This window comes from Cupressus sempervirens, chromosome 6 (assembly GCF_028749045.1).
Source record: "Cupressus sempervirens isolate cs-2001-9-10 chromosome 6, ASM2874904v1, whole genome shotgun sequence".
Taxonomy (NCBI): Eukaryota; Viridiplantae; Streptophyta; class Pinopsida; order Cupressales; family Cupressaceae; genus Cupressus; species Cupressus sempervirens.
The window spans coordinates 179770473-179914651 of record NC_143123.1 but is presented as its reverse complement, the minus strand read 5'-3'; the positions used below and the strand labels follow the sequence as shown (position 1 = coordinate 179914651).

The following is a 144179-nucleotide window of genomic DNA, read 5'->3' as shown; positions in this document are numbered from 1 at the left end:
CTAATTCCTTAGGGTAGAAATTGCTCAAATTGTTCCTGTTATTTTATATCTTGTGAAAACATTTGGACCCAAAATGATATCAGAACATACTTGATCATCTGTTGTTAAACACAAGTTAAATCTGACATCCCTATGCTTGTATCTTGCAGGGTTTCTTTGATTCTTGTAAGATTGTTTGATCCTATTATTTGCATAATTATTATGCTTTTTATCATTCTTTTCCAAAATCGAGAATCTGAAACCTATAGAAAACTGATAAAAAATGAGTTACTAGATTTTGCCAAATTTTCATACACTCCTTGAATATTTCTTATACGAGTAATAATTTTAGGACCATCTGTCTACAAATTATTGATTGAGAACTCGAAAATTGTTAGTTGGCTTCTATTAATCTATCATATTATTGTTTGCTAAAATACTACCAATTTCACTAGTTTTTGTCCTACATTGCATTTTTTCATCTAGGTTTCATGTTTTTCCATTTGGGAGTTGTAGTCATGTCATATGGACTGGCATTGATTTGTATGAGACTATAGTAAATCTTGTGTCAAAAGAGAAACTTTTGTCCAAATCTATCATTTTTTCAAAAAAAAATCATTGAGTTGATGGTGTGGGGACTACTACAAGATAAATAAGAACCTTCAAACATAGTCCTCCAAACTCTCATCTTCTTTGTATTACATTCTAAATCTCCCCTTATATCACTTCTCCTACAATATTATTTATACACTTAGAGAAACATTTTTTTCATCTCATCCCAATTACTTACAACATCTCTCCCTAGACCCATAAGCCATCTCAAGGATGATTCCTTCAAAGTATTAGGGAATAACTTGTTGGTGTTTTAAAACATCACATTTCAAATTATCCCAATGAAAATAGAATACATCTAGGGGCATCTATTTCCCATCTACAACATACCCTTCCAAACACCAAGCCAACTGTAAGGCTAGACCCTTCTTCTACTTCAAGCTCTGCAAAACCTAGGTAGGTGGACTTATAGATTCTTCATATGGTACTAGTGTTAAAACCATACAACTGAATCTAAACAAAGCAGATAAAACCCTTATTTCTCCTATACTCATGTAATAAAAAAGATATGTCGTAGCAAATTGCAAATTCTATGAAATCCACAAGTTGAGCAAGGGTAACACTTTTCAGCTCTTCAACATGAAAGGGAAAAGATTTTGATTAATGCTGTTGAATATTAGCACAACCCAAGTATGCAACAACAAACACATGCAATCTCTTAACTGATCAATCCCTTATCCATTGGGCATAAGCTAAGTCAAAACATACACATGGACACTTGAAATATACTCATATATTCAGATATTTGATCTATTCATTCACCTTGTAAATAGACATCTATCTTCATAAAAACTCTCATACTTATTGTAATATGCTCTTGGTGAAACCTGCAACCCTGTCAATGTAAATAACCATTTACATGGATCTTTGTTCCAATAGCAAATCTATCTAGACATACAACCTTAAGGGACTGAAAAAGGGTCTAAGTTCTTTGTTCTTAAACACAAAACATTACAAACAATAGAGGAAGGAGATGAGAATTAGAATGAATCTAAGGAAATGAAGCTTTTGTATTAATCTCATTGAAACCAATACATCATCTGTATGCCAAAACTCAGAGAATATACAAAGGATGACTGTATCTTATGGATACTTCAAAAGAAACTACATGTTCATAATAGAGAAAGTACTGAAGAAATATGGTCTCATAGTTATGGAAGAAATTTCAATCAGGCTAGAACCAACAAAGTGGTCACATAGCAATGAAGAATGTCCAAAACTAAAACCCTTACAATGAGAAATGAAGAAGAATATATAGACAAGAAGAGGCTCACATCAAAAATTTGATTCTACCATGTGTCCAACTAAAAACTCTTCATCTTGTTGCTACTGAATTCATCTCCTTTTTCCATTTTCTAGCAATCAAAACCATCAATGCTATAAAATAATGTCTAAAAATATCTTCCTTAAAGAGTAATGAGGAAACCCCCTTCTAAAGGAATATCATATATATGCCATAAAGTATACAAGAGCTTCAAATCTGATCTTGTTTGTCCTCATCTATCTTTAGTTGTGAAACTCTAACTGCTTCTACCAACAAAACTTTATCCTTTGCATTTACCCTTAAATCATTCAATTCATCTTTTATGGTCATCAGTGCATTTGATCCTATCTAAAACTAATCACAATCTGATTATATTCCATCAGAAATAATAAATCTGCATTATCACTAAGGATGCCCCAAAATCATAAAACTACTTATAGCTTCTTTTGTTGAAGACCTGTGCAAAATCTGACCTCAAAATTGGAAATTTCATTCTCTCTTGGTTCCAATAGTATATGATAGTCCTTTACCCACTTATTAGAAATGCCAAGAATGCCCATTTGAAGATCAGGACCTTAGTATGACTCACAAGTCTACACCTCATTTCAAATTTAAATTTTCCCTTAAGTCAAATTATAGGTTATAATCCAAAGTTTATTTAAAAGATCTGTATGTGATTTTTAGAGGAAAATAATTAAAATTTACTTTTTTCTGCACTTTTAATTTTTCCTCTATTTATCCATCTGAGTCAAACTTGTTTGATTTTCCTGTGACATGTGTCACCATGCCATTGGTTTGTTACTGCCACCTCACCTGTCTGATGGGCACCCTATCACGTCATCACCATGTGGCACTTCTTGATTGGCCCGTCAAACTGTTCACTAGGTTATGACAGAGTGTTATGTGTCACAATCTAGTTTCTTAACTGGTGAGCAACTTTATTTCACAAGAATGTGATGACCATCTAATTTGCCACGTGTCACAATTTGGTGCACCAACCTACTCGATGCTACATCATCATCTTATGCCATGTGTTTCCTTTTTGCTTCTCAGTCACCAAACTACCACATCATCTATGAGAATGCGATGTTGCAACATTTTTCTTTCTTGCCATGTCAGCACCTCATTTTATGTGTCAAGATTGAAATCATCTACTACGTGTCACTCTCTAAATGGTTTCCATGCTACCACTTGTTGCATTCTAGTACATCCAAAATTCCATGTCATCTATCCATGTTTGCATGTTTGTTTAAAATTTCCTTACATCCTCCAACGGGCGAAGTGGGCCCTGCGTGAGCTTACCTTGCGTTTCCTTTTAAAAGGCCTGTGTCTCAAAGACAATTGTCCAGTGTGCGATGGGATATAAAAAAGTGTTGCAAGGCCTTCCACACAGGCAATGTGGAATTAAGTTTTTAGACTGTTTCCTTTGAATCCAACGTATACCATGCATGGAAATGACTTCAAATGCTACCCAACTTCAAACTACACCTTCTCACCATGTTCTCCTCACAATGAAACAAAATTTTACAAGGAACCAAGCTCACATTAAGAAAAATAGATGGGGAACTTAATGAAAAATGGCTCATGATCTTGCAGTGTAACATAGGATCACAAAACTCAATTTTAACTTGTAGCTGTAAACACCATTATCCACGTCGATCTCTATGTTTAACTTGTAAGGAAGGCTCTCAATGTTTAATGCAATCTCAACCCCTTTCCATGGTTGCAACACTTCTCACCACATTAAATCAATAACTATGAACATGCAAGGACAATTATTTGTATGGAAAATACTCGTTCCTTCCATCTTCACCTCAAACACATCATTAGAAATAAAAAACCCTCACCTTTGTGCCAAAAACAAGCACCAAAAGGCTTTCAAGCACGTTGCCAACATAATCCAGCACAAGAGGTGTATTTGAAAGGAAGTTGGTAGTTATTCTTGTGTCATTAGGACTACCATAGGTTGCACCAGTTGCATACAGAAACATAATTGAAACCCACAGTAAAGCGACTTGCCTGATATGATGTCATGTTGACAAGGTAGCCTGACCATTTTACTAGTATCCTCTAATTAAAAATAAATTGAAAGCTTCCAAAGCACCTAAATTTTTGGATAGGCTCATGGGCACGAATAATGACTTGCTAATTTTTTAGAACTTTGAAAAACTTCACCACTCGACTGGCACAACACTTGGAAAAGAACAACAAATTAAAAACATGATGTTTTTATGGCTTATAGGAGTGTAAACATAATGGTAGAGACAAATGATATGAAAGGGGGTGTTGTTGAATGCATTCTTTCCTATAGTTGCATGATGGGGAAAACACAATAGAATGATTCCTTCATAAGACATTCTTGCCATCTAATGTACAACTTGCATCTAGCCAGCCTCCAAGTCATATACCTTATAATCATAAAAGATTACTATCTTGGCCAGCCTCCTTCCTCTTAAATGTTTGTAACATTCACATTTGAGGATGTGGACAATCTCACTATTAAGGATAATGCTATCAAAATATCTCTACTAGACACTAAACCACTCTGCCCCTTCAAAATGATCTTCCTTGAAATGTTTTGCTCCATACTCATACTCCCTTTGTATATGAGCAATGTTAGTATGCTAATAGAAACCAAATTTAAATAAAGCTTCTACAAACTAAAAAAAATTCATAAATTTCAAGATAGACTAAGATGAGCTCTCAATTGAGAATATGAGCCATTAATGGACTCTCTCAATAAGAAGCTCTCTTGTTGAGTAGCTTTATCTAAATGGATAAGATGTATGCTCAATATGCTTCCAAAGGCTTCAATGGATGATTGTGAATTTTTGGTGTGGATAGATGGCTTTAGTATGGATTTGGCTCTCAAAATAGCATTATAACTTTACTTCATGGATTGTGTTATTTTGCAAAGGGGAAGGATCCAATTTATAGGCAAGAGGCTTGAGGGATTGAGGGCTAAGATGCAAGGATGGGAAAAAGCTCATGGAGGGCTCAGATTGCATGAGAAGAGAGCACATGGATTGTGCTTCCTTATAGCCAATCAAGGAGTGACACATGTCACATGGTGAGAGGATGGAGGAAAGGGGAAGGATGAGTCAACAAAGGAGGCTCAAGGGATAAAATCTTCATAAAGACCCTCATAATGACTTGTAAGAGCAATAAAAGGGCTTGTAAGAGTCATTTATGACCTAATGGACTTCATAAAGTCTTATGGTTGAGATATTTTGAGGGTGATGAGAGAAATTTTGACTTGGACTTGATTAGGAAGGTTTTAAGCTTGTTTAGGCTTGTGCAAATGATTAGAGGATGGATTAGGATGGTTTAGGATTAGCTTAGGGATAGGCAAGTGGATGGCATTTAATGAGGGTGGGTGAAGGAGGAGATATTTGTTAACTTTGGCTTGGGTTAGTAATTCTTAACCCATGTTTAGGGAATGTGACAAGGTTAGGAGGGGATTAGGATTAGGTTTAAAGACATCTTCTAGAAGAGTCTAGACTTTGGATGAGGATAAAGACTTTCTATAATAGTCTAGAATTTCCTAGGATGAGGATGAAGACTTTCTAGAAGAGTCTAGAACTTCTTAGGATGAGGATAAATTAGATTTTTAGGAAATAAACAAAGTTTTATTTATTTCAAGGGTTTGGGTTGAGGAGATATTTATTAAAACTTTTTTAATAAACATGAGGATTAATATTTAATCTTAATTAAATATTTTGAGTTGGGATTAGGGGTAGGAAATGATGGGATTAGCCTTTAATCGAAATTAAAGAAGGATTAAAAGATTTTGGAAGAGGTTATTGGTCTTAAGGAAATTGGCCAAGTTTTGGGCAAAAAATAAAATTTTTATTTATTTTGGGTTTTATGGTCAATTTATTAATTAAATAATTAATAAATAAGAAAATAATGTTTAAATAAGATTTAAACATTTTTGGGAGGGGTTCCTTAATTAAATATTTTTAATTAAGATAAAGGGATTTAATGGCATAAAAATTAATTAATTAATTAATTAATTAATTAATTAATAAATGATGATGTTATCAGGACTTTTTCAGAAAATAAAAATACTTTATTTTCTAAAGGTTTTTAGGTGTCTACATTTTGCCCCTCTTTGATGTGATGCCGCAAGTGGTATGGCATCAAAGATAAGAAAATAAGATGCCCAAGGCTAGAGCAGAAGAGGAGAGAATGGACTGTGAGATGCCCCCTCAAGAAGGCGGTGGGGAGAGAAAGCGAGGCTCGATGACTTTTTGAAAAGTACAAGAATCCGAGATGAGCAAGAAGACTCAGATTTTCTTAAGAGAAGAGGTTTGGTTAGCTCAAACTCTCACTACGAGAGAATGATAAAGGGAGAATCAGAGGCACAAGAGGAAGCAAGCTTAAGATCTCAGGGATTGCAGAGGATGAAGGAGCGGAGCGCTATAAAAGGAATCCAGGATGGGGAGATGGATGAGGGGATTAAAAAAGCTGATGCAACAGGATTTCAAAGAGTTAGATTGGCAGAAGATGGGTTTCAGAGATCCCTAAGACTAGGATTGTGGATCTCGAAAGATGAGGCTTGGTGGATTGATTTGGATTGGTGGATCCCTAAGACTAGGATTGTGGATCCCTAAAGCTAAGAGTGATGAGTGATTCAAAGAGATACTGATGCATAAGCTGGGGTAGGAGAGACGGATGCTAGATATGGATGGGGGATAATGGAGATGAAGGAAAACCATTGAAGCTTTTTGAGCGGGGGGATACTTCAAAGAGAAGTACCACCATGTAGTTGAGCACTAGATTTGCTATAGGATTGTTGGTTAATTGCTAAGGTTACCAAGAACATCAAGGCCTTTTCACCAACTGTCCAGAGGACTGACGAACTGACTCAAAACAAACACGCAAGGATTGCCCCAGTATCACACATGAATCCCAGAGGAAGCAGTGTGGAAACGACACTGGGTAACCCACAAGCAAAAAAGAAAACAAGCAAAAGACATGATCAAGACCTTACACTCTGATTGCCCCATTCACAGTATACCATGATATGGAAGATCGTGGCAACCTTGAGGAGGGAACAAAAAGATTGCTTGGAAAAGATACTTCAAGACCCAAAAGGGAAGAGTCCAAATCAAAAGAAAGTGAAAATCCAAAAGAGAACTGTTTGCCAACGAGATGGGTAGGACGAGGTACTAACGGACCAAGATCAGACATGAGGAAAGCTATATCCTGCAAGGACCTATCGGAGAGCACCTAAGCTGGTGGATTGGGATGAGTGGTGCGTCTGGCAAGCTGAACTAAGAAGGATAACACTTTGGTGATAGGAGATCTAGCTAAAGGATGCATTGGAATAGCTAACCAAGATGTGCGATGGGTGCAAGATGTTGATCAAGGACGAACTGACACGAACATTGGATAGATACAATGGTACTAGGCTAAAGAGGATGTACAAGCTGATGGACCAAGATATGTTACAAATGTACAAGTTCAGGATGATAGGATAGCGGGATGGTTCGATGTTGTGCAAGATGCGAAAGCTAAGGGTGGGGTGATAGCAAAAGATATGGATTTGGAAGGATGCATCCAATGATGATGAGAGATTTTGTAACCAAGGATAGCTAGAGGAGCAGGATGAGATGGCTAGATAGGATGGTAGATAGCTAGGATTATGATGGATATAAAGAGATGACATTGGGTTTGCATGAGGATAGCCTAGAGCTAGATACCAATGACAAGGGAGGATGGACAAGAAAAGATCTCCAAGGAATATAGTGCCCCCAATCAGAAGATAACATGCAGAAGGAGGTCTTATGATGGATGTGATAGGATTGAAGCTAGGATGGAAAAAGCTGAAGGGGCTAGGGAGATGGATGATAGCTGAGATGATTGGCTGAAGCTGCAGTAGATAAGTGGATGGTGTGAGATGGAAGATGGAGGGTGGAGGATAGGTGGATAGATTGGAAGATGGAGGTGGATGTCAAGAGATGACCAAAAGCATGAGGGTGATAGGCTAAGCTGGGGATGGCAGGATTACGCATGATGCTTGTTTGCCAAGTTTTCATCATGGTACTTGTCCAAGGTGCTTGAATTGCCAAGTTTTCACCAGTGGACGCTTTATTTTTATTTTCTTTTTTGACTTTTTGACTTTGGACTTAGCTAGAATGATTTTGGCTTTCTTCAGCTATTTTGGCTTTTTTGGGATTTTTCACTAGCTGTTGGAATGTTCAATTTTGTTGCTAGCTGTTGGTACACCCGATGTGTGATTTATGCAATAGATCGGATTAGATGGGATTGATGGTAGGAGATGGAGGGATGAAAATTCTAGAAAGGAGCATGAGATGGGGATGCTTGCAAGAGCAACATTGGCACATGTTGGAACGGGTGTGAAAAGAGCATATGGGGGATAGATGGTAGATGCGGGTGTGATGGAGGATTTTTGGAAGCATGCTTGGGGATATAGGCACCCAAGATGGAGTTAGAAGATGGGGGACATGAGTCACTAGATGGGGGATTAGCAATGGTGGATGCCATTATGCATTGGGTTTCAACTTTTTTCTTGGGGATCCACATGGTTTTTGATTTTCTTTTCATAGGCTTTTGCATTGTTTTGCATTCTTTGGTTGGATTTTGCCTTTTTGGAGTATGTCTTTTAGAATAGACATATGATTGCCTAGGATGTCGATTTTTAGCTTTATGCATTTTGAAGTTGGCATTCACATTGCTGTGGTAAGCTTTGGGAAGATGGTTAGGAGAAGCTTTGTGAGATGAAGAGGATATGAAAGAGCATGTAGGGGGATGATGATGGATGATGTGCCCTGATATGTGCCTTTGTTGATCTTGCATAGAAATGGATGGAATAGGATTTTTATGATGGATGATAGGAGGATGGAGGATGGTAGATTTTGGGACATAGGGACCCAAAATGGATTTAGCGGATGAAGGGGGGATATGGTAGGTTATTTTGGGTTGCAAAGATGGTGGAGGGGGGATGACATAAGATTTCTTGAAGGAGTGATGGGAGGCTAGCATGGTGGGCTTGGAGATAGGCTTGGTTTGGGGGTGTGGTGTACCACCACCTTTAGATGGTGAGCCTTTGGATACATATCCAAGACCATGAAATCCTAGATTTTTTTGTGCAATAATAGGCTCTCTGATTCCTTTCTCTTGTGGTCCTAAACCTTGACCTTGATAATGCCATCGATTGAGCATTTGAACAAGCTGAGGAAACTTTTTGCTTGCAGAAAATGGTAGAAGTGATTTATTAGGTGTATTGCAATGGGGAGATACTGTTCTTAATTCTTCTGCTGAGAGAGGGCCACCGTGGATGAATGTAAGTGAACCAAGAGGGTAGATTATAGATGGTGGAATAGCTTGGATAGGTGGTAAGATGGAAGCATGGAACGAGGGAGATGGAAGGATAGGATCTTGATGTAGCTGGTGGGATGACAAGATATCTTGTAGTGGAGGAGATATGGTTCGAGGTTTTGGAGATGGAGGAGATGGTGACTGCACTATGGATGGAAGACATGGTACAATGATATCTTCATTTATGCTTTGGGGGATGTCAACATGCTTTTGGGCAGGATCTTGATAGGATTGGTTTGGAGTGGATGGTGCGATAGGAGGTGAAGGGATGGATTCTTCAAAGGCAGCGGATGGATAGATGGGAGATTCAATAGTGGAGATGGGTGAGTAGAAGATGGATGCATAAGGGTCATTACGAGAGATTTGGGAAATGCTTGGAGGCAATGTGGATAGGATTTGGAGGGATTTGATAGGTGGTGGGATTTTGATGCTTGCAGGAAGTGGAAGGATTTTAAGCAGTTTGATGGATGGTATGGGGATGATAGCTATGGGAGATGGAGGTGATATTATAGATGGGGAAGCTTCATCAATGACTACTTCACATGGTTGGATTAGATGACATGGCTTATCGACTGTTGGAGGTGACTTTTCTTGTATTTCCTCTAGGAGATTCCTTGGAGACTCGTGTGTCGAAGGTGGAGGTGGATTGACAGGAATAGCTAGTGTGATGGGGGTGGAAGATTGGAAGCTTGGTTGATGGGGTGATGGAGGGGAAGATGGAATATCGGGTGGCATGACTAGATATTTTGGAATAACTCTTGGATTTTGGGGGATGCTTGGGGGAATGTTTCTAAGGCTTTCAATATACCCGTCATAGTCAACAAGATTTTCATCATCATTGGAATAGGAGGTGGCAGGAGCAAGGACAATGCGACCAAACACATCATGATAGGATTGGTACTTCATGCTTTGATGATGAGTTTGATGGGGATGGGGTCTTGCGTATGGATGAACACGGAAGTTCATGGTTGGATTTGGGTTAAGCACAGATTTTGGATTGGCTGATGAAAGATTTCCTAGGGAGAGTCAAATTTGCATGACAAACCTAAGGAGGATTGGCTGGAGATTTTTGGCTTTCCTGTGGATGGAAGACTTCAAGGGCATGCTGTCAAAAAGTGAGAGTTTTGCTTTCCTATGCGCTGGATTTGGTGGTGGCTGTGTCAACTTGAGGATAGACTAATGATCCTATGGGCATGACATGAGATTGACCACTTGTGGATCCCAACCTTTAGCTCAAGGTGATGAGGGATGCAAGTGACAAAGCTAGATTACCCTAGACAATGCTCTGTCAGAGGGATAACCTTGTTGAGATTGGTTGATTGGTAGGATTGATTGGATAGCAAACTCTGGCAGAGTAACAACAACTCTTTAAAGGCTTGGGTGATTTTGGATTGGGTTGCTAGCTGGCTGGGGGGATGATTTGGATGGACTTTGGATTTGGGATTGTTCTAAGGCAAAGAACTAGATAGATTCGGTTGCAACGGGGGAGCTTGGATGATTTTCTGATAAGGCAGTGACTACACTAAGTATGCCTTGAGCTGGGAGATTTCTGCTTTTCTGGGATTTCGACCAAAATTGGTAAATATTCATTCAAAAGCTATGAACAAACAAGCAGACAAAATTTTGGAGCAAGCACATCAAACACACCAACATCCTAGGAAGCTTTCTACAAGGATGAAATTTGGTTTAGCTAGGGAGTCCTCGATATACGCAAGGTATGTGAGGCCCAAATCCGTAGATGAAACCAAAAAGATGTCACACAGCCGAGAGGAGCGGTAACCCACTTCTCCTCTTTCACTTCTCAAGGGTATAAAGTTCCTTGAGGCTTAGCCTGAGTGACAAAATTTTAATCCCAAGAGAGGTGTCTTTGGATTCACCTCTTGATCTTTATACTCCGTTGAAATGCTGGAGTTGAGGTCGTCCCAAGGGGTGATGAAATCCCCAAGCAGGCCTCCTAAAAAGCTAAGACAAGATTTTGGATCCTAATCTTATGCACCCAAGATGGCCTCGAAAGACGACAAGGGGAGAGAAGACTTGGATGATCTTGGGCTAAAAAACACGCTTGTTCTTTTATCAACTGACACTTAAGTTTTCTGATCTAGACTTTGCAAGCACTCATGTTTAAGATACAATGTTTATTCCAACTTTGAAGCGTCGACAAAAATAAAATTGATCAAAGAATGTGAACAAGAAGAAGAGTTAGGGTCAACAAGAAGGTAAACCCGTGCGCTCGGAGGCCCTCCACGTCAAGTATCGATTATTTTTCTTTAAGGCATTCAAGATTGAGTGTGAGTTTATTTTAAGCCCAAAACAAAGGTGTGTGAGATTCGATTTCAAGCGCGCGCCCGGAGGCCCTCCACGTCAAGATTTGTCCAATTTTTATGCCCAAATGAAGTGTGAGCGAGATTAATGCGCATTCAAGGAATTTTCTAACTTAGAAAAACCACTAAAAACCCAAGTGAGTGGAGTTTGATTTGCGTGGAGCACTTAACACCCTCTTAGGTGGACCCATCCCCATAGATGGCACTGAGATTGCAACCAATGGTTAAATTGATGGGTGATTAAAGAGGGTGAGTCCAATGACAAACTCACTCAAAGCATTTTTATTTGTTTTTATAACTTAAAAGATTACAAAAATGTAGATTCTTTTTATGCTCCAAAAGATGATTATTTGATCTATGGCATTCAAGATTGGATTTTTTTTTTTAATCATGCATTCATTAAAAAAAAAAACTTGATTTTAATCCATGGCACTCAAGAGTGATTTTAGCAACATGCATTCAAAGACAAGTGATTAAACATTAAAGTTTTTTCCTTTGAGCATTCAAGATTGAGATTTTGTGTGTTGTTTTAAGAACTTTGAAGTGCTTTGTTTTAACCTTAGATCATTCAAGATTGTTTTTGGACTCAAAAGTGAAAATGACTCTTTGGAATTTGCTTTTCATTCAAGATTTTGTGTTCTAGTTTGCATGTTTTAAGCCCAAAAATGATATTCCTAGATTGTTTTGATGCATAAAAAACCTAAGAAACATTCAAGATTTTGCAACAAGACATTTGTTTGGAACAAATAACAAAGCTTTTTAGGACAATTTTGGCAACCATTTAGGACTCTTAGTTTTCATGAGATTTTAAAAAGAACTTTAACATATTTGCAAATGAGATTCATTTTATCCTTGATTGATGCTTTGAGTTTGATTTAGATTTTAGTGTGCACTTAGTGTTGATTTTGAACCTTTTGAAATGGAAACTTGAAGTTCTTTTTAAATTCCCAAAAATGAAGTGTTCCTAACTTTGCATGAATGCATCTAAAACCTTGATGTTGCAAGGATGCAAATGATTAGATTGGTTTAGTTTCACTTGTTAAAAGATTTTTTCTTTTTTGCAAATTTTTAATTTTTTAATGGATTTAAGTATGATTTGGGGGTTCATTTTAAGCACTAAAAAGAAGTGTGGATTTAAGTATGATTTGGGGCTTTAGTATGGATTTGGCTCTCAAAATAGCATTATAACTTTACTTCATGGATTGTGTTATTTTGCAAAGGGGAAGGATCCAATTTATAGGCAAGAGGCTTGAGGGATTGAGGGCTAAGATGCAAGGATGGGAAAAAGCTCATGGAGGGCTCAGATTGCATGAGAAGAGATCACATGGATTGTGCTTCCTTATAGCCAATCAAGGAGTGACACATGTCACATGGTGAGAGGATGGAGGAAAGGGGAAGGATGAGTCAACAAAGGAGGCTCAAGGGATAAAATCTTCATAAAGACCCTCATAATGACTTGTAAGAGCAATAAAAGGGCTTGTAAGAGTCATTTATGACCTAGTGGACTTCATAAAGTTTTTATGGTTGAGATATTTTGAGGGTGATGAGAGAAATTTTGACTTGGACTTGATTAGGAAGGTTTTAAGCTTGTTTAGGCTTGTGCAAATGATTAGAGGATGGATTAGGATGGTTTAGGATTAGCTTAGGGATAGGCAAGTGGATGGCATTTAATGAGGGTGGGTGAAGGAGGAGATATTTGTTAACTTTGGCTTGGGTTAGTAATTCTTAACCCATGTTTAGGGAATGTGACAAGGTTAGGAGGGGATTAGGATTAGGTTTAAAGACATCTTCTAGAAGAGTTTAGACTTTGGATGAGGATAAAGACTTTCTATAATAGTCTAGAATTTCCTAGGATGAGGATGAAGACTTTCTAGAAGAGTCTAGAACTTCTTAGGATGAGGATAAATTAGATTTTTAGGAAATAAATAAAGTTTTATTTATTTCAAGGGTTTGGGTTGAGGAGATATTTATTAAAACTTTTTTAATAAACATGAGGATTAATATTTAATCTTAATTAAATATTTTGAGTTGGGATTAGGGGTAGGAAATGATGGGATTAGCCTTTAATCAAAATTAAAGAAGGATTAGAAGATTTTGGAAGAGGTTATTGGTCTTAAGGAAATTGGCCAAGTTTTGGGCAAAAAATAAAATTTTTATTTATTTTGGGTTTTATGGTCAATTTATTAATTAAATAATTAATAAATAAGAAAATAATGTTTAAATAAGATTTAAACATTTTTGGGAGGGATTCCTTAATTAAATATTTTTAATTAAGATAAAGGGATTTAATGGCATAAAAATTAATTAATTAATTAATAAATGATGATGTCATCAGGACTTTTTCAGAAAATAAAAATACTTTATTTTCTAAAGGTTTTTAGGTGTCTACACCCTTGAACTCAATTGAAACACATTGAAAAGGCAACATCATGTTGTGCCTAGGAACAACACCTAATAAATCTACCATATGGGAGTCTCAACCTCAAACAAGAAACCACTCTCGTGATGTCCTTATCATTTTGGCCAGTCATCCTTAAAAGTTATAAAGATACTTTAGGACTAACTGATCTAATCATCATCATTATTATTTTTGACACTAATTTACAAATTTGATAAAAATTAGTCGGGCTCCAAAGCGGGTCTGACTAAATTTCTTTTTGTTTTCGAACAACTAACATCTCAACCGAGCTTATTGAACCCATCATACTAATTAAAAACAAATTCAACTACTAAACCATCATTTTTAACTCAATTTTCAACCTTTTGTAGATTGTCAATTTTATGCCAAGGGGTCCTCTAGCTAGCCTTAAAAACTAACCAAAATCAATAATTGGGCCTTGAAAACTAACATACTGATACTTTGTTTTGCATTCTTGCACCGTGTTAGATTTCATCTCATGATGACTTCAGGATGAAAAGAAATTGATCGTCAAAGTTGCCTTCTCAAAATTGCCTACAAGCAAACATGTCAGAATACCATAAATCACATTCGATTTTAGCTTTGAAAATAGGTCAAGCAAACACTTGGAAGCACGAGAAATGGGACATTAGTTTAGTGGCACAAGGAGAGTATGAATTTGTGATTTGGGCTTATGACAAATAACTCGGCAGATTTGGCAAGTGGTCAAAGTGGGTTACTTGAATTTGTAGAATTGGGAATAGTGGTAGAAAAATGATTTTTGCAAATAGAAGGGACCTGGAAAAGTGAGCAGATGGATTCATCAAGCCTTGCAAACTAGCACACTTAAAGAATTTTCAAAGTAGAACATAATGGTATAATCCATTTGGTTTAGGAAATCATGGATTCAAAGTTATGACATCCCGAACAGGAGTACTAATCAATTTGCACTTTATGATACCAATAAAGCTTCACAACTTGCATCTAGAATCATGTTTGAAAATTGATCAAACAGATTCTTCATTAGCTCAAAGGTAAAACATAACAATTAAATAGCCACTAAAATGTAATGCAAAAATAAATTTCTCATTTTGGTCAACTGGGTCAAAGTTATAACAAGTCAAACAGGGCCTCCCAAAATTCTGAACAATTTGCATCAACATGACAACAATAAACAACCAACTTTGAGGGATTCAAAACCTAGTTAAAATATTTGGAAATAACTTGAAATATAAAACACAGGTTCTCTAATATGTGTACTAAACATTCCCAAAGCTGAGAGTCATGAAACATTACTGGGTGCGAGATATTCACATGCAAACTAGGCTTTTTGTCGTTGTTTGACACTTGGGCAAAAACGCAGATTTGAACATTGCTCAAAATGAAACTTCACGAAATGACTCGGAATGGAAATTTATCATCATAGGACATATGGATATAATGAATGCAAGATTTTAGAAACATTAAGTACTTTATAGGCCTCAACAGGACAATTGGGTACACATGCCTCAAATGTGCTTATAAGACTCAATTTGACTAAAAAGTTTGGAATGGCACTCAAATTGGGAATGCAATTTTGAGTCTCAACACCTATTTTATTGCACTTATAAAGTTGTCAACCTCATGTGGAAGTATGATCTTTCGTCCTAGTCTCACAACCCTTGTGTCTTCATAGCCCCACATTCTTCTTCTTTTTTCGTGGAAATGTGGCAAGTGTAAGTACTTCCATGAGTTCCTCATTCCCCACTTTTCTACAAGTCTACCTTATTGATCAACCATGAGTTTTAGTTGTTTTTTCTTTTAGACTATATTTAACTTTCCTTTGATTTAGTCAATATTAAGTTTTATATTAGTCCAAGCATGTTTAAATTCATTATAATCTACAAGCATACAAAAAGAAGAAGATATGCCTTAGGAAGATTCCTTCCCAATAACCCTTATCTTGGTAACCAATTAGGTGATATATCTTCAGTCATCAAGAATTAGAAAAAGAGGAACACCCCTATGTTGATGTAACTACCAATTTAGGAACTTCATCCTCTTCTTCAAAATAACCTGTTGACCACAATCATATTCCTAATATAGTTACCAATCTAAATATTCCTCAAACCGTGGACCCATTTCCCAAAACTAAGTTATTTACCACTTGTTTTGATATTCTATCAACCAAGGATGGTTATATCTATGCCTCCTACCTTTTCATTTCCTATCACTAACTAGGGTATGTAGGTTAGACCCATAATATCCCTTCTTTAGATCTTCCTTACTTTTATAACCTAGAGACCAAGGACCGTGATACATTCCCTTTTTAGTTTGATATCCTATGTAGGAGGTATAGCTATTCCACTGATCCTCATAGGCTTAAGTTGTGTTGGAGTTCTTTTTTGGTAGGGAACATACTTGATTGCTTTGAACCTAATACCAAGGTGCATAAGACAGAGATCAAGCCTAAGGAATAGCTAAAACCTATACTCGACAAGGTTAATCTTAGGTCTGGACCAACTTCAATAGAATCGCTAGGACTCCCTTTACTATAGGCTTTGCAGGGCCAAGGTGGGAAAACCTAAGGGATTTTTATGAGTACTTATATGATATTCTTCTCTTCGAAACTATTCCCTATAGCAGAAAGTGGTCAATGTTCTTCTATGATTCACCAATAACTTCCTTATCATCGTAGCTAACTATAACTAAGAAGATTTTGCAAATAAGTAACGACCAACAATTTTAGCTCTTCATTACATAAAATGGTAAATTTATTGTTTAAATTTTGTGTGTTCAGCAACTATATGAATCATCAACTTTCAACTAAAATTAAGTTACCAGTGTCTTATCCATTGTTATATAGAGTCAAAATCAGCAACTCGGACCTATTTAATCAACTTGTAATTAAATCTATCAACAATGAGCTCAAATTTTCATTCTTACCATATCCTTCTTAGAAACCCTAAACCCTACCACTTTCAAGAAGCAATTACTTAATTCTTTGAATTAACAACAATCATTAAGAGATACACAATTCATCTGAATCGAATTAAACTAAAAGAAACTTGTTCATTTCAATCTTAAGATTGTAGATATATAAGGAAGGAGACAAAACTCAAAGACATAGATATGTAGGATTTCCCTTTGAAAAATTAATACAATACTAATAAAGCTTGAAGCATATCTTAGAACTAGACAACCGATACTTGGTATTCACTATGTTCTTAATTATACAAAACTAATTATATTCATATAATTACAAAAACTGGACAGACTGTAAAGAGACATAAAACATGAAAATTCTACAGACTCCCGACCACCACTCCACATCTTGGGAATCCTTATATAGAAGATTGCAATAAGATTTAGATTGGAGGGAAGGTGACAAAAACTACCTGGTCAAAAACAAAAAGGCAAAAACCTTTGACAGATTACATTAATACATTCTTCTAGAGTTGGAAAGTAGATAGGAAAGTGGGTGCAAAAAGTAGATGACATTTATGGAAAGAGTCTTTACTTCAACTATTTTGTCCTCTTCCATCTCCTTCTGTCTTCTCGTAGCAGCCTCCTTGTTATCTCTGTTAATCATCCTCTTGGGATGGTAGAGCTTTAATGTGTGCTATTAATTCCATATGACCACATCTGAGTCTATTTCTAGCCAAGTAGCATCCCTAACTGCATTCAATTCCTCTACACATTTATTCCATTTAGTTTACTTCTCCTGAGAATTTTCTCATATATGATTCTATCCTAAAAATAAAATCAATTAAATCATAGACAAAACTTATATTTGTCTCATTATTACAAGAGGCCAAAAACCTTGGATGTCTCAAAATATCTTCAAATGAAGAAGACCATTTCTATCATTCCTTAAATTTTCCATTACTATCTATAATACCAGGAATGAAATTTGGTATCCCTACAACAATTATTTTCATTTTCCCTTGGATCAATTGTGACTTTCCTCTGAAGAAACCATGTAGCTCCCTTACCCTATTTATCATTTTTCTAGTATTAATGATTACTGACTTGGGTAAATCCTTTTTCTAGGGTAGTAGAGGGACCAAATTATCAAAGAATTGAGCATAGGGCCCCCAAGTTGCAAGTAGAGGAGATAAAAGGTCTAATGCCTTTAAGCACTTGTATTTAACTCCTTGTAGGCTAATGTAACTATTGTGCACAATTTGTGAAAGGATATGTAGGGAACCAATTTTATGCATAAGGAAATTTTGAATTGTGTTTATTTCCACCTCCTTAGCACCATCCCACTCATTAATATCCATATGTTGGGCTTCTCCCACAATTGCAATGTTAGCTTTAGTTTGAGCTTCATGGTCCTTCACCTCAGTAACAGGTCTAGTCACAACGCTTAGACTTCTTATTTCTTCTACCATGCCAGCTATCTTTTTCTCAAGGACATAAGTCCTCTTCATCTCTTCTTCATATTAATGTCTAGCATCAATGGATATGCTATAAGTTGTGTACAATTGTTCTTGCAATGTATCCATCTTGCTCTTCCCCATTAATGATGTTGTATTCACCAAATTGTGGATTTGGTCATTAGATACAGTGGAGACATTCAAAAAAATGACATTTCCCTAGGGGGACTCCTTTATCTCCATGAGAGTTGGCTTATTATCATCCGGAGCCATGCTACATATTGCCATTGTTTTGCTATCTATATTAAATCTAGAGCCTTGTAGCTCACCAATGATATTAGTCTCTTCAAAAGAGATTGATCTTTCCCATTTTCTAATCTAATCCAACATGAAAGAGGAACTAAGTTTCCAACCAAGAAAAAGTAGCATTCCACTTCTCGTTACTAATTCTCTTGCTTCCTAAATTGTGAGATTCTCATTGTTTGGATCATACTCCTACAACTTTTGCAGTAATTTTGCAATTTTCTTAGGTGAATCTCCAGGTTGCAACTATAGGGCAAGTTTATTTTGTTTCACTTTATAAAGGAATGACTTAAATTCATTAGAATTTACAAATTGGTCATCCTTTTTGAACTTCTCTACCTGAATTATTTTTTCATCCAACATTTGAATCTACAATTTAATCATGTTGGGAATCTTCTCATACTCTCCTAGTTGTTTGATTAAAAAGTTGTGTCTGATGGTATTAAAGAATTTAGATCCCTAAGGCATGATTTGCAATGCCTTTCCTCTAACCTTATCAAGGATATGAATCATATTTTGTTTCTTCTTTCCCTTGGCCCATAAAGAGCTCTCTGGTTGATCATCCTCAACCTCTATAGTTATAACAACCTCCTACTAAGAAGATGGGGTTTCTACTCTGTCTCTAAACTCTATAGGCACTTGTGTCATTAATTAATCAAAATTGTCCAAGCACTTATCGTACCTATCAAGGTATGGTTCATCATGGTGGAAACCTTTGAAAGATGGGTCTACTACTCTCATGGCTTCTTCTATCTTCATTATCTTACTCCAATTCTAAGTCCTCTCCCTACAAACCTGTGTTTGCAGGCAGTTCATGATGCAATCGTCTTCCCAAATTGGCTTGTTGCTAGGAAGAGTGTACTTCTTCATTTGTTTAAGAGCATTTTTCACCAAATCATTTGGATCATAGGTTCTATCTGGGGCTGAGTGAAGTTTAAATTTAGCTAAACACTGATCTATCTCTTCTATGGCATCCTTCCCTATGAAAAAATTACCTATCTTTGTGTTTTTGGCTACAAAAGAACCTTTCCTGTCAACAAGGCCTAAATACTCTCTATTCATCATTAATAATTGCCAAAAGAATTCTAACATGCCTATTCTCTTAGGGACATGTCTAGGTAATATATGGGGAGGCTAAGGACATCCAAATACTCTTATAATTGAAAAGTTTTCAAATAAAAACAAACTAGCCTAGTCATGGTTGAGCACCTTATCCTCATTTGGGTAGCCAGATGGCCTAATCAACATCCTTACTCCCTTAGGTACTCTCTCATTTATATTCATTAACATATTCATGATTGGAAATACAAAATCATTATAAAAAGGAATAATACTAGCGTAGGGATAAAACCTTTGCTAGAAGCGAGTCCATAATTGCACAGGTAGGGTTTCTCCATTCTCCTCAGTAGCCTCAATAAATTCTAGATTGATGTGCCCTATGTTCTTGAAAAGGATAATGTGCATCAACAATACATAATGAAAAAACCTAAAGTTTCCCATATCTCCCTTCTGAGTGGCTTCAATTTCTTCATGCATCCTATCAATGATGTATCCACAAAGTCATAGCAGACATTATGATTTGGATGCTGGATATCCAAAGCCATAATATATTCATAGCTTGGGACATTCATGGTGCCATCAACTCATAGTGCCTTTTCAATCCCATAGATGGTATATCTGAAATATTTGTAGAAGAATTCTAATGGAATTAGTTCCCCAACCTTCTTAGGAAATTCCTCCTTTTCTTTATTTGATTTGGCAATGTGGCTCCTCATTACAGTTCTAGTATAGAAACTCTTGGAACTCTTGAAGGTCTTGTTCATTTTTTCTTTCTTAATTTTCTTCGTGAGAGGTCCTCCTAGGTCAAAAACTTTAGCAAAGGTCTCCCTATCCAATCTGCAAATGACAGTCATATCCTTTCTGTGGAAGGCCTTAGTTGTTAGATTATAAGACTTGATTAGTGCCTTCACCAAATCAACATCAACTATAACCTCTGGCACTATCAATTTTTCCATATTTCTTATCCATGAGTTACATATTAGAGATTTTGCATAGCTATTATGATAAAAATACTAGAATAATTCATTCACATTGGTCTCAGGTACAATGGCATCCCTATAGAAGGAATATACATTTTTGAAGACATGGGCATTCAAAATTTGAGCATGAGAGGACCCCGAGAAAAAATATACCCACTCATCTGCATATAAAGTTGCCAATTTTGGCTTTGCCTACTTTGTGGTCTGTGAAGATTCTTCGACATCAACTTGAGCTATTATCTTTCCTTCCTCTTGTGCCATGATCTCTCTAACTAAAAATTTTAGAAAAATCTTTGATAGTACTAGCTCAGAGGACATTGGGAAACTCTGCAAATTCTTGGTGCTCAAAGTCTTGTCTCTAACTTATGCAAAATACTGTAACTCAGGAATTCATTACATTAACCTATTAATGGAGAGAAAAATAACAGCTGGGCATTTATGTCTCTTAATGTCAACGTGCGTAGGAAATCTCAAAATTATAAATGTGCAGAGTAATGTATAGCCAACCTCTTAATTATTTTCTGCACCTTTTGACAGGACATAACCTTTAAAGTCATAATAAGGCTTCTAACAGTCATTTCTCACTTAACATTTCTTCCTCATGACTCGGCAACTACAACATCTTACTTTTCTCTGTCACTTCATGGTCCATCCTTTGTCGTTGGTGACTAACTGTGCGATCAAGCGATCATAGGTTATGACCCCTTTCTTAACTTCAATCACGTGGTTGTTGCCTCATGTTAACATCAAAACTTAACAGTAGTGACCTTGCAATCACCTTTAATCCATGAAGTTGTGACCTCACACAAGGTTACACATTTCAAGCCTTTTCTCTTGTGACCAAGCGACCGTTAGATTCAACTTTGAATTCAACAACATTACATTATCGTGGTCAAAATTCTTTTATATTTACTAATTGCATGACCAAGCCTTTCTAAATGTCCTTGCCAGGTCACAACTTACTTCTCTTACTAGTTAGCTAACATTGTGATTGCGTGATTTAGCATCTCTTTAACCCTTTTGCCTAGTCATAGTTAAAAACTTAATTCTTTACCTTACCTTATGACCATGCAAACAAAAACAATCCTTTGAAAGTGGACCATCACTATGTGTCATACTCTTGTTATATCACAATGAGTGAAAAGATTGCAACTCTAATAGCAACATAAAGACATCCATTGAGTTCAATCTTGACCTATAGTGGAGGCTTTTTCTTTGAAACTTTTATCTTAGTTGGGTCCACTTGATAGGTGTCACCTTGTCGCTATCTTACTAAGATTAAAACACCTCTAGATTCTTATAACGACAAAGTGACAACCTCTGATTTTATTCAATCTGACGATCTTGACAAAATATCGACTTGCTATCCATGCCAGTGCCCTTGACCAATTGAAAACTACCTTTATGCCACATCACTCTGACATCAAACTGCCACATCACCAGGTTCAATTGACATGGCAGCATGTTGCACCTCTACAACCTTAACCCATGGTTTCGATCAAGCTCCAGTGATCCTACAATCCATATCAATTTTCCCTTTCATGATTCAAGCCCAAGGTTAGACTAAACCCCATGTGAACCCATGATCAAAGACCATTCACAAGCTCTTAAGCATCATCGCACAATTGTGATCAACTATAAACTTTTGTTATCCAAGTGCCTGACCATGCAAGCTGAGCAATCTCCCAGTCACTACCAAAGTTTGACATAACATATTACTGAGGCGACTGTGAGATCAAAGTTACCTCAACTGCTTCACTCGGTTATGGTCAAGGAAAAACTTAACTGCCAATCCGCTACGTCTCAACCATCAAAGGAAAAAAACTTGCTTCGCCAAGTCATGCCATTTGTTGTTGAGGCTAAATAGAGAGCTTCGACCCTACGACTAACCATAGTCACTTGATCGCATACTTAAAACACATGAGCCTTCATTAGAAAAAAGAAAGTTAACATAAAGCACCAACTTTTTGAGGTATTTGAAAATTTAAAATTTGAAGAGCATGGGCCTAAAAATAAGGGTTTGTTTAGGGTAAAACACTTTCATGAAAATCTAAGAGAAACCCTAGGTGCCTGACATGGATAATAAAATTCAAAATGAGGGTTTTGACAAGGGATGAAAACATATTGTAATTAATCCAAACTGCTCAATTACTTTAGAACAATTTTAACAACACAATTTCGATAAAAGGCCTAGTGAAAATGAGGGCTAACAATAGGAAAGTGAGAGGTGGGAGTAAATTTTTTTTTTTTGAAAGGTGGAAATATTCATAAAAGCCCTAATACTCTACAAAGACATAGGAAAATTATAGAGTCTTCTCAAATGAAAATAGTTCAACATTTTAACACATGAAGAAGACTTGAAAGGGTAAAATACATACAAAAAAAAGATAAAATGACCAAGGGATACCTTCTAGGAAATATCTAATTGAGTAGATCGATAATGGGAAAAGTAAGCTCGAGAGAATAAAATGGGCATTGGACTGAAAAATATAGCATTTTAGGGAAAGTGATAAGATTCCTCAAAGATTGAAATCAAATTGCATAAACACTAATGCATTGATTAGATCCTTGGGGAAACTTAAATGATAATGAAACTATTTCTCAAGGATCATATTAACTTTGAATTACTTTATAAACATGCTAGTGAGAATATCAAATAAATCAATACACTCTCCATAAATTGAAAATGACCATTCAATAGATTCAAAAATATTTCCAAAATTTGTGGAAATAAGTTTGCTAAAATCCTCATGAAAGAAAACCTATATATACATCTATATAAAATCTATGGTTCAAGGATAACTTTAAGAAACCCCCTCCCTAACAAAGGAATAAAATCTCAATGAATCCTACAAATTTTTGGGGAAAAATTTACTATTGTTGGCAAAAAATATTAATTGTATTTTTAGTCATATGCAAATTCTATAAAATCCTTATGAATCTTTCATTCTGAAGAAAATTGTGACCATAGGCACACATACCTTGAAACCATCACTTCACCATTGCTATATGGATCCTAATCAATTATGAGTCTTGAAGGTTAAATTTCTCCACTTTTATTGGCAAAATTTCCCCCAAACAATACAATGAGGGTTTAGGGGCAACACTCTTGAAAGCTCCAACAACTTTTATTGTTTAAATAAGGTCTCATGAGTTATTTTTCTATTGGATGACATATCCTAACCCTATTTTTTGTAACTGATGGATGATCCTAGATTAATGACATAAATTATATTTCAGCCCAAAGTTTTAAAGGGCACAAAAGTTCATAGAAACTCTTTAGAATATAGGCACATGTCAAATCTATTTCAAGTCAATTTTGTAAAGGACACAAAGTTCCATAGAAAGTCTTTGGAATAAAAACACATGTCAAATATATATACTTAAGTTGTGCCTAACCTTAAATGTTGACCACATATAAGTAAATATGGCCATCAATCAAGACACAATTCTAAAAGTATAGATGGATAATATTAAATAAATCGTGGCTCCATTAGAAAATTTCTTAAATGGATGAAATTAATTAATAAAAATGATGGAAAACCATATTTCATTTGACCAAAACTCTTTAAAGTCCCCATGATCTGACCACCCCATCTAGTCCCACTTATTCACCAATTTTGAGATTGTAAATACAAAATATTCACCAATTAGCATTTTTTTCCAGTAAAGTTAACCTTACCTATGATTTATATCAAGATCATTAAATTTATCATAAATTAATAATTAAGTTACCAAAAAATCCATATCTAATGGACATGTCATGATAGAAAAGGATAGTGGTGGATGCCTAACATCCATAAAATCACCTCTTTCATTTTTCTTTTTATCACATTTCATTTTAAACTTTTTTCTATTTTATAAAATTATGCATCTAAACTAGAGGAATACATGGTGACTAAATGATAAATACTGTGAGGGGTGAATAAATGAATGAGTTGTGATATAGGCATAAAATAGGGAATATACTCAAGGTTATATATGATATATGATATGGAATTGGCTTGGTTACGTGGGATGATAATATGTCCAATGTTGGTGTTTGAAAGAGATGTGAAAGTGTCGTACACCATATCAATAGTGGATATGATGGGAAGAATACATTCATGCAATTAGCCATAGAGTATAAAATAAAAGAAAAATGGGTAGTTCCTAAATGTCGAGACATTGGTGGTCATGCCATTATTAAGATATATAGTGATAGTGGAATAATTAATGATCGATGATGGTTCTATGATAGAAGTGAAAGTTGGAGTCGTTATACTAATCACTCTAGACGAAATGATCTTAGCAAAAATTTCTTTCAAATTCTTGGACAAATGTCATTTTGTAGAAAGCCACGGTGAACATATTTGCTAGCTTTGTAGGATTCCTTGTATCAACCAAATTAACAAACTCAATAGTAAATGTTTGATTTCTCACCTAAGAGTCACGTTCATACATCTCATTGTTCTTATTATATGCATCATAATAAAATTCATTCATATTGATGTTGGCCAAATTGGAGTTTAGGAGGCTTCTTCTAGGTTTGGATAAACAAATAATATGAAAATAAAGTTCAAGTGACTTTTTTGAGACTAAAAATTAGAAATACCAATGGTATATAAGAATTAGAAGTAAAGTCCAATGTGATAGCCAAGGGAAGGTGGGGTAAGTGAAAATGATGTTACAATAAAGCATGAACTTGAAAGGAAAATATATATCGTGGGACACAAGCATGTAGAAAGAAGGCCAAATTTAAAAGTGGACGAAATCTCAAAGGCTACAAATTTGCAAAACCTTTAATGTAATATTAAAATCTGAAACAATGTTGGGATGCATAGGATTGGATGGTTTACCAACAATGTAAAGGAAATTAAACTTTCTGTAGAGTTAAACTAGAATAGTTAGAAACATAAGAATCTAAGAATAATCAATCTAACTTACAAAATATATAATTGGAATTAAAAATAAGATTTGCATGTTATTCTAGAAGAGTAAATAAGAGGTTAACTAGCAGATAGCTTGATGATTAAAAGATGAAAGAATAAAAAAAGACATTATGTAGTTACACAATGTGTGTTAAAATTGAGGCCTCTATGTTGGTGAAGTGCCTTGGTGTCTATGTTTGATCCACATCTCACCAAAGGAAAAGTTTGTGAATTTGGGATTTAAAATTATGGTTGTAAACCTTTACTCTAAGTTTCACCTTTTTCCTATAATTAGTGATGCTTTGTATTATAGTTTCCATCTAATGAATTGGCATTTGTATGCATAGAAATACTTTAAGGTTGTTAGTTTAAAGAGGAAGGTAAGTTCTTTGAGATTAGTCTCTACAAATCAAGAAAAGTTTAAAGACAATAGTAAACTACCCTAAATGTGAGTTTGTTACTCTCTTAATGTGTTAAATCAGAATATTTTTAAATTAATTTCTTTGATGCATTTGAACCAAATGGTTTCAAATAATTTCTTCAATGATCAAAATGAATTCATTGAATGTCTTTAAGAACTAGTAAATGACATCAAATTGTGCTAAACAAATATTTTGTCAACTCGAGATGGGTATGTGAATGGAGCCCACTAACATATTTTAAGTTTTGAATTTAAAATAAAAAAAAGTTCATGGTTGTAGAATTGTATGACTAAACAATTGTTATAATATAAACAAACATTTTTTTAAAGATTTAAATAGATAAATAACAATGAATACGTACATCTTTGTAATTCATAAATAGATAGATAAAACAAATATATCAATACATATTTATAAAGACAAAGATAAAATAAAACTACTAGACAATGTAAATATAATAAAACTAAAATTTTAACTATTTGTGTAATGAAAATTGAATGATTTTAATGACATTCACAAGACCAAATAGTCTAAGGGGCCAAAAAAAGCTCATACCCTTAAACTATTTCCATATTCATTTTCATATCTAATTTTTTGTTATGAATCTTAACAAAAAACCTAGTAATTGGTTGATCTTATCCTCTTCAAATAAATTGTGTATGTTGTCAGTCTTCAAGATGACTTCATATCGAGCCTCAATATCATCATAAGCTTAACATTTTGTGAGAAAGTGTCATTTAGTATCAATTACACTGATCCTACATAACATGTAAGTCTCTCCTCCCAAGCCTCTTTGAGCCTCTTCCATCTACCCTTCTTGCACCTGAAATGACACAGTCTCATCATTAATAGTTTTACTAACAACCCTTCTTTCCCTTTAATAATATCTCCTAAATATGCTTCCTCACAATGCTTCTAGGTTAGGTTGAACACTTGAATGCAACTAGGCCTTTTTTTCACCAATGTTATTAGTTAACATGACACTTAGAAGCTTCTCTATGCTTTTTTTTATGCCCTTATTCATATTAGGACACTCATGTAGCTTAATGTTGTATTTATTCAACCACTTTTTATTTTTCTTCATCCAAGGTTTCTTTCTAGGGTCAACATCCTCTTCCTTTACAATATTTGGCCATTGTTGGTCATGAATTTTTTCAATCCTCTTTAAATAACTAAGTAACTAAGGTATTATTGATGTCTCCACCAAAAAAATCACAACCTTTACTAAAAGAATATCATAAGGTATGAAGGTTTTAACTTTGAGGTTCCTTGTGATTAGTTGTTTCTAAATGTTCTCTAATCATTTCTATTCACAGTTTTACATGCTTCCACCACAAACTCTATAGCCATGTAGAACCACTAGTGTGACCAAAAATCAAGAAACATGTTTTCTTGGTTTTCCAATCCTAGAGATTGGTTATTTTGGAATTATTTTGAAGTAAATACGAGGCTTTGTATCCCCTTGTATTTTTCCTCTACAAGTCTCTCAATCGATCTTATAATAAAATTCAATCCCAAGATACTTGTATTCTTTCACAATTTTCAATGGGCTACCTTCAAAGAGGAAGGTGATATGCTTTTCTTTCCTCCTTAAAGAGAAAATCATGATTTCATTTCGATAATGTTCACTTGCATCCCAACCACCTAGAAAAAGTTCTATAAGGCCCCAAAATGATCTCTTAATCCTTGAGATGTTTTTTATATTGAAGTAAGATCATAAATATACAAAAGAATCTTCACCATATACCCTACCAATTGAACACCTTCCCCATCCGTTTTGTTTAACCAAGTTTTTAATTTATATGTACAACCCAAACAAGATTGGGGATAAAGGACATCCTATAAGAATTTACCTTAGGACAAAATGACACCAAGATCAAGAAGCTCAAGAACTTAGCACAATATGGACTAATAATGTATGATCATAATAACAATATGAGAATGAATAATTGATTAATACACACTAGAAGTGCATGTATATAAAGGCCTCTAGAATGACTAGGAGTTAGCAAAGTGATAAGCCTCACAACTAAGCACATGTCCACCAAGAGTGGATTATCCTCCATTGAGCACAGGAGTTTGTGTGATGACGAGAGGATAAGCTTACATAGGTGTATCTTGTAAATAGATGTTGTAGACACCATGTGCTCAATTAGAGTGTGAACAACTGTGTTGTCTACATGACAACTCAGTTGAGTATGCAAACTCATGTCTTGTCAACAAGAAAACTCATATGTAGACACCATGTGCTCAATTAGAGTGTGAACAACTGTGTTGTCTACATGACAACTCTGTTGAATATGCAAACTCTTGTGTTGTCAACAAGACAACTGATATAATAATGCATTAACCCAAGTAAACTTAAGTAAAGTTTAAATAGTAATTAATTATTTACACTAACACAGTCCCCCTTAAGTGCAACTTAGGGGAATGCACTTAAGCTCACAAAAGTTGTGATGAGAATGCATGATGGGTCTCGACTACTAGGCCATGTTAGGTACCCATGTATAAATGCAATGCTCTACATACAATGCTATGCAATCTCTTTGAAAATAGAGAAAGAGGGAAAACCTCATGGGAAAAACTCTGTAGGAAAATATTGCAATGCAATAACCTGCTCATGAATCAACTCTTTGATGTAGTGCATATGAACCTCAATGTGTTTGGTGCATTGATGTTGCACTGAATGTTTTGAGATTTCAATGGCACTCTGACTATCACAATGTATGATTGTGGGTCTAAGTATGTCAAAACCAAACTCCTTTAGAATTTGTTGTAACCAAATAGCCTCTGTAGCCACATTGATAGCTCCTCGATACTCAACCTTAGTCTATCAAAGAGAAATAGTGTTCTGCTTTTTACTCTGCCAACAAATGGGGCCAGAACCAAGATGAAACATGTATCCTAAAGTACTTTTGCTAGAATCAAGATCCCTTGCATAGTATGAGTCAGTATAACCCACTAACTATAGTCCAATACCAACTGCATAGCATATCCCATATGTATGTGTACCCTATATATAGTGTAAGATGTTTTTGGTTGCCTTCTAGTGAAGTTCATGGGGCTCTTGCATGAATTGAGAAACCATGCCAACTGTAAAGGATATGTCAGGGCATGTATGTTTCAAGTAGACAAGACGTCCAACCAACTGTCTCTACAAAGTAGCATCAACAAGTGGAGTGGAGCACTTTGCTTCTAACTTAACACCTGAAAGAAATGGAGTAGATGTAGCCTTGCAATCACTCATGTGAAATCGAGCAAGTAAATCAAGAGCATACTTGGGTTGTGATAATGTGATCCTTGATGAAGACTAATGTATCTCAATACCAAGGAAATAATGAAGTAGACCCAAGTCTATCATCAAAAATTTGTCTTGCAAAGCAGCCTTAACACTATTAATGATGGATATTGTACTCCCTGTAATGATCAAGTCATCAACATAAAGCAAAAGTAGCAAGTGAGAATTATACCACTGAAGAATGTAGAAATTTGGATTAGAATGACATCTGGTGAACCTTGTTGAGAGAATGAAAGAATCCATCTTGGCATACCAAGCTCTTGGAGTTTGTTTTAGTCCATAGATAGACTTTTTCAACTTGCAAACCAAAGTATAATCCTGAATGAACCCCTTTGGCTACTCCATATAAATCTCTTCATAAAGATCACCATTCAAGAATGTTCTTTTCACATCTATCTAATGAGCAACCCATCTCTGAGTTGCAGCTATAGCTAGTGTCAAACGAATGGAGTTCATTTTGGTAACTAAGGTAAAGGTCTTAGTGTAGTCAATGCCAGGCACCTAAGAGAAACCTTTTGCAACACGTTTAGCCTTATGTTTATCCACGCTTTCATCTGTTGTAAACTTGGTCCGATAGATCCACTTACATTGAACCAATTTTCTTCCCTTGGGAAGAGAGACTAAGTCCCATGTGTCATTTCCCATAAGAGAATTATATTATTCCTCCATTGCTCTATCCCATTCTGGAATTCCTAAAGCTTCTTTGAATGATTAAGGATCAGAAGCAACTGCGATATAAGCACGAGGGAGTGAATTATATTGTGATCTTATCCTCCTAGTATATGAAGGATTTCCTGCCAATGGTCCTGTTGCATCTAATGTATGTTGAGCCCATTTAGGTCTAGTGGAAGAAGATATAGAAGGGATATCCTCAACCTCATCTGGCTAATGCTACTATTTGGGTCGTGGACAAACATCTTCCAAGTCACTGTCATCACTATCACCCTCTTCAATGAAGGAGGAAGAAGGAGGAGTTGAAGAAATAAAACTAGGACAACTTTCTTCAAAGTGTACACTCCTCTCATAGAAAAATTCATGTGTCTTAGGATCCGTCAATTTGTAGGCTTTATGAGAGTTTGCATATCCAACAAAGATGCAAGGTTTACTTTGAGGTTCCAATGCCTTGCATTTCTGTGGAGGTATACGTGCCCATGTTGGACAACCAAAGACCCTAAAGTGCTTTCCAAAAGGTTTCCTTCTAGTCCAGGCTTCAAAAGGAGTTACACCATCCAAAGCTTTATGAAGACTTCTATTTTGGATGTAGTTAGCACAATTCATTGCTTCACCTCAAAAGACTTGATCAAGAGACTTATGTAGTAGCATGCAAGTGGTCATCTCCTTGAGAGTTTTGTTCTTCCTTTCTGCAACACCATTCTACTATGTGTACGGTACTAAATGTTGAAGGTCAATTCCCCCTTGAATACAAAAGTCTATAAGTCTTGAGTTCACATACTCCCCTCCATTATTCGTTAGAAGGACTTTGATGGCTTTCTTTGACTGCTTTTCCACTTGAGCCTTGAAGTTGAGAAATCATTCAAACACTTCACTCTTATGAGCCATAAAGAATACCCAAGTATAACAAGAGTAGTCATCAATGAAGGTGAGTGCATAGTGAGACTTTCCAAATGATGGCACTGGAAATGAGCCCGCCACATCACTATGAAGTAGTTCAAGAACACATTGTGCTCTCCAAGACTTCCCCTTGCCAAACTTTTTTTTTTGGATGCTTCCCAAGTGTGCAACTTGAACAAACACCATCTGAAAATTGGACTTGAGGTAGACCAGGAACCATGTTCTTGCTGCTAAGCTATTGAAGATAACTGTTGTTGAGATGTCCAAACCTCTCATGCCATAGTTTGCTTTATGTATTTGAATGCATTAACAAGGCTTGTGCATTAGATATAGGCACAAAGGAAGAGAAAGTGTAAAGCCTTGAATCATGATTGGCTTCACCTATTGCAACCATAGAATCATCCTTGATGCTTTTCACTACCACTAAGTTTGGAAGAAATTCAACCTTATTTCCATCTCCATAGTGAGTGATTTGGTAGACTAAAAGAAGGTTGGAGGTAAGATTAGGAACATAGAGAACATCCTTGAATGCTCCACTTTCCATCTCAACTTCACCTTTTCCTTCAACTTCCACTTTAGTATCATCCCCTACAAAGATGTGAGGTAACTCTAAAGGTGTCATGGAAGAAAAATCTCTTTTTGAAGCACCCATGTGATGTGTTGCACTTGAGTCAATAATCCATTCTCCCTGACTAACAATGTTTGTGAGGAAAGCTTGCCCTTTGCTCTTAGAATCTGGAGATGAAGACCCTTTTTCCTTATAAGTAGTAGGAAATGGAACATTGTGTTTCTTCATGATGTTTTTCAATTATCAATCTGCTTATGATAACATTGATGTTCATCATGACCAGTTCTTTTGTAATAGGCACACTTCTTCTTTTCTTGATTATTGTCCACCATTCTGTTGGTATTAGGAGAAGACTTGCCTTGTTGTTGATTTGATTTAGGTGTTGAATTTTCTATGTACCCTTGTTTTTTTATCTTTCCACTTCTTCTTTTTGCCCTTTCCTTTGTTTGAACTTTCACCAGTTGAATTTTTAGAACTCGCATTGTTAGCCACCAATGCCTTAGACTTTGAAGACTTGAGAATCCCCATTGTTATCGACTTAGCTTGTTCATCCTCTAACAACTGAGCACAATCATCAAAAGTGATTTTCTTATAAGAATCCCCTAAGGTAGTCTTTGTGGTGTTGAAAGACGAGACAAATGTGGAGTATTCAGATGGTAGCTTATTGTGAATTAGATAAATCAACCTGTCATCTTTAATGGGACTACTACAATCATTAAGTTTTTTTCTCAACTCATTCATCTTAATGATAAAATCTTGGATAGAATCAAAGCTCTTATGATCTAGGGAGATAAGCTCATCTTCAATCTTGTCGACATCCTCCTCAATCACTTTCCCATATAAGTTTTTAAGGGCATCCTAAGTCTCCTTGGATGTATTATATTTAATGATCTGATAGAGGATCATGTCATCAACCCCTAACCTAATGAGTCCTAGGACTTTCCTATCTACTGTTTCCCAAGCACGAATTTTACTTTGAGATATTTGATCGCCTGTTGGTTTTGGAAAAGATCCATCTGCATATTGATAAACTTCTTCATTCATCTATTCACACCATTTTTTAACTGACCATGAGGCATAGTTATGTGGTGTTAATTTTGGAACCTTAAGGTGTCCATAATGCAAGGAAAGAAAGATAACAACAAGAAAAGAGGAACACAACACCAAGAGACACCCCCCTCTTTTCACACAATCAACCCCCCACCCCTGCCCAAATTAAATGATTTTGGCACTTTATACTTAGTGCATTTACAATAGCCACTTGCCAATTTAGGCCTAAGTGGACTTCTAATTTTGCTATTTACAACTTCCTCTTGGAGATCAAATCTGGTATTTAGCAATGTAGCTCAGATATACAACAATTTTGAAGTTTGATCAAAGCAATACAATGCAAAAAAAGACCTATTTTTGAAAGTGGTATTTTTGTCCACACAAGCCTATAATCTAATTGTAGATTTGGAAAGTAGATAAAAAATTATGCACTTAAAAAAAAAAAACTTGAAAATGTGTCTAGATGAGCCCATACAAAGCATTTGAAGTTGCAAAATGTAGGATTAGACAGGTATAGTTGTCAAAAACTGAATTTTTTTGATAAATCTATACACCAAAACTAGAAAATAATAGCACCACTAAAAAATTAAGGAAATTCTAGCCAACAAAAAAAAATTGCACTTGATTTGGAGTCCGGATGACTGAGATATGGCCTCTCGAAGTTGGATTGTCAAATCAAAACTACATATGGTGAAGGGTCTACCCTGATGACATAAAAAAATTATGACATTAAATTTGATATCCAAACTACCATCATGGAAATGTAGTTTGGCCTGCTAGTGACAGTTAAATGACTGCCAATTTTAAGCTCATGGAATCATGATGTCAACAAAAAAATATGACCTGATAGGCTGACGTGGCTTTATGGACTATATAGACAATGCTAACGTGTTTGGGGCTAAGTTGGCACCTGAAGTGGTAGCCACTTGACATGTCTAGGGGTTGATTGTGTGTATGGAGGTGATGTGTTGCCACGTAGAAAATGACGTGGGAGTTGCTGTTAAATTCGTCGTCGAAAGGTTGTCACTGGTGATACAGAGAATGGTGGTAGGGTAACCAGTAGAGGATGGGCAGCACTAGAACTATAGAGATCATTGACAGAGCTTGGGTGGTGCTGGGAGTTCGTTAGTGGATGGCCAACATTGTCGTCGACGAGAGTAGAAGCACCGAGAAGTGTAGTGGATGACGTGGAGAAGCTGACGATGGGTGTGGGACTTTAGTCCCACATTCACCGCATGGTGAAACTTTTATATGTTTAAAAAACAAAGCCCTTCACAATTGAAGTGGCTAAGAAGCCACCAGTATGTTGAGTGCCGTTTGGATTTGGATGATGCTGGTATGTTGGAATATTTTGCCGGTTCAATGGAAGATGCCGGATCCACAGAGGAATCTACTAGCCGCAGGCTACTAGGATATGACTGCCTGGTTTACCTGTAATAAATGCTCCTCTACAAGCCTGTTGGCCAATATTTTTTAGAAAAAATAAATTGTAGATCTGAAAAAATGTAGAGACGGAAATTAAAAATGTAGACCCAAAAATTAATTACATAGATTTAAAGATCATACCAATTTCACAAATTGGGCCTTCAGGTTCTGGTTTGCAAAAAAAAATTGTCTCAAATTTGACTATGGCCTAGGGTAGGCAAATTTATAGTCAAAATTCACCAAATTGATGCTCCAAATGCAATGGTGAGGTCCGCTTTGGCTCTAGATGCTCCCAATAGTTGCAAATACTCTGGATCTGAATCATGGTCCTCGAAGAGGTGAAGCAAAAATGGTCTCCAATGGCTATGAAATGAAGCTCCCTAATGCTTTGATACCATGTAAGAATTTTCCATAGGGAAAAATGACACCAAGATCAAGAAGCTCAAGAACTTAGCACAATATGGACTAATAATGTATGATCATAATAACAATATGAGAATGAATAATTGATTAATACACACTAGAAGTGCTTGTATATAAAGGCCTCTAGAATGACTAGGAGTTAGCAAAGTGATAAACCTCACAACTAAGCACATGTCCACCAAGAGTGGATTATCCTCCATTGAGCACAAGAGTTCGTGCAATGATGAGAGGATAAGCTTACATAGGTGTATCTTGTAAAAAGATGTTGTGGACACCATGTGCTCAATTAGAGCGCAAACAACTGTGTTGTCTACATGACAACTCAGTTGAATATGCAAACTCTTGTCTTGTCAACAAGACAAATCATATGTAGACACCATGTGCTCAATTACAGTGCGAACAACTGTGTTGTCTACATGACAACTCAGTTGAATATGCAAACTTCTGTGTTGTCAACAAGACAATTGATATAATAATGCACTAACCTAAGTAAACTTAAGTAAAGTATAAATAGTAATTAATTATTTACACTAACACATCCATGTTCAACACCAATGTCATTACCAAAACAGTTAAACATTCCTTCACCAGTTTTGATTTTGCCTCTAACATTGTCATATAATCTATGCACTGTCACTCTATACTCACTAGAGATACCCAATTCTTCCATTCAGTTCTATAGCTTGTCTCTAAGCATCATGTTAAAGGCTTTCTTAAAGTCTAAAAAATAACAATTAACCTCTTCTCCTTGACTGTTCCATGTTTTCTCTATTAAATGATGAAAAGTAATACAATGGTTAATGGTAGAATGTCCATGTTTGAAACCAGCTTTCCTTGTTTCCCCTTTTCTCCACCTTCTGCCCAACTATAGATTCTATGTTCTATCATGTTATTGAAAGTTTGCTAAAAATAGGTTTAACCATACTAGTGTGATAGTTACACATTATTGATATCTCCACTTTTAAAGAGGGAATAACCCCACTAGTTGTTAAGTTTACGGGGAAACCATCACGAATGACATGATTGAAGATTTCTTTTACATGAGGTGCAAGGATATCTGATTCCCATTAAAAAAATTCAGCTTGCAACTCATCAATGTTACTCACTTCACCACTTGCTAATTTCTTCATCCTTAGTTTGATATCATTAGTTTTGTGATGTGAATATCAGGATTTAACTATGTGATTTTGAGTCAAACTCATTGACCCATGTTTCATGAGTAGTGCTTCAACATGAATCCATCTCTCATGAGAATAAATGGAACACTTAGCACTCATTGGATCTAGGTGATGCTCACAAGGGTGAAGCACTAGGACTTCCCGGGAGGTCACCCATCCCAGTACTACCCCAGCCTAAGCATCACCTAGATCCAATGAGTGCTAAGTGTTCCATTTATTCTCATGAGAGATGGATTCATGTTGAATCACTACTCATGAAACATGGGTCAATGAGTTTGACTCAAAATCACACAGTTAAATCCTGATATTCACATCACAATTTGACTTGCTGTGAAAATTATCTCCTACTTATCATTAGTTTTGTGAAGAGTTTCACCAATGCAAGCACTATGGGAGGAGTATTCTCCCCTTGTGACCATTCATAGATAAATTTTGCAATTTCAAACCATTGTGCATTAGTAATAGTGTTCTCAATTTAATTTCTTTCATACTGCAACTCTTTCCAAATTTTTTTGGGATTGTGTTTTCCAAGGAATATTAACTCTTCCCTTCTTGCTTCAACATACTCTTTTTTTTTTTGTCTTGATGCAATTTTATGTACTTATTGGATTCTTTGCAAGTAAGGCTTTCCCTTTTATAGATATCTTTGCTACCTTAGATTCCTCATCGTACCATGGATTGCTGGAAACATTTCACTAGTGCTCTTTTTACAACGTGATATTCTATATGTATTTAAACATGCTATTATGAACATGCTTACATTCCTCATTGACCTTTTCATCCACCAAAAAGTTATTTATATCATGAAAGTGTGCTTAAGCACAATATCAAAGATGTCCATGTTCTCCTAAATCAAGAGGATTTTGCCTTTGTTAGAGGAATGGGAGCAGTAGTGGCTATAGCTAACTTCACATGCTCAATTGAGGTACCAAACGATAGTATTTTTCAATGAATTTTTTGATTGATTTGATATATGACTTAACTGCTTAAAGCTAAGGTTTCAACTTCTGGTTAATAACAATGCATTGTACAACAAACAAGATCAAAAGATGTTATCCAATACTTATTAACCCTAATAACTGCTCACCCAAATGCCAATGCCTAACTAGCTGACATAATTCATTGTATTTCAATTCTTTATTAAATAAAAAGAAAAAATCATTGTAAAACATTTTTCAAATTAATTATTATTAAATTATTAAGATAGTAAATTATGTTGTCTTGCTAGACGCTTCCCACTCAAATTACCGCAAATTGCTACTTGTGCAAATCTCCAATAATATTGGAGAATAATAAATTATTCACTAGTACCTAGTGACTCTATTGCCTAACAATGAATGCTCCCTTTCCCCTAGTTGTTTTCTTTTGAATGTGAGAAAATGCATAAAACATTGATATGATATGATATGAAAGATTTTAATAACGTCCATGAGACCAAAGTAGCCTATGGGACCCGCCTGCTAACTACAACCTAATCTAGCTATAACTCTTTGACTAACTCTTCTCTTTTTCAGTACAAGTTGATGATCAAGTTTGCAGTCTTGTACAACTGTTTATCCTTGAAGAAGTATCTTAACTTGTTGTTTTCTAATATCTTTGAATTCTGGCCTGATCTCGCTGATACGTCCGACATTCCATGGCAAAGTTTCAATGGTTCCGGTGTCACAAATTAAGTAGATCCTATCTTCCCACTCCTCTTTTAGTACTCTTCATCTCTTTGTCTTGCATCTTAGATGGTGAGAGCTAGTCCTAAGCTGGGCTATGAGCAATTTGGCCTTCCACTTGATATCCGCACCTAAATACGCTTTTTCCTGGTGACTAGGAAAATGAATCTCACTGTACGATCGACCATGACATGGGGATGCATTTTTCACCATTCGAAAAATAATGGCGGTAGAGAATTGGAGGAAAATTATCGATCATCGTTCCAGTAAATAAATATTTCATCGTGAATGGAAAACCTACTCCATGAAAATTAGAACAAAACGCAACCGTTAGTTTGGCACAGGGGAATCATATCGTCAAATGGATTTGGATACACAAGCCGTTCATACGCAATGGCTGTTGCAATGGGTGTCGCAGTTAACCCCTCCACATGCATCGTGTTTTCCAGAATTCCCTATAAAACTCACAGCAATGGAATTGCTAGTAGGAAGAAGTTGAGGGTAATGTCATCATCAGACGTTGCTACCCCATCAAACAAAGAAGCAATTTCAGCAAGGGATAATCTTCTGAATCTAATTTCAGGCGAGGAGCGTGGTTTAAAAACGCAGAAAAACTCATCAAAGCGCTCTCAAATAATAAACGCAATTGATGCCCTGGCTGCATTCGGAACAGACACAGTTACTACAGATTCGAGGCTGTCTGGGACATGGAGAATGATGTGGACTACAGAGAAGGAACAACTGTTTATTATAGAGAAAGCCCATTTGTTTGGCACTCAAGTTGGAGACGTTCTGCAGGTCATAGATGTTAACAGAAGCACATTGAACAATGTCATCACTTTCCCGCCATTGGGTGCTTTTGTTGTTGCTTCCACCATTCAAATTGTTTCTTCACAGCGAGTAAATTTCAGGCAAGTGTTAGACTCTGAACACATTTCAGTACCTCTACCCACAGGGGAACTTAAATCGTATGGGCTCCTTTTTAAGAAATTAGTTATGTTTACTAAAAGTTACATGGATAAGTTAAGAGGCTAATATTCGTCAATACCTTGTTTTTAATAATTCAAAATCCTTAATATGACAATAGATTTTTTCCCATCATTACGATCACTTCTTATTTTTCTTCTTTTCATTTGAAATCGGAAAGAACTCAAATTAAGTATAGGAACTTAAGCCATAAGACAAGATCACTAGTTCTATGTGTGATTGAGTTTGTATTTGGTTCAAGCCTACAATTCTGCTGCAAAAAATAGGAACATTCTCTAGGATAAGGATTGATTGAACATACGAAAAGCATAATGTAATTCAATTACATGGGATTTAATTTTTTATATATTAATGACAGTGAACAAAAAGCTTTACAGATCGCATGACAGTATTCCAATTTCATTGCTGATCACCACATAGTGTCTAGGAACTTCTACGGAATCATATTGTCCACTCCATGATATACAAGTATACGAGCCTCAAAAATATATAGGAGAGTTCAAAAGACTTTCTATAGAAAATCCTGATCCATTCTAATCCCAGGCACCAATAATATTATTGCGGCATTCTACCTCATCACAGGTAAAGGTACCTAGAGGATGGTCATTAAGAGATCCACTACAGTATCCTATTGAGTGAGTTGTGACCTCTCCTTCTTGTTTGCCAGCTGAATATCAAGTTTGGTGATCTTCTTTTTGCTCAGAAAGTCATGGAGCAATTTGAGTTCTTGCTTCAATTTGTTTCACCAGCGAGGAATAAGTGTGCAGTTTGAATTTCATTTTGTACGCCAGAACAACTCCCTCTTTCAACTGTGTCATGAACCCATCTTTAGGGATCTCCATTGTAGCATACACCTGCATTATGATCGTATAATATGTAAGTTTACGTTTTAACTCAGTACGATTCCTTTGTTTGGGCTAAAAAATCTTATCATTCCTCTTTCCCTGAAGAAACCACGGTACTTCACAAGTAAAAATAAACCAAAATTTGTAAACAAAAGGATCAAATGCTTCAACATAACGAGCAAGGATTTCAATCCAAGAAAAAGCTTCATCATAGTTCCAAGTAACAGACAGACCAAAAAAAATAAAGCTCCACAAAGCCACAGCAAAATAACAATTAAAAAATAAATTCTCAAAAGTTTCAGTAACTTGACAAACATCACATAATCTGGTAGGAAGACCATAAGAATGAAGTACATCATCAACATCAAGCTTCTTAAGCAGAAGCAACCAATGAAAGAAAATTTTCTTAGGCTCAGTGTGACTATGCCTTATATGGTTAAGACAATCAAGCCATTTGTTGTCCAGTTATCTCAAATTCCAGCACTTATTAAGTCTATCATACACCACATTGGAATTCATCAACATGTAAATGTTTCTGATTGAGACATCATAGAATTTAGTGCCATGTACCCATTTGATATTCTGTACCACACCTTCAGCAGACCAGCCCATTGTATGGAAGTTGTTACCCACTACATTAATAATCGTGGTATAGGTTTTTTTTTTGAGAACTGGGCAGGTCATACTTTATTCTCAGCCTATCCCATGGCCCAACCTTGCCACCCAGAATAATATCATCCAAGGTCCTAATTCCGGCAGCAAACCAGTTCTTGGCAGAACATCCCTGTGACAGAGCCATAGGTTTATAATTGGAAGTCAAGCCCCACCAAAGAGACCCATTCTTAGCATGATGAGGAGAGCTTTCCACTGCATTCCTAGGCAAGATCAGATGCCTCACCTTAGACCAGGTCTTACAAATGGAAGAAAAGAACTTGGACCCAAATGTTTTGATCCCAAACTGGCCAAGAAGTATGTCAAACATAGAAGTCAGCTTCCAAAGTTTACTGCTTCTAGGCTGAGATAGAGCTAGATTGTTCCTTATCAGAACCTTCCAGGTACATTTCCATGTAGAGCTGTAAATATTATTTTACAAGCAAGTGCAATGCCTTGAAGTTTAAGTTCTTTGAGCCCAAGGCCACCCTGACTTTTTGGGAGGCAACAACAATTCTGTGTCACACAATGTCTTTTCCTGTTCCCTTTCCCATCTGGCAAAAGAAAGCTATGCTCCACGGAGTTTCCGGGACGGGGACGTTTTAGGGGACGGGAACGTGTTTCCGGTACGGGTACGGGTCGAAGCCAAAATTTAGGGGACGGGACCTCAGGGGACGGCTATAAAATATAGGGAATTTTAAATTTTTTATATATGGAGAATTAGACTTCTTTAGAGATATATTTCTGATATGCATACCATAACAATGATAAATCATAACATTGATAAACCATTCACCATAGAATACATGGAAATTGAAAACTATTAAGATTAGAATCAAAATGAGAATATGATATGATGATATATCCGAATATCGCATACAATTAGCAAAAATGCCCAAAGGCTCCAAGTATCAATCTATCATCATCATGCATGAAATGAAAATCAAAATGACACAATGAAAGTAAATACTAGAAGTGTAAATGAGATGTCCAACTCCATAATAATCAAAAGCAATAATGTATCTGAGTATCTGAAAAGCAGAAAGCCAAATATATGGCTGTCCTCTAGGAATCTAAATCTCTATCTAAATCAAGATCATCATCAATCTCATCCTCTGAATCACTGGCAGGGGTAGGCAGAGGGTCCTCATCCAATGGAACTCCAAGCAGCCCTGGGGGTGTGTTATCCTCATCAATCTGCAATGCATCCTCAGGATTAACATCCCAACGTAGTGCTGGAGTCTGTCGATACTCAAGACTCTGTCGCTCCTGTAGTCGCAATACACTATGAACAGCCACAAGCTTCTCTGATCGTCTAGAGGTAAGGTTGTTCCTCTTGACCGATTGAATGAAGCTATATGTAGACCAATTCCTCTCTGCAGCAGAGGAACTCGCAACCTGTGAGAGAAGACGGGTGGCAAGGGCTTTCAGCTCAGGTGCATCTCTACCATGCCATGTCCACCATCCAATCGGGTCCTTTTGAGCTAATGTAGCTCTATCAGTCCTCGCCTCTGGTCTACCAAATGTTGGACCACGAAGATTGGCAAAGTCAAGCCATTGCCCTCGAATTTTTGCAGCATCCTCTGCACTATACATTTTTGAAAGGGCCTTGAAGAAGCCGTCCTTCACCTATATTGAACAAACAAAAATTAAGAAGTGAGAACTTAGAGTTTATAAACTTTACAAATAAAATAAAATATTTAAAAATGTATTATAAAATCAGAATTCTTTAATAAATTAAACTCACCTCCTCATCATTAGATGGAAGCACTCTCCCAGGCCTTGGTGCATACCATTTTGGATTGACTGCATAGGCTGCCATATGAAGTGGGTTGTTCATAGTGTTCCACCTTTTCATTACAATGGGCTTAAGATGCTCCTCGTAGAACTCCAAAGTAGGTTCCTTATCTTTAACAGCTTGCTTGATCTGCCCAAGCATGCTATCAAAAGTCTCATAAATCTCTCCAAGGCTAGGAGAGTCAGTATCAGCATATCTAATGACCTGCACAATAGGGTCAATGAAGGAGCAAATGTATCTGCAAATGAAAGAAAATTGCAAGTGAGAAACATAATATGTTAAAAAAATCAGCAAGTGCTTAAATCAATTTTTTTTTTTTATTAAATCAGCAATAATAACAATTATGATATCCACCAATTCTTAAGTTTCTTACCTCATTGTGGTCCACCAATGTTCATCTAGGATTCTTCGTTTGACAAGTCTTCCATCTGGGGTGCTTGATTCATGCCATCTATTCCACTCTGCATTGACCACCATGGATTGTAAGGCCTCTTGGACCTCAAGCATCCTCTCCAACAAAATGAAGTAGCTAGCATATCGAGTCTCCACAGGCTTGAGGAATTCTTTTTTGGAAAATGTCCTAAATAATGCAAGAGATGTGTGATGATTGCAAATAAACATTTGCACGTCTCTAGCCTCAAACACCATAGTCTTTATCCAATCAATTTTCCCAAAGTCCTTCAAGGTGTTATTCAATGCATGTACACAACATGGGGTCCAAAAAATGTGTCTATAGGTGCTCTCTATTATCAATCCAGCTGATTTACACACACGGGCTGAATCAGTGACTACTTGCACAACATTTGAAGTCCCTACCTCTTCTATAGCATCCTTCAAAATCTGAAATTGGAAGGATGCATCCTTCTTTTTTCCCGAACAATCAATGGCTCTAAGAAAATAGGCCCCTGCTGTACTAGTGACAATAAGATTGATGAGTGGCCGATGTTTGATATCGGTCCAACCATCCATGATAATAGAACATCCATCACTCATCCATGTTTGCCTCATATCCTCCATCAAAATGTTTACTTTTGAGTACTCTTTGTCAAGGATAGTGGTGCGTAATTTAGTCTCTCCTGGTGGTACAAATGAGGGACCAGCAGCATAAATATCTTTGCACATTTGTTTATAGAATGAGGAACGAGAAACATGGTATGGTATGCCATGAGCAACAAGAAATCTGCCAATGGACTCTTCAGCTCTATCTTTTGCTTGTATGTTAAATAAATCAGCCACATTGGTATCTCTCTTAGTCTTGGCCTTTCCCTTCCCTTTACTAACAGTGCTAGTGGGAGTCAATGAGGGTGTGGGTGTGCTACTCATAGGACCCCCGGATTTCAATAACTCCCCCTCCACATACAACCTATTGGCCTCAAGTTTTTCTTCCTCCGTAATTTTTTTGCAACCTTTCACCCCTTGCCCACCTATCCATAAAAGATGGCAATACACTCTTGTGTAGCTCCCAAAATAATGCTTCTTACATAAATGACACTCCCATTCCCTACTACCCCCCGAATTTTTCTTCTTATTCTTGTCTACTTTTGTGGCAAATTGTAGGAGAGGTTTCTTAGGGTTGAATGGGCCTTTGGCATATTGTTTTAAGGCTTTGGAAGGGCACTCAAATGGATTAGGCATAGGGACATCTACATTAGGCTCATCAATGGCTGCCCTAGGTCTTTTTCTTGGTCTTTGTAATTGTGACACTTGAGTTTCTTGCATGGCAACTTCCATGCTATCACTACTTCCCTCACTCTCACTGCTGCTCATGTTTTTGCCTTTGGATTTTACAATGATTTATAGTATACTGCTGCAAGTTATAGAAAAAAAAAATATTTCAATGTTCCATTAACATGCCCTCTTTATGTCATTGAAAAAAATGAAAAATGACAACAAACAACAATGAAGTTTGAATCAAACAAAAAGAAAATAAAAAACATACCTAGAATGAAGTAGAAATGAAGGCAAAACTTTCTCTTCCACCTCCAAAACACACTCCTCTTTTGTTGTTGTTGAATGTTCAATGTTTTCCTCTTCCTCTTCCCAACTTGCAAACAACTCCAAATGAGCAATGAGCTCCAACTTTAACTATTTAAGAAGACACATTAGGGTTAACAACTTAACATCCATGTGGGCCCTAGGCGGAATAGAAAAGATTAAATTTTTTTTAAAAAAAACCATTTTTTTTAACTTTTTAACTCACCCATGGCCGGCTGGAAAATAGGGGACGGCGTGGGCAAAAGGGTACGGGCGAGGGACGGGAACGCCGTCCCCGGTACGGAAATCCGTACCCAAGTTTCCTACGAAATTTTTTTTTGCGTTTCGGGGACCGTCCCCTTTCCCCTCAAAAAGGGACGTCGCAGGGTACGTCCAAAATCCGTACCCGCGTCCCCGTTTCGTACCCGGTACGGGTACTAGGGTACAGAGGCAGGGGACGCGTCCCCGTGGAGCATAGAAAGAAAGTCTTTAAGAATCTCTCCAGTTTATTGGAGTGGACATTAGCAAAAAGCCAGGCTGAGGAATGATCAATGGCATGTGAGGCTAATACCTTTTGGAAAATTTGAATCCTGCCAGCTACAAACAACACGTGGGTTTGGTATTTCTCGTGTTTCCTCTCAATCTTCTTATGCACCCATTCCCACATGTCCTTAAGGGAAGGAGAGACAACAAAGGGAATACCGAGGCAGTTTACAATCTTATTTGGGCTTGACCAATGCCACCCTTTTGATGCTGACGCAGCACAAGGCAGGAGAATCCCCAAAGGAGATGTCCTAGCTCCCAACTATATAACCACACAGCGGAAACACAACAGCAAGAAGCAATAATGCAAGATCTGTTACCAATTTAGAATAATTGATTCATAAAATATAACTGAATACATGCAATATGCCGGGCTGTAAGGCATTCCCGGTTATGGCCAAATACAATAGCAATTACAATAACAGTTCTACAAGATCCCTTAAGATCCAACTTACAAAAACCAATCTCAGCTAGCCCAGATCTATAACATAACAGCAATCTAGAAGAAACCACCAAGGAAATCTAAACTTGTGCTCACAAGCCCACCAAACAACCTCCTTGTTTTTCAGTCGCAGCCCTAGCTCTTCTCTAAGATCCAAGTGTAAACTGCTTCACATTTGGTGCTCTGTTCACATACTCGCAATTTCATCACAATCCTGCTGTAAATTGCCTCACATTTGGCGTTCTGTCCATAGACTCAGGAAAACTTGCCCTTCAGCTGCTCCCCCATTCACTCCTCCTTCAAATGAATGAATAAAAGACTCCATAAGACCACCTACTTATACCCAACTAGGCCACAAGTCGGCCTAGAAAACAAATTAAATGCCACAAGTCGGCCTCCAACAGAAATTAAATGCCCAAAATCAATATCCAAGTAAAATCGCGATGTCTCCTAGCTCCGATTGAATTAGAACTCGCGCTTCGAACCGTAGGTAGTACTCTAGGTCCTCTACAACCTCTTAAGTGCGCAAAGGCTGATTCCCCAAGGAAAAGTGCGCATCCATCCTGAAAATCAAGCACAAAAACCCATCGCGCAATTAGTTAGAAATTGAAACTCCGGGAGAATTGCCATATCTCCCAACATATAAGGAATTAGAACTTGCGCCTTGGACCATACATAGTACTCTAGGCCCTCTTCAATCCCTGAAAAGCACAACCTCTAACTCATTGTGGAAAATTAGTTACATGCTCTGCAACAGGCACCTAGAAACCAAAAAACACAGTTCCAGCAGCAAAGTACAAACAACTCAAACTTCAACTCAATCCATCCAATCTCTATGCAATCATGAGGAAAGGTTCCCCAATGTGTCTCCAACACATCCCTAACCATGAAAAGCATAGCTCCACCAAAATCCAAGCTCGATGCTCCTGCATTAGACTCCCTAGGTAAATAGAAAAGTATGTCCCATACTTTGATGCCCAAAGAAAGATCTGCAACCAACTTCATCTTTACTAAAGGCTTCCACTTCATCAAAGTCAATAGAACAAATCTGAAAATCCACCATCTATGCTTCATCCATTGAAACATCAGAATCCAATACATATCAGCAACCCAATCAGCATGCTCACACCCTAGAACAAATTGAACATAATGCTTCAACAACAAACCCTCATCCACATCAGCAACTAGTGAATCCACACCAGCAACAACAAACCCCGCATCATCAACAACATGTAGATCTCCATCAACACATGCCAAACAACACCAGCAATCTCATTGCTCACAATAAGATGCTTTGCAATACACAACTCATCACCAACAACAACCAGATCATCCATGACCAAGTGCTCTGCAATTTCCATGTTAGACTCAATCAACTAATCATGAAAACCAATGTCTATCCTAGCATCAACAAAGTTAGGAATATCTTTAGCAACAACCTCCAGTGGCTCTGCAAGTTCTGTATTAGACTCCACAATGAGATCAACAAAACCAACCTCTTCCACTTCGACCTTGCTATGCCATCTTCTTTCACGAACAAGTCTCTTAATTGGCCAAACAACTCTCTTCCAGATTGGTGGACTCCAACTCCACAAACATGTACAAAATGGCTTCCTCATCTTGTCCTTAACTCGATCAGCTGAACTAGTTTCAAACTAAGCAACCATCTTCTTAGTTTGATCAGCCAAACTAGCTTCAAACCAAGTAAACATCTCAGAAAACCTCCTTTCCAGCACATCATGGAGATTTGCAATCATCTTAGGGTCCAATCCTCTTGGAGCCATCTCGCAAGATCTTCGTAAATCCTCTGCAACAAATCCTTCCCATGCTCCTTGTGACAATCTTGAATTGTTTGCAAGTCAGATTGCAAACCTACCACTTTGCATGAACAATCAAGAACCACATCACAAGTCCAGGACAACGAATTTGCAATCCACAAACTCTCTACGATCATGCCTTAACAAGATTAGTTTTCCATTTTCGCATCCATCGATCCATCTGCAAGCCCTTTGCAATTGCAAGTTAGAACCACGATTTGCCACCTTGCAACCAAGAGATCTAGGACTCTAGAAAGAAAATCCACCACTAGATCAAGAGCAAATCAGATCTACTTCTCCAACCCAAGTCCTGGTGCAAACTGCCTCAACTTCGGTGATCTATCTACACACTTAGGAACAACCTTCGCTCTGATACCACTTGAAGCAGTGTGAGGCAGTAGAATCCCCAAATGAGATGTCTTAGCTCCCAGCTATATAACCACACAACGGAAACACAACAAGAAGAAGCAATAATGCAAGATCTTTTACCAATTTACAATAATTGATTTATAAAATATAACTGATTACATGCAATATGCCGGGCTGTAAGGCCTTCCTGATTATGGCTAAATACAATAGCAATTACAATAACAGTTCTACAAGATCCCTCAAGATCCAACTTATAAAAACCAATCCCAACTAGCCCAGATTTGTAACATAACAACAATCTAGAAGAAACCACCAAGGAAATCTAAACTTGTTCTCGTAAGCCCACCAAGCAACCTCCTTGTTTTTTAGCCACAGCCTTAGCTCTTCTCCAAGATCTAAGTGTAAACTGCCTCACATTCGGCGCTCTGTCCACATACTCGCAACTTCATCACAATCCTGCTATAAATTGCGTCACATTCGACGCTCTGTCCATAGACTTAGGAAAACTCGCCCTTCAGCTGCTCCCCCATTCACTCCTTTGAATGAATGAATAAAAGACTCCACAAGACCCCCTACTTATACCCAACTAAGCCACAAGTCGGCCTAGAACACAAATTAAATGCCCATACATAAGTTAAATGCCACAAGTCGGCCTCCAACAAAAATTAAATGCCCAAAATTGATATCTGAGTAAAATCGCAATATCTCCTAGCTCCGATTGAATTAGAACTCGCGCTTCGAATTGTAGGTAGTACTTTAGGTCCTCCACAACCCCTTAAGTGTGCAAAGGCTGATTCCCCAAGGAAAAGTGCGCATCCATCTCGAAAGTTAAGCACAAAAACCCATCGCGTAGTCTGTTAGAAATTGATACTTCGGGAGAATTGCCATATCTCCCAACATATAAGGAATTAGAACTTGCACCTTGGACCATAGATAGTACTCTAGGCCCTCTTTAATCGTACAAAAGCGCAACCTCTAACTCATTGTGGAAAATTAGTTACACACCCTGCAACAGGCACCCAAAAACTAGAAAACACAGTTCTAGTAGCGAGGTACAAACAGCTCAAACTTCAACTCAATCCATCCAATCTTTATGCAATCATGAAGAAAGGTTCCCCAATGTGTCTCCAACACATCCCTAACCATGAAAAGCATAGCTCCACCAAAATCCAAGTTTGTAGAACTTCTAAAAATGACCAAGATAACCACAAGCCATCCAACCTAATGTCGGGAAACAAAGGTATCAATCCTTGTAGCTATAGATACCGATATGAAACTGAGACCACAATATTGAGGAGAAAATCAACAAACCCTTGTGTAGATTGTTACCCTAACAACTCTAGGTGTAATCTGGAACAACTAAAAGAAACCACAATTTTCGTGGAAAAAAATCAACAAAATCCTCCAATGATTGTTTATGGAAAGATACAAAAAACCCTAAGACTAGTTGCACCAATCATGATTTTTCAAAAGAAATTGGATAACTTTGAAATGATTTTTGAGGATAAAATTAAAAAAACCGAACACAATTTCTTGAGGAGAAAAATTGATCAAAATCAAACGCAACATTCGAGACACGAATTAGAATACAAAACTTCATTTTTAGGAAAAATGATAAAACCCTACAAATTTTCTTAAGGGGAACATTAATTAAAACCTAAATATATCTTTTTTAGACAAAAATTATAAAACCATCCTAATTTTTTTTCAAAAGAAAACATTATGAAAAATCATCACAAATTATTTGGGGAAAAATGATTAAAACCCATCATTTTTTTTCTTGCGGAAAAATCATCAGAAAACTCACCACCATGATTTTTTGTGGTAAAAAATAAGAAATCTATCACCATGATTTTTTGTAGGAAAAATTCAGAAAATCCACCACCATGATTTTTAGGACAAAATCATGCAAAACACTTGCATTGCAAAAAAAAAAACCCACCACTATGATTGTTAGGACAAAATCATTCAAAACCCTTGCATTGTAGAAAACAAGAAGTAGCCGCGGCAGACAAAACAACCCAATGCAAAAAATTTCACGTGGCAAAACACTAGACTTTTCATTGTAAAGTATCCCTAAAAATGGCCAAACTTCATCACATGACAAAACATGAAAACACTTTGTGTAGAAAACAGTACATGCAAGCAACATACAACTCACAAAAAGCACATGCAAGCTACATGCAAGTATATGCAATCCACACAACCGTAAGCCTCTCGTGAGTGAGTGAGACCTAAACTCACTCTAATTCTATGTTATTAAACCTGATAATTAAACAATGGAGATGAAGTCTTCCTAAATAGAAAAGTACAAGATTATTTGTAAACAATACTATCTCCCCCCTCTCTTCCCGGTCTTTTACTTCTTAATGAGCTTGGGTCTGCAACTTGTTCATATTTACTCCTTGCACTCTCATGTATTCCATCCTGATAATGGATTGCAGAGTGTGATCCAAAATATTGATGTTAAATTTTTTACACACAATTGAATCCGAAAAATTCAACTACAACCTAATTGCTCTAATTGCTCTTAACAAAACAATGGATAATTGAATACAAAAACAGAAACTAGCTAAAAAAACTAAACTCACTAAAAATGACCATTAGAAACATGACATTATTATTGTAACAAATTGATCACCATTAGGCAGCCCAATCCCTTTCAAGGAAGGTTGAATGGAGCTGGTTTTGAGAAAATATAAGAAAGCATCAACAATGAAAACAAAGAGGGTAGGGGCAATGGGGTAGCCTTGCTGAATAGATCTTAGAAGAGAAATGCGACTAGAGAGCCCCCTATTAGTATCAATAATATTGGATGGGTCTTGGAACAGGATACCGATCCATCTACAAAACTTTGGTGGGAAACCAAAAGCCTGTAACATGCCCAACATAAAGTGCCATTCAATCCTATCACAGGACTTCTCAAAATCAAGTTAGATCATTGCTACATTTTGGTGCTCATGTTTGGTCCAGTTCATACCCTCCCAGTTCATTATCAAGTTTTCAAGAATATATTTCCCCTTAATGAAACTTGCCTAAGTAGAAACCACCACCTTGTCCAATGCTCCTGTCAATATCCTAGCCATAGCTTTGGCTAGGATCTTATAGGACAAGTTTAGTAATGTAGTAGGCCTCCAATTTCTGATTTGAGATCTGTTACAATCCTTTCAGATGAGCTTGATGATTCCTCAGTTGATATTATGACCCAGTGTCCCAATAGTGAATGCATTTGGGTGCAACTCCAACAATTCAGAACATATCCATTCAACATTGGCTTTATAAATTCTTTAAGGTAGGTGATCAGTTAGGGCCTTATCATTGGCAAGGGAGAGAACAATACTTCTAATCTATTGGACAAAGATGCCCTTATCCAGATATTTAGCATCCTTCTTTAAGACCTTTTTAATTATCAATTTGAGACAAAATTCCATAGCATGGTGCATCTGAGAATCACATTTAGAGGAGGATAATTTTTGATAAAAATCTAGCATGACATTTTTAAGAGTGTTTGGCCATTACTTTCAATAAAGAGTAACATGGAGACGCATCCCCCCCTATTTTCCCATGTCTTGGAGATGAGGACGCACCGGGGACTCCATCCTCGTCCCTAGTGGTGCAACCAGATTCTGCCACTTCCACCAATGATGGGGGGATGTCCCTATGTTGACTATTTGTCGATTCTACTGTTTATGTTTAATGTTCGATGTTCCAATTCAATGCAATGTTCAAGTATTTACTCTTTTACACCCTTGTATCTTATATTGCATACATCGTTTCATGCCTTCAAAGATTTGATTAGCTACAAGATGAATGTTAGGGTTCTTATGCATAACGATATCGACACATACAATTTGAACTTGCTGTTGCAGCTTGAGTTGAGTTCTAGGGGGTGGATTAGTGTTTTCCCCTTTATTAAGTTTCTTTGGAAGGGGCTCTTTATCCTCAAAAACCTTTTTATTAGTCTAGAAGGAGCCAACTAGCTTAGTTTTTAGTCTTGCACAATCTCTTCCAATATGCCCATTTCGTTTGCAATAAAAATAGGCATTAAGATTCCCCAATAATTCAAATATCACATTCGAGAGTACAATCATCCATACTCAAAGCAATTTTATTGAGAATGTCCACATTTGGGTCTAGGGCAATTAAAGCCCTAGTGTTCATATCCATCAGGGTGATTCTTAATTTTTCAATTTGCATAACATTTCTAACAAGTTTTAGAATTTGAGACAAAAACCTCTAGTATTCTACATGTGTGTGTGTGTGTGTGTACACACACACACACATATACATAGATGCTGATTTGGGCTTCCTCACCTCAGATGTGGAGGCGGATTCCAAAGTAGAGGCAAGTGAAAGCCTTGAAAGTGCCTCCTAGGCATCCAAAGGCGAGTGGAAGCCTATCAATGGCTTCCATTCAACTTTGGATGCGTGGGAGGTGCTTCCGGATGGCTTCCATAGGCATTGGGGTGCCTCCGGATGCATTTGCTAGCCCAAACGCCTAAAAATGTATTTTTTCTTGTTTTTTGCCACTTAAACATTCATTTACCATTGTAAAAATACTTTTTTCAACCTATTTTTTGCTCCTATACCCTAAAATGACAGTAACAGAGGCCATTCAACCTCTTCATCTCATTTTGTTTGTAGCTAGACTCTTTTATGATTTGGTCTCCATTTTGGCATTTTGAAGGCAAGAGATAGCTTTAACAAACAAGTTTTAAGCTTCTGAGGTAAGGATTTAATCCCATTCTTGAGTTCTTTAATGATTATTTTTGAGATTTGGATGGAGTTTTTCAAGTTTGTGAAGAAATTTATCAAGTTTTTTTCTTTTTTTTAACAAGAAATAAAGAATCAAGTTTAGATATCTATTTATTAGTTTTATATCATGTTTTTGCACTTGTATGCTTGATGTTCATAGTTTTGTTCCAATTTAAATTTATTAATTTTTTTTTGATGGAGGTTCTCCATGAAATATTTTAGCTACTTGATATGGGGGCATGAGCCTTATGACTGAAACTCTTCAACTGAGAGGCAAGGACTAAGAGGTATCCGTTCTGCCAAATTTGCCTGGGGCACGATCCCGTCCTTATCCCTTTTCAATGTCAGAGCCACACACTCAACAAAATTTGATCCTTGGTGGGCTGTTTAAGAACCTTTCAACTTCACTAGTAGACCAAGGGCCCATTGGCAAATTTATTTAATTTCTTATTATAGGCATAGCAACAAATGAGATTGTATTTTGCAAAAATAGCTGCCACTGGTAGTCAAAGTTTAGTGGGAGGGCAAGGAGCTGATAGTTTTAAAATTGATATAGGATCTCCTTTGTGGAGATAGACAACAAGAATCTCAGGGTTCTGGAGGTGGCTCATATATTTGGAAGTGTAATTATTGTCAAAATAACAAAGACAAACCATTTAATATCTCATATTCCCAGGTCAAACGTCATTTTATGGCCTTGCTGGTAAAGGATTTGCAATGTGCAAAGGCACAAATGGAAGGATCTGTCTAATGCACAAATAGTTTCTTTTGTAAAAGAACAAGAAGCTGCTGATAAATTGATAAATAGATCAAAACAAAGTTTTTATCAACCTCCATCCTCAAAGAAAACAATGTAATTACTGACAGAACCAATTGTGTCCTCCAACACCCATTCTTGCAAGTACCTATACTAGGAGTCGAAGAGGAAGAAGTATAAATTATTTCCCACAAGAGGTCCATTGGACACTGGATTTAAAATGGAGGTAGGAGATCTTGCTGATCAAGCCATTGCTCGTTGCCTCTATGCCGACGATCTTCTTTTCAACTTGGTGAGATCACCATATTGGAAGGAAATGGTGACAGCCATAAAGACAACACTGGCTGATTACACAAGTGCAGAAAGAGAAGTCTTATGTAGAGAAATCTATTCAACCAATTAGAAATTCATTGAAAACTTCTTGTGTTTCTTTTTGTAGATGGATGGAAAGATACGAGAAACCAACCATTGACTAATGTAATTACAGTGTCACCCAAATGGGCAATGTTTTGAAGGCAGTTGATTGTGAAGGGGAAGTGAAAGAGTCACAATTCATTTATAAAATTCTCATTTAGTGAGAATGCAGTCCAAGTGATTACAGATAATGCAAAAATTTATAAGGGTGCAAGTGCTTTGGTTGAGGGCCAATATGACCATATATTCTGGACACCTAGCATCGTACACTCCCTAAGCTTGGTCATGCAATAACTAACGCTCAAATAGATTGGGTGAAGCAAATTTACCAAGAGGGGGAGGTGATACAAATGTTTGTGACGAACCATCGTATGGCACAATCAATATGTAGACCATTTTCCAAATTGGAGTTGCTGAAGATAAATTGTAGTTAGTGAATTTAATTTATTTATTTACCTTGAATATATTTTATGTCATGTTCAATTATCAAATTGTGTATAACTTTGCTTAATATTGATTGACATATTGTTGTGATTAACTTCGGTGGCTGAAACCCAATTTGCATCTCACACTATTGTTATGAGACTACTTGTCAAGGTGCAAGGGGCATTAAGCCAAATGGTTATTTCTAGCCAGTGGGGTATGTGGAAGGCTTTAAATTCAGAGAGCGCACAAAAGGTGAAGGCGTTGATCTTGGATGATAGTTTGTGGGCTTGTGTGTAAACTATATTAGATTTCATGGACCCTATCATGACTATGCTCCGCTTTACTGATATAGATCAGTCTTGTTTGGGGGATGTCTATGATGGCATGGATACAATGGTAGAGAAATTAAAACTTTCTAAACAAACACTTGATAATGACCCCACAAAAAGTGAAGCCTTATGCAATCAATTAGAAACAATCATTCATCATTGTTGGGAAAAGATGACCACACCATTACACCTCCTTGCATATGCCTTATCTCGAAGATACTATAGTTAGGAAGGTCTTGGTATGCCAGATAGAGTAGCACCATATGCAGATGAAGAAGTTCTGATTTATTAAAGCAGGAAGGGCCCGAACCCATAACACTTAAAGTAACATCAAGTCTTAAACAAACAACCCAAAGGATCACGAGCAGTGACCCTACCAAAAACGGAACAAAATCAGAATCAAAATCAACAACTATAGCTAAAGAAAAACAAAAACTTTAAATCGAACCAAGTTAGGTAAAAACAAAACCCCCACTTGCTCCATCAAAAAGAGTTTTTAGATGGGTAAGCCACCACTAGCATAAAGGATGAAAAACAAAAACTTTTGAACCAATAACACCATGGGAGACCAAACCAACAATCACATTTAACCATCGCATTGCACCATCCAACAAGCACCACCCAACAACAAAACCCACAGCAACAGGAACCAACACCAAAAAATGAAGGGACCCAAAACCATCAGGAGGCTCCAGAGCACGAACCAACCCCCTACTTTTGTAGCTCCTTGAGCTAGTCTAGCAAGGAGAACTTGGGGTGGGCAAGCTTGAACTTGCTCAAACCCTGGGAGGTCTCTTGGTGTCCTTCCTCCTTTCTTGGAGTCCTCTCCTGCTGTTTCCTCTTAGCCGCTCTATCCTCCAACTGTGCCTTTAAACTCCTGATCTCTCCTTCCATCTTGGTCTGGGCTTGATTGCTCTGAGAGGCCAGATTATTAATTTGCTCCCCCACTCCCCGATTGATGAATAAGGGTTTTACATGTATTACTTCATAATTGACACCAATTATTGAATATAAAAGTTGTTTTTCATGTATATCTCTCACCATTTGACATTTGACAAAGGTGACATTATGCCAATTCTTAGAGTTCAATCATCTCCAAAACAATCTAAAAAAGCTCACCAAATATCCAAAGACATTGTTAAACAATGCTCAAGAGTTCTCAATAACTTTGCCCAAAAAGTGACTACTCCACCAAAGGAAGCATCACTAAGCATGCAGTCTAGATGTAAAAAATTAAGTTCTAAATATGCTGGACTAATGCAATCTTGCATCAACTACTCTGAAGAAGGTTGGGGCATAACCCCAAACATGCCTCTCAAGTACTCAAAGGTGTCCTTAAGCAAAGGTTTAGTAAATATATCTGCTATCTATTCCTTTGCGCCAACATATTCCAATTCGATTTTCTTCTCTACTACCTTCTCTTTCAAAAAATGATACTTTATTGCAATATGCTTAGTCTTTGAATGTAACACTGGATTCTTTGACATATTAATTGTGCTCGTATTATCACAATCAATGATAATAGGCTTTGAAAATTCAATACCAGTGTCTAGTAACATCCACTTCATCCAAATAATTTGATTACAATTGTTTGTTGCTGCAACATATTCTGCTTCTGCTATAGATTGTGATATGCAATTTTGTTTCTTACTCAACCATGAAACCAATCTTCCTTGCAAGAAGAATGTTCCACCACTTGTACATTTCCTATCATCTACATTTTCTGCCCAATTTGCATCAATGTATGCACATAATGTAAAGTCATGTGATCTGACATACCATACTCTATAATCTGACATTCCTTTCAAGAATCTAAATATCCTCTTTACTGCTGCGAAATGTATTTTTTTAGGATCTACTTGGAATCTTGCCACAATTCCAAGTGCATTAGCTATTTGGTCTTGTATGAGTCAAATATTGCAATCCTCCTATCATAGATCTGTATCTTGTTTGTATTGCACTAGAAGATTCATCTTGACAATTTGCATCTTGTAACTATAGATGTCCCAATTGGTTTACAATTCTCCAAATTGAACTTCGTCAACAAATCTTTAACCTATTTGGTCTGTGATATGAAAATGCCATCTTTATTCCTAGTTATTTGCAATCCCAAGAAATATTTCATCTCACCAATCATGCTCATCTCAAATTCATTCTTCATTTCTTTTGAAAATTTCTTACTAACTTTATCATTTCCTCCAAAAATAATGTCATCGGCAAATGCTACAATAATCAGTATTCCTTCTTCGTTCTTCCTTAAGTATATGTTACTGTCTGCACTAACTTTCTTAAATCCCAAATTCTGTAAATGCTTATCCAATCTTGCATACCAAGCTCTAGGTGTTTGCTTCAATCCATACAATGCTTTCTTCAATCTACAAACCATGTCTCTGTCTTTTGTCAATGGAAAACCATCAAGTTGTTCTATGTAAACTTCTTCCTCAAGTTCTCCATTGAGGAAAGCTGACTTAACATCCATCTGATAAACCTTAAAATTCTTCTTAGCTGCAAATGCTAAAAACATTCTTATTGCTTCAAGTGTAGCAATAGGGGAAAAAGTTTTTTCAAAATCAATTCCTTGTTGTGAATAACCTTATACTAACCTTGCTTTGTTTCTTACCACTTCACCTTGTTCATTCATCTTGTTCCTTAAAACCCACTTCGTGCCAATAATGTTCTTATCACTAGGTCTAGGGACCAATTCCCATGTCTTGTTCTTTTCAATCTGCTCAAGTTCTTCTTCACAGCCTTAATCCAAAATTAATCTTTACAAACTTCATTTGCAGTCTTAGTTTCAACTTGAGATATGAAACACAATTCTTCACAATTTGGCCTGACAGTGAACATCTGATACGTTACACTTCAGCGACCTTCATAGAATGATCAACAAATTCTATCACCTTGAACACACAACCACGGACATGTCTCTTACCAAAATTGAAGCCCGCTGAACAAACTTTAACTTCTCCAAAAAGATACAAAACGATCATCAACATACTGTTTCCTGCACACTGGTCTGCAACCAGTCATCCAAAAAACTTCTGTAACTAACTCAAATCCTCATATTTCTTTCTGTGCACTTAGACATATCATAAAGACATATCCAACTACACTCTGCTAACCCTGCTAAACATAATTCTGCAACCGCAAACTGCGCTGAACAAAATTGTCTCTGCAACTCTGACTGTACTAACAAGAAAGCTGATATGTTAACATCACTGACAAACCAAGTCATGAATGTAACACATAAGCACTCAATCATCTCTCCAAAAATGCTCAGTCTCCCTTAGACAATCATGCCAACATAGAGAAGTGCTGAATTCAAATTTGTTTGGAAAAGCTGGGATAAAGAAAATTCATACAGAGGAGGGGCTGTGCTGAACTCTCAAGAAATCATTAACATAAAAAGCCATGAGAAATTATAACTTTTCAAAAGATGTTTGAACAATTTTCTTTTTACATATCGATTCAATAATATTAATCAATTATTCTTATCCAGCATCTTACTAAGCTCACAAATCAAATTTGAACTTTTATCTTCTAATTGTTTATGATATCTTATAGTTATCTTTGTTGTATACTTAACATCATGATCTTACATTCTGACGCGTCTTCTTTAGAAAACGAAAACAAAAATATCATTTATAACTTCAACTTGCTATTTTTATTTCTCCCAAAAACTCTTTGTTGTTGTTGTTCCTCTTTGAGTTAGGATCATTCCTAAATCTTTTTCTTTTTCAGCAGTTAGAATTTCTACTCCTCCTTTTAGCATTCTGTTGCTGTTGTTGTTTAACAATAGATATTTTAAAATTATCCTCTTTGATGTCAAATGCTTGTATCTGCAACTATGTCTTTAATTTTGGGTGCATTATCTTTCTTATTCCTTTAGCCATAATAACACCAATTGTTCTGTTGACTCACAAAACTTAATTTTAGCTTTCTTGTCTTCTACAGTCTCTCCTATGTAATAGTGCTTTAGTTCTATGTGTTTTGTCTTTACATGAATACTAGATTTTTCCTTAGTTGTATTGCTCTACCATTATTGCGAAATATTAGCATAGAATTTCTTTGTTCCCCTAGATCTTCCAAAACTTGTCCTAAACAGGATTTTTGTGTGCATATTGCTGTTAATGCAACAGACTTTGCATATGTAATGCACATTGCAACAGAATTCTGCTTCTTTCAACTCCATGCAGTCAATCTACTTCTTAATGTTAAACAACGTCATGAAGTGATATTTCTATTATACAATGATCCTGTCCCACCTGCATCTAGATATAAAATAATTAAACAACTTTGTATCTTCAACTAAATAATAATGGATTCCTTGATATTTTGTTCCTTTCAAAAATCTTAGTATTGTTTTCTGCTTGTAATGTCTTTTTGTAGGTTCACTCATATAGGTGGAAATCGAGGATACCGCAAACAAAATACGTGGTCTTGTAGTTGTCAAACACATTGAACTGCCAACAATTCTCTTGCATTTCCTTTCATCGGTTACTTGTCATCCATCTTCTCATCAATTGTCCTGTGCATAATCGCATCATCTCCTTAAAAATCTAATATATTGAACTTATTCATTATATCTTACACATATTTACCTTGAAATATAAAGATCTTACCTCTATTGCATTAGTCATTCCATATTCTCTCATCATTGCCTCTTTGAATCAAACTTTCATTGTATTATTTCATCTTTACATACTTCGTAGTCTATCCAATGCTTTTGGACATATCCTTTTGCAACTAATATAGCTTTGTTTCTTTAAACAATATTTACCATCACTCTCCTGCTTTGACTTGTATACCTATTTTGTTCCTATCACTCTTTTGTCTTTTGGTAGCTTTGTAAGACCCAAGTTTCGTTTCTTTCATTAGCATTTCTCTTCTTCCATTGCTTTAATCTATTCTTTATTTTCAACTACTCTAAACATGGTAGATTCTATTTCACTAATTGAATACAACTCAACATCTTCATTACTTTCTTTAACTTGACTTCTTATCAATCTTCTTACAAGATTCTAATTTAACATTAGATCTGGAGGATGATTTTGAATTACTTTCTTACTTTTTGTAACAACATTGTTTGAACTTTCAACCCTTTCTTCTTGATCCCGAGCTATTCCTCGACATGTTATTTTATTTTTGTTTCTTTAACTGATCTGCATAAACTCCAACAAATAAAACATCTTTTGAGACAATCCTTTTTCTATCTTGAGGCAAACTTGTAGGCTTGGCTTTCTACGCTGTAACTTGTAAATATGCATTATTCACTCGCTGTATCCAATTTCTTTCTTTTATCATCATCTATGTGAAACTGTAATAACTTTACTAGTATTGACCACTGAGTTCCTGTTTAGGAACCGAGGTATTTAATCAAACAATTGTCAAACACCCATAATTTCTTCAGTATACAAATATTCTCTTAAAAAGGAACTGTGCCACTGTTTGATTTAAGTGCTATGAATTGATAAGTTAATCAGTAATAATACTTATAAATTCCGCCAAGCTAAGTCAGACTGAACTGGGAATTAAATATTCATATAAATACTGTTGACAGTGAGACAATGAAATCTCCAGCAGCATTCAGAGTAAATTTGCAGTATAACAATAATGGTGATTCTAATAGAAATGCAGGAGGGCAAGTAGATAAGAACAAAACCGTACTGAAGATGCAATGTGGGGAATGTGGATGACTGTAGCAACTTGGGCAACTGGGGAAGAACCCCACCTGAAAGACTGTTGTCATGACGACCTTGGTTACTCTGCCACCAGAAAGACTCCGACCGCAATGTAGTTCCTGCCGGGTGTGAAAGCTGGGCGTCTGCCGCTGTGAATGTTTGGACCCGTGAACTCCTTGCAGCCCGTAACTTCAATGTGCCGCCTGTTGGTGACTCGTGGGTAATACTCCACCACTGGCCGCCTTAGATTCTTGGTTATTCTTCAGCAAAATAATGGAGGTCTGCCAGTTATGGGAGTGAGCGTGGAGGACTGAACTGGCTTGCTCCTGCGGGTGTCTTAATCCGACTATCAAATCACTTGGTAGCTGTAGAGAATCTAACCCTTCCCACACTTCGTCCAAAACTTAAGCTCACCTTCACATAGCTATTCTTCACCAAAAAATGGATAAAAACTGGATATTACTGTTATTGCTTTGCGGAAACCAATACTTATTTCAATCCTGAAGAACCAAGTAATATACCACCTTGCCAGTTTCTGCTATACTTTGCCTGTTTGGAATCCAGAAATAGGGAGCTGGGGTGACGTCCAACTCCCTCAAGAAAGATAAACTCGAGGGATTTCGTCCTCGGAGTTTGCCAGTCACATTAAAGCAACCAGAACTTTCAATATATTGAGTTCATAAAATCTTGTTGTGTTTAAATCCCAAGGCAAGGTCTCTTATTTATAATCTCAAAGTGAGGGAAAGACGTTGAAATAAGAGATGTGGGATAAAACAACAATTTCGTCCTGTAGTCACTTAAGTCACTTTATAAAGTAAATGACTTTATAAACATAAAACAACTTTATCAAAACATTTTAATATAATGATTGATGAACTCAAGATAAAATTTCGAATGTGACTGGTAAGCATCCTGATAGCTAATGCCATTAATCTATCCGGATGTGGAGATGATTAACCTGGTGCCATAACACTAGTGCGGAGAAGGGGACATGACAATCCTCCCTTCTCGGGATTGCTTGCCCTCAAGCAATCTCAATGCTGGGTGCTGCAAAATAGACTCACCTTCCCAGTTGGCATCCTCATAAGGTAAGTCCTTCCAACGAACTAGATATTTTCTGACAGTCCTGTTATGTAGCTTCCTTTCCTTGGTTTAAATTACCTCATCCAGCACCAAAATAAGTTTACCCTCCTCATCAAGCGGGGGCAAACCCTTTGAAGGAACAATCTGCTGGCCAATGGCCTTCTTGAGGCACACGACATGAAATACGTTGTGGATTCGGCTGTCATTCGGCAAATCCAACTCGTAAGCAACCTCTCCCACTCTCTTGGTGATGCAGTAAGGTTCGTAAAATCTGGGCTTAAGTTTCTTTGATCCACTTTTCTTCAAGGAGCTCTGCTTATAAGGATGTAGTCAAAGAAAAACCTTGTCACCTAGCTCAAAACTCCGCTCAATACGATGCCGATCAGCATATAACTTCTGTTGGTTCTATGCTTGCTGAATATTATCCTTGAGAGCTTTGAAGATGTCTTGCTGATCCAAAATCCAATCTTTGGCCAATGGCACCTTGCTGTCCTGTAAAGCTAAATCAATGAAAGAGAGAGGCTTGTAACCATAAAGGGCGTGAAAAGGAGTCATCCGAATAGACATATGATATATGGAGTTACAACAATACTCCCCAAATACAGCCACTTAACCTATGCTCTTTACTGACCTACAATGTAATTTCTCAAGTACACCTCCACCCATTTATTCACTATTTCGGTTTGACCATCCATCTGTGGGTGATAGCTAGTGCTGGGAGTTAACTCTATACCTGTCAATCTAAAAATCTCCTGCCAAAAGATGCTGAGAAATCTATTGCCTCTATCACTCACAATAGTCTTGGGTAATCCATGGAGATGAAATACCTCTCGAAAGAACAACTCAGCCACCTGAGAGGCCAACCAATTCGCAGCAATAGCAAAGAAGTGCATGAACTTAGTCAATCTGTCTACCACCACAAAAATGCAATCTCTGTCTTGGACCCTAGGCAACCATGTGATAAAATCCATGGAGATACTCTTCCACCTCTGAGCTAGAATAGGGAGAGGCTGAAGTAAACCTGCAGGAAAGCCCTGTTCCGACTTGTTCCGTTGACAAGTTTGGTGGCACTCTGTAACATGCTGCAATACATCGTCCTTTAGCCCCTTACAAGGGAATCTCTCCCTAATCTGCCTGTAGGTTTTGAAAAAACCTGGGTGCCCTGCTGATGGTGCATCATGTATGGTGTACATAATATCCCTTTTTAGTTTAGATTCGGGTACTAGGTAGATTCTATTTTTGTAATATATAATATCATTCATTACTTTGTATTGCTCATTTTGAAGTATACCATCCATAATCTGACATGCGTGAGCATTTTTAGAATACTCCACTAACAGCTGGGACCTCTAGTCTGCTGAAATCTCGGAAATGGCGCAACACTCTAGCACTGGGGGTCTTCAGGAAAATGCATCAGCAATTATATTATTTTTCCCTTTGACATACTCAATGTCAAAATCATATGCTTGGACTTTGCTGATCCATTTCTACTATCTTTCGTTTAACTCCTTCTGTTCTAGGAAGTAACGTAAGCTGTTATGATCGGTCTTCACTGTAAATTTATTTCCCACTAAGTATTGTCTAAACTTGGCCAAGGCATGCATTATGGCTAGCATCTCCTTATTATAAGTAAAATATAGTAATTTGCTGCCCCTAAGTTTCCTGCTTTCAAAAGCTACGGGATGACGATCCTGCATCAAAATTGCCCCGATTTCGCTTCTCGAAGCATCACGCTCCAAAACAAAGGGTCTAGAAAAATTAGGAAGTGCTAACATTGGACATGTACTCATCACTTGTTTCAGTCTATCAAAGTCTGTCTTTGAATCCTCTGTCCATCTAAATGCCCCTTTTCGTGTTAGATCGGTAAAGGGTGCTGCCACTTGGGAAAAACCTTTGGCGAATTGCCGGTAATAGGAACAAAGACCAAAGAAACCTTGCAACTCAGGCACATCCCTCGGTGGTGGCCAGTCCAGGATTGCCTGTATCTTTTCCTGATGCACCTTAACTCCTTGGTCACCAATTACATGACCCAAATAGAGAATCTCAGTTAACCCAAATTTGCACTTAGACTCTTTTGCGAATAAAAAGTGTTCTTCCATGAGGCTAAGGATCTCATCTAAGTGCTGCAAATGTTCTTCCCAAGTCCTGCTAAAGATTAATATGTCATCAAAGAAAACCAACATGCTCTTCCTTAGCTGTTTCTTGAAAATATGGTTCATGCATGACTGGAAAGTGGCTGGTGCGTTAGTGAGCCCAAATGGCATCACCAAGAACTCATAGTGTCCATAGTGGCATCTGAAAGTTGTCTTATGCACATCCTCCTCTCGGACTCATATTTGGTGGTATCCTAATCGAAGATCTACTTTCGAGAAATAAACAACCCCATGAAGCTCATCCAGTAACTCATCAATGCGGGGAATCAGATACCTGTTCTTAATGGTTCTCTTGTTTAGGGCGCGGTAATCTATACACATATGAAGGGTGCCATCCTTCTTAACCAACACCACTAAAGAGGCAAAGGGGCTAGAACTGGGTCTAATATGTCCCATATCTAGAAGTTCCTTGATCGCCTTCTCTATCTCTTCCTTGTAGTGCTTGGGGTGACGATAAGGAGTGGTAATGATGGATTTGACGCCTTCCTCTAGCTCAATGATATGCTCAAACCCTGTATCTGGTGGATTTCCGAGGGTAACTTCTCAAATACCCTCCTGTGCTTGTCTAGGATCGTTTGAATGTCACAATGGTATTGTTGTCCTATATCCTATGTCTCCTTGGAAGAGATGAAACACTGTGTCACCCATTTGATATCATCGTGCCTCAGAATAGCCTCCATCCTGTGAGCTCTTATTAACCTAGGTCCACTAGCTGGTATGACTTTTAGGACTACCAACCGATCATCCTGTGAGAACTCCAACTGCATGGTCTCGTGATTAAATGAGTACCTGCGGAGAGTCCTTAACCATTGTTTACCCAGAATGGCATCCAACCCATCCAAATCAACAATATAGAAATCAGTCTCTAAAAGATAATCATCAAACTGTATCTGAAGGCTGGCTACTTTCTTTGTGCATCTCAAAACCTCACCGTCGGCTACCTTCACCTTAAACTTGGGTATGTCAATTGTCTACAAACCTCTCCTAGATACCATCCGTTTGCTAATGAAATTATGGGATGCTCCTGTATCCAAAAGACAAACAATGCGCTGACCCTTAACCACACCATCCACTCTAAAAGGATGACATGCTCTGACATATCTGGCACCGTTACTGATATACGCTGAGACTCATCAATGAACTTATCCAAAGACCCATTCTGTTATAACTGAGCCAAATCCCTGTAATAGACTTCAAAATCTTTCTTGTTAAAGCGAGTAATTAGCTTGGAGTTGAAAAACTCGTATGAAGTTATGAGGCCATGATCCTGGGTGACTAATCCGTGATGCCACCAAAAATACGCTACTCCCTCAAGGTGCATTGTTGCAAATCTGATGGCTTCCGCTTTTGCCATGGGCTTAAGTGTCAAATAGGTATCAAGCTTGTGAATCCAAGCTCTAGCTGATGTTTGACTGCTGCCATCAAAGGTGGGGAGAGTTAACTTGTTCATAACATGTTTCAGGTCCCTGTTTTGTGCCCTCGGTCTTCGGTCTTGTTGCTGTCTATTAGCTTGCCATTTCTAATTTAGGTATTGGAAAAAGGTCAGATCTTGTTTAATTGGGTCCGAAAACAAATTCCATTCATCAAACATTGCCATAACATTGTCCGGTAGTAAATTTGGTGGTGGTGGTGGTACTACTTCTACATTAAAAATTGGCATTAAGGGCCTGTCAGTATTACGTGTGGGAGCTCTAACAGCTTAGGGAGATCCAGCTACACTACCGCCTCCACTGTGATGGCTCGGTGCTCTTCTATGAGCCGGGACCAACTGTTGCATAGTACCTGCTAGTTGCTGAAGAGCATTAGCAATGTTGTTCTGTCCATCTTTGATAGCCTACAATGTTTCTTGAACTTCCCTGTCCTGTTCAATTTCAAGATGTGCCATTTGAATGTTGTTTTCCGGTTCAACCTGTCCTATATGATCAACCTGTTGAGTAATATCAGTTTGTTCACCTATTACAAATACTACTTCCTCATCCACTGTAAAACTATCTTCAATCTCGATATAATCTGAAGAACCTGCTTGTTCTGACTGTAGATGACTGAACTTATGCTGTCTTTTACTCATTCCCAGCTGTCATTTTTGGATAAAAAAAAGTCTGCAATTTTTTTTGTTATTTTCCACAAGATGGCAGGTCTTGTGGCTCTGATACCATTGTAATAACTTTACTAGCATTGACCATTGAGTTTCTGTTTAGGAACTGAGGTATTTAATCAAACAATTGTCAAACACCCATAATTTCTTTAGTATACAAATATTCTGTTTAAAAGGAACTATGCCACTGTTTGATTTAAGTGCTATGAATTGATAAGTTAACCAGCAATAATACTTATAAATTCCGCCGAGCTAAGTCAGACTGAACTGGGAACTAAATATTCATATAAATACTGTTGACAGTGAGACAATGAAATCTCCAGAAGCATTCAGAGTAAATTTGTTGTATAACAATAAAGGCGATTCTAATAGAAATGTAGGGGGGCAAGTAGATAAGAACAAAACCGTACTGAAGATGCAACGTGGGGAATGCGAATGACTGTAGCAACTTGGGCAACCGCTGGGAAAAACCTGACCTAGAAGACAGTGTTGTCACGACGACCTTGGTTACTCTGCCACCAGAAAGACTCCAACTGCAACGTAGTTCCTGCTGGGCGTGAAAGCTGGGTGTCTGCCGCTGTGAATGTTTGGACCTGTGAACTCCTTGCAGCCCGTAACTTCAATGTGCCGCCTATTAGTGACTCGTGGGTAATACTCCACCACTGGTTGCCTTAGATTCTTCGTTAGTCTTCAACAAAATAATGGAGGTTTGCCGGTTATGGGAGTGCGCGTGGAGGACTAAATTGGCTTGCTCCTGCGGGTGTCTTAATCCGACTATCAAATCACTTGGTAGCTGTAGAGAATCTAAGCCTTCCTACACTTCATTCAAAACTTAAGCTCACCTTCACATAGCTATTCTTTACCAAAAAATGGATAAAAAATGGATATTATTGTTATTGCTTTGCGGAAACCAGTACTTATTTCAATCTTGAAGAACCATGTAATATACCACCTTGCCGATTTCTGCTATACTCTGCCTGTTTGGAATCCAGAAATAGGGAGCTGGGGTGATGTCCAACTTCCTCAAGAAAGATAAACTCGAGGGATTTTGTCCTCGGAGTTTGCCAGTCACATTAAAGCAACTAGAGGTAATGATCCCATTTTTAGCTCTCACGTTCTCCAAAGTCTAAGTGGAGGATAAGAAAAAATTAAATTAATTTCTTATAAAGTCATTCAATTTAAAGGTGACTTTGTATTTAATTAATTTAATTATTAATTACAAGGGAGTAGCTTTTAGGGTATGTATTAATTATTGGAAGGACGGAAGCCTCTCGTGATTTAATTAATTATTGCCAAGGAGGAATTTTTGGGGTATGCATTAATTATTGGAAGGAGAAGCTTCTAGCTCTTGCAATTAATTAATGTTTTAGTTCCTTCCAGAAGGATGAAGAAAAGGATAAATAGGGTTGAAAGTCTCATTGTTTAGCATGGGATTATTGTATCGGATGATGATGACTTGCATTTGATAAGAGCTTGGATGTGTGAATCACACTCTTTTTTGGCAATAGAGGACGTTCATTCTCTGTTGTAACATTCTAGACGTCATTCCCTTAGGGTTTGGCCTTTGGAATACATCTCTTTGTACTTGATTGCAGCATTTTTAGAATTAATATAATTTCAGCAGTTGATTCAGCTTTTGGGCATTCCTAGGTGTCCATTACAGTGGTATCAGAGCTTGCTTGCAAAGTGTTTCACGAAGTTATAACCAGTAGGTGCCCATTACAGTGGTATCAGAGCTATAAGTCCTGCCATCCTGTGGAGATCATATTGATAGCCGGATAAAGATGTATATTAGTCCACATCAAGATGCGATGTTCAGACAGTTATTGGGTACATTAGAGAAGAGGCAACGTATGCAACAAGAGCAGAATAGGCGAATGGATATGATGTTGCAGCTTATGGCTAGACAGATGGGCATCAACATTGATGATTTGTATGTTGCTCCAGAGCAGAAGGTAGTTGATTCCTCAAGTGGGATCGAGACACATATAGAGCCAGCCAGTTATGATGTTGGTGATATGGATGTTTCAGTGAAATCAGTAGAAACATGTGCGCAAAGTCAGGAGACCACATATGAAGCTTTGTCGGGAGGTGGTGCTAAAGTAATAGTGGGATTAGGAGAACATGAGGATACTACCATATCAGCAGCCACTTTTGTGTCAGTTGAACCATCCAATGAGGAGTTTAATGGTATAAATGCAGTGGTTGATGTATTTTCTAATGAAGCCACACATGTTGATGATTATGAGTTTTCACCATCTACAAAGATTCAGTTTTCTGTTGCAGCTGTTGGGAAGAAGAGATTTCATAGATCTTATATGGAGTTACTTTTTGGTGACATTCTGACTTCTTCACCATCAGCACAAGTATTGGGTGCTAGGTTGCACGACATGTGGTTGGTCCTGATGATGCTGATTTGTAGTTGGTTTAATGTCCACAAGGATGTCACATACTACTTCAATTGGGATCCGGGTGGAGGTTGGAGTTCATTGTATTGCCAGATTGCTTGAGGACAAGCAATTTCAAGGAGGGCGGATTTGTAATGATCCCATTTTTAGCTCTCACGTTCTCCAAAGTCTAAGTGGAGGATAAGAAAAAATTAAATTAATTTCTTATAAAGTCATTCAATTTAAAGGTGATTTTGTATTTAATTAATTTAATTATTAATTACAAGGGAGTAGCTTTTAGGGTATGTATTAATTATTGGAAGGACGGAAGCCTCTCGTGATTTAATTAATTATTGCCAAGGAGGAATTTTTGGGGTATGCATTAATTATTGGAAGGAGAAGCTTCTAGCTCTTGCAATTAATTAATGTTTTAGTTCCTTCCAGAAGGATGAAGAAAAGGATAAATAGGGCTGAAAGTCTCATTGTTTAGCATGGGATTATTGTATCGGATGATGATGACTTGCATTTGATAAGAGCTTGGATGTGTGAATCACACTCTTTTTTGGCAATAGGGGACGTTCATTCTCTGTTGTAACATTCTAGACGTCATTCCTTTAGGGTTTGGCCTTTGGAATACATCTCTTTGTACTTGATTGCAACATTTTTAAAATTAATATAATTTCAGTAGTTGGTTCAGCTTTTGGGCATTCTTGGGTGCCCATTACAATGGTATCAGAGCTTGCTTGCAAAGTGTTTCACGAAGTTATAACCAATAGGTGCCCATTACACTAGAACTTTCAATATATTGAGTTCATAAAATCTTGTTGTGTCTAAGTCCCAAGGCAAGGTCTCTTATTTATAATCTCGAAGTGAGGGAAAGACGTTGAAATAAGAAATGTGGGATAAAACAACAATTTCGTCTTGTAGTCACTTAAGTCACTTTATAAAGTAAATGACTTTATAAACATAAAATAACTTTCTCAAAACATTTTAATGTAATAATTGATGAACTTAAGATAAATTTTCCGATGTGACTGGTAAGCATCTTGACAACTAATGCCATTAATCTATCTAGATGTCGAGATAGATTAACTTGGCACCATAACACTAGTGTGGAGAAGGGTACCTGATAGAAACATAAGCTACGCTAACCAAATATTTTCGAGCTATAGGTGTTTTTCTATACAAAGCTTCTTACCATTCCCTATTTATTAACATAATAGTTGGGCTCCTATTCATGATGTAAACAGTGTTAATTGCTTCAACCCGAAACATTGTCCATTCTCTTTACTTCTAGAATGCTTTTTGCTAATTCTATTATTGTTCCATTCTTAATTTTTGTCACTGCATATTGCTGCAATGTTCAAAGAGCTGTTAACTATCTCTTGATTCCATTCCTTGCATAAAAGTTAGATTTTTCTGAATAAAATTCACCTCTATTTGTTCTTAAACACTGTATCTTCTACTTTCTTTTTCTACCATAGCTTTAGACATTGTCAAAACTTGAATAAAGAATCACTTATATTATTAAAACAATAAGCCCACATATATCTTATATAATTAATTGTTGATGAACGCAATCATCCTTTAGTTTATACCTATCCTTGCATTGGATATAGGACCATGCAGATTTGAGTGAATGAGCTCCAGTGGCTGATTTTTTGCTCTCACTCTCAGGAATCCTTTGCGTTTGGTGTTTCGTATTGAAACCTTTGCACACATCCTTTCCTCTTGCTTGAATCTTTGGTAACTCATGCACCATGTTTCTTTCACATAACATGTACAATCCTTGAAAATTAAGATGTGCATACCTTTGGTTCTATAACTAACTCGCCTCCTTGTTAGCAGCATAGCAAAACTTTGATTCTTATTTTAAACGTTCGATTATGTCATCTTTGTAGTAATAGTCATCTTTCCTTGTTTCTTATCAGATAGAAAACAAACTCTATAATCAAGTACAGGTTTAAGTCCTTTCTCAACTAGTTGATGAACACTAAGTAGATTATTCCTTAGGTATGCTGAGTGGTATGCATTAACACTTTTTTCTTTTCTTTGTTGAGTACTAAATACATTTTACTATCAAAGTATTTATAAATGGTCGTTACATCTTTTCATAAGATCTCTCCAAACTTTGAAAATGCCTCTACATCTTGTCATAAGATTAGGAAAACTTGAATCTAAAAACCATTGGTCATTACTTGTGTTTTCAACTAAATTGCATGAAAGAGACTAGTGTGGTCGATCTCATCTTTAACTTTCTTTGGATTTTCATTTGTATTCTACATATTCTTGAGCACAATTTGATTTGAGTCAATGAATTTATGCCTCTCTATATGATCAAGTCTTTTGCAAGAGTAACACTACATTAGTGGCCTTCTTGCACTAATTCTACCATTGGCTCTTGAGAGCACTTTTTATCTTCTTGCTCCAGAGTTAGAACTAAACTTCGATACAAGTTCCCTTCCATATTGCCTTTGCCCTCAAGGAAAAATCGTATTTTGGTCCTTGATTAGTATTAATCTTTGCCTTTTCTATAAGTGTTTGATCTACACAACCTGTTCATTTTGCCTTCATGATAAGTAATGATCCAAATAACTCTTCAATATTTAAAATTTTGAAGTATACAAATCTTGCACCCTTCTAAACTAATAACAACATGCATCCATTTGGTGCAAGACCTATCAAGATCTTCTTACCAACCACATTATCATTCACTATTTCACCTTATGTTTTCACTCTTGTTCACTACATTTACTCTAACAGAATAATCACCATTCATAAGGTTTGAAGCTTTGTAAATATTGATCTATATCTTGTTGTGAATTTTCTAAAGTTTCCCATGGTTCCTTTGTTGTCTTAATTTTTGTTTTGTCTTGTAATTCACAGTTTTTGGATAAATTCTTAGATCTATATCACTTTTGAATATGAGCATCCATCCTCTTCATTCTTTGCCATCTCATCTTTTGTGTTATGTGCATTTTAAAGGTTCAACATATCTATTTGCCATTTTGTTTCATATTCTTTCCATATTAGCTGTAAATTTTTTAATTTATATCTTTCAATGATCAAAATTCTCACCTTAAACCAACTGGCTCTGTACCATTGTTAGTGGGCATTATAACAAACAAAACAATTCTGAGATTTCCTCCCAGAATATCTAAATCTTGGAAGAGCCTCTGATCTGAACTTGTCTAGTGTAATTCTCATTTGCATTCATAAACACTTTTGATAAACTTGTTCTGATACCATAGTTATGATAAATCATATAACACTGGAGCAATTTTGAAATCTCAAGAAACCATAAACATATAAAATCCATAAAATCTTTAGCACCTTTCAGTTTTTTTTGGATCAATATTCTATTTTCATATCAAATCAAATAATGGCTAATCTCCTATTCTGCTCAAACATCTTTCTGAGCTTACACATCAAAATGCGAACCTTTCTTGTAATTCTGTCATGAAATCCCTTTCTAGCTCTGTTGTTGACATACATACAATTATATAAAAACACCTTACATAAAACAATGATCTTACACTCTAAATATAGTCTGCTTTAGAAAAGCAAAAAATCGTTCCTAATTTAAATTCCTATTTTTATCCCTCCTTTAAACTCTCTGCTGCTCCTATTTTAAATAGGAGTCACAATTTTTTCTGCAGTCAGGATCACTGCTCCTATTATTACGGTTTTGTTGTACTTTCCATTCTGTTGTTGATGTTTAGGCTGTGCCTGTTTGCAATCAGATTTTCCAACAAAATCATGAACTCATGCATTGAACTAGATAATTGGTAGCCTGCTTCTGTCCTAAGTTCGTAGCACAATTCTATACATTGAGAACCAAATAAATAATGACCGTTAAAGTTCCATATTTGAAGAGAAAGTGCTATTTTGTGAAGTATAGTTTTGATATTAAAAGGGGCTGGCCGATTATTTTCTAAAAGGAAACAATGAGAGGCATTTCCTTTGAATCTTATCCTACATTTTCTATCTATGTTGACCTGTTCTTTTTGAGCCAAACTGTTGACTTATCTATGTATATGGTTTGCAGGTTCACAAGTGCAGTTCTTCAAGTTGCAGACTGGAAGATTCCCCTGCCTCCTTTTGGTCAGGGCTGGTAAGTTTCTGTGACATGCTTAAGCATTACAGTTTGTGTCATTCAAATTTCTAATTTCTTTATATTGCCACTACGGAGGTAGTGATGCTTACTGAGAAATTTGTAACATAAATTAAATGTTCCTTGTCATGGCCCAACTGAGATGTCGTCTCAATATCCCAGATCACAGCATCATAAAGGGAACCGACAAGGAAAAAGGAACATAAGGAAGAAAATAGTAATACTGATAATAAATGGATAAATATTAACCAATCAAATGCAGGGCCAACCATAGAACATGTAATAAATAAGGGAAAGCCAATGAAGATGACCATCACCTGAGTTGACAGCTGCTTAATTAGATAATATTAATTATCTTCCTATTATAGCGATGGGTTTTAATCCTTGAAGAGTTGGCCCTTGAACAGTGACAATCTGTTGAATGTAATGGGCACCCCTGGATGTCCCAAAAAACTAAACCAAATTGCTGAAAGGAATTATGTCAAACAGTTTGCATTCAACTTCTTAAAACCCCTTATAACTCCGGAAATCAAACGTTTATTTGTTTGTTGTGTTTCGTGCATGGAATTGGTATCATACAACATAAACAAAAAAGAAACTACAATAATATGCAAAGTGGAAATGAACGGCTGCTAATAAAATGTTATTTTCAGAATTCATAAAACCAAATACATGGCAGATTTATCAACTCACTAATTACTTTAGCAATATTGTCATAATACTCCAGCCCATGCTTACGAACTTGCTGCTACAATACTTTGTCCTCCAATCAGTCCACTACCTTCATAATACCATTCCCTCCAAGCGGCATAAGCATCGGACAAGTAGTGAAGAAGATATGAGCAAAATATCAAATCTGCCTGTAGCCGGAAATGCAACTAAACTGCCTAATAATGAAGCCAATAAGAAAGAATTCCAAAGGCCAAACCCCAAGGGAATGACGTTTAGAATGTTACAAGAGAGGATAGACGTCCTCAAATGCCAAGAACAAAGCTGCAACTCACACACCAATTTCTTCTCATATTCCCCCTCCTAATGAAGCCACAAATGCTTCCTTTTATTCTATTTCCAAGGGTCCGCTCAACTCATATCGGCAATGTGGGATAAAAGATGTGTAATATATAAAACATATATTAAAATACCCCTTATGTCTCCCTTGGGTACACATCACCATAAATTAAATATTAAAGTAACTCTTTAATATTTTACAATTAAATTAGACGTTACTTTAATAAAACTTCAGGCATTAAAATGTATTAGCAATCGGATTCCGAATAATGCGAGTGATAGCTCATCGGAAAGCTCTCACCGAGGAGTATCGAATCCAATCACCAAAATTGACCTGCATTGTGTCCTGCCGACTTACTAAAAATAGTAAGTATGCCTGAAATTGAGTAAATCAACTTCTTTTTGGCCCAAACTGGAAATGACTAGGCCAAAACATTCCAAGATCCCATTAAACCCTTCGTTAGCCCTCGGGACCATGTAGAACAAGGCTAACGCACACACACTTGGTCAATTGCTAAAATGGGGACATTACATTGAAATCCATTAAATAGGTTTGTCTCTTCAGAAATAAAAGGTTATGACATTCCCACTATGCGGGGTATAAAATTAAGTGGAGGCCTCATTTGGGAATGGTTGGAAAATATGGACTGCAGATAAAAAAGGGAGAAGCATACTAAGGAATTTGATCAGAACATTTCTGCTATGAACAACTTGTAGCCCAATTCAGTAATCTGATATCAATTGACCATTATCAAATCAGCAAGACAGTGCATTAAACAAGAGCAATAAGGCAATTGTTTAAGGCAGACTACATATTGTTCAAGTATTTGGTATGATGCATGAGCTCTGATCTTGCTGACTTGTTATCGTGTCTTCCACTAGATAGGATGTAGGAATGATATGCAATTAACATATTGTTGCTGATATATATTTAAGTATTGCTATTCTTGCCATTGTTAAATTTACACACAATAGATTACAGGCACACACATACACATACACATACACATACACATACACATACACATACACATACACATACACATAAGACTCTTAAATACTTTAATCAACAAATTGTCTCATTATGGAGAATAGAATGGAATACATAATAAGGGATGCAAGTTGCAGATGAGCTGCATTCAAGTATGCCAACCTCGGATGGGGCTAGGGAAAAAAATAGGAATATCCAATAGGTGACATAACATTCTTGGGAAATGAAATAGGCATGAATTTATAGTCATGAATTTAATCTTATTTCATGTTAAAACATAAAAAGCTCACAAAATTACAAAACTATTGAGAACTGGTTTTCTTGAATATTCATGACATGTCCTCCAGTATTGTTGGTGTTGGTGTATCCACCTAAGAATGACAATCTACAACCATAACCACCTTCACAATGCAAGAGAAGCAACGTGATGCTTTTCCACCAATGACCAATAATTGAATTTAGATGATATAAAATGTACAAACACCCCATACAAATAACCAAGGTTTGATAAGGTACGAGCTAACAACCAACTACCTATCAATGTGAGTTTAGCAACCACTCCAACGTAAAGCACTTGGTATCCTAGGATATACCAATTATTGAAGCCTCTCTTGAATAAGGAAGCTTAGATGCTAAACATATACAATATATGATCAACTAAGACAACCCCAATGCTCCTTCTATTGTTTTACTTAGTTTTGTGACGTGTTTTGCCAATAATCACTTGGGAACATATATTAACTCTTTTGTGGAGGATCTATCAACTTCTCGAATGCAAATGGTATAGCAATTGAACTTTTCAAACTAATCGTTGCAATAGTTTGAAATAAAGTGCAAATAGATGAGGGTATAGATATCTAAGCTACTTCTAACTCTAGTCCTACTAATGCAAGAGATGTTGATGTTGTGGAGAGATCGAACTGGTCCTTACTTCGCTAAATCAACTACACATAGGAGGGCACAATCTTATAAGGGTGCAAGTATGATTTTCAAACCACTTGAGTTCATGAAAACCATAAGCTATGCAAATTAATGAACATCAAGTAATTGAAGTGAAGTGCTTGCAATTAAGGCCCAAACAAAACTTACATTGAATTAATTATGCTAATTATTACTCAAAACCTCTTAGACACAATACATATATGAAAGATAGCTAGTAAATTTAAGATTCATAACACATGACACACAAAAACAGGATTTGTTTTTGATGGAGTTTACCCACACGATGATGTACTGTAATGTTCCCTTTCGGGACATTAGAAAAATTGAACTCTTATTCTATTTAATATTAAAATTGACTCTAAGATATAGACTCAAAAATATAAAAAAGTCAATTTAATGTTATACAAAGGACAAAAGGACGAGGAGGAATAAGACGATTTATCAGAGAGAAGTTGAAGAGTCACAAGGAATAGGACAAAAACCAGAGAGGAGCCGAAGAGTCTTGGTTTGTGTATTGAAAGGGGAAAGAGGCTCATTGTTGGCATGCTTGATTTTATTATTCAATTCAGTTTCCTCTCTTGTGAGAGTCTCAGAAAGCTTCAACTTTCAACTTTCAACTAGTTGGAGGACGTAGCCCCTTGTGCTAGTAGACAGTGGATGCAAACCCATTGTCCCGGGAAATATCACTTCAGGTGTTTCTTTCGTGCTTACAGGTTCTTATCCTATCATTCCAATCGGACTGTTAAATTTGTATTTAGGATTGGTTTTTGTGTACTGGTTATTGTATTGCTGTTGTATAATAGAATAACGTTTTAGTTGCTGGTTGTTATATTGCTGCTGTATAAGACAATATCGTTGTTTAAGGAATTATAAGAGTTTGTTGGTTTCATCTCATCAGTTTGTAATTCATGGTTATATGTTCGAATTCTTGAATGTTATTTTGGAAATAATGAATTGTTATCTTGTGGTGAACTGTTGGTTTTATTGAATGTCTCATATTACATTTGTTTATATTTGAGTTTGATATTGTATTCAAGAAGTGGCTGGAAAGGTGTCGGTTGGCATTTCTACTGTTTTTGAATCTGTTAGAAATTATTTGCAATGTTTTATCTTTGAGTGTATTGTTGAAAGGAAAAAATCCAACAAATATCCTATTCGGGATATTACAGTGGTATCAAAGCTGGTTTTCCAACGAGCTTGTAAAGCTTATACAGAAAATTCTTAGAAGTTTTTATTAGAGCTGCCAGTCTACGAAGTTTTTTTTTATCAGGGAAATTTCATGGAAAGTTCTATAACCAGAGTTAACTGCATATTCTAAGATTCAAATTTGGTGGAGTAATAAATTTTAAATTATTGTTTATTTTGCCATGAGTCTAATAGTTGGCGTCGGGGATATTATTTTCTGCGACTAGAAAAGTAGACATGAAATTTAAAGAAACAAATTGAATCTTGAACAACCATGTCGATCATTCACAAGAAGCACTGACAGATTTGCGGAATTGAATATTGTGAAACCAATTTATTTTTTGTGAAAGAGTTTTGGGCAAATGATGGGCATTGTAGTGTCTGCATTGTGGAGATAATTAAAAAAAAAACAAATTATTGGAGATTAATTTGCGAGTCTGCAGTATTCCAATAGGGCCTGTAGTCGTCACAATGGAAACTAGTTGGATTTTACGGGTTGAAGGCATTGATAGTCATTAGTGAAGCAACAGGTTTGAGTAAATAACTCCTCAAGATATGATTGGTTTCTATAAGTTAATCTTCTTTACATGGTGTTGGATAGCGGATGGTTCTATTAATAGTGGTAACATGAGAAGAGTTAGCTACTATGACAAGAGATTAGTCTCAGTTGGGTGGTGTATATTCCAAAACCGCTACTACAGGTTAGGTGTACTAGCAATGTTGAGAAAGGAATAACGTGGGTGGTTACAGGTAACTTACGGCTTTAGTATTGGTACACAGTGAAAGAAGACATTGTTTCCACCATTGGTAGTATTCTCCAGTATCACGAGAGGAATGAATAGTTAGAATGGAAGCCGGCTAATTGGTCAAGCCGTTAGGAGGAGAGAACGTGATTCTTCAACAAACATCGATTTCTCATTGGTACACACCAAGGGTACGAAGAATATTACAACGAAATATAGGTCTATGTCTAGGTGGAGGTGGTAAGTTCTATTGCCGTGTTAATACACTCTTCTTGATAGTAATTGCAGTTATCAGGAACAGGCTAACGTGGAGGCACCATTAATTTCACCGTTTTTTTTTCCTCGTTGAGAAGTTCTAAAGTGTAACTCGTTACTAGACTTGACTATTACAATAATCATCGATGGTTTTAAGTTATTCCTTGTAACACCATTTGTAACGCGCATTTGAGAATAGTTTGAGAAAGATTCTTTATCGGAGATGAAATGCAAACAAAGAATATCAGACAAATGCTGTCGTTATATCTCTCAAACTCCTCAGACGTGTCAGTGAAGAATTTCTGACAGGGCAGGTGTAACCGCAAGCTTGGTGTCCCAAATTGCAAGACAAGAGATATGAGGTTAAGGGTGGCGACCTTGACCTTGCACCGTGGCAACCTGATGGCGATTGATTTTTTTTAGCATGCCTAAAGGTCTATAAAGTGCAGAGGAGATTATCGAAGTTGTGGGTCACTTCATTAGATCGATTTATTTTCCAAAAGGTTCCTCGGTGAAAATAAATAAATTGTGCGCCTTCTTATTGCTGTGTCCAACCATTTATCTTATAGTTGCACGTTCTTGCGCTCTTATTGGTGACTTTAAAGATTGGTCTCAGATAGAGAACTGTGCAAAGGAAGGATACTTTGGCCGAGATGATTATGGGTATTGGCAGATATCTGTAGAAGATAAACTCCACGATGGGGAGGAGGAAGAAAAATACTATTTTCAATAGTATAATTATGTAGATGACTTTGATCGCGGTGACAATAATGTTGATATTGAAGCACTATTCTAGAAAATGAATGATGATTATTGGGAACGAGGAGAAGATGAGTACTTGAATAACAATGTTGCTGAGAGATTGTATAAGGAAATATTTGATCCAAATAGTACCCCAACAGAAGAACTAGACAATATTCTTGATGCAGAGACAAGATACAAAGCTTGGAAAGAAAGCCAAAAAGATGCATCTTAGAATAACTTGCCTCCTGTTGATGTGATTGAGGATGGGACAATGTATGATAGTGTGCATATTGTAGAGGATCCTATTTGGCGTAAATGAGTAAGAGGACAGAAACCATCTCTTGCATATTGGGAGGAGTTATGAAAGGGAAGGAAAGCATGGATGAAAAAAAAATATTCCATGTATACCTCATGGCTGTCGAGTGAAGGTTTTGTTGAATACTCTAGAGGGTCCTTTAGAATGTGTTCCCATACGACATCACAACTAGAGATATCCGACACCCTCAGCTCACATGACTTTGGTAAAATACAGATGCGAATACCATTCCTATATTAATATTTAAATGCCTTGTGTGTATGGAAAGGTGCAATAACCACAGAGTTACCTATTATTCTGATTTGTTGTCTGCAATTGTTTGACTTTATGCCTATTATTAATTAAAAGGAAAAGAGATAAGAAGGCTGTGAACTTCAATTCTTGAGATTCATTTTATGAAGCCAGCAGATGTGTAGAAAGGGAATCCATGACAGAATAATAACTTCAAATGATTTGCAGAAATCATGTTAACTTGCATAAAGAATACCAGATCGAACGTGGTTAGTGTCCAATTTGGAAGTCTTAGTGACATTTGGGCACACGATAAAGATAGAAGCCTTGACAGCATTAACAATTGAAAAAGGAGTAAACTCTAAGGTCATAAAGTTGCCATTGACAAATGCTAGGAAACAGAGTACTGAAAAATGGTGGAATGAATTTATGCGAAAATTCATTCACTCACAAAAATCACAGTGTTATGTTTTGACTGAATAATTTTTATGTGTCATCTCATTCTTGGAGACTATATTTGTCACCAATTTTGGGATGTCTTGTTATTGAAGCAGACTCAGAATCATTTTCGGAAGTTTTGTCAATATTGAAATGTCTAAGGACGCTTCATGTTACAAGTGTAACAACTGAACCGATAATAGTGAAGGAACACAGATTCTGAGATAGCTTTAAGCGGACAGGGAATTCAGTTTTAAGTTGCATCGTAAAATGTCTATGAACTCGGAGCAAATGGATACCAACATTTCTACTGCAGTTCATTCCATTATCTGAGGATTTCAAAAAGGAACAGTTTGATCAGAAAATTATAACTTGAAAGGAAGAATGTGTTACTATGGAACAAAATGTGGCTTCCAAGGAGTCAGAAAAGATCTTATTAAACTACATCAATAGTTAGTTCGAGACTCACAACTTGATTTAAGAGCAGAGGTGCTTGATATGTTGGATGAGTATAACAAACTTCCTTCAAAGATTCAAAAAGAGTTACCCTTCAGTGATTACATGGATTTCCATCCAAAGCTACAAAACAAGATTGATCTAGCAAAAAAGAAGTATTATGAATTGAGTCGAGATCTTCTTGCAAAAGAGCAGTTATGTTTCATTCATAAGCATGTTTGGTCTCTTGATCACATTTGGGACAAGAACAAGGAAGAAGAGACAACTCAAGAAGTGCAGATCATCATTGAGGGAGTTGGGAAATACATAGTTCAGCCTAAACATGATGAAAAACATAAGTGAGAACCCACTTTGATTAATGGTAAAGATTATTCTAGCATCTTATCTGGTGATTTAAAGATTATTCTTGACAAAAAATTTGATGAGGTTGGTCCTACTCAAAGTAAGAGCAACTTAGAATCTTCACATGATGAGTTTTTGCATGGGAAAGATGACATTGCAGCAGTTTTTCCTTTGCATGCAAATCAAATGAACAAGAAAATTGAAGCCTACAATGATGTTATTACTTCTAGCATGCATAGTGTTGATTGGGTGAAACATAGTAATTCACTTTTTGAGATGGATGTTGATCGGATAATGGAGAATCCACTATTCGAATTTGATGACAGTGAGGAGCCTCAAATTGATACTTGTTGCAGCCAAGGGGTTGTTGCCTTGAGAGAAGGACATAACACTGATTGCAAATCAGCCTTGGATAGAGATATGGTGAGTAGTATAGCGAGAGAGCATTCAGTTAGTAGAGCAGCATTGTGGTAGTTGAGCAACTTGGACACACCACCCATTATGGGCACTGAGAAGTAGAATTGTGAGGCCTCGCCTCGACCCTTCGTAGCCTTAGTTGTTATTTGTCATTTTGATACTCACGACTCGGGATGTCGAGACATTATCAGATACTTGAACATATTATATTATTTCATGCTGTGTGATGTTACTTCTAGATATTTGATGTTCGTCATTTAAGGTTTTAGATATATGTGTGTTGATGAAATTAGTAAATGTAGGATTGATACTTTGATTTACGAGATTTTAATGGTTAAGAAATGAGAGAAACCCTGATTGATGTATGTTTCAATTTATGTGAATTTTTGATACGTATATACATATGTGCATGTGATTTTATGGGACTACTGATGTGTGCAGATATTTAGCCGAGAAACCCTACGGAGGAACATAACTGATCCCTATGTACTAATTTTGGAAACCTTGTTGTTCGTAATTCTAGTATTGTATTGTGAGATGTATGTATCGATCGGTAAATGTTAATGTTCGTAACTATGTTCTTTTAGTGTCGCTTGACACTCGTAAATTGTTTATGTTCTTCAGCGTGCTAGTTGGGGTTAGCTGTGTAACCTTTGGATCGAAGTCAGATTTAGCTAGTGTCAGTTTGCTAATTGGGTTCTTATTGAGGTTAGTCATCCCTTAATCCGGATTAGTGCTTAATCTGCATTGTTAGAGTTGTTGGATGGTCTTATTTAATTTCCTAGCCTTTGTTTGGCTCTAAACCTATTCCTAAGGCTTTAAAACATGAAATTTTTATACCCAAGGGGTATGGGTATGGGTTAGGGGTCTTTTCCAACCCCTAAGCCCCTTTTGTTGACTTTTGAGACCACTCAAAAAGTCTCATTTTACCTTTGAGCGAAAATAGTGGTTATCTTGAGTTACCTCACCTCACCTCCACTTAGTGTTTAACCATAGTGTGGGTTGAGTTAGGAGCTTCTAGATTTGTAAGTGGGTGGGTGTAGTTATTGATCCCTTTGGTGGTTGAGTTTGAGGCTTATTTAGAGGCCCTTCTTGGACTAGTGGAGGTTGTTACCCAATCTCTACATTTAGAGAAGAGTTTTGAAGATTGAAGCAAGGAAGGGGAAACTCTACTCAAACTTGTTCATTTGTCATTACCTCTTTGTGCAGATAGGAATTGTCATCTCCCTTGTTCAGACTTCATTCTTGTTTCATGCTTATGCTACCTTGTTGTTGTTTGAATGTTTGTATGTTTGTGGGTATGTGGGAAGATTTGAAAACTATGTTATTTTGGATGTTTTCTTTTCATGTTTATGTTTGAAATTTTGAGATTTTCTTGCATGGGTGTTTTGGTATTACTCACCCTTGGATAGGGTAGAAGTGACCAATTTTGGGAAAGGTCTGTTTAGTTGGACTCCAACCAGTGCAGAGTCTCTTCTCAGGATGAGAAGAGGGAGAAAGGGTAGGGTGTTATGGGCCCCTACCTGTCAGCACAAACCTTGTATGATTATGGTATGTTGAAATGGAAGAACGGAAGTTTTTGGTTTATAGCCCCGATTGAGCATCTGTTGGTGTTGTGCTTGACTTTTCCTGGTTGGAAGAATCCACCTTTCCCTAGTGTTGATTCATTGTGAATCATATAGTGATAACCTTGTGTGAATATGCATGGTTGAATGGTTCTTGGTCATGCTTGTTGTCACCTGATCAGAATTCTGTTCCATCCATGGTTCTAGAAATGTGTTGCAGAAATTGTTATGAATCCCTTGATGAGGGTCATGAAGAAAATTCAATTATATTGTTGAAATTTGGGATTGATATCCTATGTAAATTGTTATTTCAAACTTTGTTGGATTGGCAACGAAGCCAGGTTTTCTTCTTGATTCTTTCCCGACTGAGCCCTTGAATCAAGTTTGCCAATAAAATTGGTGGTTGAGTTTAATTGCTTGTCATGTGATTTTATTGTAAATTTTAAATTGGATGGATGCACATCAAATATAGGATGGAAATGGTGTTGATTTAATTAGGCAAATTTCAAGTTTACTTCTATGTTGGAAACGAAAATTATATCATGGATATAGATTCAGTTTGATTGAGCAAAATTTTTAAGTTTTTCTTATATCTTAAATAAAAAAAAAAAAAAAAAAAAAAAAAAACTATGTTGAGGAAAGAAAAATAATTATGGTTTATAGTTCAATTCAAGTTGTTTGAGAAATCAATAAATCCATGGTTTAAATGCATTCAAATAATATATACCTCTTTATAAAAAAAAATTATTATACACCTTAAAAGAAAATTATATTACATTTGCTTTGTAAATCCATACTTAGAAAAAAAAAATATGATCACAAAAAAAAAAGCACTCACAGGAGCAATTTACTCACTGGAATTTGTATGGGAGACCAATTTACTTTGAAATAGACAACAGAGGATATTCTTTAAATTATTCTCTTATTTAAATTTTGAATTAAAACAAAGTAGAAAAATTCAAAAAAAAAAATATATACATATAACATAATATCCTAAATATCTACTTTCTTACCTATAAAACTTTATTTCATCAATGCATGTCTTCTCTCCATGCATGTCAGTTTATAAAGGCAGTTTTTAAAAATGTTTATGTTGCTAGTCCTTTTGAAATCATATGGGTGACGTCATCTTGTCACCTCCATGGAAATTACCCCTCTTGCAATGTGTAAAGAAAGGAGATTAACATTTTTTAGTTTAACCCTTTCTCTCTTGGCTTGGACGCCACCTTTCATGGCAGGCTTTGGTCAGTACCCTGCCCCCTCCACTTGGGCAGCGCGCTGTCCCAAGCGCAGCCCTTGGGAAGCGCGTGGGTTAGTGGGGGTTGGTGGTAGGGTGTAGGGGGGAGTTAGGGTAGGTATTGTAGGGGTTAGTTTAGGTTAGTTTAGGTGTGTGTTAGATTTTATATTAATTTAAGTTTATTAAAATTGTTTTAGTTGATAGTTTTTAGAATGTAATTAAGTTAAACTTGATTAAAATTATGAATTTAGATTAGTTTAAAATTTATGTTTTTTTTGTTCTTAGTTAGTTTAGAAATAGATTTCATTGAATTAGTTGATTAATTTTTGCTTAGTAGTTAGTTTAAGTTATTTTTAAGATAGATATAAATTATGATTTTTTGTGTAAAGTCATTTGTTTAAAACTTTAGTATATATTTATTTCTTTTTAGTAGTGTTAATTTAATAATATGTCTATTTAGTTAGTTTTTATTTTGTGTTTTTGTTATTAGTTTAGTTATTAAATTGTTATTTATTATTTAGTTTCATTTCTAAATTAGTTTAAGTTTTAGCATATGTTTTGTTATGAATTAGATAGTTGTCATTTAGATATAGTTTTGTATTATAATTTATGTTAGTTTTTACTTTGTCATTAGTTTTTAGTTAGTTGTGGTTAGTTTTAATTTTTAAGATATTAATGTATGATAGTTTAATAAATGATTGAATTAGATGCTAAGAGATTTAGTTTGGTTAAGTTAGTTTATTAGTAAATTTAATAAGTAAGATGTAGTGTAGTATTTGTTATGTTAGATTATTATTCTTTTTTTAAAAATTGTTTTAGTATTAGTATGTTTTAATCTATTGTTTTAAGATTAATATGAAACGAAATAAACGTCGATATTATTTTAATAGCAAGAGTATTAATTTAACAATGTAGAGAATCTATACTTAAGCTGTGATCGCAAACTTATCTACTCAAGCATTATAATAATTAATTTTATTATACTTAAACAAAAAAATTTGTGTGTGTTTTTGCCCTCGTAGTTTTGGGAATGACAAGAATATTGCAGGCAGTTGGGAAGGTGGATGGCCCTTTTGTTTGTGGGATCCAGGAGGAACTTCCCTGTGGTTAGTAAGGTTTCCAGGAGTTGGTTGGCAAATGGTTGAGTTCCCACAGGCATGCGACCATAGTGGTGCTAGTGATCTTAGTTGGAGTGAGATTGTTAGTTTGGGCTATTGGACTAACTATAGATTTATATGGGATCCAGGGATCCGGTTGAGAGATAGATTGCAGAGAGTCATCTGGCTTTGCAGTGTGGCCAAAATTGTTCTCAGTTTGGACTACAGGGCTGCCTGTAGACTTGTATGGGATCCTGGTATTGATTGCTTGGGGACAATCAATTTTAAGGAGGGGAGATTTGTAATGTTCCCTTTCGGGACATTAGAAAAATTGAAGTCTTATTCTATATAATATTAAAATTGACTCTGAGACATAGACTCAAAAATATAAAAAGGTCAATTTAATGTTATACAAAGGACAAAAAAATGAGGAGAAATAAGACAATTTATCAGAGAGAAGTTGAGGAGTCACAAGGAATAGGACGAAAACCAGAGAGGAGCCAAAGAGTCTTGGTTTGTGTATTAAAAGGGGAAAGAGGTTCATTGTTGGCATGCTTGATTTTATTATTTAGTTCAGTTTCCTCTCTTGTGAGAGTCTTAGAAAGCTTCAACTTTCAGCTAGTTGGACGACGTAGCCCCTCGTGCTAGCAGACAATTGACGCAAACCCATTGTCTCGAGAAACATCACTTCAGGTGTCTCTTTTGCGCTTACAGGTTTTTATGCTATCATTCCAATCCGACTGTTAAATCTATATTTAGGATTGGTTTCTGTGTATTGGTTATTGTATTGCTATTGTATAATAGAATAATGTTTTAGTTGCTGGTTGTTATATTGCTGCTGTATAAGGCAATATCGTTGTTTAAGATATTATAAGAGTTTGCTGGTTTTATCTCAATAGTTTGTGATTCATGGTTATATGTTCGACACTTGAATGTTATTTTGGAAATAACAAATTGTTATCTTGTGGTGAATCGTTGGTTTTATTGAATGTCTTGTATTGCATTTGTTTATATTTGAGTTTGATATTGTATTCAAGAAGTGGTTGGAAAGGTGTCGGTTGGCATTTCTACTGTTTTCGAATGCGTTGGAAATTATTTGCAATGTTTTATCTTTGAGTGTATTGTTGATAGGAAAAAAGTCAGCAAAAACCATAAGCTATGCAAATCAATGAACACCAAGTAATTGAAGTGAAGTGCTTGTAATTAAGGCCCAAACAAACCTTACATTGAATTAGTTATGCTAATTATTACTCAAAACCTCTTAGACATAATACATATATGAAAGACAGCTAGTAAATTTAAGATTTACAACACATGACACATGGAAACAAGATTTGTCCTTGATGGAGTTAACCCACAAGATGATGTACATTGCTAACCATATTGCCTAGTTAAGAGCATAAAATGGAGAACAAAAGGCGTGCTTAGGCTTACAACCTATTCTGCAGGCACATTGCAAAGAGCACACTGCTTACAATACAATGTCATATATGGCCTTTAGTCCGGTCCACAGATCTCATTTCAATTACAACAAGATGGACAACAGTCCATCAATAGAGAAATAACAACCTTATGCCTATACAATTCCAGTGAAGTACATTTTGCATTCATCTTGCTTACATTATCCTCTCACACCTCTTCCACACTCTCAATTACAAAATGATCTCTCATTTATATCAATTACAAAGAATAAACATCCACTAGGTATTAGGAGCCAACCTAGTACAAAACAATATGCTCAAATACCAATGCAATCCAAAGTAGGACCCAAATCTTCAATTACGAATACACTACACCTTTGCCAATGCAATGCCAAGAATCTAAAATCATTACTCCATCAACCAAGATGAAGAAATGTCCGCACACTACCAAAACAACAATTCTAATCTTCTCAATAAATGCAAACCAACAATATGATCATTGCACGATCCAAGAACATGAACAAGCACCATGAATACCATCCAAAACCTTCGTATCAATTCCAACTCGAAATCCAAACTCATCTTTAGCACCAATCAACAAGAACTTTGTAGTACCGATCATTGTCATACCAAAAGATAGCTTGTTGTACATTGAATCATGTACAATAACAACTACAAACACAATGGTAATACTAGCTTCGCAACCTCTGAACCATGAAATCCAACTCATACCAAACCAAATACTCAAGCTCTACACATTGTAACACTGTAATACCAATAACGAACATCTCAACCACAATTCACTCAAACAATCATGCAAACCTCTGTAAGTTGACAAGCATCAACTATAGATATCTTAGAACCTTTATTTCAAATCAAAGCAATAGATCTTCAATATATTGAACGAACCATTCAAGTCACCAAACTGAACACTGCTCAATACATTGTTTGCAAATAATATGTTGACATCAATGAGAAAACACTAATGTCAAAACACCTCAAGTATCTCTAACATGCTCAACCAAACCTCAAGCAATCTCCCCGTGTGGCATTGATGGCAACATATAAAGTGAAAAACTAATCAATGCACAAAGTCATAATATATCCACCTGATCATGGTGTTTATCCAACTCAAAAAAATTCTCCATATCTTCAACAATATCTCTCCCTCTAAATTGTACCATCATTTAACACACAATCTCTTTCCCTTTCATATATATGTTTTTCACAATTACCTCTCCCCCTTTGACATCAATGGCGAAGGGGCCATAGAGATTAAAGCTCTGAACTATCCTCAAAAAGGCTGACTAATAATCTACACCATCAAACCACACAGGACTTACTCCTTCTTAGGAGAAGCCCCCAATGCACCAATCCAAGGAAATGATATCCTGATAGTGCACTAAGTTGATGCCACACCAAACATCTTTAACTTTGACTAGGAGGGGCTATGACCCTAAGTTTACCTCGGAGATACTCAAATGTATCCTTCGGTAAAGGCTTTGTGAAAATATCTAATTTGCTCTTTAGTAGGCACATAATCCAATTGAACTTCTTTTTTGTTTACTTTGTCCCTTAAGAAATGGTAGTTAATTGAAATATGCTTTGTCCTTGAATGTTGTACTCGATTCTTTGAAATATTAACAACACTTGAATTGTCACAGTATAAAAATTCAGTTCATCAATGCATTCCTTCAAATATTTGAACCTCTGCTTCATCCAAATGACTTGTGCACGATTATTAGTAGCAACAACATATTCAGCTTCAACAGTAGACTCTGAAACACAATCCTTCTTATTAGTCCAACAGATTAACCTTTTACCCAAGAAGAATGAACCTCCACTAGTACTCATTTAGTCATCCAAATTTCCCACCCAATCAACATCAGTATATGCAAAAAGTTTAAAATCTCTATCTTTGTCAAGCCATAACCCATAATCAACTATTCCTTTCTAGTAACTGAAAATTATTTTTATAGAATCACATGTGACTCTTTTGGATAAACTTGAAATCTAGCAACAATACTAACATCATTTATAATATTTGGTCTAGTTCGTATCAAGTAAAGCAATCCACTGGCCATGGATGTGTATCTCGTCTAATTTGTCAATTTGCAACCAATCATTGTAGGAGTACCAACCGGTTTAGAGTCTTCCATCCCAAACTTCTTCAACAACTCTCTGACATATTAGGACAGAGCAACAAAGATTCCTTTATCCAGTTGTGTAATTTGCAATCCAAGAATGAATTTCATCTCTCCTATCATAGACATCTGAAGCTATTTTTGCATTTCATTAGCACAACTTTACTCAAATCATCATTACCTTCAAATATAATGTCATCAAAAAATAGTTAAGCAATCAAAATATTGTCATTAGTTACTTTGAAGTACCAATTACCATCTGCGGTTCTTTTAGTGAAACCAATTCTTAGTAAATATCGGTCCAATCTGTTATACCAGTCTCTTGGAGCTTCCTTCAATCCTTACAAAGATTTCTTTAATCTACAAACCATATCTCCTTCATCGTGTTAGTCTAAATCCATTAGGTTGTTCAATATAAACATCTTCCTCTAACTTGCCATTAAGAAATGCTGACTTATAATCCATCTGATAAACTTCAAAAATGTCTGTAAGCAACATATGCAAGCAATAATCTAAATACTTCAATTCCTGCAACAGGAGCAAAAGGTTCATTGAAATCAGTACCTTCAATTTGTGAATGGCATTTGCATACCAGTCTTGTTTTATTCTAGACCACTTTACCTTGCTCATTCAATTTGTTCCTGAATACCCACTTAGTTCCAATCACATTCTTGTCCATAGGTCTAGGAACAAGAATCCAAGCATTGTTCTTCTTAATATAATCTAACTCTTCTCCCACAGCTTTTACCCAGCTTCATCATTACATGCTTCATTAACATCTTTAGGCTCAATCTCACATAATAAACTTGTTTTATTCCTGGCAATCTTAACTCTAGTTTGAACACCTCTGTTTAACTCACCCATAATAGCATTCTCAGAGTGATAAATCTTTACATACCTTGGTGTCTTCAGAGTATATTTTGTATGAGACTCTTAATTGTCATTCTCTTTCAAATTAACCTCTGTTTGTTCTACCATACGATTCAACAACTCAATCTGATTCTGTACTTCCTCATCCTGACTATTTTCTTCATGTATATCATATCTGTAGTCACTTCCAAATCTTTTCACACACTCATCGAATCTGACATTTGTAATTGCAATAAATTTCTTGTATCTATAGTTGTAACATTTATATGCCTTTCTCTTTGTAGCATAACCAAGAAATATTCCTTCATTACATGTACGATCAAACTTCCCAACATCTTAATCTCTCTTAATATAGCATTTACTTCCAAAAATTCTAAAGTATTTCACAGTAGGGGCATGTCCATACCATAATTCATAAGGAGTCATACTAGTTCACTGCTTAATCTGCACTATGTTCAAAGTATACACTGTTGTACTCACTGCTTCTCTCTAGTAGATCTGCGGTAGTTTTCCTTCAATCATCATTGTTCTAGCCGTGTCTAAAATTGGTCTGTTCCTTTACCAACACCATTATGCTGTGGGGTTTGTAGAGCAAAAGTCTGTCTCTTAATCCCATGTTCTTCACAAAAAACAGAGAATTTGCCGGATGTGAATTCACCTTCTCTGTCCGATCTCAAGCACTTTAATCTTCTTTCGGATTCACTCTCAACCATCACCTTAAAGTTCTGAAATTTCTGAAAACCTTCTGATTTTTCTTTCAAACATGTCACCCACATCACTCTGGAATAGTCATCAATAAACACCATAAAGTAACTGTCTCCATAGTAGCTTCTTGTTCTTGTAGGACCACAGAAATCTATATGCACCAGATCTAGCAAATCATTTGAAGTATACATCTTATTTTTAAAAGTAGATCTAGTCATCTTTCGTAATTGACATTCTTTGCACATATTATTAGTCTTCACTAGTTAAGATAAAACTCTCACAACATTACTAGTGCTAATCTTCCCAATATTATCAAAATTCACATGATAAAATCTTTTGTGCCATAGCTCTCAACTGTTTTCAAATGAAATAGGTTACCTTCGGCCTGTGTACCAGATTCAATCAATTCTCCATTGCCTCTAAGAATTTTGCACATACCATTCATGAATTCTAACTTGCAACCTTTAGCCAGTAGTTGTCCAACACTCAACAAGTTATGTTTCAAACCTTCAACATATAGAACATCTTCAATATTATTCTTACCATTAGGAGAAATAGATCCTTTTCCTTTTATCAAACAAGAGGCATCATTACTGAACCTACCGACGCTTTCATTGGATTTTTAAAAATTTTACAAACTTATCACTAGTCATATGACGTGAAAATCCCCTATCAATGACCCATTCTTTTCTCTTTTTAACATGCAAAATCAAAGCTCTCTCTCTTCATTAGTATTTTCTTCTTAGTTACTGATTCATGAAAGGAATCCGGTTTGGGCATGTGAATTGGATCCATGGATTCAATTTTTTTTTTCCCAATTTTGATTCTTGGAGGATTCGTGTGTGTGTGTGTATAAAAATATATATAATATGCATTCTATATACTAAAAATGAGAGAAATGTACATAATTCTAATTCTAAATCATTTCAAAGTATGAATCTATGATTCTAAATCATTTCACAGTATGAATCTATGATTCTGGTATGAATCTGTGGATCACATCCATTATGATTATATGAAAACAATTGAAAAAAAAAATTAAAAAAAAATCTAGAAGAATCCAGACGAATCCAGCCACGGCTCTGGATCCGGATCTGTTAACTAAGGTTTTCTTCTTTAATAGCAATGAACACAATTTCTTCTTCACTAGCAACAGATTCTTCATCAGTCACACCTTCATCAACAGCATAATAACCTCTTTCCCCCTTATGTTTGAATTTCTTAGATTTTCCTTTATACTTATTATTTCTAGCAACTTTGTCAGGACATCTGGATGCAATATGTCCAATCTTACTACAATTAAAGCATTTCAAAGGTAGTTTTTCGTCATACTTACCAGATCCTGTAGGTAGTCTTCTTTCACTCAAGGAGTCCAGCTCATCCAGCTTAATTTCTTCCTCTTCAATTTCTTCTCAATCTTCAGCATATCTTCCAAATCTAGCAGAATTTGAGGAACTTACAGAATCATCATACTCGACTATCCTTTTGTCATTGTTCGCAGCAGAAGGGTTCCCATTTTCAATCATTCTTCTGTCCTTACTGACTGTGGCTTTGAATGCGTCTCAACCTTTGGAAGTTTCTTGTCAAGAATAGTCATCTTATATACACTAAGTCTTCCAATCAATGCTTCTCTGGGAATCTTTCTGATTGTTCTTAACTCTTCAATAGCAGCAACTTTCTCACTGTAACGCTTTGGCAAAGATCTCAGAATCTTGTCTATAACCTCATCTTCCTTCAAGGTTTCACCAACGCATCTGATTGCACAAACCAGATCATTTATCTTCTGCATAAAGGATGCAATAGTCTCATTTTTGCTCATCCACGTCTTCATAATTTCCTTTCAATCCATGCGACTTAGCTTGCTTAACATATTCATCACCTTTATAAGTAGTTCCCAATTTGGTCCACACCTTATCTGCTGTCCTTGATCCATAGATATGTGAATACTCTGTATAAGATAATGATTTATAATTGCTTCTCTAGCTAACATGTTCTCTTTTAATTTCTTCTTTTTAGCTGCAGCAGTTTGTGGTAAATCGGTCCGAATAACATAGTTCTTGTCTGTTGTAACTTGCCAATATTCATCTCCCATGCATACCAGGTAAGTAGCCATCCGATCCTTCCATTCAGATAGTTAGTACCATCAAACTTCAGACTCTTTCCTCAAACTTGCCATGCCCAATATCCTTCAAGCGGTTAAGCTTCTGCAAAAGGCCTTAGCTCTGATACCAATTGTTAGGCCCAAAGAAGACAGGCTTAATTGAGAAGAAGGGGTGAATCAATTATGCCAATTATTACTCAAAACCTCTGAAATGTAATACAGATCTGAAAGATAAACAGTAAATGCAAGATCTACAACACATGACACATGGACACAAGATTTGTTCTCGAGGAAACCCATTAGGGAAAACCCTGGTGGGAGTCTAACCCATAAGATGATGTACTCTAGTAAAAGTATTGCCTAGTTAAGAGCATAAAATGGAGAACAAAAGGTATACTTACATCCACAGGCTTACAATCCAATCTGCAGGCACACGGCTCACAATACAATCTCAGATTTCACCTCAGTTAGGTTCATTGATCTCATTTCAATTACAACAAGATGGACTAGCAGTCTATTACTACCGAACTGATAAATAGAATCTCCTATGCCTATGTTCCCTTGAAGTACAATTTGCATTCACCTTGCTTACATTATCCTCTCACACCTCCTCCACACTCTCAAGTGCAAAATGATCTCTCATTTATACCGATTACAAAGAATAAACATCCACTAGGTATAGGAGCCAACCTAGCACAAAACAATATGCTCAAACACCAATGTGATCCAAAATCAAGTCAGTTTTAATGTCTTCCTCAAGTTACCTTTCAATGATTTCTAACTTTCCAAAGTCGATTTCCAATATGAAATTTGTTTGTCCACTCTGCTTTTTACTTGATCAAACTATGTTGGGTGTTGAAATGAATTTCAACAACCAGTCTTTTATAGGATTTGAGGTGCCTATTGAAGCTAGGCCAACCTATTTTGAGGATAAAATTAATTACAAATTGTAAAGCCACCATGAGGCCGACTTGGTTTGCTTCCTTTCCAATGATGTTTTATTGCAAATGATTGAAGGTGGAAATTGCAATGTCCTTGGGCTCTTGAAATTGTTCAGATTTCTCCCATGTCTTGGGCTCATACTTCATCTAGAATTTTTGGATTTTGTCCACTTGTTGGGCTCCTAGTGTTTGAACAGAAATTGTTGCCTTGTGGGGCTAATGGAGTTTTTTGGATTTTTCCCATGTCTTGGGCTCATACAAGCTAGAGTGGAGAATGTCAACTCTTGGGCTTGGACTTCATGGGGCAGATCGGAATATGTCACGGGCTTGGGCTCAACTTTCTGACTTGGAGCGGAGATTGTTGAGTTGTGGGCTCATGCATAGAAGCAGAAATTGTTCATGAGTAAAATGCAATCAAAACACAAGGACAACAATTGCCCTCTAGTTGGGCTCAATCAAGACATCGTGGAATTTGTAGCCCTCTTGGGCTTTGACACGAGGGGTAGAAAATGTCTAGCTATGGGTCCCCATATCAAAACCTTGATTGGATTAGGCATGTGCTTGGGCGCACTTGGAACTGTTTGAGTGGATATTTGGATTTGCTGGGGTTTGTGCACTTGAAGGTGACTCCTAATTCTTCTAAATGCTGAGATCAGTCATTAGATAGCCCTTTGGAATATTCCAACTTTCCATGGCTGCTATCTACTAGAATGCATAGGGTAATTGGACCAGTTTATGGATCTGGTTTGCACTAGATCTGCACTGGGGGCATTTGGTAACATAGAGTTAAGCCTATATTCCAAAATCTACCTATCAACTTGGTCTAAACATACTTAGATTTATTCAATTTTCTTTAGAAATTTTGATGGTATGCATGCTATGCTCACAATGCCAAGATACCTATGGCTGCATTTGTTTAGGACAACAGTTTTGCCAAGTCAGTCCATTTCAGCCATCTTTTTCCAATTTCATAAGTTTATTTTACTGAATAGATCAAATAATTATAAATATGTTATCATACATTATTGCTTCAAATAATGTTTGATTGGGGGTTTAGCTGTCCATTTTTGAGGAACTGGAAAAAGATATTGCTGAGTGCTGATGCTGACATCTATATACATACATTTTTGTAATTTTATAGAACATTATGGAGGAAGCAAGAGCCTTGGTCATCGTTATTACTAGAGTAGTGTGTGCAGTTCAAGTGCATTGTCTATTGATAATGCAATCATCTATATTTCTATCAATAAATAAGAATAATATGAATTGCGTAGATCTTCTAAAGTCAATTATAAGGGGCAGGCTAAAATTTGGGTTTTGCAAACTTTCATACCATCCTATGAGCTTCAATTTCACTTTGTATGTCATTGGAAATGTTTATTTGAATGCTAGAGTTTGAATGTTTTTAAACTTTAGTTTTTTGCATCAAGTCTAGACAATATGTTTGTTAAGTCTTGGTTCTGAATGCACCTTTGATGGAAGTGTAATGTGCTATTTATGAATATCTTCCCTTATCCTGGACATTCTCTAGCTAGGCATGAGTTAGACATTCCAGAGTGCACTTAGCACTCTAACTAGACACATTTGACTCTTTTGGGAGTGTATCCGACATCTTGTTCCTTAAGGCTTTTGTAATGATATAAGTTTGAACCATGGTGGAAAGGAGATAAATGACTGATTGCAAGAATGTTGAGATGGCACATTACTCTAGTGTAGAACCTTGCTTATAGAGCAAAAAATGTTGTTCGAGTGAGTGGGTGGTGAGATTTTTGCCTAATCTAGCCTCATGATGATTTTTTTTTCTTTGTTTTGGATTTATAGCGAGACTACTTATCAAGAAAAGAAATGCAATTGCACTAAGTTCTTAACAAATCAAAATAGGTGGTTCTAAATACTTGCTAGAATATATGAAAGCTTGTTAATGGTCAGGGTTGTCTAGCTTGGTAGTTTCTGAATAGAGGCATGATAACTATGTATTTGTAGAATTGAAAATCTTTTATCAATCCTGCACAAGCCCTATATATCAAGAGGCATGTTTGATGACCTCTACGAAACTGTGGGAATTCAAGTGAGGTATCTCTTTGATGTGACAAATGTGATCCAACGGCCATGATGGATGACGAATGAGGTAATGACTTGTTAGATTCGATCACAATTTTTCAACTAGCTCACCTACTTGGGTCTGGAGTTATATTTGGTTTTTGGAACATGGTGAGTAAATGAATTTGTAGCAGGTTGCCTTGTTTGATCGATGAGTTGCAAAGCTTCACTTAGTGGTGTCTGGATGATGAAAATTACTTTCATATTCCTCACAAGAGGATTGAGCCAACCAAGAGTGATAACTTGTGGTGTTGGATGTGATGCATTACAGCTTGATAATTGAGACAACTTGCTGACTCTTCTCTTTTCCCAAATAATTGACAGCTACCAAAACTGTATAAATTAAGAAGCCTTTGCCATTGCCATTCTGGAAGTAATAGGACCTGTATGCGCAGTCCCAGTGGCTTGAGCTTCATGATTATATCTGAAACCAGGTATGAGCAATAGCGATACTACTGGCAATGCTACATGCGTTTTCAGATACAGTGATTTTTGGTCTATATTGGCACACTCTAAGGTCTGTTTTCAGAAGTTGATAGTTGGTATCAAGCTTTTTTTTTTTCACTAACTGGGTATTGCTACAATCCAAGAGCATCATTGTCACTATTAATTTGGCTGTTTGAAGCTCTATTTTTCGCCTCATGTCTTGTGATAGGCACCTGTCTAGACTGTGTGCAATTGCATTTGATTGCAAATTTGTGTGTATAATTGACTGTTACAGATATGCATGTGCATTGTATCTGTTGTATTGTAAGAGCATAGGGATTCTCAGTTTGATTTATGCTTTGCCAGCATTTATAAGCATTGGTGCCGGGGCACTTCTAACTATAGAACACTGCTGTCATATTTTATTCCATGCCTTGTTTTGTTTTTCTTGCTCTCTCTGCTTATAATAGTGGTACAATGCATACACAATATTGACTGAACATGACTGGGGAATAATGGGGCAAATGAGGGAAAGACATTCAATATCATATTCTCTGACTATAATTTGCAATCTTTGTAGAAGCTAGTTCCATAGCCTTGAATTCAAATGCCCAGCTTAGTTTTTGTAACCTAAGATTTCTGAGATAATAGACACAAAATTTGTCAATTACATAAACAACAATCTTATACAGTGCATGGAATTAACATTCTAGTGATGCTTTTCTCCCAAAATATGATTAATTCTTTTGGTATGCACAACTTTATTCTGCAAAAATGGAAGTCCTTTAATCTCATAAGGTACAGGGACAGAGGTATATGCTCTCAAACATTGAAAACATGATATCATAAATAGAACACTCTAAATGTCTTGGCTTGATATCTTCTGACAAAAATAGTTGCACTCTTTTGCAGGTTTGAAACAGTGTATTTAGATGAAAAAATTCGCATTGCTAAGGATATTCGAGGAGACTATCTAGTTGTTGATCAGGCTTCATATACATGGGAAGAGAAGTGACCTGTAAAACTTTAAACTAATCGTTGCTTGAACAAATGCCCAATATGGGCACATTCATCTTCTTTTCTGCCTGATTTGCAGCATGTAGCTTATTTATTTGCCTTTAATTTCATAGAAGCAAGTTTGTGTGGATTGCTTGGTTTGGATTTGTTAGTACTTATTCAATAGTTCATATAAACTTGCAATTGAAGATACATATTCTTTCATTAGTACCAAGACGCAGAGTCTCCAATACATGTCTATTCCTAATTGTGGTTATCTTTTCTTCTATAATTTTGGTGTTGAAAATTCATATCATGGTGACAGAAGTCAAAAGCAAATCAAGGATCCATTCGGTCACCTATGAACCAGTTTTGTGAAGATTTGGATGTCTCCCACCCAACAAATAGGATAAATATATAATGGATTGTTCCATGGAAGTCTTGATCAAGTTGGTATTAAGGGTATAAGTAAATAGTGCTGATGATGTGCCTACTTGATATGGACATGTCGGATCATATGAAAAAAGCATTTGGCAATAAATCTGGTTTTCTTGACATTCATGAAAGGCCGAAGTTACAAGGGAGATACAATTCTAGGTTACCTTAGGCTGCACTTAAAGATTGGTAAATTGCCTCTATTATTTTGGAATTTTTTTTCTATTTGGACATCTTGAAAACCTGTTGGCTATAGCCATAGAAAAAAAATTGAAAACAGATTGGTAAAATACAGAGTTAGCAGATCTTTTGATAATCAACTATGTAGTTAAAATATCTCCTACTTATCAATCATATTGTTCTTTTACAGTAGGATAAAAGTTGGCTAAACTAAAGAAAAACATTTTCCTTAATCTCCAAGGAGGGGAGAAAATTTCATAGTTAAAGACATCCTAATATAGGGGCTTCGCTCCCTTAACAAAAGATTTTCAATGAGATTGGTAACCATTTACGATTTCCTGATGTATAATACATTGTCTGTATGCAAGTGGATTGGAAAATGTAAATTAGGTGCTTTAATCTTTGCAATATACATTTTAAATCTATCTTCCATGACGTTTTGGGGAAGAGGATTGGGGGACGATAGGGGACACATTTTCAGGACATTTCCTAAAGAGCTAAAAATAGGGGATGGCAGGGGATGAGAATATATATGTGTGTGTGTGTGTGTGTGTGTGTAGATGTTTGTGTGTGGATTTTTCAAATTATATGAAGATATTATAGATAGAGAAATGTCAAGTTGATGAGCAACAAGACAATATGCAAATAAGTCACTGATTCACGAATTACAACAGTGGTATAACTTTAAAATGGGTCACATGGCGACCCAATGTGGGTTAGAGAGGGCTAAGAAAATAAAGTCCGCTTCTTGGTGGAAGGGTGCTTTTGAATACTATAATGTTTTTAAGATGAGCTTTTTCCAGATCATTGCACAGGATTCTCCTGTTGGTGACAATCTTGCTGCTGCTGGTTTATCCTCTGCTGGAAATATTTCTGCTTGGTCTGCTGGTAATGTGTCTTCCGGAGGTGGGACTACTGGTAACATTTCTGCGTAAAATGTTTCTGTTGGGTCTGCTGGTAAAGCTAGTTCTGGAGGTTATTGTTAATACCAGTTTGGACACTCCTCTGTTGGCTGGGATAATAATTTTGCTGGTTTCCCTGTTTTAGCTGGTGCTGCTGGGCCTGATGTTTCTCCTTTGCTGGAAGAGGCCGGCCTTGGTTGTATAATCGGTGCTGGCTGGATATTTGAGAGATGCTGGGCCTTTGGCTCCAGATTCTGTGTTGGCAGGTTGCTGCTGCTAAAGTTGAGGAAGGATGGATCACTGTGAAAGGTAAACACTCTAGGCATTCATCACATGTGTTTGATATTCATTGATTTATCCGTGGCAGCATTTGATTTCTTTTTTGTTTGGTCGGTATTTGGCTTTGGATGGTTTGTTGCTTGTATTGGGGAATCTTATTGCTTTACCTTTTGATTTAATCTTTGTATGGTGTTTTGGGTCCCCTTAAAACCTTTTTTGCATTATTAAAAAAAATAGTGGTATAACAACATAAATAATGATAGCAGAAATATAAATTAGTAAAGCAACATTATATAAATAGTTTCAAATATAAAAAACATGGTCTATCAATATAAATATCCAAATCAAAATGTGTCAAACATGTATCCAAAAGTGTCAAACTTGAAAATATTACAAAATACTACAGATATTATAACCCATGCAACTAAGCCTCATTCTAGCTATCAAATATCCCAAGGCTGAGAATCATTTAAGTCACTATCTCCCTTGGCAGAAATGGATCATTTAATGAATGTTTAAATTTAAAATTCAATGGCCTTGAAGTTTTTATATATATAAACAATATTACATGAATAATTTTTTGATTCTTATAATTAAATATGTAAAAGTTATTAAATTAAATTTATAATTATAATTTTTTTTAAATATAATTTTTTAATTAATGCTTATTATGATGAATATAAAAAACTTGAATTAAGTATTAGATTTATAATTTTAATATTTATGATTTAATCTATAAAACTTTAGCTTTGATTGACAAATAAATATATAACTTTAGTATTGTCAAATATTTTTTATGTCATGTACAACTTCGAACATTGTGGGCTCTTACATTGTCAATTTAGCAAAATAAATTTAAAACTTTTTTTTATATATTTAGTTTTCAATGTCAAAAATCATCCAAATACTTTGAGGATTTTTTTGTTTTGTTCTAGGGACAGATCAGGGATGTTTTAGGTGTATACACTCCCTCATCCAACTCTTATGATCTCTCAATCACTCCCTCAAGTTTCTTCCCAACAATATGTGAGTGGGAAACATTTTTCTGAGAGTTATTCAGAAATTGTGTATACACAAACTCAATGAAATGATTATTAAACAAAATATGCAACCATTCACACAATGACTACCACAACTTTTAAACGTAAAAGAATGTTTGAAATAAACCAAATTATCTTACCCTGTTGGTAATATAGCTAGTATATTTGTTTTTGACTATTTGCCAATAGAAGACTTTTGAATGCCACTTTCTTCAGTAACGTGGTCTTGAAGCTTTAATGGTGTCACTATCCTCTCAGGGGTGTGTTTGCCTCCAAGGTTGCATATTCTTAGATATGTTATGGTTATCCCCATAAATTTGAGATTTTATAGATTAAAGATGTATGGAAAGGCACTTGTGTATGGAATTGAGGCTGTCCTGTGGTGTTAAGAGTTTAATTTGACCACGTGAATCACTATACCACATGTTTATTTTAACACAAGTTTTTATGGAGATTTTAACCAAATGTATGTTATTAGAAAGTAGACGCCAATTCTGATTTATGATGTCCTTTTGTCATAGACATGTATCGTTTCTATTGAGGTAATTATTATGGTTTGTTATTTTATAGCTATTTTGTTTTAAAAGAATGAGTTAAATAGATGGTTTAAGTTTGGGAAAGAGTTTTCTAAATAAGAAATTTATTTCTGAATCAAATGTAATATCAAAATAGATGACTGCATGGAATATCAATTTGTATGTATGTCTGAATAATAATAAAGAAATAAAAAAATCCACTTCAATTATATCTCATGATTCTTGGTGGGGAAAAATGTTAGAAAATGAGAAAATAGTATCTTGGTGTTAACCTTACACATGATAATCAATAAACGACCTATATAAGGGGAAATATCACTTGGCAGACAAAGAAATTCATAGCACAATTGACAACTATCTAGCATCTTCAACGTGAGACATGTAGATGGAAGAAAACCAAAGTGGGATAAGAGATATGTATCTTTTGCACAATTAGAATAGATGGGTTAGAGGAACACTTGAAGATTGCCTTAGCAACTAGGAGCTCCCAAGTTACAAGTGTTGATAGAGATTAAAAAATTGCTTCAAAGGATGGTAAGTGTGAACCATTATGGATTGAGTGTGGTAGGTTTGTTGACAAATTTAGGGATAAGGTCAATTTGTGTACAAAACATGATAATTTAAACATTACAAAGATGTATTTTCTAAGATGCTAATTGAATGATAAGGATAGTTCAAGTATTGATAGAGAATTAAAGGAAAATAACAAAGGATGTTTAGTTTGAACAATTATGGATTGAGAGTGGAAGGTTTGTCAACAAATTTATGGATAAGGTCAATTTCTGTACAAAACAAGATAATTCAAACATCACAAAAGTGTATTTCCTATGATGCTAAAAGTAGTTTTAAAACTAAAAAATAGAATGACTAGGTGTGCACTTTTATTCTTTTGACTTTGCCCCCACTTTTAGATGTATGCGAATTACATGAATCATGCTTTTAAGCTGTCCGTTGAATGAAATAATTGAAAGACCTAATATATGGGGTAGAGTCATTGTTTCATGATTTCTTTGTATAAATGTAGAGTAGCATCTTGAAACTTGTGCATTCAAATCATTAGTAGTAAATTGTTTCAATCATAAACAAATAACAACTAATCTTATCTTCACTAGAAGAGTGAAACTAATAGTGCATAAGAATTGACAAGAGGTGTAATTGGAATCATTTTATCGAGTAATGACGGGGATGAGACCAAGTTGACTCCAATGAGGGATCTACACAATAAGCCATATAAACGCTAGGTCTATAAATGAAGTCATTAGGATGTGATTGAGTGCTCCCATAAAACCATCTAAAATAAAGTTTGGAAACAAAAACATAGAGATACGATTGAATTGGTCCCCATGAAACCATGTAAAGATAAGTCTAGAAATGGAGTTATGGGGATGCAACTAAGTTACCTCTCATGAAACCTATACAAAGTTGAGTTTGGAAATTAATAATTATAAAAATGTCATCAAGTTGGCATCATGAACCCATACAAAATTGAGAACAAGTCATGATATGCAGTGCAATCATGAAGATATGTTTTTGTTGGGCACCATCAAAGCCTGTGGAGTTTGCAAAGTCATAAAAAAGTAATAAAGTTTGCCCCATGAAATTGTATACAATTTAGAAGTATCTCATAATGAACAAGGCAATCATGAGGACGATGTGTACAAGAAAGAATCCACATAAACTTGTGAAATTAAATAAGGATATTGACAATTGGGTGCATGACATTGCTTTGAGGAGGGAGAAAAGTTGTATAGATCACAAATTCAAGATATCCACCAATTTGAGTCAAATGATGCAATCTTGTAAATAGTTAGGAATAATAGATTTTCCTCCTTTCCTCCCTAACGTGAAGATAACTAATGACATGCACAAAAGAAGCATGTGCTAAATGTCATCACTAAGCAAAAAAATGCCACGTTTAATGTGACTATGTATAAGTAAGAATGTTGATATGAGATGTATTATAAAAGTACTATATGACAAATGCTTTCTAAAAATTATATGATGATGTGGGAAAATACCAAGGTGGACCTTGAGACATGTAGCATATACATGGATGGTATGAAGTGAGACATGATAGGAATTTGTTTTACCAAGAAAGAGACAAGAGGGTCACTTGGCTTGGATGATAAAGTCAAATATGCTTCCAATTCCAAGTGCCATAGGTACAAGAGATACATATGTACTTAGGATAATAAAAATGAGAAACACAACAAATAAGGATTTTAAAAAGAGCATATACACCGGTTAGCCCCAACTGATAATGCTGACAATGTTTGTGAAAGAGTCATATTAGTTGTTATGTTGATATCACGTCTGATTGGTGAGACATGCTAATTCAATAGAGTGCCATATCATTTAATTGATCAAGAGGATTTAAAGAAAGTATAATGATGAAGAAAGTATTGGTAAGTGTATGTATTTCAATGGGAACTAATGAGTTAGACTTTGGTAGTATAATGTTGATTTGATTGTGTTACATGATTTGTTAAGCATTGAGATAATGTATAAGCAAGTTATGAAGTCATGAAGTGGGAAGACAAAGAGATAGCAAGTTGCATCGTGTTGGACAGTTTGGTTGATGAATGAAGAACGTAGTGGTCACTGAGTTGTTATAGTTGTAACTGAGTGCATATAAAGTGAATGAAAAATGAATAATATTTTTCGAGCAAGAACAATGTTAATCGAGCTTAGTATTGACTAAGCGAAGTGCAATGTTAATCGTGTAAGGGAAAGAAGAACAATTTGGAGAGAATTGATTTGGAGGTCGACATTTGATGAAAATATGGATTGATCGAGAAGTTTAGAGGATAAGGATAAAGTTAGTTATGAGATCTATCATTAGAGAAATTCAAAGAGGATTTGACGAAGGAGATTTAATGATTTGAAATGAAGCACAAAGTTCAAGGTGAAGGCATGATACTTGAGTGTCTAGATTCAATGAATAAGAGCTAGATGAAGATTAGATGATTGTGATTAAGTGGAAAAACAAAGAAGAGTTTGATGAAGTGACAATAAATTGTCTATTTAAGAGATGAACGAGATGTTCATTGTTGCTGATCAAGTTATGTGTGAAGAAGAAGATAGAAGGCAAATTCAAGCAGAGTAGCATTGTGAGATCTAGTAAGTGAAGTGTGAAGTTGATGTTTACGTGAATTGATCAATCAGAAGGAATAAAGAGGATTAATAGAGGAAAGAGGATGAGAGAAATGGAGATTTGATCAAGCAAAGGTAGTTTCTATTTCAAATAGACCATCTTACTGGTATTGTAATCATTATAACAAAAAGTCTCTTGATCGAGTGACTTAATAGTCTTATTTGTAAATCGATTTTCATAGTGACATTCCTTTGAATGTTTGCAAGTTGTTTAGATCAAGCTATTTATATTGAGGAGTGATAAGGTCTATAGATGATATTTGATGTAATCTTCTAATAAGGTCACATTAACAATGTGTGTAACCTTTAACAAGGTTGGCTCCTAATTCCAAGTGGGTTTTCCCTTTACAGGGTTTCCACGCTAAATACATGTGTCAAAATGTTTGGATGTTGATTGTGTTGCATGCTTATTTCATGTTTACCATTTCATGCCACAACTCAATATATACATGGTATTTACATGAAGTTTACTTTGATACTTGGTATATGAAGTCAACAGTTTATTGCAAGGTTTGTTTAAGTTGTTATCGTGAAGTTTGATATGTTTATTGTTGTCAGAGGTTGGGCAGACACAAGCTAAGGGACTACCGCATAGTGTTATTGAGCGTATGGTAGAAGCAGTAGAGAGAGCAATGGTGTGCAACAAAACATCCAATAGTGCAGGAAGTAGGAATGAGAGAGGGATTCCTTACTGATGTAGTAGCGCTAGTGATTCGGGCTCGCCAGGTGTTAGCTTCGATAGAGACTCAGGCGTTGGACTCAGTAGTGAAGGAGCTGGAGGGAGTAATATCCTTTATGAGATTAGGATTGCCGATTGCCTTTACAGTCTGTTTTGAGGAGCGGGGATGGTTGGATGTGGAGACTGTAGAGATGTGACAGGACTGGGCCACAACGAGAAATCCTGGTATGGAGAGCCGAGTAGAGGCTTTGACTCACGAGATAGTGGAGATACACAGGGAGGCATACTACACCCTGCTGAGGAGCTAGGTGGATCAAGTAGCAGTTGAGAAGGCTCGGGAGGAGTTAGCTGCCAGGTTAGCCACAGAGAGGGCAACCTAGGAATTTGAGAGGGCAGCCCTATTAGACAGATAGAGTCAACTATAAAAGTTGGCAGCAGAGAAGGAACAGATAGTGGCAAAGAAAGAGAGAGTAGCAGAGGAGAAGAAGAAAGAGTTGGGAGAAATAGCAGGGATGATGCAATCAGTTTTAGAGCTTCAAATGGAGGTAGAAGCATAATTGAAGGTTAAGAAAGAGCAAGTCTACAAGCTACAAGTGGAGTTGAACAAGTTGAGGGCGCGGACAACCACTACGCCAGGGACGCATCCCTCTGTTTAGTATTTATGCATTGATTTACTTAGTGGGTTATTTTTGAGTTTTGTTGTATTGTCGTTCAGAAATGACTTTTCTTTTGGGGGGTATGATGTTGTCGGTAAATTCTATAGTGTAGCCGACGGGTAGAATAGTATTCGAACGGGCATGTGACACTTCAGTCACCCCTTAGGGAAATGTACACCGTTCAAAATGGACTTGGAATCATCATTGGAGTTATTGTAATAAGCATATTGCACATATGAAAAAAGTATCTGTTTTGCGTTATATCGTGCTATTCTACATATGTTAATCATCCTTTTACCCTGTACAATAAACATTTGTCGAGCTTGTGATTGAGAAGTTGAAAGTGCTAAGTTTCTGGAAAAGTGTTTTAAGGACTTGTAGGATAACTGGTTATAATTGATTCACCCCCTCTCTCAATTATCTAACAATTAGTATCAAAGCTGAGTGCTTGAAGAAGAAAGTTTGAAGGGACTTGAGCTAACGATCTGAAGATGTATAAGAGAGAGGTTTCTAAATTGAATAAAGATAGCTTCTCATCATGGAAAATCAAGATGGGATTGTACCTGTCAGGAATTGGAGACTATGCATTATACTATCTGGACAACCAATACACACCTCCAACCCCTCCTATGATAGTTGAGCAGATGAGGGCAAAGCAAGAACACAATAATCTGATGATAGAGATTGCTTCTTTTCTAAATGATGCTGATTTTGATGATATCAAAGATAGTACTACTGCTAAAGAGATGCGAGATAAGCTAGTACTTGTTCATGGAGGAGAGTAGAATGTGTTGAGAATAAAAGTTGAGAGAATAGAGGAAAATTTGATGATATGCGAATGAAAGGAGAGAAAATTGCACAATACAATAGCCGAATCAAGGAAGTGGTTAGTGCTATCAAAGTTGTTCCCAGAATATTAAGTGATGAAGATGTTGTAAGTAAAGTGCTAAGATCCATGCTGCCTATTTATGCTATTAGAGTTTCAGCTATTCAAGAATTCAGAGCTATTCCTGGTAGTGTGCTTATTGTTGATGCTTTGGTTGGAAGATTGACAACATTTGAGTTGAATAATTTTGATAATAATTTACCTAAGGTTGAAAATGCATTCAAGACATCACTAACTATTGGAAGTTCAAGGAAAGATAAGTGTAGCAAAGATGAGAGTGATTCAGATTTTGATGACAATGAGCAAGATGAGCTTGAAGCATTACTTGCTAGAAGGGTACTAAGATGTAAAGGGAAGTTCCAAGGTAATTCACCGTTGATATGTTTTAAAATTAATGAAGTTGGTCAAATTGCATCTAGATGTCCTAACAAGAGTAGGAATGACACAGATGACAAAAGAGAGAACAAATATTGAAGGAACAAAGGTTACAAAGACAAAAGAAAGAAGTCATGTTATATTGTGGAGGAAGAACACACTGAGTCAAGATCAGATGATGAAAATGAAGGTGAGGAATTTGTGTATGTTATTATGAAAGAAGATTCAGAGGAGGAAATGTATAAAGAAGAAAAAAGCCTTATATCTCATGCTACTAAAAATGATGCTTGGATTATTGACAAGGGTTGTTCTCATCATATGACTGGTGATATTGTAAGTTTGATAAGTTAGAAGAGTATAATGGTGGATTTGTTAAGCTTGGAAATGATGTTCTATGTCTTGTGAAAGGTAGCGGCTCATTGAAATTGAATGACAAGATTAAATGTAATGATGCTTATTGGGTTCAAGGTCTGAAATACAACTTGTTGAGTGTTGTACAATTGAATAACACAGGTCATCGCCTGGAGTTTCTAAATAGAAAGGTGAAAATCTTTGATGTTGATGGAGAATTGATTGCAACTGGTGAACAAACAAGAAGTAATCTATTTTACCTAGATCATACTATAAGTACATGGTTGTTTGCTAAAGTCAAAGATGTTTGGTTATGGCATAAGAGACTTTGTCATGTGAATTCTGATAATATGATTAAAGTGAGTAGGAAGAAGAAAATGAGAGGTTTACCAAACTTGCATAAACCTGATAATGCTATGTGTAAAAAATGTCAACTCGGTAAAATGCCTAAGTCAAGTTTCTCAAGTGAGTCGAACTCATTTAATGACATATTGGAATTGGTTCATACTAATCTTTATGGTCCCTTGAGAGTTGAAAGTTACTATGGTGATAGATGCTTTATTCTATTTGTTGATGATTATTCAAGGATGATCATTGTGATATTTCTAAAAGTTAAATGTGATACATTTCTAACGTTCAAATGGTAAAAGGCAAGGGTTGAGAAGAAAATTGGTAAGCGATTAAAATGTTTAAGATCTGATAGAGGTGGTGAGTTCATGTCTGATAAAATTTACTAACTTTTGTATTGAGCATGAAGTTAAAAGACAAGTATGTGCACATAGAACACCACAACATAATGATATTGTAGATAGTGGAAACATATCCATTGTAGATTATGCTAGAACAATACTTATTGAAAAAGGTGTTGCCCAAATGTTTTGGAGAGAAGCTATAAGCACTGTTGTTTACACCCTCAACCGAGTTCAATTGACGAAAGGTACAAACGAGACAACATATGAACTCTGGTATGGACACACACTGAATGTCAGTTATTCCAAAATCTTTGGAGTAGGTCTTATATTCATAAGGATTCTAGAAATGGAAAGTTTGATTAAAAACGAGATGAAGGGATATTCCTAGGTTACTCTATTAGGAGTAAAGAATATAAGTGGTTGAATAAAGTGATTGACACTATTGTTTAACATGCAAATGTAAGAATTGATGAGTTTACAGATAAGAACAATGAGGAGAGAAAGAAATAACCTGAAGGTTACAATAGATTTTTTTATGCACAAGAAGGAGCACCCGACACTTTACCCGAGCACCAAATCGAGCCACAACAAAGAGCAACTAGGCAATAGATTGAAGTACCCAAGCTATAGATAGAGTACCCTGAGCAGAATGTTAAGCCCCAACCAAGTGTTGATAATAATTAAGAATTGAGCCCGTTTTAGCAAAGTATGTCGAGAGGAACCATTTGCAGAATCAGATAATTGGAGGCAAAAGTGTTGGAGTCATGACAATAAGTATGTTGAGAGATAATAAATGTTTGATTTTTGATTTTGAGCCTATAACTATGAATGATGCACTTGAAGATGAAGATTGGATTAATGTAATAAATGAAGAGATAAATCAGATTGAAAAGAAAAACACATGGACACGGGTATTGAGGCCCAAAGACAAGAATGTGATTGGAACAAAGTGGATTTTCAAAAACAAGTTGAATGAGAAAGGAGAAGTTTTAAGAAACAAGGCCAATCTTGTATGTAAAGGTTATGCACAAGAAGGAATTGACTATGAGAAAATCTTTGCACCTGGTGCAAGATTGGAAGGAGTGAGGACACTAATGGCTTATGTTGCATACAAAAAATTCAGGGTGAATGATGCCAAGTTTGCATTTCTAAATGAAATAATGGACGAATTTTGGAGGAAGAGGTCTACATTGATAAACCTGAGGGGTTTGCGGAGCAAAAATAGGAACACATGGTATGTAAACTGAACAAAGTTTTTAATGGATTGAAGCAGGCACTAAGAGCATGGTATGAAATATTGCATTCCTATTTGATTGGAATTGGATTTGTAAGTAGTCAAAACAATAACTTGTACTTGAAGAGTGAGGCTGAAAATAAGGTATTGATAGCAGAAATATTTGGAAGAGATAAATTTTTGTGCAAGTCATTTGTTGATCAGATGAGTAAAGAATTTGAGATGTCTATGTTTGGTAAGATAAATTTTTTTATTGGTTTACAAGTTCATCAAGCTAAGGGAGGAATACATGTTACTTGGTCCAAGTATATTAAGGAGATACTGAAAATGTTTGGCATGGATGAGTCAATAACATTTGGCACCTCTATGGTCACAATATGGAAATTGTCTAAAGAAGACAACTTAACATAAGTGAATGAAACACTATACAAATCTATGATTTGAAATTTGCAACATATAGTCCATAACAAACCTGATACTGCACATGTAGTTGGGATAGTATCAAGATTTTTAACCAATCCTGAGGAGACACTTATGACTGTAGTGAAAAGAATATTTAGATATTTCAAGGGAACTGAATAATATGGTTTATGGTACAAGAAAAACTAAGATTTTGAGCTAAGAGTGTATATAGATGCTAATTGGGTAGGCGACGTTGATGACATAAAGAGTACTTGTGGTGGAGCTTTCTTTTTAGGAGAAAGATTGGTAACATGGATAAGCAAGAAACAAAGTTGTATCTCCCATCCACTACTGAAGTTGAGTATGTAGCTACTACAATTAATTGTTCAAACATTGTATAGATCAAACAACTGTTGGAAGGTATGCAAGAGGAAGCCACTGGACTTGTAACCATCTATTGTGACAATACTAGCACTATTAACATATCAAATAATCATGTGATGCATGCAAAATAAAGCACACATCTATCAAGTATCACTACTTGAGAGAGAAAGGTCACAAAAAACAAGTTAGGTTGGAGTATGTGAAGTCCAAGGAGCAGATAGTAGAGATATTCACCAAACCATTACCTAAGGATGCTTTTGAGTTCCTAAGAGGTAAATTGGGGGTCTTTCCCTTATCCAATTTCCACTAAGAGAAAGATGCATGTTGTGTCAATTCATTGATGATCATAATATCTTTATTGGTTTACAAATTCATCAAGCTAAGTGAGGAATACATGTTACTTGGTCCAAGTATATCAAGGAGATATTGAAAATGTTTGGCATGGACCAGTCAATAACATTTGGCACCTCTATGGTCACAATATGTAAATTGTCTAAAGAAGACAACTCAACATAAGTGAATGAAACACTATACAAATCTATGATTGGAAACTTGCAATATATAGTCCATAACAGACTTGATATTGCACATGTAGTTGGGATAGTATCAAGATTTTTAACCAATCCTAAGGAGACAGATATGACTGTAGTGAAAAGAATATTTAGATATTCGAAGGGAACTGAATAATATGGTTTATGGTATAAGAAAAATGAAGATTTTGAGCTAAGAGTGTACATAGATGCTAATTGGGTAGGGGACGTTGATGACATAAAGAGTACTTGTGGTGGAGCTTTCTTTTTAGGAGAAAGATTGGTAACATGGATAAGCAAGAAACAAAGTTGTATCTCTCATCCACTACTGAAGTTGAGTATGTAGCTACTACAATTAATTGTTCAAACATTGTGTAGATCAAACAATTGTTGGAAGGTATGCAAGAGGAAGTCATTGGACTTGTAACCATCTATTGTGACAATACTAGTACTATTAACATATCAAATAATCATGTGATGCATGCAAAATAAAGCACATATCTATCAAGTATCACTACATGAGAGAGAAAGGTCACAAAAAATAAGTCAGGTTGGAGTATGTGAAGTCCAAGGAGCAGATAGTAGAGATATTCACCAAACCATTACCTAAGGATGCTTTTGAGTTCCTAAGAGGTAAATTGGGGGTCTTTCCCTTATCCAATTTTCACTAAAAGAAAGATGCATGTTGCGTCAATTCATTGATGATCATAATATCTTTATGGAGTTGATGTAGGAGTTCACTCTTTGGAATTATCCTAGAGTTGTGAAAATGAATGTAATGTAGAAGATGTAATTAATATATGCAATGCACAAGGTATAACTACAAGGTTTTATACGCTTCTCATTGAAGCTTATAGTTACCTTTGGCATTGCTATCAAAGGGGGTGATGATGTGTATGAAATTGAGAACTATTGTATGAGAGTGATGTGTGCATGAAACAAATTGAGCAAGTTAGTAAAGGATGAATTGAAGATGATTATTTTGGTCGAAGGGGACAAAACATGATGTCTACCCAAAGGGGGAGAATATGAAGAACTTGTTGAACAATGAAGTTTACCCCTTATGAGCATAGGGAGCATATGGAGTTACAAGTTGCATATCAAACAAAAGTACTTGATGTAGAGCAAAGAACCTAGTAAAGAACAAAGAATTGAAGTTGTAGAGAATTTGATGAAGCCATAGTTGAAGATTTTTATGTTGGTTTGATGGTTAGTTTCATAATGTAATAATATGTTGCCATCAATGCCAAAGGGGGAGATTGCTAGCGCCAACTGATAATGCTGATAATGCTTGTGAAAGAGTCATATTAGTTGTTATGTTGTCATTGATGTAAAGCTTGATTGGTGAGACATTATGCTAATTTAGTAGAATGCCATATCATTTAATTGATGAAGAGGATTTAAAGAAAGTATAACGATGAAGCAAGTATTAATAAGTGCATGGATTGCAATGAGCACTTGATCAGTTAGACTTTGGCAGTATAATGTTGATTTGATTGTTTTACATGATTTGATTTAGTGTTGAGATCATGTATAAGCAAGTTATGGAGTCATGAAGTGAGAAGACAAAGAGATAGCAAGTTGCACCGAGCTAAACAATTTGGTCAGTGAATGAAGAACTCAGTGGTCATCAAGCTATTATAGTTGTAAGTGAGCGCATGTAAAGTGAGTGAAGGATGAGAAGTATTAACCAAGCAAGAGCAATGTTAATCAATCTTAGTATTGACGGAGTAAAGTGTAGTGTTAATGGAGCAAGGAAAATAAGAACAATTTGAAGAGAATTGATTTGGAGGCCGATGATGAAAATATGGATTGATCGAGAAGTTTTGAGGATAAGGATGAAGTTAGTTATGAGATCTACAGCTGGAGAAATTCAAAGAGGACCCAATGAAGGAGATTTAATGATTTGAAATGAAGCACAAAGTTCAAGGTAAATGCATGATACTAGAGGGTCTAGATTCAATGAATATGAGCTAGATGAAGATTGAACGATTGTAATTAAGAAGCAAAACAAAGAAGAATCAGGTGAAGCAATGATAAGTTGTCTATATAAGAGATGAATACGATGTTCATTGTGGTTGATCAAGTTATGTGTGAAGAAGAAGATACAAGGTAAAACTAAGTAGAGCAACATTGTGAGATCTAGCAAGTATAGTGTGAAGTTGATGTGTAAGTGAATTGAGCAATCAGAAGGAAGAAAGAGAATGAACATAGCAAAGAGGATGAGAGAAATGAAGATCTGATCAAGCAAAGGTAGTTGCTAGTTCAAACAGATAATCTTACTGTTACTCTTTAATCATTGTAGCATAAATTCTCTTAACCAAGTGGACTTAACAATCTTATTTGTAAATCCATTTTCATGGTGACATTCTTTTGAGGAGTGATAAGGTCTAGATGATCTTTGGTGTAAATCCTCTAACAAGGTCACATTAACAATGTGTCTGTAACTTTTAACAAGGCTGGCTCCTAACAGAGCTCATTTCAGGAGAGTGAAAATTTTGGGATTCGGTCCTAGGTGGTTTTTCTCTTTACAAGGTTTCCACGTTAAATACTTGTGTCAAATTATGTAGATGTTGATTGTGTTGCATGTTTATTTCATGTTTATCATTTCATGCTGCAACTCAGTATACACATGGTATTTACATGAAGTTTACTCTGATACCTAGTATATGAAGTTAACAATTTATTGAAAAGTTTGTATAAGTTGTTATTTTGAAGTTTGATATGTTTACCAAGCATGTGATTGGGAAGTTGAAAGTGCTAAGTTTCTAGAGAAGTATTCTAAGGCCCTATAAGATAATTGTTTATAATTGATTCACCATCACCATCTCAATTCTCTAACAAAACCATATAAATTAGGTGAAGATTACTGAAGTAAAAGAAAATGCATAAGAAGCATGTTTGAATACTAAAGGGCAGTCACAAAATAAGAATAAAAGGAAGCCGCTTCATCAATCAAGACGAATAGAAGTAAGACACTTGCATTGTATCATCATCTCAAGTCTATAAGGGGACCATACAAAGTAGAAAGAATAAAGAGGCCATAAATCAAAATTTATATGTGCTAGACAGTTGTTTCGACATATATTGTAAGACGTGGCTTTACATCATTGATATGATTGCAATAATTACATGGAGAAAAATGGAGTAAATAGACATAATTTGAATTTAAAAACAAGATTAACCTATATATTTCAATAAGTTTATTCCTAATACTGCGTTAGGAAGCCATATAAAAATGTCAAGTCAGAATGCACTTGGTACGGTTCTAGATCTTCATACATATTGAGCTCCTTAACAATCTCTAGTTTACGTTTGGGTTTGGTTATGAATATAGGGAAAATATAGACATATTTATAAATGTAAATGCGATTATAAATGATTATATGGCTCTTTATTTATAGGAAATGCATAAACAAATTAGTAAAATTTCCCTCCATACCAAGGCACAAATACCATGTCAATGAAGGAAATCTGCTTCACGCATTGTATAAAAAAGTGAGGGAAAAGGCATAAATTCCCCATTGACTAGGTTTATCTAAATCTAGATATGGCTAGAATGAAGTGTGCAAGTTTGTCATGCTTAATTGTTGATCAAAGTTTTTTGAATCCTTTTTCAAAATCTTCCATGACCAAAATTTTGTTCCTAGCTATGCTTTATAAGATTAAAACCTATTACGATATTTGTTCATTAGTAATGGACTATTTGGTTTGAGATGTTGTGACATTGAAATTTCACCCTAATTGTCCATGAAAATTTGGCATTCTTTCTCCTTGAAACCTTGATAGTGTATTATATGATACATTGCTAAAAATTTTCTTGCCAATAAATTGTTAACAAAAAATACGCAAACCCCAAAGCTGAGGAAGAATTCTCAATATTTAAAAGCCATTGCAAGCTCACCATTGTGATGTGTTAACACGTCAAGACTTCTATTTGATTGCTTCCTATGTTAGATATCAAATTTTTGTGCGTTGATAGATTATTGGAATTAAATATATTAGGTTTTTCCTAGATTCCAAAGGTTTTATAATGCTTAGTAGTAAGCAAGAACCAAAAAAATATGACAGTGAAAAATGGGACCAATCTGTTGTAGTAAAAATCTAATAGAAGAATTATTTGGAATTTTTGAAAGTGTAAAGATCAATATTAAATGGCTTCTACACAATGCTCAAATTGTCTAGATGGATGCTTCAGTATATCACATTGAAACTTGTCTTTATTTTCACATGATCTATTTTCTTATGTTCAGGAGTGAGATGTGTATGAGACATCACAATAATCATGTGTACTGAAGTGATCCATATAACTCAAATAAATCGTATCATGAATATTTATATCAATTGTGTAGTATGTTAAATTGAAATGACATTTGTAGGATCACATATGTGATGCAACATGACATGTCAAATTTGTATCATGAAATGTAGGGGAATTGTTTTTGAATAAAATTAACACCCTAACAAGGGTTGTCATCCTTACACAACTAAAACCCATAGACGTCAAAAGATATCAACAACACACTAACAATAAAGGTGCTAGACATTGCAAAACACAAACAACGCTAGTAGCTCACCTCAAGAGTGGGCAAACAAGTCACCCATAGCATAGGGAGGAGGCATGGTTAACAAATGATATTTCCTATGCTATTAGAGATAAGATAAGATAAGATAATTCTATTAATGTCCAATGAAAGACCAATGGAGGTCTATGGGGCTAAGAGCATACAACCATGAAAGCAACAACTAGGAGAACACCAAACGGTGTCTACAAAAGAGCAAGAACAAAAACCAAAAGAAGAAGTGAGCAAGAACCACCCTGACAAGGAGTAGGGATCCAAGCTCAGAGAAAGAAAGAAAGAGAGAGAGTGGAAAAGAGAAAGAAAGAAGAATGAAAAAAGTGCTCCCACCTAGGAAATGTCTGTAGCCTTTAGGACCTACTTCAACCTTGACTCCCAGCCAACAGGGAAAGTGTCTCGAATCACAGCCTTGAGGTTTCTGATAATTGCCCATTTACCCTCCTGTCTGGTAGCTACAACAAGAGCCAGAGCCATCTTAAGTTCTGCCACCTGCGATCTTGGTGAGATCCTCATTAAAATAAATCTTGATGGGGAGAGAGAAGAGTTTCCTCTTTGCCCTAAGAGTCCAAAGGCGGTTAGCAAGTGAAAGGAATCGAATAAAGAGGGTATTGTCATGCCCAACCTAGGCACAATCAAGTGAGATGTCAGTGATATCCAATTGGTCTTTAAGGAAGGAGTAGCTTGCAACAAGAGGTTCAGGGCAAGGAAGAGGAAGACTGCAGACTCTCAAGTTTAGCTCGGGGGCACGCCTGACCCTTTCATCTGCTATCTTAGTCTTGACTAGCTTCTCTATGCAGGAGAGAGTAGCAGAAGGAGGGGAGGAAGAAATGGGGTTGCTACAAATAGATGCCCATATTTCATCTACTGTTCTGTTTCAGTCTGTAGGGAGCATTGTTTTTTATCAAGTTCCTCTTGTTTCATCTTCAAATCATGGATATCCATCATTTGCTTTGTGCATTGGATGTTATCTTGAATTTTATCTAGGTTGGTGACTTGGTTCTGTTGTAGGCAACAGTCAAGTTGCTAGCACAAGGAGCAAATAGATCATCATAGTTTATTTAAAATCTATCATCACAATGGTCATAGTGTTGAGGAAGGTGTACATTGTTAGTCAAATATTGGAGAGGTTGTGTAGGGTCAACACTGCTAGAAGGGACCACATTACTAGGAGAAAGAGGATTAGTATTCACCTGTATTAATGAACCCCAATTTGTAGCATGAGCATCAACTAGGTTCACGATAGGGACTTCAATCATATTTCCAACATTAGATTCATCCTTTGTGTTTGCTAGTTACTTTTCATGAGATGAAGAATTAGAAGCCATGAAATTTAGATGTTCATCATTAACATATTTCCACTAGGTAGCAGTGCCCTTACTGTTGGACCTATTGGTGAATTGGCATGAAGATTGGAGAAATGCGATGACTAATACTTAACATCACATATTGTTGTCATTGATTGACAATCGGTTGAGAAGGAAGAACATAAGTCAAAACATCCATTTGTGGGGCCTTACATCAATTGTGACAAGGAACCAACTATGATGTGCCATAGATTCACTAAATCCACATTCTCATTTACCATAAAAACTCTTTTATCACTAGCCTTATGGGAACATTCAAAAGATCTATGACATTTCTCACCACATTTGAAACAAGTACCCTTAAATGTATGTCTGCCTATTCTTCTCCTCTGCTTAATAGGTTTTGGTTCATCCTCAACAATTTGTTTGTTCTTCACCAAGTGATCCTGCTTCTCCTTCCCTCAAGAATTACGTTGATTTCTTCTGTTCAACTTCTCTTGTTCCCTCAAGGGATAAGCATCCTCAACTAAAGCAATATTCAACATGCCAATCTCATCTTGAATATTGAATCTCAAACCATTAATATACCTAGCCACTTTTTTCTTAGAAAGTTCTTTATGTTTAGATCGTATAGTCAACTTTTAAAACTCCTCGATGTAATCCTTCATAGACATATTTTTCTATTTCAGATTTTGCAACCTCTTAAATAAATCAAGTTGATAATCAACATGAATTAACTTAGCCTTCAATTTTATAACCATCAATCTCCATCTAGTGATCTTCATTTCAATTTCATCTTCTCCATCTCTTTGCAATTCTTTCCACCATAAACAAAAGTGTCCTTTCAAATTAGTTTGTGCCAACCTCACTCTGAGAAGATCTCGAATATCCTCTAACTCAAAGTAGTCTTCTAGCTCACCAATCCAATCAATCAAGTCTTCATGATTCAAAGTACTTGAGAAATTAGAAGCATCCATCTTAGGCTTCAACTTTAACTGAGCTCTAGATCTATCCAATTGACTAACTTTGTCTTCCATAGGTCTCTCCATGTGACCAGTTATGTCCTTGCCATTAGATCCAACAGCCTCAAAGTCTTCAACAACTTCCTCATAACTATCTTCAGTACCCACATTCCTAGGTACAGCAACTATATCTCTCACGATCTCAATAACCATATCATTCCTCATCAACTGTATCTCAGATATAAAATTTGATCCAACCTTCTCTAAAATCTTAGTCTCCACAACATCACAAAGATCCGCAATTGTCCTAGGGTCAATCTTCGCAAACCCAAAGAAACAAATCCACAAGATCAACCAATACCATAAGATCAACTAGCTTTGACACCACTTGATGCAGTACAAGGTAGGAGAATCCCCAAAGGAGATGTCCAAGCCCCCAACAAATAACCACACAATGAAACATACATAATATCACAGAGATTTAGATCCAAAATAACACCAACTCTCATAATAGAATCATAAGATTTACATCCAACATGCCTGACTTTAAGGCCTTTCGGGTTATGGCCAAATACATTAGCAATTACAATAATAGTTCTACAAGACTTCACAAGATCCCAACTCTCAGCTAGCCCAGATCCACAATCTAATAGAAAACTTGAAGAAGAATCTAAACTCATGTTCGCAAGCCACCAAGCAACCTTCTTGTTTTCCAAGCCCACACTTAGCTACTAGCTCTGTTGAGCTTCACTCCTCTCAGCTACACCAGGTTGAATTTGAATCATGAATAATTCAAGGCATTAAGACCCTATACTTATACTAAACCTATACTTATACTAAACCAAGCCACAAGTCAGCCTAGCAAGTTACATTAAATTAAACTTTTACATTAAATACACCTTTAAGCCACACATTGGCTTCACAACAAACATTAAATACATGAAATAACTAAATACGTAGGACAAGCCCCAAGTTTACAATGCATAACTAACTCCAATGACGACATAAAAGTACACACCCTTAGGCATAGGTCCATGTGCCGTGCAACCATACAAATCTTGAGTGTACACACCAACTCACTCGAATCAAAGCACATAAATACGATCTTCAATGTCTGCTAGTAAAGCAGGAACATGTTACCAACAACCACCAAAAAGGCTCTAACTTCAAGACGATTACTCCAATCATTATGCACACTTAGGACAAGGTTCCCTAATATGCTCGAACACATCTCCAACTGCGCAAAACATAAGTCTAGAAATTCGAGCTTGATGTTCTTGCATACAAGATTTTTGACTACCCTAGGATGCTCCTACATCACTATATGCAAAGAAGCCAAGTTGAAGGAGACTAGTCAATAGTAATACAAAAAATGCTAAAGAGTTTCTACTCACATTTAAATTAAAACAATTTTTAATTTTCTTTTGTTGAGTAAAGTAAGGGAGATGAAAACTAGGTGACATCCTTCCTATCCCTTAGTAGGATTGAAAACAACACCCCAAATTCCTACATTCAATATAACCCATTGTTACACTACATGCTCATGAATGAAAATAACATCATATCTTAATTAAAGATTAATTAATTAATGTGCTTCCAAATTTGATTATGTTTAAATTTATCAATTATCAACTTTTTGCATCACGCTCACTGATCCACCACCATGATGAGAAAGAGTTAAAGGACATGCAAAATTCCTTGAACTCTTTCTTATCTTGGTGATGGATTATCGAGCGTGACCCAAAATTGTGATGATAAGAAAAATTCAAACATAATCATATCCAAAAGCACATTAATGTACTAATATGAATTATAGAAATATGTTGACAATTAAAGTTTATTTTATATCATATTAGTGTGAAATAGGTAGATATAAGAAGCCAAAAGAAAAATGCGAAGAGAAAGTATGTGACTTTTGTATAACTAAGTAGTTTAGTTGGAGAGATTTTTGTTGTAAAGTGAAAAAGTTTATAATAATATTCAAGTCAAACATACAAACACTTTTAAGAATTTATTTCTTTGTATTTATCATTAAACAAGCACTATTACAACCAAATTATCTAACCATTTATTATTAATTGTTTGTGTGAACATTTTGAAATTGGAATTTTTTGATTCAAAATATCTAGCATATTAATTTTTAGAATTTTAATTGATTAAAAATTACAGTAAAATAGGTGTCTATTTTGTTAGATAGGGAATACACTAGTTATAATTCCATTCATTCTATTACATTCATAAAATTTCCACTCGAATGATTTAGTTATGATGATGGCATTGATGATAGAACAACATAAAATATATTTTCATATCAAAGTTATTAGGCTTCCATAACTTTGTAATAACAACATTAATATACTCAGTAGATGATTAAAATGCCATAAAATTTGCCAAGATGTTGTTTGATCATGTTTGCCTACATTTCTATCCTTGTCTTCTTATTTTATTCGTGTGTATATCACTATATATTCAACTTTCTAATAAGTATCATGCCTATTATATATTGATCCTAAGCTAGTTGTTCTATGCCATTATCCAACAATTTATGGTTGCAAGACAAGACTAAAGTTGTGAGGTCACTACCATGGGCATGAACTCAAAGCACCTAAATAGAAAGTCACAAACATAAATTAGTTGACCAACTCTTTTTCATTAAGAGCTAAGAGGTACACATTTTTGTAAATTGATGTCATGTGCTAATATATAAAGGCATCTTATTTGTATTCATTTAAGACATTACACACACATTCACTCATTCAAATGGTTTATCATCAATTTAGAGTATAAAATAAAAAATAGTGAGACATTTAGATTTGGTGCTAAAGATGAGTAAATATTATTCATTCTAAGTGTTCTCTTCAATCATCTATTGTGTGATTGCTTGACATAAGGAAGGCCATTATCCCTATTATATACAAATTAATAAACACCACAACTAGGTAGTATGTAAGCTAGAGTAAAATTGACACCATATACCTTTGATCAATGAACCATATCAAACAAAAGTTTTACAATCTTTATTTTATTAACACAATGACTCTCCACCTTGCTTTGCCAAGTGTAGGCCTGTTTGGGCCCGATTTGCAACCTAGGGGGTTTATTAGGGGCTTGCCTTGTCTTGAGCAGTAAGCACCCTACTAAGGTGTGATCTCCAAGTCATTTGAATACCCTTACTACTTCCCCATCATCGAAACAAAAATATTATAAGATAAAATAAATTCTATTATGAAAATCATTCTATTTTGCAAATATTTTAAAGACACCAATTACCATGTGGAGAACAAATTACTACCAATAAAACTGATTACCACCCATGTTTCCATTATCATTCATTCTTTGCACACCCAAAACCCCAATTACCTACTAAATTTAAAGAAACAAAAAAATGATAACTAAAAACCCATTGATACTTTTCACATGTACTAATAGTTGCCTATTTGTGCCACCAATAGTTAAGATTTATAGACTTTAATTGGAGGAGTTGTGCAACTCATTTGGTACCCATAGGAGGAGGTTATAGAGGCAATTATGCATAATTATTGACAATTTTTGAGGTAGCTCTAGTGCACATCTATGGAACACCTTTAAGTATGTGCGTAATGACACTTTGAATCACCATTTTTTACCCTTGTATACATAATGAATCTCACCAATAACTATAAAACAATTAAGTTACATAAAGAAACAACAAAAAAAAATCATAATGTACCATTTAAAATATATAGTTCTAGGAAATTAACTATAACTACTATAAATAGTTATAAATACACTTCCTTTATATCATTCCAAATACTTAACCAACTTCATAAGCATAAATGACCACCTATTTTATATTCTTAATTTCCTTTCTCTATTAAAGACCCAAAGGTAAAAGAGGATCCTCCTTTTCTTCATCCACAAATAGTGCTCTGATTTGCCTTGGATAAACCGTTAAAACTTTACCAATTTTATAAGCAAACTGTAATAATTTGGCACGGAAAGCAACATCTAATAATTGTTATAACGCTGAGCACACTGTACACTGTAGCCGTGCATTAGTTTCAGTGCCACAGGTACATTCTTATGTGCCATTCCCCATGCGTATATAAATAATGTAGTACTACTGCCTCCTATGAAAAAGTGTGCCGTGCCCTACAAGCACAAGTTATTGTTCCTTTATTGGTTCTTCTATGCATTGTTCCAGTTGGGAGTACAGTAGATTAGTACTATTTTCAAAGGCCCACAAGAACTATTGAGTCACAATCACTCTCAAATGTCACCTTCAAAGCTGCTTTCATAGATACTATTGCCTCTTTTTGCATTTGAGGCCAAGAGTCTTTTAGCGTCGGTTGTAAATGGAGAGACCTACCATGGGCAGATTTTAACTAGGCACTGAAACACAAAACAGCTTTGAGAAAGGGGAGCCTTAGAAATTTGAGAGTGAAGGCACAATCAAATGATTTGTGAAGTATTTGTTAAGATTTGATCCACCTTGAGAGGGACTACTACTAACAATTGTCTTATGATTGTGGACCATGGAAATGTGCCTCTGAACTAGAATTTGATTGAGCTTAACCACTTGGTGGTTGCCATGATGGCATGTATACTCTTTGAGAGTTTGTTTGGAGGGTTATATGAGCAAGTTTGGGCAATACATGTGGCAACAGGTAAAGTCAAGTAGGAGCAGAGAAAAAAGCTTTGTCATTGGATACTTTAGGGTGACTTGTCTTATGCATAACAATATGTAGCTTATATATTTAGTATGCATATGGCTAAGTAATCTTATGAAATGTTGCATTTGATGTTTTAAGTTTTGTATGTGAAAATTATTGTTTATAATGTATTTTTCAAAATTGGATTTACATTTAGTATGAGTTTTAGTCAATTTTTTTTAAAGAAAATAAATGAGAACAAATGTTTTTTTTTTAATAACAAAATTCAAAATTCTATATATAACATTATCATTATGAAGAAAATTTTAGAGTCTAATATATTCATTAGACCTACAACATAAGATATTAATATTGGAAGAAAATCTAAATTTATTATTGTTTGTTGATTTCAAAATGAAATATTTTAAATTATATGTTAAGGTGTTGTATAAAAATATTAATAATTCATAAAATACATATTGAGATAGTTTATTATTGATCACTATAAGAACATTTGAAAAACACAATTTGATCATTTAGAACATAACATTGACATTCATAAGGGCAAATCCAAGCTTATGCATTCTACTTGACATGCTAATAATTTTTTTCAAAAATTGTTATTGAACCAAGGTGGAAGGTGGGATGCTTCTTGCCTTCCTCAATTAGTACAACAAACTCTTCCAATGGTTTTTAGTGCTAACATGTCTAGAGTGTTAGAAGTGACATTATTATGAAAACAGATAATTGTATCAAAGACATAGTTATTAGATAAAAAAAAGAATTTTACACATTGAAGTTATAAATATGTGATTGAACTAAAAATTTGGGTCGAATTGTTGAGAGTTGAGATGAATCATAAAACATGATATCTAATAGAATATTCCTTATTGTTCCTAGAGCTAAGCACATGTAACATTTTCTTGCCAATTTTTATAACATAAATATTTGTCACTTCCAAACAAAATTGATAAAATTAAAATAATTTATTTATTATTGTTCATTACATTGATTTTGTCTATTTTTAAAATAGTTTTTCCCTCTTTCTTTTTGATTTAAAAAATGAGATAATAATGTTATTCTATGAAAAGATGCAAATGTATAATGATAAAAGATTCTAATGGACTAAAATACAATGATGACTTCTTGGTCATATAGATCAAGGTGACACATAGGATTGCATAAGATTTTTCCATGTGTTCCATTCATACAATTTAAGACATTAAGTGATAAGTATCTGATGCAAGGATACAAGAACTCGCAAATCACATAGTTAAAATTCCATAACTTATCACACCAATATTGCACATTTTGCAAACTTATAACCAAATCAACAAACTAGGACAAAATTTTTCACTTGAGAAGATATGATCATAACTTTCACAAATGAAGAGATAAAAATAATTCCTTTTATGAGAGAGTATATATATCAGTTAAACATGTTTTTCCAAAGTTATAGCTCAAAATGTTTACTGGAATAAAAGTTATTACTCTTCTTCCAAAACTAGTCACATAAAAATTAAGTTTGGACTAGTTTGCACTCAAATGCTCATAAGTTCTTCAAATCACAATGAAATTCGACCAAACCAAAACAAAAAAAACCTAACTCAAATACCTTTTCGAAAATATAAGTTGCAAGTCTATATCTTTTCAAATTAATTTATACCAATAGAAGCAACAATCAAGTTTCTCGAAAATTACATAGAAAATTAACATAAAACTTGCAAAACAAAACTCCTTACATTTCTATTATTCTCAAAAAGATTTCCAACCATTCCCATCTGTAAATCATGACCATTACACGATATTTTAATGTCTTTTCAATTCCTCTAACTATTGGATACCTCCTATGACTCTTGACTCTCCTCTTTACATCAACTTTACATATTGTCAATTTTTTTGTCACAATATTTTATTACATATTTGAAAACTTTTGCATTATCTCATAAATGAACTTTTAACTTTATAAAAATCCTACTAACATATAAAAATATACTATACATGATATTTTATGATATTTTACCCTTCCATGGGGTTATTTACATAATTTGACCATAGTAGATAACTTTGACAATCTATTACAAATTGACTCCAAGGCTTAACTTAGCCTTACATGCTGACTCAAATATATTGAATAACATTAACTTGACATTTCAGAACAAACATTAATGAGATGTGTAATCTTCATGTCCATTTTTGTAGGTGCTCCTGCATTAGTATCTTATATGTACCCTACTCAAACATAAGTAACTAGTGTGAATATAATTCAAGTATTCAATTAGTTAGATAAAACATCATTTTACACCAATAGTTGGGACTGATGTGTAAGAATTGTTCTTCATTTTGATGTTGGGAGTATGACATGAATTTCATTTCCAGAAAAGAGAAGATAACATGGACCAAATACAATTGGTGCTAAAAAACATATATGCTAATTGTATAAGAAAGACAAGTGTTATTCTAGAGAATGTTTTGAAGCAATGATCAAGATACAATCATGTAGTATAAGGTTCCATGAATAAGGATATGTAGGTTGATAGATGGATAAATTTGATACTTCTATGTGTTTAGATTACCTATAGATAAAAGGGACATGGAATATTATTCTTGAGGTATGTACATATATTTTTATAATGATTCTTACACAAGATGCAAGAAAAATGGTTTGCATGAGAGGATACTTTTTTTTTCTTAACTATTTTGAATTACTTTTTATTTTATATATTTTTTTGTGTTAGAAAAGATGAAGGGAATACGTTTTCATCACGAGTCCTACCCTAAGATGCCATCACAATGGTTTTCACTAGAGAGTGATTTTTCTCATTACTATTCTTTTAGAATTTTTGTATTTAGTTTTTAAAATTTTTTTTGATAAAGAAACATGTCATATCAACTATGATAGAGATTAAGATGAATAATGTTTGTGGTTTTGCATGTATATATAGTATCCAGGTGGTGTTGATGCCATTTATATATTTAAGTATCGTCTTCACAAGTGTGATATTGTCACCGCAAGCTTCAAAAATACCATCATGGATGTTTGTACGTGTTGAATTGGATTCATTTAAGTTAGGTAATTTCAACATCATACTATTATAACCCCTATCACAAAAGATACAAAAAGGAAGGTGAATATATAATACAGTAGTTGAATGTGCATTTTTTGCTATAAAATAATTTAGGTGAGATAATTTGGGTAGTGATTTAAATATGTATATTATGATACTAGAGGGAAGTGAGAAATACCACATTAACCATATACATCCCAATGAATAAATTAATCCTTAAGTTCATGCTAGTAATAATTTTTAGTGACATTTGATCCTTAGATGATATTATGGATTATAGTTAAGCTAGAATTAATTTTTATAATTTATGCTCAAGTTGAAATGAGCTAAGATAAACTGGGTAACATTAATGTCATTTTAAGTCAAGACATATCATTGAGTTAAACTAAGAAAACTAAAATGTAAACTTAGTTGAATAAGGGTTGAATGGACTATAGTTAAGTTAGACTTGGGTTAGCCTAAACAAAGATTAAGTGAAGATACAATTAGTTCATCAAGGGTTGAATAATATATATTTAAGTTAAACCATGGTTGAGATAAAAAATGGGTTAAGTTGAAACTAAGGTTGACTTAGGTTATAGTTGAGTTAAACATGTATTACTTTAACTTCTAGTTGAGCTAAAATGTTACCAAGCTAGAACTTTATTGAATTAATAAATGGTTGAAATTGAATAAGGTTGAGTTAAAAATGGGTTAATTCAAACTAAGATTGAGTTAACCTTTAGTTTGTAATGTCTTGAAGATAATTTAAGCTCGAAGGGATCTCAACTTAACGATGATCTTTTGACCTAAAGGGGATTTAGTCTAAAGGTGAACTTAGGTTGATGACTATCTTAATCTCAGGCCAAAGGGGATCTTGACCTAATAGTGATCTCGGCTCGACAAAGATCTTGACCTAAAGGTGATCTCAACCCAAAAGATTTTTAGCTTGAAGGGGATCTCAAATCATAAGGATATTGTCTTGAAGGCAATATGGGTGACCCTCTCTATGATATACTATATGCACTATGTAGTACCTAAGGCCTCTATAATGTATCGTATGGTAGGATTAAAGACACAAAAATAATAATTACATACAAATATAAGCAATATTAAAAAATAATAAAGCACACAAAAGAGAAAACACAACACAAAGATTTATCACGGTTCACCCAATCACTAGGCCTTGCCCACCAAACAACAAGTCCACTATTATTATCTAATGATTTCAACCCTATTACAATCTACAATCCCTTGCAACTCAATATTGCCGCAAGAAGCTACTATCTCATCACCATACATCATAAGATCCCTATCCCTAAGATATTTTATACAAGAGTTTTTCCACTTAGAAAAATAAGGCTAGAATATGTAATCCAATAGAAAAAATTTACTCTCGAAGCCTTTAACAATTGTAAATTTATTTTTGGCTCCGGGGTGCTGCCACTCAACCCTACCCTATATCGCAATAGGGAACGCGTCTAGGGCCACAGATCCTAAGCACTTGCAAGGGGCATAGCCCCTTGAACCTACCTAAGCACTGCCCCAAGACCTCGTAAGGGGCATTGCCCCTTGACCCCTAGCATGGGGGTGCTTCCCCCAAATCCTCGTAGAAAAAACTGCAGGAAAAAATTGTTGAATGAAGTGGGAAAAAAATCAACCTCCAAATCTGGTTAGGCCCCACATAACAACATTGTAGGCCCTATTTTATATCATAGGCCTCTCTATGATGCACTATAGGCCCTGTGCTATACAACATGCTCTCATTGTAATGTACTATAGGCCCTATGTTGTACTGTAAGCCCTTATTGTACTTGCACGTGAATACAAAAATATGCAAGAATGGTCATATACCAATTACTAAATTGAATCACTAGAGATTTCAAAAGTTTCACATATGTAAGAAGAAATTTAGATTTAATAATGATATTAGTTTGGATTATATCAAATAGATCTTCAATAGAATAATTTAAAACCAAGATCCAAATACATCTTTGTCTTTCAATGGAGAATTTCAAAAACTTGATGCACAATGTTAAATATTTGAAAGATATTTCCGAATGCAAAGAATGAATCCCACTAAAACTGGGAATGTAGACTAGGGAGGATCTTTTACATCTGAAATCACACACAAACTTTCTTTAGCCTCCAACCTCTAAAAATACAAGACATAGTCAAGTAACATCCACGATGATTTATAATGCCCATCCATCTCCTTATAAAGGTCTCCAAGAAGTGCATAAAGATTTAAAATCGACCGATATTATTTATTTATTTTATTATTATATAATTTGGACACCTTGATTTAATGATTAAGTCCTCATGATATTATTTTAATTTTTGGACCACTCAAGTAATTAACCTAATTAAAACACTTATGAAATTTGGGAATATTACGAATCCCCACCACTCAAAGATTGCTTTCCTCACCAATCCATCATCAAACAGTTTGTCTATGAAGGTCCGAGATCAAAAACTAAGCGTAGAAATTAGTAGTAGTGTCTGTTGAAATCTCCATGTTGCTTCAGGATCACATGTGTATCATTGTACTGAGTCAAGAAAACTAAAATTCCATCAATCTTTCATTGTACCACTCTAATATAAACATCTCCCTGTCATGAGTCATTGGGATCCCAAAGAAGCTAATCATAAAACACATTGATGCTTTAACCCAAAGCCTTCATACCATCATGCTTATCGATAACTTCTATAATCTCATAGTGCATGTACAACTTATTGTTTCCATGAGGTCCACCCACACATGGAGAGATCATAATCATGTACACCTCATGCCCAATTGAAGGGTAAAATCCATATTCAACCAACTAAAGGTTCCCCTAATGAAAAAGGTCATTGGTAGTGTCTCCATCTTCCTACAATTGATTGATCAATGTTAGCTTGAAAAGCTCCATGCAAGTATCCCCTTTGACCTTGTTATTGTCTTGCAGTCTTAGGTTTTATCCACTTCCAGGCATAACATTGGATTATTATATATGCTTATGTGGTGTTGTATCTCCCTCACCACAATTATTATAATTACCATCCTTAGTCTTGTGCATTTGAGACTTCCATTTTTCTTTAAAATGATTGAAGTAATTATCGACAAATCTACATGTCATAATAGAAGGGATGCATTCTTGATCCTCAATAGTGTACACCATAGTTATGATAGGTTGGGGTATTATATCCATCTCCTTAATACATAAAATCATAATACTTTCCATGATTGAGAAAATATTATTATCATTGCTTTCCTTTATCATGACCAAAAAGTGATGAAACATATCTTGGAACAAATCTTGCAATCCTAGATCTAAGAGGAGGTTATTTACTTTGATACTTGTACAAATCTCTAATATTGTAACTCTCCTAGTAAATTAGTCACCATTGATGTCATTAAGGCTATGAAATTTTTCACTAATCAAGTAAAATATCTCTCTAAGGGTGTCATAATCATATGGTGCTTGAGTAGATGAGGTTCTCAAAATTTCACTTACACGATTTGTAAATGGAAACTTAATTTCCTCATCATAGTGTCTAAACAATGTGGGATTTCTTAAGGTGATGTCAATTGGAGCAATGATCCTTTGTATCAATATAGAAGGAGACTCATTCACCTTACACAAACATGCTTCTAATATATCTAATGGAATACCAACATCATCAATGAGTTCTTTTCCAATCTTTTGTAGTGCATTCACGCACCGTTGTCTGTCATTATGTCATAGTGTGGTCCAAATCCCAAAAACTCTCAATATTCCCAATAGGTTGCCACGATCACTAGCTCTGATACCACTGCAATATCTTAAAGGAAATTTTGGCCCAAAGGGAATCTCGAGTTGATGATGATCTCAACCTAGAGGTGATCTAAATCTTGGCCCAAAGGGGATATTAGGTCAAAGGGGATCTCAACTTAAAGGTGATCTTGGCTCAAAGGAGATCTTAGCCCAATGACAATATGGATTGAAGGGGTTTTCTACCCAATGGTAATCTTTCCCAAAGGTGATCTCAACCTAAAGGCAATCTGAGTAAAGTGGGGTTGTATAGTGTACCCTCTCTATGATGTATTGCATGCCCTATCTAGTATTGTAGGTTGTATCTATGATGTACTATCAACCCTTTCTTTGATGTACCATAGGCCCTCTCTATTGACTATGTTGTTTATCATTGTGGGTAGCATTAAGTTGTCTTTAGGTTGGACATATTAGAGGCTTGAAATATTCTATTTTGCATATATATTTTGGTTGCATTATGTCTATGATATGTTTTCTTTTCAATCTTATTACTTGACCTTATTTAATAGTTATTCTCATACTTGATAATTCTTAAGAGTATTTTTATGATGATTATGACTATATGTGAGCCATTATGTTCCTATTATGAGAAGAAACCTGATTTGAAAATTATTTTTACCATTATTATATTATTCAATCCATAAGCTCAGGATATGTTATCTAGACACATAAGAGGGAAGTAGCTGACACTGGAGACCAGGGCCTGCAAGCAGTTGATCAAGACAAGTCATTGTAAGTAACTTTATAAAGTGATAACACAATAAATGATTAGGTTAATTATTAGTAGGATAATAGTGTGTCTATTTCCTTTTTCTAGATTTTGTTTAATTTGATAAACTATTTTAGGTTCCAGGTCTTGTAAAACCTAGTTTTCAACTTTTTTTTCAATTATTTTGTAACTTTCAAGTCCTTGTAAAATCTGGTTTTGAGCTTTTCCCAATTATTTTGTAGGTTTTGAATCCTTGTAGAACCTAGTCTTTTCTAGCTATTTTCAGTTTTTAGGTTCCATGTCCTTGTAAAACTTGGGGGACTTTTAAAGTTTTATATCTTTGTTGCTGTAAAGGGTTTCAGGTCCCCTCAAAACTTGCTTTTACCATTCTCTAAATATTGTGTGCCCCACCCATATGTTGAGTGCTAGTATAGGCTAAGGGTGAGAGTGGGATATATATGATGCTTGTCTAACTATGTGGTATAAGGATTTGGCATGATTAGCTTCCTTGCCTTCACGAAAGGATTTTTAATTCTACGTATGATCACATTTGGGGGTCATAGTCCAATTAGATCACCCCGAGAGGTAGACGTATGTAATGAAACTTCCATTTATGTATATTATTCTCCTATGAGTGCTTGATGCCTCTAGTAGTGTGTGGTGGTAGAGTGTCATGGTCATGCTTATTTGACAATTATGTAACTTTTGTATTAATCTATATTGTCTTGTATATCTAATGGAGTGAGGTCTGGTGTTTATCTCCTCAACATGGTTGGATGGACCTCTTGGTTTCATGTGGTTGGTTGGTCATGATTCCATTTACCATTGAGATCTGATGTTAACATTCATGTACTATAGTGATCCTAGTTATTTCTTCTCTCATCTATGTTCTTTGTTGGAGGCTTGCTCATTGCTATCACATGAGATGCAAAATACTTTATACTCTATCAATTTATTGTTTGTGATACCAATTTAGAAGATGTATTATATTTTGAGTTGATTTATTATTGTATCCCTATGAAATGTGCAATGAATGATGTTTTATTATCCATACCATACTATATCAGTTGTAGATTTTCTTATATTAATACGATGGCGTATCTTGTTTTTGATTTGGAAAACAGGTTTTATAGGGATCCTGAAACCCAAAGTTTTATAGCATTAAACAACTTAAAGCATAATAGATAGAAAAAACAAAAATTGCCTCAAAAGGCCAGAAACAAAAAGGCCCGAAGCCTGGGAAACAAAGACCAGGAACAGAGCCTGGCGGGCAGACTAGTGTCCCTTCTTCTCCATTGCCTGCAAGATTTTTGCAGCGTCACTTTCCTTCTGGATTGCCTCTTCCTCCTTGATCATGGGGGGGAAATGCATCTGGTCCCCCTGACTTTCCTGGATTCCAGTCTCATTCTGAGGATCCTCCCAACTAGTTTCGTGCTCTGTACTTTGCTCCATGTTCCCCACAAGATCAGCATTGGTCAGATAGTCCCCCAAATTAACAATGTTTTCATTCAAGGTATGGAGGGTATCCACAATCTGTTTAGTCACAACCTGGTGGACAAAATCCAGCCTTTGGACCTTCTGCTCGAGCCGGGTGATTCTGTCCTCCTAATTGTCACTGGGGTCCTGGCTTCTGTCTTTTTCCTAGCTGCTCACCTGGTCTTTACTGCCTCTAGCCTCATGATCCTTGACTTCCCCCTTGTTGTTGGTCTGGTTGGACCTGTCCTTCAAAGTCTCAATTTCTTGAAAAAGCCACTTAATGGAGCGAAAATTGTCAATCAGGGTGTTCTTTGCATTGTTGAGGAAGTTGGAACCCATTTCACAGACATTGTCAGAGAGAACCAGAAGAGTCGGGTCAAGGAGCTCGTCATAATGGGTGCTACTGTCGAGATCCCCCAACACCTAAATTTTAGCAAGTTCTCTAACAATGCCCATACTGACACTCCATATTGAAATTTCGCCAGGCTCTTCTCTTATTTTTCTTGATGACCTCCCCTCCCTTTTCAACCATAATTTCTATCATCTCTTCTGGGGGCGAAATGGGGACCTCTAGGGGGGAGGTGGGCGCAGTAGGGCTGGGGGGAAAATCAATGTTATCGCTGAGATGATCATGGGTTGGGGTTTGGTCCAATTTTCTTTTCTTGGGGTTATCTTGGGTTACCAAGGGGGTCACCTCCTTCTTGTCATTATCTTTTTCCTTGTCGTCTTCCAACTCACTTTCGTTCTCTGCCATCGAATCTGCCTCCTCCGACTCCGTATCTGACTCATCACCAGACTCCTTAGGATGAGGGGTAGGGGGGTTAGGGGGAGGGCACCTGGGGCTCTTCCTGCTAGGGAAGCGGGGAGAGGGTTTGGCTTTTGGGGTTTCAGACTTGACATATTTCACAATGTGCACTTCCCCTGAGTCTGAGCTAGCAGTGTCCTCCGAGGAGCCACCCGAAGCCCCAATGGACTTGACTCTTGTCTGGGTTTTTAAAAACTCACAAATGAGGAGCAGAAGACCTTCATGAAGGGCAGGATTCTTGATAGGACATTTCTTGTAACTCTCTATATTCTTAGTCATAGAAGTATAAATATAGAAAGGAAAGGAGATTTTCACTTTATGTCTAAAATGATTAAGCAGAACAAAATGATGGGTTCTGACTCTATCAAACCTAGTCTCCAAAGTGACATACTCTATGATGATCCTCAGAATAAGCCCCCAAAACTTCTTGATGGACTCTATGTCGTAGAAGGTGTCAATCTTTACCAGTTTGCTTTTCTCCTTGTCGTTCTTGATGAAAGCGTTGACAACATTGGCAAACATCTTCTTATCCCTGAAGAAGCTAATGCCTTCTTGGGAGAAGCCTGTCACCTCCGCTATGAGACCCTCTGTGATTTGGTGGGAGACACCATCAATTATGACCTTTCCGTTGTGCCAGGTTTCAACCATAATCTTGGTAACCCCCGCATCGAAACCATGGAGCCTCTCCATGAAGCTGGTTATGCTGCCCTTCTGGAGTTTTTTCCAAACCTTCCCTTTTTCTTTCCAGCTCTCTATTTCTCCCCATGGCTCTCTTCTAATCCTTTCTCCCACCATTGCAATTTTGTGCCACTCTAACCCTAAACCCTGAACAAAATTGCAGAGCTCAAAGATGGACAAATTGCTAAGGACGAGAGCTTTAATGCGCGTGTTTTTGAGTTTAACTCTGGCTTTCTTCTGCTCATGTAATCCCTACATGTTATTATGAAACGGTGGGGGTTTCGCATAACTCCAATTGATTCCCTTTTTAAAACATGATTTAGCATGTCTCATCATCATAAAAAGATTTTTAGTTGGTACCTTGAATTTTCTCCTTTCGGATGAGCTCAATAGCCACCGTCGAAAAATGATTATTGTTTCCCCACGTCATCACCGAATTGAATGTGACCGCTGCGTTTGTGAACCAATTAGCAACCACATTAGCTTCACGGTAGACATGGTTGATGTGGTAATTTTTAAATTTGCTCAAGTCCATTTTTAGGTGCTCAATTATACTTTCAATGGTCCATGATGGTTTGGTTACTCCTAAAATAAAATTAATTATATTTAGGGAGTCACCTTCAAGCCACAGTTGTTCGATCCCTGAGTCTAGGGCCAGCTTAACAGTGAGTCTGGCGGCACTGGCTTCAGCCAAATGGTTGGTTCGGTGACCAATAGGGGAGGAGATAGCAACAATGCCCCCTCCCAAGCTATTTCTTATGATTCCACCACCTCTGGCGGGACCAAGGTTCCCCTTAGCCGCTCCATCGAAATTGGCTTTATGCCAATTTTCGGGGGGGGGAAGGACCAAGAAGCATGCTGTCTTCTTTTGATCCTGTCTTCTTTCCTGGTCTTAATTTTCCCTCCATCCTTTATGTTTCCATCTCTAGTTGTGGAATAGTTCTCTTTCATGAGGCCATCAATTTTCTCCGCTATAATACCCTCAGGAGCTTCTCCGTCTCTGAATATCCTGTTGTTGCGCTCCTTCCAGATTCCCCAGCAAAAGTGTGGGATAATCTAGGAACTCAAAATTTGGGATTCCAGGCCTTTGTGGTTGCTTCTCCACTGAATGAAGAAATCATGGATACTCGTTGGCGGGCACCAGTAGGAGTTCATATTGGAAGTCAGAAGACTCTACACTCTAGAGGAAAAGGGGCAGTGAATGAAAATGTGATTAACCGTTTCCAGGTCATTCTTATAGAGGCAACATCTGTTGGGAATAATTTGGCCTCTTTTGGCTAAATTATCCAGGGTAAGGATCTTGTCTTGCAAGAGGAGCCAAAAGAAAATGTTGATTTTGGGCGTTAATCCAGGGGTCCAGGCCTTGGCCCAAATAGGTTTCTCCCCTGTTCCCACAAGGGAAAGATAGCCTGAGGCTACAGTATAATGGCCTCTAGAAGAGTCTCCCCAAACTAAGGCGTCGCCTATCTAGTTGATGTTAATAGCGTTCAAAGAGGCCATCAAAGGCTCAAGATCCTGCGAAAGCTTCGCCAGATTGTGCCATTCATTCCCATTTCTGTAGTTCCTAACCAACATACCATATCTGCCTATTGCCTGATCAGTCCACCTGCCAAATGAAGGATGGTTATTGAGAGGTTCTTGAAAAAGCCAGTTGTCCTGCCAAAAAAGGATTTTGTCTCCCATTCCAGCTTTCCATTTGGACCTGGATTTAGCAAGGGAAAGGGCCTTCAAAATACCTTTCCAAATGTTAGAACCCAACGACAGTTCAACCCCCTAGAAAATGGAGGAGAGAGACAGGCCTCCCAGGTACTTCTCAGCCAAAATGTCCCTCCAAACCCTTGTGCCTTGGAAGATGCGCCAAGGGAGTTTAGCTAAGAGGGATTGATTGAGGTGAGAAATTTTCCTGATTCCAAGACCTCCTTGGCTTTTGGGCAAGCAAACCTGGTCCCAGGCTACTAGGTGGTATCTCTTGTGGTCAGCAGTTCCAGTCCAGAGAAAGTCCCTCTGAATCCTCTCCATTCTATCCACAAACTTAATCGAAATCCAAAAGAGACTGAGGGCATAGGTGGGGAGGTTTACCAGGGTGCATTTACCTGCCTGATTGAGGGTGGCCCCTTTCCAGCCAGCAAGTTTCTTGTTGAAGTTGTCGATAATGCTTGTCCAAGGAGTCCGGGGGTTTAGAGCCTAGAGGAAGCCGAAGATAAGTCGCCGGTAGGGACCCAATGCCACAACCCAGAATTCGAGCAATTTTCCTCTGCCTCTCCAGAGGAGTGTTGAGGAAGAAGACAGAGCTCTTGTCTAAGTTAATAGCTTGGCCAGTACCCCTGGTGTAGGAATTAAGAATGCTTTTGAAGGTCCTAGCCTCCCGAACTAAAGCTTCGCCCCCCAAAATTGTGTCATCCATAAATTGCTGATGAGTGAAAGTGGATGGACCCGAAGAAGGCCTCAAACCCACTAAACACCTGTCCCTAATCTTCTTCTCAATGAGTCTGCCAAGGCATTTTGCCATGATAACAAACAAGACTGGAGAGATGGGTCTCCTTGCCTTAGACCCCTAAAGGGAGAGAAGAAAGGAGAGGGGTGGCCATTGACTAGAACTGACAAAGAGGGTGAAGACACAAGCTAAGAGATGAGCTTGCAAACCTGATCATCGAGGCCAAAGGCACGAAGAACAACAAAGAGGAACTTCCAGTCAACCCTGTCGTAAGCTTTTGACAGGTCCAGCTTAAGAAGGAATCCTTCCTTTTTGCCCGCCTCAAGAGAGTGGATAACCTCATGAACCAAAACAATTGAATCAAGGATCTGCCTGCTAGGGACAAAGCCGATTTGCTGAGGAGAGATAATCAGAGGGAGAACTCTGAGGAGCCTAGAAGTGAGAACCTTGGCAATTATCTTATAGAAGGAATTACAGAGGCTAATGGGCCTGAATTTATCCAGAGAATCAACACCCGAGATTTTAGGGATGAGGACCAGAAAGGTAGCATTAAGTTCTTTAAGCAAATTCTTGGCTCCAAAGAACTCCTGAACCGCTTTAACCACATCCTTTTTCAAAACATTCCAAAAGATCTGAAAGAAGAAAGTAGGGAAACCATCTGGGCCAGGAGCTTTATCCCCCGAGAGAGAGAAGAGGGCCTGATGGATTTCCTCCAAGGATGGGATTGCCTTCAGCATGGAGTTGTGGTAATCTTGAAGAATTGGGGGAATGGTCGCCAGGATTTCCTCTTGTTCAGACCCAAAGAGGGAAGGATCAACAGAGAGGAGAGATGAGAAGTAGCAGACAACTTCCTTCTCAATTTCATCCTCTTTGGTAATCTGAACCTAGCCCTTTACAATGTTGGATATTCTATTGTTAGCCCGGTGCTTAAGGGTGGTCAGGTGAAAAAATCCGGTATTGTGGTCTCCTTCCTTCAACCAACTGACTCTTGATCTCTGTTTCCAAAAAAGCTCTTCCTTAGATATGATGTTGTGCAGATCCGAAAGGATGGCCTTTTCTTGCTGGCTATTATGTGCATTGTATCCTAAATGTTGGATTTCATCCTGAATAGAAGAGAGCTGATTAGATACCTCATCTTTCTCCTAGAAGATGTGGCCAAAGTCAGTTCTATTCCATGATTTGATGTTTCTTTTCACATTTTTCAGCTTTTGGGCAACTCTGTACGTTGCAGTGCCTTCAACCTCAATGCTCCACCAATGGGAAATATTACCTTTCAGCGTAGGGTGTGAGAGCCACATTTTCTCAAAGCGAAAAGGGAAGGCCTTGTTGCTGGAAAGGGGGGAGGTAGAAAGAGAAATTGGAGAATGATCAGAGCCCACCCTGTGGAGGAGGGATAATCTACAGGAGTGGGAGAGGAGCCATTCGGGGGAGATGAGGGCTCTATCAAGACAAACTTGGATACTATCACCCCCAATTCTTTTGTTAGACCAAGTGAAGCTGCCACCTTGAAGGTCCAAATCCAGGAAAGCAAGATTCTGAATGAACGAAGTAAGGTCGCATTTGCTATCCTGATCTGGGGCATGACCCCCCCTTTTGTCTGCATCAGATAGAGGCGAGTTGAAGTCCCCCATTATAATCCCTTTATTCAAGTTACAATTAGATAAGATGCCAAGGAGCTTGGTCTAGAAGCAGTTCCTTTCTTTCTTGGTATTGGGGGCGTACAGGTTAAGGATTAGCCAAGATTCATTGCTTTGGATGTGAAAAACCTTACAAAGAAGAACATTAGTAGAATTGTAAAGAGTAGTTAACTTGAAAGCTCTAGTGTTATACAAGGTTAGGACACCACCTGACGCTCCATCCGAATTAGAAGCTTCGTAGCAAAAAGTTTTACTGAAAGATATCCTTCTTACTAGGTCCCTTTTTATCTTAGTTTCCTATAACATCAAAAAGTCAGGTCTTTGGTCTCTAATCATATTTCTAATGAGTTCCTGTTTGTGAGCCCCATTAAGGCCCATTATGTTCCATGAGATAACTTTCATTTCTTACTTCCTGAGAAATCCTTGATGGACCTCTGGCTTCCATCTACCAAGTTCCTTCTTGTTTCTTCTTGTAGAATCTGATTTAAATTCTTTCTTCTTGCTCCCTTGGGGGGTGACCCAATATCAGCTTTAATCCTACTTCTGGTTGAAGCAGGAGATAGGGGGGGGAAGTTTTCTTTTGGTTATTCTTTTTCTTCTTGACCATGCACCAATCATCAAGGCTATCCGTCGCACTGTTATCTAACCTATCTTCTTGATGGCGTATCTTGTTATTTGGCTGTAATATTTATGTTAGCTACTTTATGGTTGTACTTACTAGTTTAGTTAACATTTTAAGGAACACTTACTAGTTTAGTCAACTTTGATTTAGAAGGAAGATATGAAAAATGTCAAAATTTTGAAGAGTTTGAAGCTAAATAAGAAATTATAAATTAAATTTGAATTGTGGAAGTTTGTTCTACAATTTAATGTTATTCAAAATAATATCTATTTCTTACTTGTGTGTAGAATTCATCATTATATTGAGGTAACAACCAAAGATTGTAACACTAAAATAACATTAAGCTAATAATGAAAAGAAAATAGAAATAACGAGGTCACTTCATAAAGGAAGGAGATGTAATAGCACATAAGAAACATCTATGTAATGTAAATTAGTTGGAATTGGTAGAATGAATAAAATGAGTGCAAAAGATTTATAATGTAGAGGTTACTTGATTAGATTGATTGAGATTTCAAGAAGCATAAATGGTAACCAAACACATGAAAGATAAGATCTGAAATGTTTAAGGTAAGATCTACAAAAAAATGCATACCTTAAGAGAGAAAAATGAATAGATGGAGAAGAATGCTAATTTTCCACCACCTAAAGGTTGTGAAACTAAAAAAGTATTTGGCCAAGTCATAGAAAACATGGAAATCTAAACTAGGTCAATCTCTGATATTTTTTCCTGGGTACAAGTTGAACTAGTCAACCTATACTAGTAGGTTTATGGAATGGAAAAACATTCTAGAAGGTTTACGACCTAACAAATATGTTTCTAGTTGCAGATCCAAAAACTTCTCTAAAATGGATATCCAAATATGTATGTGAAACTTTCATACTTAACTTGCAAATAAGAGAAAAATGATTTTATTTTTTGGAGAAGGGCTTGCCTTGGTCAAGCCCTATATTGAGGATTCAACCTTGAAATTAGGATATAAATGTTTTTAAATAAGATAAATATAAATATTCTCTTTTCAAGGATTCTTGAATGTTTAGTTTCTTAAATCTCCAAATATGTAATGAATCTACAAAGCCATCTAATAGACCTATGGATGAAATATGCTCAATAGAAAAAGGATTTCAAAGATGCAATAGTGATAAGTATATATCTCCTCCCTTGATTACCAAGTCCACTATCAATAATCAAAGGAACTAGATTTTGAAGAGGAAATGAAACATGAAAGAAGGGCTTGTAATGAATCCGTTCTTAAACTCCATGAATGCCAAAATCTCAAAAACTTTGCTTAAGATCCAAAGTGAATGCTTGCACAATATGTAGATTTCTAAAAGATGTAAGCATGACTTGAAGATGAGATGTGAAAATGAAATGAGAAAGCTTCCTATTATAGAGATCTCAAAGTGACAAATGCCTTGAACTTTAAAAGAGTCAAGAACCATCTTAAAGTGGTGAAATAAAATGATTGGCCATAATATGATTTCTTGGGAGATTAAATTAAAATATTAAATACCAATAAAGGAATATTATTCTAATTTAATAAAGGTCTTCCTTAATTTAGAAAATAAGAGGAGACAAATTATATTTTAAATATTTAATTAATGAAGATTTAGAGGGGAGATAAAATATTAAATAATATAGAACCTAATTAATAAATCTAAATTTAATTAGAGAACACATAATAATAAACAAAAGTAAAAGTCCAACCTATTTAATATTAATTTAAATTAATAAAAGGTGTAATGAGATGAAATAAATTATTTGATTGGAGGAGAAAATAGAGAACTCTTAGAAATAAGTGCTAACCTTTACTTTTGAATCAATTAAGTTGATATTTAATCTTAATTTAAATTAATAAGGAAGACCCATATTATTAATTTAAATTAATAAAAGATGATACATAATATTAAAAAGATCCAATTAGAAAGAAAAGTGAAGAACTTTAGCATGGATGCATCCATGTTCTAGGAGATCAATAAAGAGGAGATAAAATGTCTTAAGGGCCCCTAAATTTATGGGTGCTTTAATTTTAAGATGGTACATTTAGACCTCACTTTAGTGATAGTATGATTATAACTTAAATATATGGCAAAGTAGATAAAAACAAGTTATAGTCTCATCATGAGAGAGAGAGAGAGAGAGAGAGAGAGAGAGAGAGAGAGAGAGAGTAGTCAACTCACTCAATAAGGTTTGTGTTCCTTATTGTGAACCGTACTAAAGGGATAGGATTAAATAGTCTAGCAAGTTTGTGTGCCCAATAGTCAACAACACCCCCCCCCCCAACAAAAAAGAAAAAGAGAGTTAGGATTGAATGGTCCAAGCAAGTTTTTGTGCTTGATAATCGATTCCAAAAAAAACAAAAAGGTAGGATGAAATGGTCTAGAGGGTTTGTGTGCCTAATAGTCAATCCCATAAAATGTTGCTACTCTTCAAATATTTGCATGTGCACACACCCATGAAATAATACTCCTATATCATGTGGATGGTTTGTGTGTGTGTCAAGATAGGTCAAATGGTCTAGAAATTTATTTTTCTAGTCAACCAATCCAAAATGTGTAAAATGGGAGAGTAACTAGCCCTAGAAAGTTGTGTTATGCTAGTGTACCCTATATGTCATTTTTGAAAATAAATAAATATATGCAATAAGGAGGCCAAGTAGTCCCCTACTTAAGATGGAAAAATTGTTGGACTGACTGCCAGCCTTCCCCTTCGAGATTTGTGACATGGCTTAACTGCCTCTTATGTTCTATAAGTCTAGTGGTTGTATCACGCATTAACAGGTCGATCTTTTGGTGCAACAACAACTCTATCTTGTAACAAGTGGTATTAGACCTTGGTCATAGGTTTTAATCTCCTTAGGTAACACAGAGGGGGGAATTGTTGGACTGACCACTAGCCTTCTCCTTCGAGATTTGTGACATGGCTTAACTGCCTCTTGTGTTTTATAAGTCTAGTGGTCGTATCAGGCATTAATAGGTCAATATTTTAGTGCAACAACAACTTTATCTTGTAAAAAAAACAAGTTCTTACTCTAGCATCTTAAGAAAGTGAAAAATAAGGATAAAACATTTCAACATCAGGATAGTATCCACAAGTAACACCTAGTCCAAGCCAAAGAGGTCATATCTCATAGGAGGTCATAGAAGTGAAGAATGCAACAAGATACCATGAAAGAAATGCAAAAGGAAATCCTTGTGAAGGATAACATGATATTGTGAGGTTCCAAGGTAAATAATGTATCTACCATGGAAACCCAATTGCAAATGATGTAAAATTGGATGTCCCATGATAAATAAATAACACTAAACCAACGGAAAAGTGGATCCTTGAGAGAATGTGAAAGATATATATGAATCCCTTTCCCCAAAGTGTAGGAACAAGGAAAATAAGACCTATTATGCTACTTACAAAGTGAACCATGCATGACATTGAGCCCCTAAGGAATAGGCAAACAATGTTACATAGCATGGATCAACATGCTAGGGACTTACATGTTTTTTTAAAGAAATTAGGATTGAAATAGGTCTCCTTATAAGTAGAGATGTGGATAAAATCATTATTAATGAGTTGTTAAATATTGTAATATAAAGCTTGACAATAATTAGTAGAGTGATCATGATGACAGTGATACATGTAAAATGAAAGATTCATAAGTTGTTGACTATGTTTCTTTTTGTATTTAGGTCTAGTAATCACCTTATAATGAAGAAGTTTAGGAAAAAAAAAATATTTATTAATAAGAGAAGATATATTATAGGATGAAGGAGAGGATGTGGACAAAGAATGATATTTCAAAGTTTGTTGCACGCATCCTAAATTATGATTGTCAATGTCATTGACTTCTTGTAGCTTATAAGGATTGAAAACTCGTCAATAATAATTCTCATGCCCTCCATTTCCTAAGGGAAATTGAGTTCCTTTTTATTTATTACCGTATTCATTCCTAATGAATCCATGCTTTTCCAATTGATTATAATAATGACCATAACAAGAATCCATATCAAGGGAATAATGAAGCTTCCATAGTCATGATATTACCACAAGTAGGCTTGATAGATTCATCATAAATGGAAGTAACAACAAATTTATTAGAAAGAGGAGTTACTTTGTATTTCATAAATGAAATATCAAAAGCTCTATACTCTATAATAAAACTTGTTGTGAAATCTAAGGATCCCCAATCATCTTTTGAAAGAACATTTGTAGAAGGGGATCATTGCTAGATTATTGATCTTATGTTTCCTCAATATTTAGAAAATGCCATGGCTTATCATCCGTATGAAGAGTTTACATCATATTATTGTAGAAAAACTTGACTTTTTGTTGAAGAGTTGAAGGAATAACATGCACATTATGTAACCAAGGTCTACCCAAAAGAAGATTATAATTAAGAGGTCCAAGAATGACATAAGTGGGATAATCCAAAGTAAATAGACCTAATTTAATAGGTGAAGTGATGATTCCTAAGGATTTATTAGAAACATTATCAAATCTACATATAGAAACATTATTAGTTTGAATAGTTGAAATATCAACTTTAATTGGTTTGGGCATGTTCATAATACAAACATTAATCCCAAACCCATTATTAATTAAGGTGCTATCAATGAGATTACCATTGATAATGATAGCTAACATGAGAGAATCACAATTATCTTTAAGAGAAAAATCATCATTAGTAAACATAATTTGACATGGGATTGGGATAGCATTCATGGTTGACGTTATCTTGATTAGGAGGTGTAGTTGGAAGAGTGGTTAGTTCTCTTTGCAAGGCTTCATGATATGTGTGAGATGTATGGAGAAGTTTCAAAAGATAAATCTTGGCAGGGTTATTACATAATTGTGCTATAAAATCACATTTTACTCCAATATTTTGAGGAAGATAGGGCCGAGGAGGAAGATCGAGTTGAGAAGGTGAAAGAGAAGTAGTATGTTGAGGATTATTTCTTCTTTGATAAGTACGAGACATCGTATGATAATCCAAATAATCACAGGTTTCCCTTTGAGAGTTATCAAAGGACAACCTTTAAGGGTGATTAGAGGTTTATTAGAAAGATGGCAAATAGTGACAATATTAACTTTATTAAGATCTTGATTCTTGATAGGTTTATCATTATAAGGGAGAGCATTAAGGAGATTGATATTATCCTCTTTTCCTAAGAAATCCTTATAATGGAGATTGTAGACTTCTATTGATGCTTCATCTCTACCAAAATCATCAATTGAAGGAAATGTTATATTGATAATATAATTTATAATGTCTTCCTCTTTCTCTAAAATATCCCTAAGAGGAGGGTATGTTTTAGGAGAAGTAGAAACATCAATCTTGTCATGTTAAAAAGAAAATGTATCAATCATCATATTATCTTTCTCAAAAGGAAGATAATAATCAATACTATCATCTAGAGATTCATCCCAAGTAGTGTTATTATCAATGGAAGGATTTTTTTATCAAAAAATCACACGATAAAACATGAATATGTTAGGATTTGAGGACTTTGTTGGTACTTGGATGAGTCATAGAGATGTTGTATTCATGACAACATATGTTCTTATGCTCATGGAAGACTTAGATTTTGTTATCATAGACTATTCATCATATTAGTGAGGACAATGGCTGGCAAAATTAGACATGAAAGATTACATGTGTGAAGAAGAATGTGCGTACGTGTGTGTGTACCATATCTATGTATTCTATTATTTATGTGATGACCTAGTTGAGTTACAAATAATTTGTTGAAGATTGGTAGCAAACCAGTGTACATGAAATAATGATGATAAAGATAGTTGCATGAATTTTGGTTATATCTTATTAGGAAGGTGGTAGACGACTTATTTGTGTGTGTATGTTTAGAAGTGAGAAGCATAAACATGTGTCATATTTTATTGGTAGTCAACTATGTTAAGAAAGCATATGATTTATCATTGATAAATATAATATTCTCTTTTGAACATGTGGTAAACTTCATGAAATAATTGTAATGATTCTTATGAAGGTATGTATACCTTATCTTTATACTATGTTATTAATTGTACATTGGGGGAGCTCTAACATGCTGACCTAATTAATTATTTGAGAATGGTATAAAGGAAATTTATATTCCTTAAGTAGGTATGCATTGTATGAATGGTATGTGTGGATGCACATGATGTAAGATTTTATATCGAATTATCAGAGAAGAGAAGATATCACATTGGTTGGTTAAGTGGACTTAAAAGGAACTGTTTTGGCAAGTAAGTAGCATATTAGTCAACTCATATTTATTGGATAAGTTATCCTAAAATTATTGTTTTTCACATTTGTTGGAGAATTTAAATAGTGGGTTTATTTTTTCTTTTCAGACTTTAATAGATCTAGAACCTTCTAAAAAGGGTTAAAGGTGTTGTTGTGGAATGGTACTAGTAGGGCGGGGGGTGAATCAATATCATAGATAATCTACTAATTGAAACCACTAGTTAAAATTTTCAACCAAATATAAACCAATTAAATATTGTAATGAAATAAATCTAGGTCACCAATCATTCACAACAAATAACACTAGTATTTTGGTTACATAGAAAACCCATGTTAGAAGGTAAAAACCATGGTGGGGATGGCACCCATAATCCTTTCACTGCAGTCAAAAGGTTTCCCTATCAAGAGCTTACAAATACCCATTCTATGGGTTCACTTTGTTAAGAGTGTTTTGTACAATGTTAGGAGTATAATGAGCTTGTTAGAATATAATTCAGTTAGAGGATTTAGAATCGCTTCTTAGAGTGCACCATGTTAAATTATTTTAGAATAAAAAGAGTAGTTGTGGTCCACCTACTTAAGGGATTATCCTCATTGTGATTGTTAAAAAATAATAAGTTTATTGACTTATCTATAGCACTTTATGCCTATCTAACAAGTTTTGTAAATGCATTCACCTCTCTATCTATGTCTTTTCCTATTTCTCTATGTGCACCACTCACTTGCTCTATGTTCTCTCTCTGTTACTTTTACCACTTGTCCTTCCTTTACTTGTACTCATGCCTTTTAATGCTTAACTTTTTATTATCACTTAATAACATACCTTAATTAAAATTACTTTATTTCTACACTTGTACCTTATTCTCTTCACATATCTTTATGTCTTTGACATGTTTCCAATCTTTTCCTTTGATCATTAATGGATATTCTGTGTGATTCCCAAGATAAGTCAAAACATGTTTGACCTATTGAGATTCCTTCTCAAATCCTCTTTACTTTTCTTGTTTCCACCTTCTAACTATTAAGTTATTGTAACCCCTTTCAAGAAAACTCATATTTATTACTTTTCCTTTGATTGCATCGATTCTACAAATCATTTGACCATGCTTCCTATCATAGATTTATGTTATCTGCCACTTTCCTTTCATTATTAGTCATGACTAAGTATCACCAATCATGTTGGTTTCTTCCATTACTGAGTTTCTTTTATCACCCACCTTCGTAATACTAACTTGTAATAGCAATGAAAACCTAATTACAACTTTTTCATATTTTCTATTGATTTATGTGCAAGTAATCTCCCAAACTTCTTTCCCAAATGACAATAATATTGTGCCAAATACCAACGATCTCCCCCTCTGGAATTGATGGAAAAAATTTCTTAAACCTTCTTAAACATTTCTTGGGATATCTCCCCCTTTCACATTGCATCTAACTTTTTCATTCTCCCCTATTCTTAACAATATCTCCTTTTTCTCATTCCTACCATCTTTCTCATTTTTATCATTCTTAGGTTTGCAAACTATTCTTCAAACAATACATCTCCCCCTTTTTTCCATCACTGAAATTTTTTTTTCATAGCTTGTCAAATATTTCTTTGAAATATATCTGAGCTATTTCCATTGATTCCTCTAAGGATTTCTTCAAGTATGATAGGTTAACTAGTTGGTCATTCAAATCTCCTACTAGCTCCTCCATGGAATCTAATGTGCTCGTATAGGTAAATAGATTAATCTTTCTACATTTATAACACTGTAGAATCTTCTCCATTTTAGGTGATAGATGGGATTATATATCCAATAACTTAGTCATCTTTTTCCTTTCCTCTCCTTGCATCTATTTTAGCTTTGGAGTTCATTTTCACCTTTGAGTAGTATTCCAGTGATGAGCCTGATACTAGATCAAATTGTTCAGTTAATGAATCCATTTTCATTTGTGTTGTTTGTTTTTACTTGTCCACTTTAATCACTAGTCCTTGTACCTTTAATATTATCTTTCCTTCACTAATATTTTCAAATAATGTGATCCGATCCTTGTCTATTTTTTCCATCAAATTATATAATTTATTCCTCTCATAATTATCTTTTGCTACCTTCAATGTTTTTGTTTCCAACTTTGAGTTAGAATGTTTGGAATAACCAATGGTGGGGGTGGGTGAATTAGTTATCCAATGTCTAGATGTACTAATTGAACAAACAAACACTTAAACAACTTCAAATCTTATCATTCATTAGATTAGTCTCTATAGTATACTTTCAATAACATTAACTACTAGTCCACTGTCATAAATATAATAGACTTGCAAAATGTAAACATTAATAATAAATCATGAAACTAATCATTTGCACAAGTTTTCCACTAGGATTTAATATGAAAACCCAATTTGGAAAAATATACTAGTAAAATGTTTCCAATCTTTTCACTCTTCTAAAGTGAGCCCTATTAAAGGTTACAAAACACACTATTAAATGTGACCCTATTAAAGAATTTAATCACCCTGTTAGGAGCAGCCTTGTTAGAGGACTTTACAACATTATATTATTATTCCACCTTGATTAAATGATTTACATATGACTATTAGGTCAACTTTGATTAAAGGATTTCAATACTAATACGATGGTTAGAAAGTAACAAAATATTTTGATATGCTAAATACAACTCACTTTGCAATTATAGATTTCAGTTCAACTCAAATACTAATTCATTGTCTAGCCTTTGTTATCATCTTAGTCTTTGATTTTCCTAGAAATCCTTCAAGTAATCTCTCTGCACCTCTTCTTAATGCTTCTCATCCTTCTGCTTAAGTTTCCCAGTTAATAACCTCAACAACTACTTCAACCTTTAACCATTTTTAATTTTAGCCCTTATACCTCCTTAAATAGGTAGTTTTGATCTTTTACCACTTAAACATCATTGTAGATCTTAGGGTTAGGTTAGACTCATCAAATCCTTCCAACATTTTGTCTCCTCCTTTTTGTTCTAGAAATTTCTCTAAACTTCTCCTTGAATTATTACATAGAAATGTACAAACATAATTTCCCTTGATTTAGATGTTCTAGTTCATCCATCCTAATCTTCAACATGCTTCACATATCCAAAGAAATCAACTCTGTCAACTGGAATTTATGATTTCTCATAGATTGTTAAAATGTTGACCCTTGATCATCACTATGTTTTGACACTTGGTCATCACTAGATTACTTAGTCACTACTATATTTATTTTTGGGCACATATACTATTATTCGGTCAATATTGATGCTCGATCAGCACTATCTTTGGTCGGCACTTACTATGGCTTGGTCAACACTAGCATCACTTGATAAGTATTTAAAGTTCCTTAATATTCTTCTCTGTTACTCGATCAAGCCCATGCATTTGATCTATCTTTGATCACTTCTTTAGGAATTTAGTATAATTGTCTTCTTCTCTCCTAGTATGATTAAACAATCACTTTATCTTGTCAAAGTCTAACTAATCAAGTGTCCATTTGTAGTTTCCTCTTCATAACTCAATCTTTCCTCTAGTTTCTTTTGTTATGACCAACTTCTCAAATTCTCTTCATTAATAAAATAGATATGATACTCAAATAAGATAGAAAAGTATCTCACCAATAAGGTTTGACATAAATGAAAATATAGAAATTTTTCCAATTGTAGTTTCCAACAATCTCCCTCTTTGGCATTGATGGGAACACCTCTAGTTACCATGCAATCCAAAACTTGTACTGAATCAAGCAAACTCCCTTTATGTGTAGTATCAAATGTTCATTAATATCCTTAGTTATAGCCTAATTATTATCCATTCAACACCTTTTATTATTATTTCTTATTTCATCTTCTCCCTCTTTGTTTGTCAATATCCCCCTCTTTGAGTTGTTTTGATTATCTTATGGTAACTTTTATCAATATCTCCCTCTTTGACAACAATGCTAAAGATAATCTTTATCTCATGCATCTCAATTATGTAAATATCTTCATGTTAGTTTTAAATTCATTCTTTGTCATCTATATATGACTAATACAATATTCTATCATTCTTCCTTATTACTACCTTAGACAACTCCTAAAGTAGGACTGCTTGCATCAACATGTAAAACATTTTGATCAACACATTTGATGCAA

General features: G+C 35.8%; 2 protein-coding genes across 2 annotated transcripts; one reads left to right on the top strand and one right to left on the bottom strand.

Annotated features, from left to right (window-relative positions):
• Positions 1–37382: 37382 nt before the first annotated feature.
• LOC149551839 (Plastid-lipid associated protein PAP / fibrillin family protein) lies at positions 37383–94702 on the top strand. The gene is made up of 3 exons (XM_089787345.1): positions 37383–38045; positions 70689–70754; positions 94342–94702. The coding sequence occupies exons 1-3, from the start codon at positions 37528–37530 to the stop codon at positions 94442–94444; spliced, it is 687 nt and encodes a 228-aa protein (XP_089643471.1). The 5' UTR covers positions 37383–37527; the 3' UTR covers positions 94445–94702.
• Positions 40588–43496, bottom strand: LOC149551840 (uncharacterized). Its single transcript, XM_089787344.1, has 4 exons — positions 43355–43496; positions 41789–43222; positions 41365–41653; positions 40588–41246 (listed from the first exon to the last, which is right to left on the bottom strand). The coding sequence occupies exons 2-4, from the start codon at positions 43180–43182 to the stop codon at positions 40683–40685; spliced, it is 2247 nt and encodes a 748-aa protein (XP_089643470.1). The 5' UTR covers positions 43183–43222; positions 43355–43496; the 3' UTR covers positions 40588–40682.
• Positions 94703–144179: the final 49477 nt, after the last annotated feature.

Bases quoted from the DNA above. Each gene is read 5' to 3' on its own strand.
- LOC149551840 (XM_089787344.1), bottom strand. From the start codon at position 43,182: ATGAGCAGCAGTGAGAGTGAGGGAAGTAGTGATAGCATGGAAGTTGCC. The intron at 41,654-41,788 runs GTAAGAAACTTA...TTTCATTTGCAG, and splicing joins CATTGGTGGACCACAATGAG to ATACATTTGCTCCTTCATTG. The intron at 41,247-41,364 runs GTGAGTTTAATT...TGTTCAATATAG, and splicing joins TTCCATCTAATGATGAGGAG to GTGAAGGACGGCTTCTTCAA.
- LOC149551839 (XM_089787345.1), top strand. From the start codon at position 37,528: ATGGCTGTTGCAATGGGTGTCGCAGTTAACCCCTCCACATGCATCGTG. The intron at 38,046-70,688 runs GCAAGTGTTAGA...TATGGTTTGCAG, and splicing joins TCACAGCGAGTAAATTTCAG to GTTCACAAGTGCAGTTCTTC. The intron at 70,755-94,341 runs GTAAGTTTCTGT...ACTCTTTTGCAG, and splicing joins CCTCCTTTTGGTCAGGGCTG to GTTTGAAACAGTGTATTTAG.